Source organism: Ostrea edulis, chromosome 7, assembly GCF_947568905.1.
Source record: "Ostrea edulis chromosome 7, xbOstEdul1.1, whole genome shotgun sequence".
Classification (NCBI taxonomy): Eukaryota; Metazoa; Mollusca; class Bivalvia; order Ostreida; family Ostreidae; genus Ostrea; species Ostrea edulis.
The window spans coordinates 71,082,941-71,194,866 of NC_079170.1; the positions used below are offsets into that span (position 1 = coordinate 71,082,941).

General features: G+C 36.1%; 4 protein-coding genes and 1 long non-coding RNA gene across 9 annotated transcripts in view; 4 read left to right on the forward strand and 1 right to left on the reverse strand.

The window, feature by feature from the left end:
• Positions 1 to 9,724, forward strand: part of LOC125653995 (tubulin alpha-8 chain-like) — a 12,218-nt gene extending 2,494 nt beyond the window's left edge. The window contains exons 2-8 of the mRNA XM_048883714.2: positions 21 to 252; positions 1,753 to 1,901; positions 2,533 to 2,685; positions 3,480 to 3,783; positions 7,595 to 7,855; positions 8,852 to 8,992; positions 9,401 to 9,724. Coding sequence (XP_048739671.1) covers positions 21 to 252; positions 1,753 to 1,901; positions 2,533 to 2,685; positions 3,480 to 3,783; positions 7,595 to 7,855; positions 8,852 to 8,992; positions 9,401 to 9,525 — 1,365 coding nt within the window. The 3' untranslated portion in view covers positions 9,526 to 9,724. The remainder of the gene's footprint in view (positions 1 to 20; positions 253 to 1,752; positions 1,902 to 2,532; positions 2,686 to 3,479; positions 3,784 to 7,594; positions 7,856 to 8,851; positions 8,993 to 9,400) is intronic.
• Positions 9,725 to 10,192: 468 nt separating this feature from the next.
• Positions 10,193 to 14,403, forward strand: LOC125653996 (uncharacterized). The gene has a single exon (XM_056145259.1). The coding sequence runs from the start codon at positions 11,747 to 11,749 to the stop codon at positions 12,899 to 12,901; it is 1,155 nt and encodes a 384-aa protein (XP_056001234.1). The 5' UTR covers positions 10,193 to 11,746; the 3' UTR covers positions 12,902 to 14,403.
• A 7,697-nt stretch (positions 14,404 to 22,100) lies between these two features.
• LOC125655663 (DNA-binding protein P3A2-like) lies at positions 22,101 to 37,271 on the forward strand. Of its 2 annotated transcripts, none has more exons than XM_048886043.2 (9): positions 22,101 to 22,217; positions 25,362 to 25,619; positions 26,483 to 26,597; positions 31,712 to 31,847; positions 32,791 to 32,940; positions 33,335 to 33,493; positions 33,806 to 34,063; positions 34,713 to 34,908; positions 35,960 to 37,271. In XM_048886043.2, exons 2-9 carry the CDS (start codon positions 25,397 to 25,399, stop codon positions 36,160 to 36,162), a joined length of 1,440 nt encoding a protein of 479 aa, XP_048742000.1. In that variant the 5' UTR covers positions 22,101 to 22,217; positions 25,362 to 25,396; the 3' UTR covers positions 36,163 to 37,271. The 2 variants fall into 2 exon arrangements, with proteins under 2 accessions (XP_048742000.1, XP_048741998.1); XM_048886041.2 differs by having other exon boundaries at positions 22,176 to 22,349.
• A 5,100-nt stretch (positions 37,272 to 42,371) lies between these two features.
• LOC125653900 (S-adenosylhomocysteine hydrolase-like protein 1) lies at positions 42,372 to 94,493 on the reverse strand. 4 transcript variants are annotated; one of them, XM_048883570.2, is made up of 18 exons: positions 93,968 to 94,493; positions 92,543 to 92,578; positions 80,607 to 80,691; positions 67,419 to 67,477; positions 63,014 to 63,101; positions 61,400 to 61,500; positions 56,380 to 56,451; positions 50,500 to 50,625; positions 49,267 to 49,443; positions 48,972 to 49,018; positions 48,791 to 48,854; positions 48,582 to 48,670; positions 48,302 to 48,372; positions 47,588 to 47,682; positions 47,342 to 47,440; positions 46,422 to 46,569; positions 45,852 to 45,972; positions 42,372 to 44,522 (listed from the first exon to the last, which is right to left on the reverse strand). In XM_048883570.2, the coding sequence occupies exons 1-18, from the start codon at positions 94,094 to 94,096 to the stop codon at positions 44,516 to 44,518; spliced, it is 1,614 nt and encodes a 537-aa protein (XP_048739527.1). In that variant the 5' UTR covers positions 94,097 to 94,493; the 3' UTR covers positions 42,372 to 44,515. The 4 variants fall into 4 exon arrangements, with proteins under 4 accessions (XP_048739527.1, XP_048739528.1, XP_048739530.1 ...); XM_048883571.2 differs by lacking the exon at positions 92,543 to 92,578 and having other exon boundaries at positions 93,968 to 94,491; XM_048883573.2 differs by lacking the exons at positions 80,607 to 80,691; positions 92,543 to 92,578; positions 93,968 to 94,493 and adding an exon at positions 78,004 to 78,672.
• Positions 81,212 to 85,752, forward strand: LOC130048473 (uncharacterized). Its single transcript, XR_008797267.1, has 3 exons — positions 81,212 to 82,171; positions 83,021 to 83,087; positions 85,374 to 85,752. It is a non-coding gene; the product is annotated as an uncharacterized LOC130048473 (long non-coding RNA).
• Positions 94,494 to 111,926: the final 17,433 nt, after the last annotated feature.

Below are 111,926 nucleotides of genomic sequence, written 5' to 3' on the forward strand. Positions count from 1 at the left end.
AACTATTTTATTTTTAACAGAGAGAATGCATATCTATTCATGTTGGTCAAGCCGGGGTTCAGATGGGCAATGCATGCTGGGAACTTTATTGTCTGGAACATGGCATTCATCCCAACGGTCACATGATCTGTGACAAACCCAATATCATTCCAGACAACGGGGACGAGTCGTACAACACTTTCTTCAGCGAGACTAGCGCCGGAAAACATGTACCACGTGCTATTTACGTTGATCTGGAACCGAGTGTAGTGGGTTTGTATAAATTGTTTCCTGAAGTCTACGTCATAATACACTGTTACATAGCAAAGCATCAAGAACACTGTGGCGGATTTTGAACTGAGTTACATGGGATGTTTCTCTCCAATAGTTTAATATTTTAGACAAAAATAGCCATTTCGTGCCAATTTTGGCTCCGCAGTCCCTCTTTAGTAAGTGGAAAAGGTATCACTTTTGGTCGTAACCCCTCTTTAAAAATTTCATGGATCCTCCCCTAGGACGTTCTATTTCGCCTCGCAGTTGGCATGATTCCTTATATCCTACGAGTAATTCGTTGTTTATATAAATTATATATGTAAGGATAGAAAGTCACTTCGTTAAAACCCGGTAATTCATTTGCAGAATGTTCGTTATAAGCGTGTTTTACTGTATATCGTAATGATATGACTGTTTACCTTTACATTGTCTGGCCAATAATAGTTCACTTATATAACAGACAGTAGAAGGTATGCTTAGAAATGTTCCACATTTAAATATCTTATTACTCGCATATATGCGCGAATACAGACTTTTTTCTGAGAGGGGGAATCTACCATCTACCCCTGAGAGTTTTTCCAGGGGAAGTCCAACCTTCACAAATGTACCAATTTGAAGTTTTTCATTAGCATAACAACAGAACCGCAAATCCTGGTCCCCTTCATAAAAGCGCAGGGTCTCTATTCTTTCAAGTTTCTGTACATTGCAATACTAGTACATGTATATAGTTAAATGATATCGCTTTCTATTCTTCGGATAATCAGGGATAGAATGATCCTGACTTTGCAGATCATCAAATCACCATAACAACGAACCAATCACGATCATTTGTCACAAAATCACCTTAACGACCACCAATCACGATCATTTGTCACAAAATCACCTTAACGACCACCAATCACGATCACTTGTCACAAAATCACCTTAACGACCACCAATCACGACCATTTGTCACAAAATCACCTTAACGACCACCAATCACGACCATTTGTCAACCATATCACCCTAACGATAAACCACTACATTCACTAGTCGCAAAATCATGCTAACGACAAACCGAAAGTCCCCTGGTATTTCTTTATTGATATCAGATAATAGAATCGCTTCCTGCAAATGTCGGAAGTCATCTAAAACGGTATATACAATTTAATTTCAGTCGTTAAACGCAATTTGATTTATAAACAGAAAAGAAGATAGTCCATATTGTTAATATTTGTCTGACATCAATATATCATCAAATTTAGACTTTAAATTATGAGGAATAAAGTTAACATTTGATCAATTTATTCACGGTATACTAATACCTTATACAACGTCACTGTTCCAAGTCATGTGATATTGCATTATATCAAAGTCAATAATAGCACCATTCCTTACATAATATTAGCTAAAATTGTTATGCACAACACTCTTTTCTCCGAATTGTCATTGGGACAAGGTAAGATAATATCATAGGTTAGCTAAGTACATATGTAATTATAATTTGCCTCTTTTCTCAAGATGAGGTTCGATGCAGCAACTACAAACAACTGTTTCACCCGGAACAGCTGATCAGTGGGAAAGAGGATGCTGCGAACAATTACGCCAGGGGGCATTATACTGTCGGCAAGGAGATAGTGGACTTGGTGCTAGACAAAATTAGGAAACTTGTACGTACATGTATGTCATATGTGATGGGAACCAAATTAATAACCTTAGCTTGTGTGAGTTCGAAGTGAAAAGCTGTTAGCGTGTTACAGATACGTATACCCGAAGCTAACATTGGTAAAATTTGCATGGAAAATAGGCACCAGGCCTGTAGAGGAACACAAGAATGTCCAACATTACGTACCAGATATTCCTTATCTTCCTAAACACACATTGAAATTGTTTTCTATAGGTCTGAATGGCATACGTTTTAAAAACGGTGTACATGTCTTTATCTATATATAGGCTATATTATTATTATTTTTTTTTTTTTTTTTTTTTTTTTTTTTTTGGTATTTATGATTTGTTAGATACATCAGTAAGTTTAACAAACAAAGAATAAAGTGAAAAGAAACAAGATAGATATGATCAAACTGTTTTACTAAACAATTTTTTGTATTTATGTAAAAAAAAATAATGTATTTTCAATACAGGTCTTGTTTAACAGAATATTGTTAACCTGCCATTAAGTTTTATTGTTTTCATAACCTCCTCTAACAGAGAGCGATCATAAGAAGGACAACTCTTACCATGAAAATTAAACCTGAAATACTATTACAGCTGTTCGTAGTATAACTTTCCGTGTAATTTCAGGCGGACCAGTGCACCGGCCTCCAGGGTTTCCTCGTCTTTCACAGTTTTGGAGGCGGAACAGGAAGTGGTTTTTCTTCCTTGCTGATGGAAAGACTTTCAGTTGATTATGGAAAGAAATCTAAACTGGAGTTTGCTGTTTACCCGGCTCCTCAGGTAGAAGGTCGGATCAAACCGGAAACGGTTGTTTAGTCGTTAGAATACATGTACTCACGTTGTACTTAGCCATACAAATATTCTAGTGATAGTTCTAACCCAATTCATGCACGAAATGACCCGCGAAATATGAATTACCAGACTTGGATTTCTCGAAAATATGTTGAACTTAAGGAGGTACTATACATCGTCATAATGGCTGACTTCCTTTTAAAACATGGATGGAAATATAAATATCAGCAATATTTGTCTATTCATTTAAAAAACCAGCGCCTAGCTAAGTAGCTCAGTAGGTTAGGACGTCGACTGCTGTACTGTTGATTGTGTGTTCCAGTCCAGCAGGGTTTTTTTTTTTAAATTCTGATTGCTTTCTACTAGACTAAATAAAGTAAATTTGAAAGTTTCAGTTTCAGAATATTGTTGTACATATCCTCCACTTATCATCCATATCAAATTTCTCTGGTGTAGCATACATCCTTAAGTTTGAATTTTGATAGTTACATAGAATCAGTCTTCATTAAATGTCTTTCGAGAAATCCTGGCATTCTCTGGTGTAGCATACATCCTTAAGTTTGAATTTTGATAGTTACATAGAATCAGTCTTCATTAAATGTCTTTCAAGAAATCCAGGCCAGTAATACAATCATTGGAATATGCTAGTGCATATCAAAGACAGAAAAAGTATATTTAAAAAAAAAAAAAACGGAGGAGAAGAAACAACCTCGCCGTATTTTATGAAGATGTGTCATTCAATATCAAGAGTGTATGCATATTATGTTTCATTTTTTTTATAGATATCCACTGCTGTCGTGGAACCGTACAACTCCATCCTGACTACACACACTACACTGGAACACTCAGACTGCGCCTTCATGGTCGATAACGAGGCTATATACGATATATGTCGGAGAAATCTAGACATTGAAAGACCCTCCTACAAAAATCTTAATCGATTGATTGGTCAAATTGTCTCCTCCATTACAGCCTCGCTTCGATTTGACGGCGCACTTAATGTTGATTTGACCGAATTTCAAACGAATTTGGTGCCGTATCCCAGAATTCATTTTCCTCTGGTGACATATGCACCAATCGTTTCAGGTATATGATCTATGCATTTATCACCTGTTCTAAACTGGCAGTCAGACAGTAACTTTATTCTCGCTACTAACCTTCATAGGTCTGCAGTTTTAATCTTTATAGGTTTAAAGCTTTCTTTCCACTTAGAAATTTCAGTGCATGTTTAATTTCTAAAGTTTCCCAGATTTCCCCCAGAAAGTCCAACGTACTATCTCCCTAACCATTTCACTAATCTGACGGATAAAAACGATACTTTGGAAATGTTTAGATTGGTGGTCTAAATGTGTTTCCCAGAGACACGCGACGACATCGCAGAGTGCTCGCTATCACGTCATCCTGCTGATCACCACGATGAGTAAAAACCTGACAGTTCCCTAATGTGGGGTTAAACTTTAACACTGTACTACAAAGTACATAGAGATAGCATGAGTGACTAATTTAATTCTACCGAGTTCATTTGATAGAAGCACTCCGTCATGATCACGTATTCAGTCGTAGACAAGGTTTAAATCCCAAGGTGTGTTGGAAATTACGTTATGTCCTACATAGTAAACTATTGCTGTTCAATAAAGTTTTTATTTACCATTTAGAGTACGTACTCCAGTTCCGCATATTTAAATTTTTGCGTCACATTGACGGGATTTCCGGATAGAATCATAAAAACGTGTGGGTCAAAAGACCACAGGATTGAGCATTTTATCAAATCCAGAATTAGGATAAATTTGTCTTTTTATTTTAGCTCGTAAATTTTCTGATCACATTTTGTCCGTTTGTCTGTCTGTTTGTTTAACATTTTTAACCTTTCCAGAACCACAAGACCAATTTCAACCAAACTTGCCATAAAGCATCCTTTGGTAAAGAGGATTGCAAATTGTTCAAATGAAGGGTCACACCCTTTTCAAAGTTGGTATATTTTTAAAGAAAAAATAGAGAAAATATTGTGTCATCTTTTTAAAATCTTCTGAAGAAGAAGCACTGAACCAGAAAAGACAAAACTTATATGAAAGCCTCCCAAATGAACGGATATTCAAAAATTTTCTAAATATGGTCCCCGGATTTAGGGTGGGGCCACAATAGGGGAACAAAGTTTTATATTGGGGGGAAATCTTTTTCTTTCGAGCAAGAGTGCCGTGTTAGTCCTGTTGATATGCGAGCATCTACAGGTAGTCCAGGCTTCAGTCTGTTCAAAGTATGGTCCTGGAATGTAGAATTTCTCAGTAGAGAATTAATCCAAGTTTTACATAGTAATCTATCAAACATTATATCTGCTTTCTGACTGTATTCTATAAATACTGATTAATCTATGTACCACTCTGACTGTATTCTATAAAGACTGATTAATCCATGTACCACTCTGACTGTATTCTATAAAGACTGATTAATCTATGTACCACTCTGACTGTATTCTATAAATACTGATTAATCTATGTACCACTCTGACCATATTCTATAAATACTAATTAATCTATGTACCACTCTGACTGTATTCTATAAATACTGATTAATCTATGTACCACTCTGACTGTATTCTATAAATACTGATTAATCTATGTACCACTCTGACTGTATTCTATAAATACTGATTAATCCATGTACCACTCTGACTGTATTCTATTAAGACTGATTAATCTATGTACCACTCTGACTGTATTCTATCAACACTATCGTCCCATAGGCATCCGGGTTAAAAGAGGTCCTCAGTATCCCTTGCTTGTCGTAAGAAGCGATTAAATGGGGCGGTCTTCAGATGAGACCGAAAAATAACCGAGGCGCCGTGTCACAGCAGGTGTGGCACGAGGAAGATCCCTCCCTACTCAAAGGTCATCAGCGCCGAGTATAGGCCTAAATTTTGCAGCCCTTCATCGGCAATGGTGACGCCTCGATATGAGTGAAAGATTATCAAGAGGGACGTTAAACAATATACAATTAATCAATCAACATTGACTATTCTCTGTCACTATTCTGATTTCATATATCACTACTGACTACGCTCTGTCACTATTCTGATTTCATATATCACTACTGACTACGCTCTGTCACTATTCTGATTTCATATATCACTACTGACTACGCTCTGTCACTATTCTGATTTCATATATCACTACTGACTACGCTCTGTCACTATTCTGATTTCATAGATCACTACTGACTACGCTCTGTCACTATTCTGATTTCATAGATCACTACTGACTACCCTCTGTCACTATTCTGATTTCATAGATCACTACTGACTACCCTCTGTCACTATTCTGATTTCATATATCACTACTGACTACGCTCTGTCACTATTCTGATTTCATATATCACTACTGACTACGCTTTGTCACTATTCTGATTTCATATATCACTACTGACTATGCTCTGTCACTATTCTGATTTCATAGATCACTACTGACTACGCTCTGTCACTATTCTGATTTCATATATCACTACTGACTACGCTTTGTCACTATTCTGATTTCATATATCACTACTGACTATGCTCTGTCACTATTCTGATTTCATATATCACTACTGACTACGCTCTGTCACTATTCTGATTTCATATATCACTACTGACTACGCTTTGTCACTATTCTGATTTCATATATCACTACTGACTATGCTCTGTCACTATTCTGATTTCATATATCACTACTGACTACGCTTTGTCACTATTCTGATTTCATAGATCACTACTGACTACGCTCTGTCACTATTCTGATTTCATATATCACTACTGACTACGCTCTGTCACTATTCTGATTTCATATATCACTACTGACTACGCTATGTCACTATTCTGATTTCATATATCACTACTGACTACGCTCTGTCACTATTCTGATTTCATATATCACTACTGACTACGCTCTGTCACTATTCTGATTTCATAGATCACTACTGACTACCCTCTGTCACTATTCTGATTTCATAGATCACTACTGACTACGCTCTGTCACTATTCTGATTTCATATATCACTACTGACTACGCTCTGTCACTATTCTGATTTCATAGATCACTACTGACTACGCTCTGTCACTATTCTGATTTCATAGATCACTACTGACTACCCTCTGTCACTATTCTGATTTCATATATCACTACTGACTACGTTCTGTCACTATTCTGATTTCATATATCACTGTCACTATTCTGATTTCATATATCGCCACGGACTACGTCATATCAACACGCTGTCCACGTCTTATCACCCCTGCATGAGTATTTTAACACGAATGCTTTGCTGATAGATACATTTTACAACGAACTATTTCAATGTTATTATAAAAGGACATAAAATGTTTTGTACTCTGAATAAACAAATCTTGAGAGTAATTGTAATAATTGTTTTGGGAGTGTCATCGATGGGGCTCTTTTTCCGGTCAGACAAAGGGGAAACTCAGACAAAGGGGGGAACAAACAAACAATCTAATTTTATCTCTGTGTAGTTTTCAAGAATGCACTCCCTACCCCACCTCACCTCCACCTACCTCCAAAAAAGGAAACAAATGCGAAAGCCATTTTGATAATTCATTAGTAGTATCACTGCTTTATTTGAAAGTGCACCAATAAGAGATGGCCACCCGGTAACAAGAATCAACATTTTAGATAACGTAACTAGTACCGTGACTTCCCCACACGCAAAACACAGGTGCTTATCGACATGGCCATATCCCTATTTGTTCACAAAAAAGACTACTTATGAAATAAGCATAACTATTTTCATTTAATTACTCTTTTTACTTATATATACACCAAATCAAACGCAAAAAATACCACTGTGTTAAAAAAAAAAAGTTTTTACCAATGTATAGTATTTAATCTGAGAACTGATTATGTATTCGAAGCTGAGAAGGCGTTCCACGAGCAAATGTCGGTGCAAGAAATCACCAACGCCTGTTTCGAGCCCAATAACCAGATGGTGAAGTGTGATCCGCGCCACGGGAAATACATGGCGTGCTGCATGTTGTATCGTGGTGATGTTGTTCCCAAAGACGTGAACGCCGCCATAGCCGCCATCAAGACCAAGCGATCCATAGAATTCGTGGACTGGTGCCCCACGGGATTCAAAGTGGGCATCAACTATCAACCTCCGACCATAGTACCAGGTATTTATTTCAACTATCAACCTCCGACCATAGTACCAGGTATTTATTTCAACTATCAACCTCCGACCATAGTACCAGGTATTTATTTCAACTATCAACCTCCGACCATAGTACCAGGTATTTATATCAACCTCCGACCATATTAACTGGTATTTATATCAACCTCCGACCATAGTACCAGGTAATTATTTCAACTATCAACCTCCGACCAGAGTACCAGGTATTTATTTCAACGAACAATACCCAACCATTGTACCAAGTATTTATTTCAACTAACAACCTGAAACCATTGAACCAGGTAATTTGGTTTAGATATATTACACATGTTTTGTTTATTGTTATGCCAGACTATGAAGTGGAGACTTGAGCTGCAGTCACTTTAACCATTAATCAGCTTCATTATGTGACATGGATCCGGGTATCAGCACGTGAAATCAATATTTCATTAAGTAATTCAGCTTCTTGAATGCAAATCACCGTACAATTAACCCAGATACACCTGAAAATTGAATAAAAACCTATGAAAAACATACAAAATCCCTCGGTGTTCAGGTATATTAATCTCACTTGAATATCTGAACACCTGCATTTATAAGTGTCCTTTTAATATTATGTCTTTAAATAATGTGTTTATTATAATGCAGTTCAAACTTCCATATTGCATTAGTGTATGTACATGTTCACATAATATGACAACTATATGGTTTTTGAAAACGAAACAAGCGTTCTTGCATAAATGATAGTATATATATTAATGCTTTTTTTATAAAGTGGGTATTTAAAAAAATTTCTGTTTCCATTTTTAAACAAAAGATGCCATATTACAATTCCTGTTTGGTTCCTTACAAATAGTTTAGGATACTAAATATTTTAACGGCCGATTTGATCCTTGTTGAATTAAGCCGTGATGTCGATAGTTCATATAGTGATATAATGCAGAATCTAATAGAAATCACATATTTGATTACTGACCTTTAACTCTCATTCGTTACTTAGGTGATGATCTCGCACAGGTCAAGAGAGCCGTGTGTATGCTGAGCAACACCACCGCCATAGCCGAGGCGTGGTCCAGACTGGACCACAAGTTTGACCTGATGTACTCTAAGCGCGCATTTGTCCACTGGTATGTCGGGGAAGGTAAGCCTGGCGATGTCTTTTGATTTACCACCCCCTCCCCACTTTTGAAATCGAGGTTCAGAGACATGCTAATGTATATGTTTGGTCTATCTCCCTTTTTGCCCGCAGTTCTAACCTTAATAATAACTTTTGAGCTATATAAAAGATGACGACTTAAATTCCTAAAACTTAAAGGTCAAAGGTGACTGATTGCACCAAGGTCAAGGACTTTGTCACAACTGCACGTGTGCAGGGTTTGGGGGCATAGTGTTCCACAAATTATTCTCATTTTTGATATAGAAATGTTAGGTAACTATGGAAATATCAGAGACAATGATGGCCCTCATTTATTTCCCATCAACTTTGAGTAAGAACTGTCGTGAGAGTGTTCATAGTGATGCAAAGAGATGATTTGGTTGATTGTTGTAGGTATGGAGGAGGGGGAATTTTCGGAGGCGCGTGAAGATCTCGCGGCCCTTGAACGAGACTATGAAGAAGTTGGATTGGATTCTGTGGAAAACGGCGAAGAAGAGGATGAAACTGAGGAATATTGAAATCCGGAGTGGACCAACTTTACATCTTTTATGTTGTAAAATCATTCGAGCCTTTCTCATTTGTACGCTTAACTTTAATTTATTTTATGATGTATTTATTGTACAGTACTGTCTGTACACAGACTCTTTATGCTCAAATGAACGCGAATGACCGTAGATCTATTGATTGTGAATTTAGTAATAAACATTACCATAGTAACATGCATTTTCCGTCAATTTCTAGAATGGGTCATCGTCAGTTACCCAATTTTGATTTCGTCGTATTATATATGATTTGACAGGGTATGCATATTCCTTATTTGTACTAAATGTAGGCTGAGTTTTAAATAGGCCAAGCTGAGCCCCAGATAGAATTAAGTGATTTGGTTTACGTCATTCGAGAATTTCTCACTTACGTACAGACTTTTATCGTCACGAGTTTTGGGGTAAACTAATTCGACAGCAGGAATGACTGGTATAGGCATGGTGCTTACGACTGTGTGGATAACAGGGGTCTTCATCGTGCCAACTCCAAAGAACTATGTCGCTCAATTTAAATAGAAATTGTAAACTCAAACGACTTCACTTGAGAAAGGCCTGAGCGGTCACTACTCGCGTTAAACGTCTTAGACTCGAACGTGGATCGAGCACAAAGATTGCATCACTGCGTGGATGCGCGCATGTGGATGAGGTTAAAAGAATAGAACCGAATCCCTATATAATGTGTTATGTATTTCTAAGATTAATTCTCACAACATATTCAGTTTTGGTTTCAACAATTATGCGGTAATGTATGTCTGTGACGTCATAGTTACAATTTAAACTGGTTCCCCGCTGATTAGTGCTACACACAAACACAGAAGCGAGGTCAACAGGGTACCAGTTTAAGTTACAATTGTGTATACATAGCAACAGACTACGTGGTTTATTTGTGGTTACGGAAATCGTTGAGTAACGATTGTCAAACGATCGACCTAACCACCAGGGCTCCCGGGATTCGCGATAGTACGTGTATATCAGGTACACATGAGGAACCAGTCTACTCACTTGTCACGTTTCAAGATGTTATGTATACATGTAGATGTCAATTTATTGTTGAGGAAATCAATTTGCGTACATATAATAATAGGTTGTCATTCAGTGTGGTAGAAGTTGTCTTCAATCTAAATTCCTTAAAACGCAAAAGTAATGAAGTTTTAAAAAGTTGATACCTGGTTTTTATACCACGAACAGTAAGAAGGAAGAAAAATATGTAATCCAGCGATTGATTTATAAATAAATTCTCTCTTTTTTTCTCTCTCAAAGAATTAATTCAATTAATAATAAGGATCATCTATGAATAACAAGGGTTAATTAGTACTGTGAAGCCTGTGGTTACTGCATAAAACATTGTTTTCCAACTAAGAAGCGGCGTGCGACATTTCTCTCGTATTTCCGGGAGTCAGTAGCTGACATTGTGGTAACCGATTCTCTGTATAGCACCAGTCTCCTTTAGGACGAAATTCTGGAAATCCCCTTTCTAATGATAAAGACTTTCTGTGTAAATGAAAATGTCATTTCTGAAGGAAATGGCGATTAAGAGCTCCTTTCACAATATTTGATGAATATATCAAACTCAATGCTATGTAGGCCTAATTTTATATGTATAGGTGTGGCGAGCACTTTGTTTCGTTTAAAATAAAATTCATAAAAATGTCCCACGCATCAATAAAAAAAAAAATAGCGAGCTGGAATTAAATCTTATTCCGTTCAAATGGCGTTTAAAGACTACAATTTTATGACCACTGATCAATGAATGAAGACATCGTAATAACTATATTGCTAATTTTGTCTGGTTGCCATGACAGAGAATGACGCTGGAATTCCCCGGTTAAGCATGACTGAAATGTCAGAGTTATCTCAAGTATGACAGGGGTTAATCAATTAAATCAATTTAAATTGAGTTCTTTAAAATCGCCTTGACACAAAGCTAAAATTAGACATGATCAAGCAAGTTTGGGGGGCATTTAAATACATACAGATATGATGACTTGATATATTGGAAATGTTCGAAGACTTCACTGCGCATGTCTTTAGGTAGAGCTATTATATCGGAAGAGGTATTGATCTCGGGTCAGTTATTCAAAGCCAATTTTTGATTGCCAGAGACAGAGCATAAACAGAACCCAAACTGGAATATAAACAGAGGAACGAAGGGCTGCATGATTTTGTTCATTGGAATTTTGTTAAGCGTGGAAAAGTAATGAAAAATGAAGACATGAAGCCTCCGGTAAACAACAAAGCGTGCATGGAAACGACGATTGCAGACCCTGGTGTAATCCAGGAGAAAACCAAAGTCGGACGGATCGGCGAAAAACGGAAGTTAATTCTTCATTTCGATATTCGGAACACGGTGCTAGTCGCCGATTCTGTGACCAAGGTGTCGATGGAACAAGCCTTAAACAGTTTTCTGACAGGAGTCGCTTGGGGTAAGGCCAACAACTCGGAGTGGCACTGGCATTCGTACACCCCGTCCCTCACACCCCCCGCCCCCGACACCACGACCATCTACAAATTCTTAGAGAAGATGCTTGTGAAAACTCCCGTGGATCGTACCAATCTACGAATCGCGACCGGGGACTTCACACAAACGGCAATGGGGGAGGGATTCCTTCCGGTTTTTCAGGACCATCTCCACTTGTTGAGGTGGCGCCACGATCCCGTGGAGTTTCTCACAATGTCCGGAAAAAACGGTAAACAGTACCACTATATTTTACCGTCTGTGTATCGAGTGATTCACAAACTGTGCGAGGATAATCGCAATTTTTCTATAGTGTTCAGAACTTATGGGTTGGATGCTAAAAATGTGCTCAGTAGTCTTTCTCATGGTTTGTCTGGAAAACATACGTATTTCCCCACTCCATTGGATATAGATATCAACACAAATGTTGGAAATGTTTACCGAAAACCAAATGAGTCCATTGTTTTCGAAATGCAGGACAAAAAGTGTAGAAATGGGGAGGAAACTTCCGTTTACACGGGGGATCGTGAAATTTACACGATGCTTAGTCAAACGGAGGGGATATGCGGATTTCAGGACGATTTTCTTTGCTGGCAGGGTAATAATTACCACCATCGAAGTGCCAAACCTCTTTACATAGATCCTTTTGATAAAGATGTACATCACATTTTCTTTGATGACAACATTCGGACATTCGAACACGACAGCATAGTGGACGTGAGAGTGTTCGAATCGGCTGGAGGTAAGGAGGCCAGAAGTATATCAAATCAGGAAGCGGTCAATTTCGAAAAAATGAACATGGTCCAGGCAGATCTCTTGGAGGCAATAAAAGATTCAGAGTACTTTGTAAAAGCTGTACAAACTTGTGAAGAAAATTACTCAAAAATACCTGGATGATTTTGCGAATAGTTGACGAGGACACGGGTTGTTTTGATACATAATTACGCTACATTTATTTAGAATAGAACTTAGATGAGATGTTGAAAATATGCATTCATGTGATACATTATGTGATAATGGCATTTGTTCCCGATTCGTGGAGAACCTTGTATATATCAGGCAATATCCCCATATTACATATTTTTAATAATTGCATATCTATACATGTATTGATACTAAACGATGGAAAGCTGCCAGGTTTTTTTTTTCATTATTAAAAAAACAAACTGATCATTGGGGCCTTTAAATTCCTGTGCTCTCTGCCACGTACGTATTGGTTTACTTTTAATTGTCGATGTTTACACTCGGTACTAAAACGCAATGTATAGGAGGATCTAGAGGGGTGTGTAGACACACACCAACGAATTTTGTTTTCCTTATTCCGTTGAAATTTCATTCCTTAATACTTTTTCCTCAGTTTTTCATTATATGTCCCGAGATTTTGTAAACTAAAAAAAATGTAGATATATTTAAAAAAAAAAAAAAGGAATCCTTATCTTAACATAATTGGAAAGTATATATAACACAGGGAAATACTACATACAGGCTAGCTGAATGTTCACCGATCGTTCTCATACTTCAAAGTTTTATCGAGTTTAAATGAATTGAACGATCATCTTTAAACTTTATTAAATACTATTCTGTCACTTTAAATTGTTAACATAGCCCACGTACACGACGCATTAGTTTCTGTGCATATCAAACAAAAGCTGCTCAAAGATTGGCGAGCGTGTCTGTGTGTTTCACGACAACGTGTTTCACTTTAACATGACGTATCAGGGTTTTGTTTAGTCATTGTGACAATGTGATGCTTACTTTGTGATAGAAATTGAATATGGTCTATTAAATATATATGTATTATAAAGAGATGTATATTTTATTTCTACATTATTTTATTGCATGTATTTATTCGTGTACCTACGAGTTATCGAAACTTTGTGCAATACTCATGTTTTGCTCTTGCTGAGTTTATGACATTCAATAACTCATTATTTAATTATCTCGAGCGCTACCTGGGACTTTGGATAGTATGTTCATGATATACTTTAGAATTTGATTAACGAATTTTACATGAATATACACTATTAAATAAAATGTCGTTTTTCTATTTCATTATTTATTTCCCAAAAGTTCCGAATCAACAACGTATAGCGATTTGTTTGTTTTTAAATTTATGAGGAGCAACTGCATGCATGGCTAGGGAATGACGTGGATAGCAGCTCCTTTATTCATACCCCCCCCCCTTAAAATTAATTCTAATCCATATTATTGCATAATTTTTCTTTAGATCTACCAGCAATCTAATTCATTACGTTCATGATGTAAATGTTTGTTACCAAACACGCAATGTTTATGACTTTGTTTATTAATTTTCTTTCTTTTTTTTTATATTTATAATTTATTCATTTATTTATTTATTTATTTTGCATGATACAAATTTAATAAACTATTTAAGTATATTTCTTTTTTCTACTTTATTTTCAAAGTAAAGAGTGTAAATCTGGATATTCCATGGGAAATTCCAAAGTGAGGTCATTTCGCAATTGTCCTTTGATGAATAATGCACTATATAGCTATATTACTGAGTAGAAAGAAATCAATAACGATGCGTGATTGATTCACTTTAAAAGTACATATACCGTAATGGTATACATATACATCATTAAATGACTTACTTACGCTTAACGGGTTGCTCAGAGGGTTTTATTTTCTCAAGGTCTTAGGATTGCGACATATTAATTAGAACAACGCAATTACTAGGTAAAAAAAAAATGTTCCCACTTTTGACTTAATAATGCATGGTATCGGTAGTCTTGTGTTTATTTCACGGAGAATGTGGATAGGGTAATTTTAGTGACAATTATATTCAGGCAAGTAGTGCTAAACTTCGAATTCCGGAATATTGAGGATAATATCTGAAATCCGGAATATTGAGGATCAGATCAGAATTCTGGAATATTGAGGATCAGATCTGGAAGACTTTTTTTCAAATGATCCATAAAATTGGTCTATTTTCTTAATATGTAAAACTTTTACGGTATCAATTTTGATGCACCCGATGCACATTTCGACAAATAATGTCTCTTCAGTGATGCTCAACATATTTGTCATATGAAAAGCAGAAAATGCATCTAAATTATTATTTTAATTACTCTGAAAACCTCTTAGAAATGACTACACTTAAAAACCCAATTTTAAGGTAACACCCCCAAATTGTTAGCCGTCTGTCAATCAAACATTTAACAATCTCAGGTGGAGTGACATCTGCAGAATCGGTGGTCTAGAGCTACCCCGAGAGGTGTTTTAATAACAATAACAGCCAGTACCTACAGGCATTCTTTAGATATTGAGGAAGCCCTGTATGCTAGAGTTTTGATAGCATTGACCTGTCCACAATTGCTATTTTCTCGTAATTCAATTAATATTGTTTTTAAAAAGACCCCTAAACAACGCAATTTTAATATAATTGTAATTTACCCATGCATTATAAATCACACAATCAAAAATCAAACAATAATGTGCCCATTAATTCCTATAAGTTGTAACTTATTGAAATAATTTATATCATCAATTTATGATAGCTCTATATTTATAAAAGAAATTATTCATTGAGCCAATGACTGAGAGTAAAAGAGTAGTGGTGTAGACTGTGTGTCATCTAGCCATAGGGATACAACCATTATACAAACACTATGACCATGCAAAGAAACACTGCAGACAGCCCTGAGACCCTTCCTGTGTATATCAAAAGTATACACAGCACCCTGATCTCTTGACCAGGTAAATAACAATGACCATAGATGAGCTCCGCCCACATCTAGTGACCCGTGAAGAAACCGTACGGTATTTTATTTGGGTCGTTAAAATTAAACAATAACACATAAAAGGTTACACTATGACTAGATCTATGAGTAACATTTTCTTCTGATAAATCAAGATTTTCGAACATAAATAACAAGATTATCGAATATATATTCAATTTTTTACACATAAATATCAAGGTTATCGAATATACGTTAAGTTTTTTTACATATAAATATCAATATTTTCGAATATGAATAACAAGATTATTGAATATAAATTAAGATTTGTTTCATAGTGCAACGCTTCACACGCCATAACCAACTTCGATGATTATATAACATTTGTAACTGGTGTTACTATAATCCCCATTAATCCCAAACGCGCACCTGTCCAGCAGACAAAGTCGGGATGGATGTGCTGTTCTCAAATTACATCATATTCTGTTTGATCAAAGATCGTCTATATTCCATTTCATTGAATAATCTATTTTCAGTACATTCCATAAAATAGGAAAACTGTTTCTTAGAAAATTGCTGCGTTATAACGAAAATGGCGATGAATTGAGGGGCGATGATTCGAGAGTTAACTGTATTAGAAAGAATTATAGAAAAATCCACACCAGTAGTGGTATAATAAAAATATCACACGCCCATTATAAAGATAGATGGAATGTAATGTTATATAATAAAAAAGAAAACAGGCAAGAGACAGTTTGAGATTTGCATAATAATGGCCAAAATCAACTTATGGATTATTCTGCTACAGAGGAGAGTGCATGCTGGAAAACTAGACCTGCACGCGATTCTGTAAATCAGTAGATTTGCCGGTAGCAGCGTGTTTCGGTGGCAGTACCCGTAATTACTGATGGGCGGACATGGCGATAATGATTATTCAAGTTGTTCAGATACTACGAAAGCCTAATAGTAGATCATATAAAAAACACAACTAAATTCACGTTCCACAATCTCGTAATTACGAGATAATTATCTCGAAATTACAAGAAGAGATCTTGTAAATTACGAGAGAAGTTTTCGAATTTTCGAGAAAATGATTTGTAAAATTTTATGAGATTATTATCTCGAAATCTCGAGAAATGACTTTGCAATTTCGAGATAATTACATAAAAATCTTGCAATTACGAGAAAATTATCTCGCACAGGTAAGTACATGCATGCAATATCACGAGAAATATATAGATATTGGTCACGTGATATCTCTCTGTATAAACGCTGTTTTACATAATGGTGGTTAAATCTATAAATATCGGAGTGTGTGAAGCTAATATCTGAAGAGATGAATATACGCAGAGTTTTCTTGTTTTGAAATCCTACTCCATGTTTCGAAGAAACTAGCCATTCACATAGCACATTTTCCCGCTTTCAAACGCTTCAGTTACAAGACTATTCAGAAGTTGTGCAACTCGGCTTTACATGTATATTTTTTCTCCTAATTACGAGAATTTTTTCTCGTAATTACAAAATCTTTCCTTATGATATTGAGATATTTTCTCATAATATTGAGATATTTTCTCATAATATTGAAATATTTTCTCATAATTATGAGATCTTATCTCGTAACTACGAGAGAGTAAAATATGAATTTATATTTTTATTCACATGATACTAATATACCAAGCTTTGATAAGATACCGGCAGAAAGCAAAATGAAGAATTCTGGACAGACTGAAATCATTTGACTCTCAAGGAATCAACAAAATCTGCTGACTTCACCAGGATATGCTACCAGGTTTTTAACTACAGCTACCCGTTTGGTCATGTCTTCAATACTACAGCCATGGTTTTTTATTTACTTTATGAATTAAAGCCCTGTTTATTAGTTTTACATGCTAGTTTACTAGGTTACAGACTGTTTACGGGACCATGTGCTAGTCTAGTTTTGCATGGTATGGAATAATCTATACGTTGAATTTGGTCATTGTTAGGTAAAACTTAAACCTCTCTATTAAGTCCCCTTCTTTTTTTTTCTTCTATGATATTATATTCCATTCTTCTGTCGCAGACTTGATCGTATCGATCCTAGTAATATACCTGATGATTTGATTTCCTAGGTTGCTATTCCTCTGTTTCATGAATTGACCCACATTGTTTACTTTCCTTTGCTTGCATGACTCTGTGCCGTTTATCAAATGCCTAATAAAGAATCTCACTGGGTGCTAATTAATTTTTACACTGATTATCATCATTAATTAATCAATCCTCTTGAGATTAATTAATAAGTCAATAATTATCTCATCGAGCATTAATTTGTGGATCAACTCATTGGACGAATAGAACTTCGCAGTCTAGTTAACATGTGGATTAACGACCCAGAGTCAATGAACATATCATTTCTAGTGTAAATACATTTGTAGATTTTTAGTGTAGAATTAGTGCTACCTTTTTGTACATTTTTTTCTTTCTTTAGCAACCCTATGAAAAAGACAAACTATAAGGAAAGGTTTTGATTAAGTCAAAAGTCTCTGGGAACTTAGTTTAAATGGGTGTGGTATTGTCCTTTTAACAGTTTCGTGTGCATTAAGAATTTCAATATCTTATATCTTAAATATCAAACGTGTACAAATGTAATGGAAACAACATGACCCACGTTACCACTATATAATAATTCAGCTGCAGACTTTAGATAATTCAAACTGTGTTAAATTAGATAATTCCCACGGATTATATAGATATTTACATAATGACTTTAAATTATTCACGCTGCAGACTTTAGATGATTACATAGATATTTACATAATGACTTTAGATTATTCACGCTGCAGACTTTAGATAATTCAAACTGTGTTAAATTAAATAATTCCCACGAACACGGTGCAGACTGTTGGACTGTAGATAATTATATGATGACCTCAGATAATTCACGGAGACGTTACATAATTCAAACTATAACTATAAAAAGGTCATTCACATAGACTATAGATAATTTATGATTTATTTATACTTTAGAACTCTGAGAAATGTTAACAAGCAAACTAATATTAATAGCAATAATATAAGAAACTTAAAAAAAAAACATTTAAAAAAAAATACAACAAAAAGCACACACACACACACACCCCGAAACACACACACACACACACACACACACACACACACACACACACACACACACACACACACACACACACAAGAGTTTATTTAAATCTCAAACCTGCAAGAGAAGCCGTTGTATAATGAATAGATGCTGGGTAGGATTTTATAGGTATTGTCAACACAGGAAATGAATGAAAAGTATTCATTAATATTTTCCAGTCTTTTAGAGATTGGAAAACATTGTTATGTAAACAGACAAATTCCTATTACAAGTATTTGATTATTTCATGTTATGTTTGCAATTCTATTGCTGCAATGGTACGATGACATGATGATACGATGACATGATGACACGATGTATGATGACATGATGATACGATGTATGATGACATGATGATACGATGACATGATGACACGATGTATGATGACATGATGACACGATGATACAATGACGTTATGGTACGCGACGGTACAATGACATGATGATATGATGACATGATGATACGATGTTATGATGATAAGATGGTATGATGACATAATGATATGATGACATGATGATACGATGACATGATGACATGATGGTATGACGACATGATGGTACAATGACATGATGATACAATGTTATGATGATACGATGACATGATGATGCGATGTTACGATGACATGATGATATGATGGTACGATGACATGATGGTACGATGATATGATGGTATGACGACATGATGATACGATGACATGATGATACGATGATATGATACGATGGTACAATGACATGATGGTACGATGACATGATGATACGATGTTACGATGACATGATGATACGATGGTACAATGATATGATGGTACGATGACATGATGATACGATGGTACGATGACATGATGATACGATAGTACGATGACATGATGATACGGTTGCCATTTGGTGATGTCACGATTATGATGAAACTTTTGCAGTATTACCGTCGTACTCTCGTGTTGTGTTTTGAATTCTCGCAATAGAATGCAATTTTAATTGTCCAGACACATATACTCTTTATATGATGAAAAAACATATTAATTGTGATAATACATATATACGTTTGATACCAAGCGATGGCGGATCCAGCGCTGGCGCTCCACTCCCCCAACCCCATCACAATTAAGTTCCCTTTTCATAAATATAGAAATATGTCCAAAACACTAAAATTATATATATAAGTCAACTCAGTAGTTTCTGGGGGCTTCGCTCCCAGAGCCCCAGAGCTTCCTCCTGGATATACTGGGAGATTTCACCGGAAGTCAGTCCCCCTCCTCCGCCCCAGCCTTTAATTTACTCCATTCCCGTTCATAAATTTCTTAATCCGCCACTGCCAATTTAATACGTTATATGTATTTTATAAGGATTGCACATCTTAAAGAATTGAATTTATATAGCAGATCACAGTTATAAAATTCATGTAGGGGTGGATCCAGTGATTGGGAACACCGTTTAAAATCCTCCCCAGGGTAACACATACTGCAAACCACTTAAATACAACCTGGAGTTTTAAGCAGCGGTTCCTGCTTCGGTAATTCCCCTCTCTAAATAAATAAACAAGAAAGGATAAATTAGATTAAAAGGTATCCTAACGTCCGGTTCCTCCCTCCGCTTTAGTGGTCTGCTGGATGTTTGTTTTAATTAGTTGTTTGTTGGGTTTTTTTTTATTAGTGAAGCACTTGTACAGTACATAGGGATTTCCCACTGAATGGCCACCAGACAGGCCTGTTTGATCCCCCAGACTGGTCTACATTTATCTTGTATAAAGAAAAAAAAATGATAAAATAAGCAAATCTCTTTGTATGATAACCAAATTCAAATTAGATCCTTTGTACCCCCGTACTTCGATATGTCGCTGTGAGACACAACGACATATCAAAATACGGGAGCATAATGGATTTCATTTTCAGTTAGATTGATCCCTGTGATTAAATGAAAATGATAGAGACACAAAAGTCGATATGGATACGATGTAGTCTGTGTATCGGGTCCGCTTATCATAAATTTCGCTATATTACACGTTCAAGGAAAGATTCATCTGGAAAGTTCCATGGGTCGTTGGCAATGTTAGATGGTACATTCTCCGCCCAGATTGGGAGTCGTGATCCTTTAAATGGAATAAACTAATTAACAGTGGGGTGGAGGTAAAAAAATTTCCAGCTAAATGAGGGGGATACACCCCCCCCCCGTAACCTCCACCTCCAGATCCACTAATGAGTATCAGAGCTCCATTAATTAAGGATTTCCTGATAATTTATAGGTGAATCAAACAAAGATTGCACCAGTAACATTGCATGAAACAAACATTTTAAAAACACGACCAGTTTTACTTAAAAATATGTATCTACATGTAAGCCTATATAGACACATATATGATTTATTGACCAATTATGGACCCACAAGGGGCAATAACGTGAAAGAGCATTAATGAGTAGAGACATATACAAAGGACATACATGTATATATATATAATTCACATGTATAACAAAGGTCTGTTCACGCAATACAATTCACTGATTGTAAGTGGAGGGAAATCAACGGGAAGTTAGAACATGGTTTTAGCTCGATGTAATACTATAAATGTGTACCATTGCCATAACATATTATACATATATAATAATTTCAAAAGTTGATCACAAAACTGCAAAGGACACCATGCAGGGAACTGTGCTGAAGAATCTCTTAATATTGTATATAATAAGATTATCCTTGTATCCAATTAATGCAGGATTGTAATGGTCAATATAGTGTATATTAAATCTGGTAACATGTGCAAAAGACACCAGAAGACGATGCCTAATTTAAAAGAATCTTATAAGATCATGTATGGCCATGGATTCTCCGCGTGTGCAACTTTGAAAAATGTTAGCAAATTCAATCAATTTATAGATTTAAACCATGTGTCAATGTTAACACAATTACATTAGCTACATATATTACCTATATATAGATACATATACCTGAGGGGGAAAAATAAGGGGGAAAAAAGTTTTCCCCTTGTGACCGGTTCTGTGGAAAAGGGTTCCGATTTCTAACATTTAAAATTGGGAGGGAGGGTTCTCTTGTTTCAAATTAGGCATACATGTAGGCCTATTCTACCTGTTTTTAAAGGAAATAGGTCTAGTTTGAATATAACTTTTCCAATGAAAAGGGCGAATTGGCTCCTGATCGTAATACGAGTACATTTAAACCCTTTCACAGCAAAATTGTATTTTTTTAATGTCTATAATGTATCAAAGCAACAGCGCAGAGGTCCCTACACCAGTTTATTGTGCTGCAAAATTTCGGACTATTTTACGCGGAAGGATATGTACCAAGTTCGGTTAAACGAAATAAGCGTAAGAATATGTACTATTTCGGCGGAAGGAAACTACAAATTGTAGATATTTGAACATGTTAAATGGTAAGATATCTTGTAATTAGACAGAGAAATATTGTGTAAATGTGTTTAGGGTGTGTTGAATGCAGGGAAATGACAACGATCGTGACTGTAGTGAGGACGGACTTGTGGAATTCGTGAAACTTATGTCTGAAGGTGACGCGAGTGAATAATTTATTATCATCAGTATGCATAGTTTACCATCTCCTCCCGAGAGATAGTCTGAAACGGACGATATTTGGGAATTTTCTAATTTTGTGAACGCATGTTATCTTACGCCATGTGCTTGACAGGTGCCCGTTGTTTTGGGCGAGTTCGCGCACACTCCAGCGCAGTCGCATTCTTTGTCCCCTCGCTGGTAGAGTCGAATGCGCATGTAAACCTGCCCGAATTCTGAATGCGCAGTCGAACTTTTATTATATATACACACACAACATGCTCATCGAAACTATGAATGAATTTCACTTCGTCAAATTATGATATTTAATCCAAATCAAATATGGCGATCAACTACCTGGAGATGGCCAGATTTTTTTTTGTCTAGTAGGATTTATTTCCCTTTCTCTTCCTGTGTTGTATTATATCACGCCTGTCACCCGGGCATCAGCTGATTGCTATTTATAGGTGTATATCATGATCAATCATTTATTACATTACTTCCAGTACTAAGAGAAAGATTTTATAGTAATCACGGAATTCAGAGGTCTGTATGTTCAGCAGATGAATGACATTGCTGGAGCTGAACATATACTGAAATAAATCTTAAATCTAACAAATCTAGATCTATGTGAAATCACAAAAATCCTCACTAATCTTCTTTGACAGAAGAGTTTGTTTTTAACGATGCAATGACGATTATCAGTCCAGTAGAATGTTTTATAAAGTACAAGTTCATTGTTATGGAGGATAGAACGGACATGCACAAAATCATGTTAAAATTGATTTCATTTCATTTAAAAACTTTTGATAAAGATATATATTTATAAATCACAACATTATTACAAACCAAACAAGAATTGCAAATGAATGTAACATATTATATAACATATTATATAACACATGAATGAGGTAGCACTAACATTGTGAAGTTTAGAATGATTTGATGATGACCACTGAACTCCTTTGGACATTCGTTTATTTGATAACGTCAGACAAAGCAGACCCCTTAATGAACAGTCAAAAGCGGGGTTAGCAGAAACAAAGCTCAGATAACTTGATCTTGTTGTGTAACATGTCACTGGGTAAAGCAACATATTTTTTTAGATTACATAACCCCCCTACCCCCCAAGTATTTCAAGTCACCTGAGTCGTTCAGGTGATCGATTGTCTGCACCCATTGTCAGGGCCTGGCTGTCATGTGGTAAGAAGGGGCCTGTCATGTGATAAGAAGGGGCCTGTTGTGTGGTAAGAAGGGGCCTGGCTGTCATGTGGTAAGGGGTCTCTTTTGTGGTGAGAAAGATGATAAGGTGACAGTCAGTTTAGGATTACTTTGAGCCAGTAACTTGCTGAATTTAATGGGGGAGGGGTGAAATAGCCTGCATGTCATATTTAATTTCATACTGTGACAGGATGTGCTAATCTGTCTGAGAGCACCTGTTTTTTTTCACCCCATACCAGTAGAAGGATTTGACACATTGTCACCTGAATTACCGTTGTTGTGTGTCAGCTATTGCAACCTTCTGTCAACCATCAAATTCATGTAGAAAGTCGCTGGCCATGAAAAATCACGTCGATCTTAAAATGATTTTGTTAAGCGCTATGTCCTAGTAGTCTGGTAGTTAGTGCTATGTCTGGTAGTTCGTGTTGTGTACTGGTAGTGCTGTGTACTGGTAGTTAGTTGAGCACTAGGCCAAAAATAAAAATTGATTTGTTTGATGTACTCTGACTGACCCGTCCAATTCGCTCCTACCCAATCATTTTTTTCAGCAATTTAAAAATCCCTCCCCCCCCCCTTGATAAATAGAAAATTCTTATTTTAAAAGAAAATATTTAAAAATTTCATGGCGTTAGAAAAAAACCCAACCTACCTACCAACCCACCTTAATAAATGTGGGTCGGAGTATATCAAACAAAATTATTTTTAATGATGGCCCTAGCTATTGCAGATTAAAGGAGAAGTTTTCAGTCAGATCCTTTGTTTATCTTGCTGACTCATCGTTTCCCACCCGCTATACGCAGATAAGTCAACCATTCGAATCCACTGATGCTGAAACCTAAAACATCATTAACATTTAATTTCTATTGATCATCATGAGCCTTGAACTTCATTCCATATTTTCTTAAACATCAATAAGTGTATAATAAATTTTGTAAGGCATTTCAAGTTTTATTATTAAGTAATTGTATTTTCATTTGAGTGACTTTCTGATGCAGCAGTATTAAGAATATCCAACAAATGTGATTTAATGTGATGCAGTTGTGGGTGATGATATGAATGACCTGTGTGTACGTCGGCTACATGTACCTGTTTATATATTATTTTCATGTGATGAGAAAAATGAATGCCATGTGATGGGTCGGGTTAATTATGTCAGGAGAGAAGGATTTATGAATAATGCAGAATTTTGGTCACAAAAATATTTTAATAGGTAATGGTAGGGCTATCAAAAATTGAGATTTTAATAGATAAAAACATAATGAGTATAACTCGGTTCATTTTCATAGGAAGTACTTGTTTACCATTTGAATATGATATGTTACAAATCCTATGACACTTGTACCATTTAATAAAATCAACATATGTAACATCGGTTCAGTGTTGCTCCAATCTAACTAAAATCCGGTCTTTTCTAATAGCTTTATACTCCAGAGCATCTGAACAATTAGTAAAGATCTAATGTTCATTAAACTGAGTGTAGCTTGTTGTGTGTGTGGAATTGATCATTTTCTTTCATGCGCATTAAAATGTGAGAAATCCAGCTGACTTATGACATGTAGACACAAAGCACAGTGATTACTGAGTGAAATTCATTACAAATCGAGCAATCCTTGTAGAGTCACTTTATGGAAACTTGCTCTTCTACACATAATTTGAAGTTTACTTTCTCTTAAGGGCTAAATATAAGCACAATCGTTCTGGGTTCTTTAATGCATCAGATTGATTCTATATATAGTAACGTATGGTAAGCTTTATCAGTCATGTGATTGTTGTATTCTTTCTCTCCACAGGGTCCTGTGCATTAGTTATTCTGTAAAACATAGAGATGAATATGTCATACCAGGTGACCTCCGCCGGGGGGAATGGAATTTCCATGGGCAATATGAACGCAATAACCATCAACGCCCAACAGATCGGGCATATCAGCTCGGGCATGATGAGCGACGATCTCAGCGAACCAAGCTCTCCGGACAGCTCGTCGTTCGACGCCTCCGACCTACTCAGTACATCAGTGCAAGACGATGTCACAGCGCAGCTTGCTGCCGCAGGTTTTTAACACATTAATTTTACCTTAATCTGAATAATCAGAATGTAATGCGCTGAAATCAAGTCCAGAGGTAACTCGGTGTTCGAAATTGGTTTTAAACTTGGTATAGATCACGGGTCTATGCCAAAACAAGATGATGTAGACCTCATCGAATTGGCATAGACCGCAACATTGAAAAGAAATATTACAAAAAACATTTTCATTTACTTCTAATGTACTTAGAAAGCTTATTTTCTTTCCATAACATTATCCTCCTTTTCCCATAACATTTATCAGACGTTGACTGACCATGTGTGGTCCTTTGGGATAACTTTATTGCTTTTAATCTGGAAAATCAGCATATACAATTTGGTCTATCTCAATTACAATTGGCATCTAGACCAGTGTCATTTGATATAGACTCGGTCTATGATTAATTTCGAGCACTGGACTAACCGTCTGTTGTTAATTGTTTTTTTTTTTATGCTAGTGGGTTCAGAACGGTTACGACCTATTGTACATCATGTATATTTTGGAAGACATTTTTTCTGCTATCTTTGCCCTGAAAGAATCATCAAAACATGATTTTCATGAAAATGTAGGAATACGAATTTATTCTGGAGAACCTTGCTGTCATGGAAACTTTTTTAATTCAAAAAAATTGGTTCCTACAAAGAGAAGGCAATTTACAAAATATCAGCAGAAAATAATCTTTTTCCCATAAGCCTTTTCTTATCAAAATTTAAATGCATAATCATGAGTTTCGTTTTACGGTTAATCCCGTTGAAAATTTGGCATCACTGAAAAGGTGATTTCATTGGTAGTACATGTATATCTTTATCTTCATGTCAATAAATGACACTGTAAAATGGTCTTTTGTGACAGGTCCTATAGGAGTTGCAGCTGCAGCCGCCATTGTTTCAAGCAAGAAACGAAAACATCCACATCATTTTGAAACCAATCCGTCCAAGAGAAAACGTCAACAAACACGACTGCTTCGGTAATTAATTTATAGCGAGTAAATGTGACATTTATCACCAGGACAACTCATTCTGTAGACCTCAGGGCAACTCATTCTGTAGACCTCATGGCAACTCATTCTGTAGACCTCGTGGCAACTCATTCTGTAGATCTCAGGGCAACTCATTCTGTAGACCTCAGGGTTGCCTAATCTAATGCAAATTCAGATTGACAAAATATCTGATCATCAATGCTAAGTGATTACTATTCATACATTACTACAACTTACCCCCCCCCCCCCCCCCCCCCCCCCCCCCCCCCACTCACACACACAAAGACATCCTCCTCAGAGTGACAATTTTAAAGTGAAAAACAAGCTCTAGAAAATCATTGTAGGAATGTAAAGTTGTAGAAAATGTGATACTTATAAATGTGATTTATATTTATTGCTTGGTCAAACTTTTCCTGCTTAATATAAACAAGACCCCCCCCCCCCCCCCCCATGCCTATTGAACAAATACGGTAACACACCAGTTAAACAAATTAAAATAAACTTCAATTAGTGAAATGTACTAAAAGGATGTCTCAAAAAGCAGTTTTATATCATGAAGCCTGCTGAAGTAGCACAGTGGTCAACAAATTTGTTTGACTGAAATGCATTATCTTTGAGGCCATCATTAAAAAATGTTTTGTTTGATGTACTCTGACCCACATTTTTCTAGTCGGGTAGGTAGGTCGGATTTGTTTATTTATTTTTTGAATGTCATGAAAATCAGATTTACAAATTTACAGATGTTTTCATTGAACACATAACGCTGCCAGACATAATAGAGTTTAGAACATTCATTTTGTACACATTGTATATAATACACGTAAATCTTAAAATTTTCTCAAGACGTATTTTATTCGTTACGGATGAGGACCTCTACATTGTTGATAAATAAATTAACACCCCTTTTTATTACCACCGATCGATTTTTCTATTTGTCCATATTCTACTGTTTGACATTCATAATAGTAATCACTTAATCACTTCAATGTGATCCATGAATATCCAAGTGAATTGCATGATGACAACAATTTACAATAAGTTTTAATATTGCCCAAAATAATTTTAATGCTGACTTCCCCGCATTGTTCCGTTCACTTTGTTGTGACAATCGTGTTCCATTCGTGTTTCAGTTTAAGAGCAAAGTAAAAGTGCCTTTCACCTATTGAATCGTCATAACATTTAAATAATCCCATAACAAAATAATATGCGTGCTTTTTCAGAAATATAGACCATCAACTTGAATGCAAACTCGTGGTCCACCATAATTTCGGTGCGCTATCCCATGTGATTTTTTTATTTAAGTAACATGGCTTTCAAACTGTTGTACACAAATACGATCAGGCCTCGACAGGGGAGTTCATAGCTTCTTGCTCTATCTTGTTGGTAGATAATGTGGTAATTTGGAGCAGTGCTACAGTATATTTGATCGTTCATATAGAAAAGTGTTTGAAAAGTTCCGGATTAACAAATGGTCATTATCAAAGTAAAAGTAGAACCGAAAGATGCCCAAAGGACATTTTGATAACAAAAATTCTGTAAAACAACTTGTCCAAATTTTAAAAAAAATGCCATCAAGTTTAAACTTTTAAATTACCAAGTGTGGAAAAAATGATCGGGTCGGGGCAAATTTTACGGGTCGGTCGGAGTACATCAAACAAATAAATTTTTATTTTAAGCCTGAACATGCATCCTAACTGTGAACATAGCAAGTTATTTGAGTGAATGTAATGATATATAAACAGTATATGATTGGATTCAGCAAATAGATTTATTTTGATTCTTGGAATTTGCAAAACTATTGAAAAAAGTACAGAGGAATACACAATTGCTGAAATACCGGTATATTAAACGTAACACTTCTGGGACTGAAACACCGGTATATTAAACGTGACACTTCTGGGACTGAAATACCGGTATATTAAACGTGACACTTCTGGGACTGAAATACCGGTATATTAAACGTGACACTTCTGGGACTGAAATACCGGTATATTAAACGTAACACTTCTGGGACTATTTTGTCCACTAATAACTAATGTACACCAACATAAAATGAAAACCAGTCAGATCCAGATAAATATATCTCTCAATATAGCACATCTTGTCAGGCCCATACTGAAAAATCATAGAAATATTTATCACAAAGTGAATATACAGTGATGACTGTCAAGATCTGTCTAAGCATATTAAGCTGACTTTTTAACTGAGTGTGTGATAATTCAAATGTACAGTGTTGTACAATAGTAGTGTTGTACAATAGTACAGTGTTGTACAATAGTCACATTGCCTTAGTTTTGTCCAAGTATGTTCAGATGACTCTGCAGCTAAGCATGCGATAATTAATGCGATAATTAATGCGTGTTCTTCAATAGAGATATCGCCTTACTGTGTATTACAAAACGAGACTTTTATTTCTTTAGAGGATGATGGTAATTTATAACAGACATAGGAAACCCTCTTCATACAATTGCACACAACCTGAGAAATTTATGCTCTCTCTCTCTTTCTCTCTCCATATTAATCAGACTCATGTTGTGTATCTGGATAGAAGATCAACACCCAGATTAAGTCTTAAACACTTCATTTTAGGATGACTTTAAAAACAAACCAAATGACACTCAGAAGAACTTGAAGACACTAGAAAAGCGCTGTGTTTGTTGATTCAGGAGATAATGGGCTATTTTCAATTGAAGTGTTTTTGATTGCACCATTTAAATGACCTTCATCAGACTTGCTGTAGTATATATTCCCGACTATGGTTCATTGAGTACAGGCACTTTCAGGGAGGCGGGGGATGCCCCGTCATTACGTTTTAATTGACAAAGTATTTAATTTGTGGCCCTTTAATTGTATAAATTAAGATATGCTTTGCTGGGCCATGTTAAAGTTTGATGTTCGACAAGGTAGCAAATTCATATTTTGCTAAGGTTATGTTTCTGCTTGAGTGAAATCCACGTAACACGGACACCAATAGTGTGGAGATCCTTAACATTCAATCTGTCATCCAGTCTAAATCACAGAGGGTAAGCGGATCAATAGTGTGGAGATCCTTAACATTCAATCTGTCATCCAGTCTAAATCACAGAGGGTAAGCGGATCAATAGTGTGGAGATCCTTAACATTCAATCTGTCATCCAGTCTAAATCACAGAGAGTAAGCGGATCAATAGAGTGGAGATCCTTAACATTCAATCTGTCATCCAGTCTAAATTCACAGAGAGTAAGCGGATCAATAGTGTGGAGATCCTTAACATTCAATCTGTCATCCAGGCTAAATCACAGAGAGTAAGCGGATCAATAGTATGGAGATCCTTAACATTCAATCTGTCATCCAGTCTAAATCACAAAGAGTAAGCAGATCAATAGAGTGGAGATCCTTAACATACAATCTGTCATCCAGTCTAAATCACAGAGAGTAAGTGGATCAATAGTGTGGAGATCCTTAACATTCAATCTGTCATCCAGTGTATATCACAGAGAGTAAGTGGATCAATAATGTGGAGATCCTTAACATTCAATCTGTCATCCAGTCTAAATCACAGAGAGTAAGCGGATCAATAGTGTGGAGATCCTTAACATTCAATCTGTCATCCAGTCTAAATCACAGAGAGTAAGCAGATCAATAGTGTGGAGATCCTTAACATTCAATCTGTCATCCAGTCTAAATCACAGAGAGTAAGTGGATCAATAGTGTGGAGATCCTTAACATTCAATCTGTCATCCAGTCTAAATCACAGAGAGTAAGTGGATCAATAGTGTGGAGATCCTTAACATACAATCTGTCATCCAGTCTAAATCACAGAGAGTAAGCAGATCAATAGTGTGGAGATCCTTAACATTTAATCTGTCATCCAGTCTAAATCACAGAGAGTAAGCAGATCAATAGTGTGGAGATCCTTAACATACAATCTGTCATCCAGTCTAAATCACAGAGAGTAAGCGGATCAATAGTGTGGAGATCCTTAACATTCAATCTGTCATCCAGTCTAAATCACAGAGAGTAAGCGGATCAATAGTGTGGAGATCCTTAACATTCAATCTGTCATCCAGTCTAAATCACAGAGAGTAAGCGGATCAATAGTGTGGAGATCCTTAACATTCAATCTGTCATCCAGTCTAAATCACAGAGAGTAAGCAGATCAATAATGTGGAGATCCTTAACATTCAATCTGTCATCCAGTCTAAATCACAGAGAGTAAGCGGATCAATAGTGTGGAGATCCTTAACATTCAATCTGTCATCCAGTCTAAATTCACAGAGAGTAAGCAGATCAATAGTGTGGAGATCCTTAACATTCAATCTGTCATCCAGTCTAAATTCACAGAGGGTAAGCGGATCAATAGTGTGGAGATCCTTAACATTCAATCTGTCATCCAGTCTAAATCACAGAGAGTAAGCGGATCAAGTAGAGAAAATCTCGTGGTTATTTCTTAGATTTTGTGTGACTTCTGCACTTTTAGATCAGTTTTTGTGTACGAATTTACTAACTAATAAGCAAATTCTCTTTTGTGTAATTCTTTGGAGGGAATGTAGCGGCCCGATAAAAACCCTCTGTGTTAGCCATGGTCACTTAGCCAGTGGTTTAACACAAGAGACTGTTAGGTCATTCAGGCTGTCCAGTGGCCCTAAAATTCCTAATTTTTTTAGTTTTGCTAAAATTCCTAAAATATGTTGAATTCAAGGGGAAATCATGAACAGACCCTAATTTTTCATGTCAGTTCCTTTTCTTACCTTACTATTCTAGCAATTTTAAAAATGTATTCATCATGTAGTTTGCAGATCTTGTTCAGATAGACTAATGCAGTGAAAGGCAGTTGACCAGTGGATCCATGTGTCAAGCTTGTTTAATGTTTATTGGTTGTTACTATTAAGGTTATAGCCAATAACAACTGGGACAATGGAACCCTGGAAGATGCCCTTCCTGCACTTATAGTATTTTTAGGTCACCTGAATCACTCATGTGGCCTATTGCCATTGGTCTTTGTCATCATGCGTCATGTGTCGTCCGTTAACAATTTTACATTTTTAACTTATTGAAAACTGCTCGGCCGATTGTTACAATATTTGGTATGAAGCATCATTTGACCTCTCCTTTTAACACAGGAAGCTGAAGGCCACCATTGATGAGTATAACACACGGATCGGACAGCAGGCAGTGGTTCTGTGTGTGACTCCAGGAAAGCTCAGTCAGTCCATCAACGCCTTCAAAGTGTTCGGCTCCCAGCCACTAGAGGGAGTGGTAAGTCCTTGTTGATAGTACTCGCTGTGTAGTCGGTGAAGGGTGCGTTCAGTTCCCAGCCACTGTATAGTCAGTAAAGGAAGTGTTCAATTCCCAGCCTCTGTGTAGTAAGTAAAGGAAGTGTTCGATTCCCAGCCTCTGTATAATCAGTAAAGGAAGCGTTCAATTCCCAGCCTCTGTATAATCAGTGAAGGGAGCGTTCAGTTCCCAGCCTCTGTGTAGTAAGTAAAGGAAGTGTTCGATTCCCAGCCTCTGTATAATCAGTAAAGGGAGTGTTCAGTTCCCAGCCTCTGTGTAGTCAGTAAAGGGAGCGTTCAGTTCCCAGCCTCTGTGTAGTCAGTAAAGGAAGTGTTCACTTCCCAGCCTCTGTATAATCAGTAAAGGGAGCGTTCAGTTCCCAGCCTCTGTGTAGTCAGTAAAGGGAGTTCAGTTCCCAGCCTCTGTATAATCAGTGAAGGAAGCGTTCAGTTCCGAGCTTCTGTATAATCAGTGAAGGGAGCATTCAGTTCCCAGCCTCTGTATAATCAGTAAAGGGAGTGTTCAGTTCCCAGCCTCTGTGTAGTCAGTAAAGGGAGCGTTCAGTTCCCAGCCTCTGTGTAGTCAGTAAAGGGAGCGTTCAATTCCCAGCCTCTGTGTAGTCAGTAAAGGAAGCGTTCAGTTCCCAGCCTCTGTGTAGTCAGTAAAGGAAGTGATAATTGAGGGAAAACTAACAGAGTTTGAGGGAGAAGTACCACAGAAATCATAATCAACAAAGTCAGTTACACAAATATTACCCATGGTTCCACAGAAATTTCCCATTGTTCCAGAGAAATTACCCATGTTTCCACAGAAATTACCCATGGTTCCACTATTTTAAAGATTTGTTTTCAGTCTTGTTTACATACATGTATGACTGGCTAAGTTATGTATTTGTATTTAGTACATATGGTTTCTATGACTACAGATGAGAAACAACAAGAGTATGATTGTCCATGAACTAGAACAGTCTCTGAATGAACAGGCCCCAACCAACCAGCCGGACACGTCAGGACTGCATGAGTTACCCGCCCTTAACATTGACGGAATCCCCACCCCGGTAGATAAAATGACACAGGTACTGAAATACAGAAAGCATTTCTACCTTTAAGTTTTGATTGACTTTATAGCGATAAACATCTAGATAACAAAGAAAATTGCATTGGATAAAAATTGGAAGATATTTTCAGTATTAAAAGTTTCAGTTGAAAGTCACAGGGTAAAAACTTAAATTCCTGTGGGACTTGAAACTCGTGATCAACAATTTTGCGTGTTAACCCACTGAGCAAACCAACTAGGACAAAGACTATACAATCGACACTTACTTGTGAATTTGCAGGAAGTCGGTCATTATGATGATGGGTTATTCCTCCTTAAATACAAGGAGATGGTCACAACTTTTGATTCGTAAGTCCATTCATTAAAAAATGAACTCGTTCAATAAATTCAAATTTAACATTTTGACATTTCAGGCCCAGTTGAGGAATTTTATCCCTGAAATGTTGAAATACTCCACTGGGCGGAGTAAGCCTGGCTGGGGTAAGGAGGAGTGTCGACCTCCATGGTGGCCCTCTGATCTACCCTGGCAAAACGTCCGGAGTGACGCCCGTACAGATGAGGAAAAGAGAAAGGTATGGAAAAAATAATGTGAACATTGCACATACTGTGTATTTATACACACAAGTTGGAAGCTCTCGTCCCAGTACAGCTTTACGTTATCTTTATCTCTCGCCTGTCCATTTGGATATGTAACATGAAATTGTACTTATCTAGACTGAAGCCTACCATGTCCAGAAAATTTATAACTATGGTCTGACTAGGACTCTAGTCTTACTAGGATTTTAATATGAAGGCCCTGATATGTTATGCTTTTGAAATGTGCAATGAGGTTATGAATCATAGATTTCTTTGATATCTCCTGTTTTTTTTATTCCATGTTGTAGGTGTCCTGGACTGAGGCTCTGAGGGCGATTGTGAAGAACTGTTACAAACACCACGGGCGGGAGGACTTACTTCACGTGTTTAATGAGGACAGCTCGGGCCCCTCCTCCCAGGCCCTCCCCCCAGCCCAGGCTTTTACCGGGACCATGGTGCAGACAATTAACAATCCGGATGGCACGGTGTCCTTCATACAGATCGACACCTCCCCCCAGTCTGTGGTCACGCTGGCTGATGGCACACAGGCCACTGTTGTTCACGCTGTAAGTCTGTCTGTCTGTGTCTCGTTGTACATGTATTCGCATATTAAAGAGAGGAAAAGCAAGACAAAATTTAATGAATTGTTGATCCTGTAAAATTTACCGTAGATATCTTACATAATGCGAATAAATGATTTGGCATTGTTCAGCATCACTTGATGAGATGAAATCCTATCATCAGGACTTATCAATCTTTATAAAGTAGTGGTCGTAGATCAATGTGAAAGTTGATGTAGCTAGAGGGGCTGTATGTATGCTGTTTAACATTGATTGATTTATTGTATATTGTTTAACGTCCCTCTCGAGAATTTTTCACTCGTATGGTGATGTCAGCATTGCCGGTAAAGGGCTGCAAAATTTAGGCCTATGCTCAGCTCTTATGGACTTTGAGCAGGGAGGGATCTTTATTGTGCCACACCTGCTGTGACACAGGGTCTCGGTTTTTGTGGTCTCATCTGAAGGGCCGTCCCATTTAATCGCTTCTTACAACAAGCAAGGGATACTGAGGACCTATTCTAACCTGGATTCCCACGGGAAGAGGGGCTTCTCATGAATTATTGTAAATGTTGATTAATCACGTGTAATGAGGGACCCTCTAGCTATTTTCAGGTGATATTTATAACTAGTAATTATGATGTACCTGATTTTACAGATCCCAAACATTGGACAACAAGAGGCCACCCAGGCGGTGCAGACCCTGGCAGACGCCGCAACTCACCACGACATCAACCAGGGCCTAACCACACAACCCATCACCATGGAGATGAACCCAGATACAGGTCAAATCACCACCCTTCCCATCAGTCAAGGGCACCAAATCATTTTAGCAGATGATGCACATATTGGAGGTATGTTTCGTGTTTTATTATTTGAACACTTGCCACTTTTCTTGTTTGTTTTCTCTCTTTTGAAATGGTAAGATAAAGGAACATATACACACATACCGATGAGCACAGTTAATGTGAGCACAGTTAATGTAACGCTAAACGTTTCTGTGTTCATTGTTACACACTGAAATCAAAAATTGGGTTGTAACTTTTGTATCAAACTTGGTGAACTGAGCAGTCAGTGAGGGTTATTTTAGAGTTCAAGGTCAGGAGGAGTTATTTATGGAGTTTAGTGTCAAATTTGCGACAGTTGAACATTAGACTCTGCGACTTGGTGTTTCACATATACATTTTGTTTGATGAACTGGAGTACATTTTACATTCAAGGGGCAATAACTCTTGAAGATTTTAAACTATTATTCTTACTTTATTCCTAAGTGCCTTATATCCATGTTGAATTACATGGAGGTCAAAGGCAACTCAGTATTTTGATCAATTGTATCCAGTTGACATCTCATGATCTGTCACCTGCAATTGACTTGTAAATTTTTTTTTGTTTGACTGCAACTCAAATTTACTTCAAAACAGTTTCTAACAAAACTCGACAATTTTCATTTCAATATGCTATTTGGAACATTAATAAAACCACCTTCATCTGTTTCTAAACTCAGTTTTATATATTTATGAATGGAAACCCTCGATAGTGTAGAAATTCACATCACCCTCTGGTAAATCCTGAAAGCATTTACAAATCCTTCTGAAAAATCCTGCCTTGCTATCGGAATTCCTCATATTTGTTTTAAACATTGGAATTTAAGGCAGTTTATTTACCTGTGCTATAAATAGATGTCTATAATTATGTATTTCTTTGTACATGTGATGTTTGTGAAAGTACTTATACCTGTATTTTACAGCTTTATGTACTTGGTAGCAGCCTGTGTCACCATAGTAATGCATGGTTTTATTGTTGTTTGTCAGATCAGTTTATCAGACTCACAAACTACACATATTCATTGCCCAATGGTTAGGATACCCTTTTCATAAAATTGAAGTTTTTTATTTTTTTGAACAGGAATAGTTACAATACCAGTATCCATGTACCAATCAATTACCGGGGCAACTGTTGGCATGACAACTGGAAATGAACCACAACATGTACAGGTTGCCATGACACCCATATCAACCAGTGGTACAACAGTAAATTTCAATGACATTGTTAAAGTTCAAGGTCAGTCTGTAGAGGTTGCAATGGAACAGAATTCCACGGGGTCATAGTTAAAGGACATTCTAGGCATCATTTTACAACTTCAGTGGAGATTCCTGCATTGGATGTATTACAGAGATGTTTTGATGTGTTCAGTGTGTTGGTGATATGTAGAAGGACTGTTGCAGCTTGGTTCTTTTTGGGACGTTGGGTTTGCAAAACATGTTATAATTTATAATCAAGCCATTTGTATTGATAATAGAGATTTGTGTCTGTACAATTCAAAAAAACAAACTATGATCTGGTCCCAGTATCATAAAACTGACTATGTCAGAATATCAACCACAGTAAGTTGTTTGTTGACAGTAGAACAGATTTCTGATTCCTGTATTTAATTTTGAACTGTTTGACTGCTGTAGAATTTTAGCACTGTGTAACAGATTTTGACTAAAGTCTTAAAATGTTTCATGAAATGTGTCAAGTGAAGAATTTAAAGTTTATGAAGTGAAAAATCTTCTTCAGATTGAAAAGGTATTTTTCATTTTTAAGTGAGGCTTTTTAAAGTGAAATGGAAAAAATCTTCATATTGAAAAAAAGGTATTTTTTGTATTTAAGAGATTTTTCATCAAGATTTGATAGATTGATACATGCATATTAACGTATTTTTTTATAGAAAGATTTTTAACAGAAAAAGCCCACATCAAATATATTTAAGTATAATCTTTGTTATAGTATATATTTTAATGATTGATCAGTATGATCAAGAGAGTGGAAGCAATAAGACAACAGACACACGGCCAATATAAGCCACCCCCACCCCCCATGATGACAGATGAAGTAAAGATAGATGTTGTGAAGCAAGTTGTAAGACTCCCAGCTATTTATTGTAACCCATTTTTATGGTTACAGTACCAGTCATGATAAATTATTGTGCTATTATGTTGAACTTTATTTTCCGTTTTAAGCATAAACTGGGCCCCTTTCCTTGTTAAGGGGGGGAGTATGGTATTGTAAGTTTTACCTACTTACATATTTTTATTATTCTACAAATGAACGCATGATATATGTTGATAGAGAAGAGAGTTGTAAAAAAAGTACGTATTCTCATCTGTCTCCCTGTCTGCAGAATACAAACTTAAGAGAATTTGTTTATTTTTACAATAAAGTATGTGAAACATTCTATGGTGTCATGTTGCTGCTTGGAAATTTCTTGACATCTATATCAGCACCTGTTGGACAGGAAGAAGAACTATAAAATGAAACACTGGGGAAAATGTGTTTGTAATTATTGTAAAATTATTAAAATTAATTGATAGATTATCATCCCCGCCCGCCCAGATTTTTTCTATTTTCGCAAAAATTACGATTTTAAACAAACTTGCTTCCCAGTGACTTGAGTGAATTATTAAAGTCACAGAATGTTGGTTTTATATCTTCTACCAAGGATTCTTTGAATGTTAACTTGATGAACATTTTGTGTGATGCCTTTTGTCATTAATTTTTCCCCCGGGATATCTAACGTAAAAAATAAAATCCTCCCATCCGCCCCATATTTTTTTGTGACCCCGGATGATAATCTACTAATTAAGTTGAATTGGCCTTAAGGTGCGACACCCACCTCTTTATAATTGTTATGACAGATACACACTGATTTTGACTATGAATTACTCCCGTTAAAATGGTCAAAACAGAGGGCTCACGGCAGATGTGAGCAGACAACAGGGGGTGTAACTCCTCCAGGGCACCTGACCCCACCTCTGGTATGTCCAGGGGTCCGTGTTTGCCGTTCTCTTAGTTCTGTAACTTATATAGGATTGATCACGGTTCGTTATTCTAACTTGTTCATGCAACCGAAGCAAGTGTCAACACAATTTGTTATAAAAATATCTTTATTTATGATTGTAGTCTTTCTTCACAGATAATAGATAGAACACGGTGTAACCGTTTCAAGGGTGGTTCCCTCATTTGTCAGCAGAAATAACTATAAAACCATGCTTTTCCTGCTCGGTGAATGGTCCCTCTTGAGTTTTGGTACTGATCAACTTCCGCATGGAATGAATAACAGAAAATGTATAACTATGGTCCATCTGTCCCGTTGCGATTCATCATACGTGAGGAATCGATAGAAAATTGACGAGAAACCTCTCTTGGGAAATCTGAACGTCTACAATTTTACATTCTCGCGATAAAGACTCTCCAATTGCAAATAAAATATTTTAAAAAATACACGAATATATATAATGTTGATGGGGACAGAATATCTACATGTAAATTCAAATATTAAGGATCTTGATCAGTGATATTAATTGAAAAGTAAATCGGTTTAATTTTTTAATTTGGAACGACCTCTTTCAAATTAAAAGTATATATACACACTGTATGGACACAATCATTGCTGTTGAAATTGTATATTGCTATTATATTGTCTGAAAACTTCAGTAATGTTTCCTGACTGGAATACACAACCATTCTAGTTGTAATTACATAGGATATTGATCTGAAACTTTATGTAATCTTCCAAGAAATTTACTGAACAGCCTTACTACATAATGTAAAACTTATACAGTACCAATTTTGATGCACCAGATGCGCATTTCGACAAATAATGTCTCTTCAGTGATGCTCAACCGAAATGTTTAAAATCCGAAATAACAATGAAGTTTTAGAGCTAAATATAGCCGCCAAACAAGTGGAGCCAAATTCGTCCAAGGATAAGAGCTATGCATGAGGGAGATAATCCTTAATTTTGAAATGAATTTCTAAATTTTATAACAGCAATTAAATATACATCCGTATTTTCAAGCTAGTAACGAAGTACTTAGCTACTGGGCTGTAGAGACCCTAGGGGACTAACAGTCCACCAGCAGAGGCCTCGACCAAGGGGTCATAATGTATACATAGAGTACATGTATAAGAAAATTAGAAAGACAGAAAAAGAACGAAAGTCGTCAACAAAATAAACATAGAAATAAACAAACTAAAAAGGAGAAACTTTAATACACTGTTGTTAAAAAGGAAATACAAACTGCTATTTATAATAAAAGGCTACATTCTTATATCAAACGATCGTCGTCTGAATGTCGAGCACTGCGTACTGTGAGAGAGAGCATGAAGTTCCCACGACGTCAGTGCGTATGTATGTGACTTGAATTGCGAAAACACAATTCGACATTTAGAATCTGAATTCGGTATTTAATCCTATAGGGCCTATGCCATTTTCAGGACGTTGTCTCTTATTAGAAAATACTATATTAAGACTATATTAGTATATTGCAAACAGTAAATTTGTGTTACTCGACATCTTACACAAACAATACACTGGGATTTAGAATTAAAAACTTTAATGACTGCTTGATTTATTTCAACCAGTTAATTTCATTATTATGTACACTTATAATGAATGCACGGTGCACCGGTTATCTAAGCCGGGAGAGGTATGAGAATGAATGCACGTGCACCGGTTATCTAAGCCGGGAGAGGTATCCGATTAACCACACATTGAGTAGATAGGAATAGCGAATATGTGGTTTCTAAATTGCTTAGTAAATCCACTGTATACAAGAAAATTAATAGAAAAACTGAGATAGAACAACAAATCTAGTAGATGCGTTACGGCTTTTTCTGTCTGTGACTTCACATACCCCGCCACCATCAGGGACCTCAGCTGTGACTGAAGTTTGTAGATGTGTTGGGGCAAGTTTAGGAATAAAAACACCACAAAAATTGCTATCAGAAGTTTTCGAATCTTTTTGTAAGCACGCAATGTCTGGTTCTTCGATCTAGATGTGATTTCCTTCATCTGGAGGCTCGTCCGAACTTCCCGCGGCTGAAGACTTTTGGATAGTTCTTTGGTGTCTTGATTCGCCTGGGTTCAGAGATTTATCGTCCTGCTCGATGCGCGCCAACAACTTTACCTTCATTAAATGTATGTGGATTTCCTTGTCAGCTTGGTCGTGGTGAAGACGAGAAAAGAGATGATGTTTCCAATAAACCCCAAAAGCACGATTCCCGGCAGCAAGACCCTGTGTGACGTCACAGCCAGCGTCATTAATAAATCTTCCATTTTGTCGGTCGTCCACACGGTCCATTCGGGATAACCAGACTTGTTTCCACAGTTATCCATCCGAGTTGTCAAAAATACTGATTGAGATCACCCGATATGAAATCCAAAAAAAGCGTTCAACTCATCAATATATATATATTATTACTACAGTAACTTGATCCGAAGAGTTGGATCACGTCGAGTTGACAGGCGCGGATCATCAGATCACACGAGACGGGAAGCGTCGAGTTTGATCTGATGATCCGTGCCTGTCAACGAGACGTGATCCAACTCTTCGGATCAAGTTACTGTAGTAATGATAAATTTATTATATACCCCCTTGTGCATTTTAAATCCACATTTATAAGATAATAAATGTAATCCAAATGATCAAAAACACAGACATACCATGAAATTATGTTTTGTATACGCAGGTTCGTTTATGACGCGGTCAACATTTTCCACAAATAACGTTGCGTTGTTGCATTGTGACGTCATTGTGACGGCATCAGTTTCAGAGGATACTGATACGGAATCAGAAAACCACAGTGTGGTGATCCGGAAAACCGGATCACACGCTGTGAAATCCACAGTATCAAAGAATGATACATTGATGGGTATATAATAAAACACGATATCAATATATTTAGATTGCGGTCACCGCAAAACTGACCACTCGGATACCGGCATACCAGCAGCACAATATCAGTACCAAACGAACCGCCACACCCTCAATCATTCCCCGACATTTAAAGCCTTTAGAAATACGATCAGTGTAGACGCAAGAGCATGCATGTTTTACGTAGGAAGAGCGAACGTTTTCATCCCTGCTTTGTTGTCTCGGCCCGGATGTTCTCTCTGTCACAGTACCAACGTTTTCATGTGCGGCCCTGATCTTCTCTGTCGATAGTCACTGTAAATGTTATTTTCTATCATTTAGCTTGTCCTCATAGTCCACCACTCTTACTGGCGTCCATATCTTGCCACTTCGCATACAGCGGGAAGATGCCACGGAGTGAAAGTGTGAACTTGCGCGAGCGAAGACGCAAAGGTGAAGAAGTGCAACTACATGCTCCATCGCAACATTTCACTGTATAATATACCCTTATATACATATTTCCCCACCAATGCGCATAATATCTTTGTCTCGTATAAATTGTTCTAAATATATGCACGGTTTGTCTTGGGTAATTATTCTAAATATTGGCCTATGCACGCTATATCTTTTGCCGTCAATCTAGTATGAGTTCGAAAAGAACTTCTTTGCTTAACTAACGTATAATTTTCCTCAATCACTGATTGGATATATATCTATTTGAATGTCCCTACCTTGGGTTGAAATCAAGAAGTAAATCAATCATAAATGGAAGACTTGAAGAAAGTAAATAGTATGTTTTCTTAACTAAATAGACTAGTATCAGGAACAGGTCGGCTCTATTCGGGCCACTATCCCCAGCACTAGCTATTTTCCCTGACTTGCTAAATAGACTAGTACCAGGAACAGGTCGGCTCTATTCGGGCCACTATCCCCAGCACTAGCTATTTTCCCTGACTTACTGTCAGTGCTATGGTCGGTCATGGACAACCACTCCAGAAAACAATAAGGCGAGTAAACAACCAAAACAGCTTCAGCTCTATTCAGGCCACTGCGTTGATTGTCCACTTACCTTTCCTTATTCTAAAACCTTTATTTAGCCTTACTTCTTTAAGCTCCCTCTCTCTCCGATCAGCTTGGAAGAAATGATACAGAATCACAGCACCCCGGGTTTATATACACACAGGCTGTTCTAATTACATGAGGTGTCAGGTCATTCTATGTTATCATGACAAATGTAGTCATTAAAACGTTTGATTGACTAGAACAAAAACACTACATATGCATCGAGTCTCTTATGAATCTGTTCATGATCTCGATTATTGCCCTGGATAAGTCTGGGGAAGAATCAATCTAATCAAAATTAGATCCTTTGATCCGCTCACCTACAATCGCTGTACATGGGCGGCGATCGTATCAAAACATCTAATTTTAATTAGACTGGAGCAGAATTACCCGCCCTTGGAAGTAGACAATCCCCTTCATCTAATGATGTGTCCAGTTGATTGACCTGGGCTTCCTGGTTCTCCAGCAGCAGTAGAAACGGTGAAAAGTTTACAGACGACCGACAATCTAAAATCAGAAAAGTTCACCCCAGCCTGTACAGGTAATAAAAAGTAATAATAATAATAATAAAAAAAGAATTTCCTCTGTTTGAATCAATTTATTAGTCTTCAAAAAAAATATTCAAAACTTTGATAATGTGAAACACATTTTTGACTAGTCAAGCACAGCTTAATAAACAGATTTCTGCTGTTCCTTTACCTAAGGTACTTTGTCCTTTTGTGTGCTAATTATACCCCTCCCCCCTTCAATAAATTTATATTTTTTCCAAAAGAAGTTATTGTTTCTGTAAAAATCTAATTTAAGGAGATCTCTCTTTTCAAATAAAAGGAAAGAAAGTAATACATTAATCCAGGAGTTATCTCTCTTTAACAGAGCAGAACAATGTTTAAAACTAATAAATTCAGCATGGTCGTGATGATAAAGGAAGTTGCCATTTCTTCGATTCTTTGACAGGTAACTACTACAAATATACATGGCACAAAATTACAATTGTATCAATGGAAGAAGGAAAACTGTCAAAAATGTACACTTGTAATATATTTTATGAGATAAGAAAAGAATGACGTATGTTAAGGAGGGGTAACATACCCAAGGAAAAAAATGGATGGAAAGTGGAGGATATGTACAATCATATTTTGAAACTGAAAACCTTCAAATTTACCTCACTTGGTGTAAAAAAAAAAAAAAAAAAAAGAGCAGTTTTAGTAACCTGAAGAGAAAAAAAATATCCCCTGCCAACTCAGACGCCATTTTTAAAAAAAAAATTGGCAGTCAAACATGTTAATTCAATGAGCTATCCAACCAGGCATTTAGATTATGATGAGGTGTTATTCCTCTTTATTTTCCAATATTCTCAAAGTGAAAATATCTCAATTTTTTTTTAAAAAAATGATCTGCATACACAATTTCTTTGGACTTGATAATAATTTCTAAATATGTCAAAGAAGCCTGAAAAACTAAACAATTCTATAAAAAAGCATGTTTTCCCCTGAGATTTAAAGGAATAAGGAAAATAAAATCAAAATTCGTTTTTTGTTTGTTTAGATTTTTTTTAAAGATGAAAATTTACTCCTGAGTGTATAGCTTACTAACTTACAATTTCAAAATATACTCAGTTCACAATTTCAAAAAACAAAACCTTCCAACAATCTTTCAGAATATCTGTTTACAAGAAGCGTGGACATTTATACATGATTTACTTCATACACCAGGAATGTATAATGACAGTTTATGAAATAACACAAGTTTCAAACTAACCAGTCACATGACCTGAATCTCAAGTAGATACATGAAAACATCACAAACTGATTACTTATATATCTACAGGAGTGGATCCAACAATTTCTCAGGTTATATCATGTTTCATATATTGGCTATTTTTCTGTCTCAATCTCCTGAAGTCTTTCAACATCTGGATCCACCCCTTTAATTAATTAGATCCTTTACACCTTAAATGTTTTCTGGTTAACATGAGAACATATGACACACACATGCACACATACCAACAAACTGATTAGAGACGACCTTCTCTCTTTCACAACAATGTTGCCGTGTTTATTCTATTGCTGGGCAACAAAACAATAAAAAAAAAGATAATTTAAAAATAAAATATAATAATCAACCTTCAGTTTTAAAATTTAAAAAAAATTGAAACCTGTTAAAATACCTGGACCTTGAAATTCCTTTAAATCATGTTCTATTCATGAGTCCGTTAAAAAAGTTTATGTAGTTAAAATGAGTAACAACTATTTGCAGCATATACATTCAAAATTTGGCACTAAACAACTTGTCAATCAGTAGGAACTTTACTATAGAATTCCCATCATTTCTGTTTAAATATATTTTGTACTTGTAGTATCATTGCATCTACATGAGAATCATTTATAGTCTGGAGGTGGAGTAAAAATAATGGCCCATATCTAAAACCCCTAAAACACTGTAGTACTTTGATTTGACAATTTGTACACAAACATCAACAATACCTTTTTCATCACAGAACAAAATGTCTTTTAATATCACAATATATACAGTGTACAGTGCTTTAAGTATGATACAATATCTCTACTGATGTACTAGGGGTGTTCAAGTTTAACCAATCGAACACACCTAAAAAAAAACAATGGAAAAATCTCTGAAGTCATCAAAACTTGTATAATAATTCACACACTGGAGGGCGTTGACTGACCGACAACACTGGCGAGATACAGGAAATTCTGTTGTACTAATATCTGAAAATAAAGAAAATCATTCACGGATCTCAGAGTAACAAGGTGCATGATGGGGGAGGGGGACTTGTCAATTTTTGTGGTATTTTATTTTATTATACTTTCATGTAAAATACTCGAATCTGATTGGTCGAGAAGCATTTGAAAAAACATATTGTTACCCTCTGAGAACAGATAGCACGCGCCCCAGGGTGATAATATCTAGCAACGGGTAACAGTACTTAACAACGGGTGATATTATAAAAAATTATCACATGCGTCAAATTTATGCGCGTACAGTTCGCCGTAGATTGTTAGACGACGTCATTTGAGCGTTTGTAATAAACGGGAATACCCGCATCGATATACGAAATATCGCATGACAGTGATTGATCAAATGTCAACAGACGTAAGTTTTTCTGCTTTCCTGTTTACATAACATTCAGTATAATAAAACAAATATTGCATGTAGTTGAGGGTAACATTGAAATTTTCACCCCTCGAGAAACCATTGTCATAGCCTCGGTTGACAATGGTTTTCTCGGGGTGAAAATTTTCAATGTTACCCTCAACTACATGCAATATTTATATAATGTCTTTCCAATTTTCTTTTCATGCATAAATTCATAACAAGAGATACCAGTCGCCAAATTATCCTATCGATTAGGTATCGTTTTAGTGGATATTAAAACAGTTAAAATTGACAAACTTCAATTACAACAAATCTCTTGAAATTTTCTCTTCAATCAAAAAATTCTTTTACGTCCATTTTACATATAAAAGTAATCACTAGGTTATTGTCAGTTTTAAATTCATGATTTTGGTTTACAGTGACACTTGCAAAAGTTAACAGCAGCAAATATTACTACTATTCATATTTTGTTAATGATTATCCAATACTGTTTCAAAGTATTATATTTCTTGATATCATAAAAGCAATGTCATTTAAATTTGACATAGTAAAGTTATTAAATTGCAAATAGAAATATAAAGTATACATTTCCAGGCTGTTTGTATTATGGAGGCATAAAAACAATGAAAGCACGAAGGAAATTTCTGCATGATTGGTTTTGTCAGTTATACAAAATCAGAAGGAAATTTCTGCATGATTGGCTTTGTCAGTTATACAAAATCACGAAGGTAATTTTCAAATAATTGGCTTTGTCAGTTATACTAGAGCACAGAGGAAATTTCTGCATGATAAGTTTTGTCAGTAATTTCGCATGATTAGTTTTGTCAGTTATACAAATCATAACATGCTTTCATTCTCTTTATAAACCCCAATATACAAATAACATTGAATCAGATATTTCTACCGTAAGTAATTCACAAAGTTAATAAATATTCCCTTACCTATAATAATTCGGTTTGAATGGACCTGTTTTATTCAAACCTAAGTATTTTGCCTGTTCGTCTGTCAGTTCAGTTAAGTGGGCATCAAATGTGGGTAGATGTAAACTAGCTACATATTCATCTGAAAATACAAAGTAATAAAATTGTAAATAATCACTGCACAGGAACTCCCAAAGATACAAAGTAACAACATCGTAAATAATCACTGCACAGGAACTCCCAAAGATACAAAGTAACAACATCCTAAATAATCACTGCACAGGAACTCCCAAAGATACAATTGTCAAACAAATTATTTACAGAGTTTGACTGACGTATCCAAAAAAAAAAGATTACATAATATGTACAGTGAAACCTAATTATCTCGAACTTAAACTTTGAGATGTCCATGAGTTCAATTGATTGATTGATTATCGTTTAACGTCCCTCTCAAGAATTTTCCCTCATATGGAGACGTCACGTCACCATTGCCGTTTTTTTGTTAGCTACATTTATTATTTACCTGACTCTATGACATACTTAATGAGATTGTAATATGCATTGTTATGAACAGTCAGACCTAAAACATACCCATTTTCTTTGGCAGTAGATAGACATCCTGCTTGTATCGTCCCTGTGGAGCATTGTAGAGTTCAATCAGAGCTAAGCCCTGTGTGGCCGACGTAATGGACACCACAAAGGACGGTACACTGGAACAGCTCAAGTTCACCAGGCGACCCTGAAAAAGATCAAAGTTCAAATCAATAAACAAGATGTCTGGACTTGGATTTCTCGAAATAACTCAAACTTAAGCTTGAATTTTGTTTGAGTTTGAGTAGTCAAAATTTGAGTAAAATCTCAGACTTAAGTCCAACTTTTGACTTTTAAAAGTTTATTTCAAGAAATTCAGGCCTGGTTTAAGCCTACTTGACTGTTGTGTGGGAAACAGTTCACAATGAAAGTGGTTGTGGATAATAACATAAGGTTGTACACACACAAACACCCATTTCATTGTAGTCACAGACCTGAAATCCATAGCCTCACTGTAACTAAATTCATAGCCTCACTGTAACTAAATTCATAGCCTCACTGTAACTAAGTTGAGATTAAGGAGGTATACTACATAGTCATAATGGCCGACTTCAATTTAAAACATGAATGAAAATATAAATATCAGCAATATTTGTCTTTTCCCTTTGGTTTTAATTGCTTAGCTGAGTAACCCAGTCAGTAAGTCGACTGCTAATCGGTCCAACAGGGGTTTTGAATTTTATTCCAGATTACTTTCTACTAAAAACTGCATTTTTGACTACAAAGTTTTAAATTTCAAAATATTGTTGTACATATCCTCCATTTTTTATCCATATCAAATTTCGCAGGTGTAGTATTCCTCCTTAATCAAAATTCACCAGTAAAACTTTTTTTACATCAAGGGATCAGAATCATAGTCTTAAATTTCTTTCTTCTGTTTGTTCATGCCTCCATCACTTTCCATGAGGAGTGATAAATACCTCAGCTAAGAGAATGATCCTCTTGCCATCTGGCCAGATGATGTGATCGACTTGAGACCGCACCTTCTCCCATGTCAGGTCCGGTGTCCTCAGAGATCCCTGTACACATAAACAAACAGAGGTAAGAGAGTCTCTAATGTAACTTTCTTCTTCACTTATAACACATACTGTGAACATTTGTAAAATCTGTCTCTTTTTCTTGATTTAAAAAATTAAATTTCCCAAACAGACAGACAAGAAACTCACCACATCGATTTCTGTATTGGAATGACCCATATTACAAACTATACAACCAGTTTTCATCTTGTCCATGTGGTTTCTGGTAACAACATTCTTGTTTCCTGAAAAAACAAACGGTTTGAGAAAAATAAGAATGTTTGTGGGGGCATGACTTGGAAGCTAATTGTTATTCTTTATTATAAGAATGTTTGTGGGGGCGTGACTTGGAAGCTAATTAATTGTTATTCTTTATCATAAGAATGTTAGTGGGGGCGTGACTTGGAAGCTAATTGATTGTTATTCTTTATCATAAGAATGTTTGTGGGGGCGTGACTTGGAAGCTAATTGATTGTTATTCTTTATCATAAGAATGTTTGTGGGGGCGTGACTTGGAAGCTAATTGATTGTTATTCTTTATCATAAGAATGTTTGTGGGGGCGTGACTTGAAAGCTAACTGATTGTTATTCTTTATTTCTTTATCATAAGAATGTTTGTGAGGGTGTGACTTGGAAGATAATTATGTATGTAGTTGATATTCTTTTTTTTATTGTTCAGTATTTACCAATTGGGTGGGGATATAAATACCTGAGCACACCCCCACCAAGAACCCCCCAACCCCCCGAATGATTTATGGCACACATAGTATGGAAGACAAAGTTGTACATTGTGAAGAGCCTAACAATACAGTTCCCTAAGAGATTATCTCCCTTTGAATTAGAACTCTTTTGTGTGATGATTACCAGAGCAGGTGATGAGGATGTCAATGCTCTTCACCACTTCCTCCAACCTGGTGACGCGGAAACCATCCATACTGAAAAAAAAATCCATTTCTCAAAAAGACAAAAATTCACCAAGTACAAACACTATCATTTTATGCTATTGGTTAAAGAAAACTTTTCAACATGTCCTAAAGCTGTATACCACTTATTCATTGAAGTCGGGTATTGTAAATCTATAAATATTCTACAGATTGATGTTTTCAATAATCTTTATTTTTAAAACCAGACTCTATAATCTCACCATGCCTGGAGGGCACAAATGGGGTCAATTTCTGACACCAATACATTACATCCAAGTCCCTTAAGGGCCGAGGCACAACCTTTTCCAACCTGAAATTAAAATCAGTACGTTAGCTTGGATGGATCTTGGGTTGTGATTGACGGAGTAAGCTTCATTTAGACTGTCATTTTGACAGGGAATCTAAATAGAGTTATCTCTCTTAGACTCACCTCTCCATATCCGCAAATGATGATCTGCTTTCCACCAAACATAACATCTGTTGTGCGTTTCAGTCTGGAAAAAAAAGGAACATTGGAATATATAGACATTAAGTCATCTGGAAAGACGATATTTTTATTTGCTAAGATTCATGCTTTCTTCAAACATAGGTCAAAGGTCAATGACACTCACGCATCTAGAATGGATTCCCTGCAGCTGTACAGGTTATCGAACTTTGTCTGCGAGAGAAAAATGAGGTTTTATTACAAAAAACTCAACAACAAAAAAACAAAAACAAACAGGCCTCACAGCAACGTTACTCAATAAGAAATATACAATGTGTGTATTAAATCATCAACTCATACTATATATGCAAAGCAGTATATACAGTCAATCAAATTATTTGAATTAGCACCATGCTAAAGAATAAATCTATTCTGAACAAAATATGGAGTAAACAGCCCGACAGGTGATTATTGCGCAATACCTTGGTGACTGAATCGTTGACATTCATGGCCGGCACGGTGAGTTTTCCCGACTTTGAGAGCTGGTATAAACGGTGCACTCCTGTGACGCTCTCTTCCACGATCCCCTTAATCATGTTAAACATGGCAGGGTATCGCTTCAACATCAGATGCGTAGCATCACCCCCATCATCCAGGATCTACAATAGAGGGCTGCCATTGTTAATAACGATACTATCAGATGCCAGTCCAGACCTGTTGCATAACAGGTCATAGTTATAGCTGTCACATACATCCGTTCAACTCAATATCCGTTCAACTCGACATCCATTCAACTCAACATCCATTCAACTCAACATCTGTTCCACTCAACATCCGTTCAACTCGATATTAGTTCAATTCAACATTCATTCAACTCAACATCCGTTCAACTCGATATCAGTTCAACTCAACATCCATTCAACTCGATATCAGTTCAACTCAACATCCGTTCAACTCGATATCAGTTCAACTCAACATCCATTCAACTCAACATCTGTTCCACTCAACATCCGTTCAACTCGATATCAGTTCTACTCAACATCCGTTCAACTCAGCATCCATTCAACATAGGACATGCGATTAATCAGTCTGTACTCAGTATCATCACAGTTAGCGCATCAACTGAATTAATCGAAAGGTGCCGTGATGCATCATCTGTGTCAATTGTCAGGTGTCACGATACATCGACTGTATTAATAGTGATAAGTCATGATACATTGAATGTATTTATCACAATACACTGTGTTACATTTTATCAGTTGCAAGATGCTGTGATGCCTATATGGAGTTGTCATTCCTGAAATCGGAATACTGGAAACGCTTTCCTTATTCACAAGAATCGGACTATTTATAGAATGAACTGTCTATCACGCATTGTGGATAATAAAGGATGGGCTGTATTGGAGTATTTTATCTGTCTAGTCATTCTATTTCTCATTCTCTAATACAATTACATGTCTGTATATGTTTTACATGGTGAGGTAGTTTACAGTACTTGGTTTATACACGGCGAGGTTTACCATGTTTGGCTGTTTTACATGGTGAGGTAGTTTACAGTACTTAGTTTATACACTGTGAGGTTTACCATGTTTGGCTGTTTTACATGGTGAGGTAGTTTACAGTACTTAGTTTATACACGGTGAGGTTTACCATGTTTGGCTGTTTTACATGGTGAGGTAGTTTACAGTACTTAGTTAATACACTGTGAGGTTTACCATGTTTGGCTGCCAACCCTCTGAGTTGATACATTTGTCTATACACCACCAGAAGTCCTCCTCTGTCTCGCCTTTCCAGGCATAAATCGGAAACCCTGCCTCTGCTAAAGCTGCCGCCACTTCATTCTGTAAACAGACGTTCATCTTATAATCATGGTCATTATATAAACAAACAATTGAATCAGGGTCATTCTGTAAACAAACAGTTCAACCTGGGTCATTCTATATAGAACATATAATTAAATCTGGGCCATTCTATAAATATACAGGCCAATCAGGGTCATTCTATATACAGGCCAATCAGGGTCATTCTATAAAAATAGGCCAATCAGGATCATTCTATAAATATACAGCCCAAGCAGGGTCATTCTATGTAGTCCAATCAGGGTCATTCTATAAATATATAGTCCAATCAGGGTTATGACAGTCAAACCTTTTCTTGGTGACCAAAACATCTAGATCCAATCTATAAAATGTTTGCATGCCATACAAGATACATTTTTAATAGCATGTAAAGATGGGTTCTCTGTTTACTTATAATTCCATTTTGTTGTGACACATAATTTGATATGCCGAGCAATATACTTTATTTTTCAGTGATAGTTTGCTATGTAAAGCACTGTGATGTCATTAATGCTGGGGCACTTTTCCTTGTGGTTTTATTGGGATATAACACATCTTCATGTAAATTACGCTTTGCAGTTATAAGTGTAACCTGTATTCCGTTATGTTTATCAATACAGCGATAGCAGACTTTACTACAAAATTCATTTCGTAATTAATTCACTTTAAAATCTCTTGAACGGTTTATGAATGACTGAAAAAATTTGAGCTACACCACATCAAGATTAGATATTTTACACTGTATACAGTAAGCATTTTCAAATATTTACATGTTTTTGCCTTTGATATCTTTGTAAATATTGTAAGGATAGCCATTTCATCATGAAAGCGATGCAATTGTAAACAATGTGCACATTGATAGTACATCTGTTTTAATGGCTGGGAATTGATATTTAAGAATGTAAATATGAAATAAATTTCATTCTCATGTGTATCATGAAAAGTATGCCAACATGAGGCACCATCAATCGGAACTCCTCGAATGTCTCGCGCACTCGACATAGATCTCGGATGTAATACAATGGCATCCATGAGTGAATTTGATGCATTGCCAGTTGATAATGCATCAAATTCACTCATGGATGCCATCGTATTACATCCGAGATCTATGTCGAGTGCGCGAGACATTCGAGGAGTTCCGATTGGAGGCACCATAGTTCATACCCTTACGTAATTTTAAAAATGAAATTTATTTCATAGATATATGTTATGACTATGGAATTGTTCCTGAAGAAAACATGACAGCTACGAAGCATTGTTTTCCATGAGTTGTCTCAGACAGAAGAATTGACAATAGAAATTCCCATATGTTCACTCTGCATCTAATGTCAAAACAAAATGTAGGTTTCAAAAGGTTTAGGTTTATGTACATAAAAAATCATACAAAGCTTCCCACAATTCCAAAAGACTCTAAAATATTCCCGGAAATTTTGTCCTTGTGTTTGCAGATTATGCATATATATTTAATATTTTAGCTGTAGCCCACAGAAATTACCATGGAGACCTGATCTCCTGTGTTACCGCGTGACAAACTCTATCAGACACAGTTATTTCATGCATTCTGTTACCATGCCATTCTACAAATACAATCACACCACTGCTGACAAAACTGGTATCCCAAGGGGAACCAGCACAGAGAAGGACGTCTGCCACTGCATACATGCTATTCTATCAAATTAATCTAAAGTTCATGAAAGTAGTGAACTCGCTGTTATAGCATCATGACTGTAGAAGGAGGGAAAATGTATTACAGAAAGGAAACCTTAATTTTCATCACTTTCCATCCCTTGCCATAGACCCAATATTAAATTCTGACATTTTTTATGTCATCAGAACAGATTAATTCATCACTGTAGATTTGAAACCTGTATTACGCAAGGTCATGAAATCAGCATTCAGCGTCGCTTCATGAGAATGTTAAATCTGGAGTACAATTCACTCCAAAGAACTATCATCTACTTAAATTAGCGATGAACAAATAAAAAAAAAAAAAAAGAAGAAGCAAGAAAAGCTTACTAATTAAGATGATCATTAATTACACACATATGATAATAAATTTACAGTATAATAGGCTAGAATTAATTACACACATCTAATAAGGAATTTACAGTATAATGGAGGCCAGAATTAATTACACACATCTAATAAGAAATTTACAGTATAATGGAGGCCAGAATTAATTACACACATCTAATAAGGAATTTACAGTATAATGGAGGCCAGAATTAATTACACACATCTAATAAGAAATTTACAGTATAATGGAGGCCAGAATTAATTACACACATCTAATAAGGAATTTACAGTATAATGGAGGCCAGAATTAATTACACACATCTAATAAGAAATTTACAGTATAATGGAGGCCAGAATTAATTACACACATCTAATAAGGAATTTACAGTATAATAGGCCAGAATTAATTACACACATCTAATAAGGAATTTACAGTATAATAGGCCAGAATTTAGCATCCTCTGGAAATATAGTTGGATGGATATAAGTGTAGATATTTGTTTACTGTTTGTTAAACCTTTGTGAGTTAGTGGATTGTAGATATTTGTTTACTGTTTGTTAAACCTTTGTGAGTTAGTGGATTGTAGATATTTGTTTACTGTTTGTTAAACCTTTGTGAGTTAGTGAATTGTAGATATTTGTTTACTGTTTGTTAAACCTTTGTGAGTTAGTGGATTGTAGATATTTGTTTACTGTTTGTTAAACCTTTGTGAGTTAGTGGATTGTAGATATTTGTTTACTGTTTGTTAAACCTTTGTGAGTTAGTGAATTGTAGATATTTGTTTACTGTTTGTTAAACCTTTGTGAGTTAGTGGATTGTAGATATTTGTTTACTGTTTGTTAAACCTTTGTGAGTTAGTGGATTGTAGATATTTGTTTACTGTTTGTTAAACCTTTGTGAGTTAGTGGATTGTAGATATTTGTTTACTGTTTGTTAAACCTTTGTGAGTTAGTGGATTGTAGATATATTTATTTACTGTTTGTTAAACCTTTGTGAGTTAGTGTATTGTAGATATTTGTTTACTGTTTGTTAAACCTTTGTGAGTTAGTAGATTCAGGACTTTGCGTACCTTTTCATCAGCCATTCAATTAAGACTCAGTCAATTTACATAAAGACTCAACTTCAACCATCACATTAATGGAACAACTACATTTCACAGCTTGTCAATTATCCGAGTGTTCACCAAGAATTGATTGTACACCAAGAATTGATTTAACTAATTTGTCTATCTTCATGCCCTACTGTTGTGTGAGAAATTGCAAACTCATTACTGCTTCCCCCCCCCCAAAGATCATTCAATTCAGGATTATCACAGGAGCTCTTTCCCATCAGTTGATATGTTCAGACTCATTATCACTGGGAGGACAGAAAATCTCTGAGAGGACAGAAAATCAATGTGGAGAGAATCACCCCATTCTGATCGAGGTAGACTCGGGAAATGACAAATTACTGTACGGCACCGAAGGTCTAAACAATGACACACCGAGAGACAACAGAGGTTTAATCCCAAATAGATACCAATCATTTTCATCTTGTTACAGTAAGCACCTAACACTGGATATTATTAATAAAAATAATATTCTACACCTCCTATCCCACCTATATTTAGAGTTGTTGGGTGATATAAATCCCATAATGCCCAGTAAATCCTCACTTCCTTCTCTATCCATCTTACATGTAGTCACTTATATTGAACTATCTGTTATACTAAAATCACTTATATTGAAATATCTGTTATACTGAAATCACTTATATTGAACTATCTGTTATACTGAAAACACTTATATTGAACTATCTGTTATACTGAAATCACTTATATTGAACTATCTGTTATACTGAAATCACTTATATTGAAATATCTGTTATACCGAAATCACTTATATTGAACTATCTGTTATATTGAAAACACTTATATTGAACTATCTGTTATATTGAAGTCACTTATACTGAACTATCTGTTATACTGAAGTCATTTATATTGAACTATCTGTTACATTGAACTATCTGTTATATTGAAGTCACTTATATTGAACTATCTGTTATACTAAAATCACTTATATTGAAATATCTGTTATACTGAAATCACTTATATTGAACTATCTGTTATACTGAAAACACTTATATTGAACTATCTGTTATACCGAAAACACTTATACATACATGCCAACTTTCCCGATTTGTGCGGGATCCTCCCGATTTGAAGCAACTGAAAAGGCAAATCCCGATATCCCGATCAGGATTGCCAAAATGCCCCGAAATCCCGATTTTCTAAAAATATCTCCCATTTTACGACAACAAACCCCCATTTCCAACCGGAATTTGAAATCCCGCGTCATTTCTGAACTGGCCAATCAGAAATCGGGACAATAGTCAGCCATTACTGTTTACCTGTGTCGCATGGTATGAGGGTAGTTTAATTTACCTGGTCTGCCTGTGTCGGGGTGCTTATTGGACAGTGCGAAGCATGTTTTGATAGCAATTAATCGGGGAGACAGATTTCAAATTGACATATCCTTTACACAAACGTGAATGACAACGATGATAGTGTCACTACCAAACAATCGGACATTCCCGATTTTTGCCTCTCGCTGACAGCATCCAAAATATGCAATAAGGTACGTCAAATTTTTTTTCCAACTATAATAATATAGGCTATCCAAATCTATAGCGATGTATTATATACATGTAGTCTATATAGTGTAGTATTCAATAGACTTTGTGATGCGTAATTCGCAGAAGTCTATACTGAATTTTATATTAGCAAGTAGCCTTAATTTACAAGTGAAAACGTATATTTTGATGTGGTTTTTTTCCTGGTAATTATTTCAGATGTCATGGGCGCAAAGGTTTTGTTCGCAAATTTCATAGCAGGGAAGATCACTCCTTTTCTGGTTGCAATGCAGATAGTTCCACCAGACTTTGCAAGCCCATGTTTACAGACAAGCAAGATCGCCTTTGTAGTCGTACCTACATGCATGTGCTTTAATTTAAATTTTGATATATAGACCAGCCAATGTTTATATGGTGTAAAAGGATGCAACTTTAAGTATTATTTGATAATATGTAGGTGACTTGTTGAAGAGAATTTTTTGCTGAATACATGATTTTAATAAAATATTTATGTGTATCTTTCAAAGTGGTTTTTTTTTTTTTTTTTTATAGTTTGTTAAAGTTAATGGTCAAACACACTTGATGTAATGTTAATATATGATACATGTACAATGATTAGATTGATATTTTACTTGAAAAGACAAATATTTATTTTCATGGTAAAATGTCGTGAATTTTGAGCTTTGAAAAAAGGTCGTCGCGCGCAAAATCCCCCATGGGGATTTTTAAAAGTTGGCATGTATGCTTATATTGAACTATCTGTTATACTGAAATCACTTATATTGAACTATCTGTTATATTGAAGTCACTTATATTGAAATATCTGTTATACTGAAATCACTTATATTGAAATATCTGTTATATTGAAGTCACTTATATTGAACTATCTGTTATATTGAAGTCACTTATATTGAACTATCTGTTATACTAAAATCACTTATACTGAACTATCTGTTATACCGAAAACACTTACATTGAACTATCTGTTATACTGAAAACACTTATATTGAACTATCTGTTATACTAAAATCACTTATACTGAACTATCTGTTATATTGAAGTCAATGTTGAATACAAACACAATATTGCCCTGTAAAAGTAAATATGAGGTCAATATAACACAAACTTGCCTGAGTGGAGTAAATGTTGCAGGCTGCCCACCGAACTGATGCCCCGAGAGCTGCCAAAGTCTCCACCAACACCTGATGAAGAAAACAGTGTAACAGTGAAACATGCTGACAACAGACACAGATAATATACTCAAACTTTCATTAGAAAGTGCGGGTATAACAATGAATACACTTTCATTCATAACAGAATTCAAAGTTTGGAGTAGTGAGGGGTCTTTATCGTGCCGATGCCTGCCGCAATATGGATTCTCAGTTTTAAAGGTCTCATCCAAAAGTTCACTATCACTTCTAGGCATTAGGCGGGGGAGCAGTCACTAACTATTTCCATGTCTGAAGTTGTGGTGGATCAGTGGTAAGAGTCCCCCCCCCCCCCAAAAAAAAACACTCTTTATACCTCTATAGAAGAACATGTCAGTGTGCTAATATCAAACAAAGAGAATAATAAGATATTGAGCTTGTATTCAATAGGAATAACTATACATTAGAAATTACAATGACTAGCAACACTGAGGTTATATAAACAATACATTTAAGAATTTTTGAAATATGAACCTTGTAATATCACATAGCAATAAATTTTAAGCATGGCATCTTTGATAAAACAGTGTGCTGAATTGGGGACTGCACGGCAATTTGTGTAAATTGAGTTACACTGTATTTTGTTTGTAATTAACCCATTCTCAGTCAAAACTATTCAACAAAGGAAACCTACACGTTGCCTTTAAACTTAATCCAGCTCTATCTCTACTTATTAAAATCAAACACGTGTGCATGTCATAAATCAATATCACTGGCTCAGTATCTTGTATCAAATTTCAGAGACTAACAGAAATGGGAAATGAGGGAGATATTTCACAACATTCATCCACGTGACCCATTTACTCTTGTCTGCTATATTACTACACGTTTGATTGTTTGAAGTACCTGATTTAAAGGTACTACAGATAAGTCCTAAGTGTAGGATGTGAGTATGTACTGATGGACTTATCAATGTAATGTCAATATACGCGTGTAACTACAGATCTGTAGAGTACACATGCCCATCATTATGAATGGGCAAAAACTACAGAAAGGAAAACATACACCTGTACACTGCAAACCTCTCTCTGCTAGTCTCTCATACTTAACAATGAATAAATGTACATGCTTATTTTGTATCACTGTGAGTGTCAGTGTTAGAGTACTGTAATTTTGTATCGGTGTGAGTGTCAGTGTTAGAGTACTGTTATTTTGTATCACTGTGAGTGTCAGTGTTGTGAGTACTGTTATTTTGTATCACTGTGAGTGTCAGTGTTGTGAGTACTGTTATTTTGTATCACTGTGAGTGTCAGTGTTGTGAGTACTGTTATTTTGTATCACTGTGAGTGTCAGTGTTATGAGTACTGTTATTTTGTATCACTGTGAGTGTCAGTGTTATGAGTACTGTTATTTTGTATCACTGTGAGTGTCAGTGTTGTGAGTACTGTAATTTTGTATCACTGTGAGTGTCAGTGTTATGAGTACTGTTATTTTGTATCACTGTGAGTGTCAGTGTTAGAGTACTGTTATTTTGTATCACTGTGAGTGTCAGTGTTGTGAGTACTGTTATTTTGTATCGGTGTGAGTGTCAGTGTTAGAGTACTGTTATTTTGTATCACTGTGAGTGTCAGTGTTGTGAGTACTGTTATTTTGTATCGGTGTGAGTGTCAGTGTTGTGAGTACTGTTATTTTGTATCACTGTGAGTGTCAGTGTTATGAGTACTGTTATTTTGTATCACTGTGAGTGTCAGTGTTATGAGTACTGTTATTTTGTATCAGTGTGAGTGTCAGTGTTAGAGTACTGTTATTTTGTATCACTGTGAGTGTCAGTGTTAGAGTACTGTTATTTTGTATCACTGTAGTGTCAGTGTTATGAGTACTGTTATTTTGTACCGGTGTGAGTGTAAGTGTTGTGAGTACTGTTATTTTGTATCACTGTGAGTGTCAGTGTTAGAGTACTGTTATTTTGTATCACTGTAGTGTCAGTGTTGTGAGTACTGTTATTTTGTACCGGTGTGAGTGTAAGTGTTGTGAGTACTGTTATTTTGTATCACTGTGAGTGTCAGTGTTAGAGTACTGTTATTTTGTATCGGTGTGAGTGTCAGTGTTAGAGTACTGTTATTTTGTATCACTGTGAGTGTCAGTGTTGTGAGTACTGTTATTTTGTATCGGTGTGAGTGTCAGTGTTAGAGTACTGTTATTTTGTATCACTGTGAGTGTCAGTGTTAGAGTACTGTTATTTTGTATCACTGTGAGTGTCAGTGTTATGAGTACTGTTATTTTGTATCGGTGTGAGTGTCAGTGTTGTGAGTACTGTTATTTTGTATCGGTGTGAGTTTCAGTGTTAGAGTACTGTTATTTTGTATCGGTGTGAGTGTCAGTGTTAGAGTACTGTTATTTTGTATCACTGTGAGTGTCAGTGTTATGAGTACTGTTATTTTGTATCACTGTGAGTGTCAGTGTTGTGAGTACTGTTATTTTGTATCACTGTGAGTGTCAGTGTTGTGAGTACTGTTATTTTGTATCACTGTGAGTGTCAGTGTTGTGAGTACTGTTATTTTGTATCACTGTGAGTGTCAGTGTTGTGAGTACTGTTATTTTGTATCACTGTGAGTGTCAGTGTTGTGAGTACTGTTATTTTGTATCACTGTGAGTGTCAGTGTTAGAGTACTGTTATTTTGTATCACTGTGAGTGTCAGTGTTGTGAGTACTGTTATTTTGTATCACTGTGAGTGTCAGTGTTATGAGTACTGTTATTTTGTATCACTGTGAGTGTCAGTGTTGTGAGTACTGTTATTTTGTATCACTGTGAGTGTCAGTGTTATGAGTACTGTTATTTTGTATCACTGTGAGTGTCAGTGTTGTGAGTACTGTTATTTTGTATCGGTGTGAGTGTCAGTGTTGTGAGTACTGTTATTTTGTATCACTGTGAGTGTCAGTGTTGTGAGTACTGTTATTTTGTATCGGTGTGAGTGTCAGTGTTGTGAGTACTGTTATTTTGTATCACTGTGAGTGTCAGTGTTGTGAGTACTGTTATTTTGTATCACTGTGAGTGTCAGTGTTGTGAGTACTGTTATTTTGTATCACTGTGAGTGTCAGTGTTGTGAGTACTGTTATTTTGTATCGGTGTGAGTGTCAGTGTTAGAGTACTGTTATTTTGTATCACTGTGAGTGTCAGTGTTAGAGTACTGTTATTTTGTATCACTGTGAGTGTCAGTGTTAGAGTACTGTTATTTTGTATCACTGTGAGTGTCAGTGTTGTGAGTACTGTTATTTTGTATCGGTGTGAGTGTCAGTGTTATGAGTACTGTTATTTTGTATCACTGTGAGTGTCAGTGTTGTGAGTACTGTTATTTTGTATCACTGTGAGTGTCAGTGTTGTGAGTACTGTTATTTTGTATCACTGTGAGTGTCAGTGTTGTGAGTACTGTTATTTTGTATCGGTGTGAGTGTCAGTGTTGTGAGTACTGTTATTTTGTATCGGTGTGAGTGTCAGTGTTGTGAGTACTGTTATTTTGTATCGGTGTGAGTGTCAGTGTTGTGAGTACTGTTATTTTGTATCGGTGTGAGTGTCAGTGTTATGAGTACTGTTATTTTGTATCGGTGTGAGTGTCAGTGTTGTGAGTACTGTTATTTTGTATCACTGTGAGTGTCAGTGTTGTGAGTACTGTTATTTTGTATCACTGTGAGTGTCAGTGTTGTGAGTACTGTTATTTTGTATCACTGTGAGTGTCAGTGTTGTGAGTACTGTTATTTTGTATCGGTGTGAGTGTCAGTGTTAGAGTACTGTTATTTTGTATCGGTGTGAGTGTCAGTGTTAGAGTACTGTTATTTTGTATCGGTGTGAGTGTCAGTGTTATGAGTACTGTTATTTTGTATCACTGTGAGTGTCAGTGTTAGAGTACTGTTATTTTGTATCGGTGTGAGTGTCAGTGTTAGAGTACTGTTATTTTGTATCGGTGTGAGTGTCAGTGTTGTGAGTACTGTTATTTTGTATCACTGTGAGTGTCAGTGTTGTGAGTACTGTTATTTTGTATCACTGTGAGTGTCAGTGTTGTGAGTACTGTTATTTTGTATCACTGTGAGTGTCAGTGTTATGAGTACTGTTATTTTGTATCGGTGTGAGTGTCAGTGTTGTGAGTACTGTTATTTTGTATCGGTGTGAGTGTTAGTGTTAGAGTACTGTTATTTTGTATCACTGTGAGTGTCAGTGTTAGAGTACTGTTATTTTGTATCGGTGTGAGTGTCAGTGTTAGAGTACTGTTATTTTGTATCACTGTGAGTGTCAGTGTTAGAGTACTGTTATTTTGTACCTGTGTGAGTGTCAGTGTTAGAGTACTGTTATTTTGTATCACTGTGAGTGTCAGTGTTAGAGTACTGTTATTTTGTATCGGTGTGAGTGTCAGTGTTAGAGTACTGTTATTTTGTACCTGTGTGAGTGTCAGTGTTAGAGTACTGTTATTTTGTATCGGTGTGAGTGTCAGTGTTATGAGTACTGTTATTTTGTACCTGTGTGAGTGTCAGTGTTAGAGTACTGTTATTTTGTACCTGTGTGAGTGTCAGTGTTAGAGTACTGTTATTTTGTACCTGTGTGAGTGTCAGTGTTAGAGTACTGTTATTTTGTATCGGTGTGAGTGTCAGTGTTATGAGTACTGTTATTTTGTACCTGTGTGAGTGTCAGTGTTAGAGTACTGTTATTTTGTACCTGTGTGAGTGTCAGTGTTAGAGTACTGTTATTTTGTACCTGTGTGAGTGTCAGTGTTAGAGTACTGTTATTTTGTACCTGTGTGAGTGTCAGTGTTAGAGTACTGTTATTTTGTACCTGTGTGAGTGTCAGTGTTAGAGTACTGTTATTTTGTACCTGTGTGAGTGTCAGTGTTAGAGTACTGTTATTTTGTACCTGTGTGAGTGTCAGTGTTAGAGTACTGTTATTTTGTATCGGTTTACTGACCGCTGCTTGTGATGTGATGTGAGTACTGTTATTTTGTATCGGTTTACTGACCGCTGTTTGTGCCGTGATGTGGGTACATCCAATGATTTTAGCCCCGCTGAGAGGTTTGTCATTCTCGGCCCGCCTCCTGAGGGCCATCAAACCGGGCATCTCTGTAAAACAAACACAAGGTCAAAAACACCGCAGCAGCACGTCCACTCTGTGTGGCAAGGGTATACAATTTTATTAAGAAATGGATCGCCTCGGGTTTTAGACAGATAGCGCAATAATTCAATCATATGCTGGCAGAATAAATATTGTAGAGAGCAGGCTCGAGGAATTGGTGTCTTTGCCGGTTAGAATACACTAAACTTTTTTCTTTCCAGGTCCACAGAGACCTCTTGTATTTAAAGAGCATAATTGCATCAACTTTCATTGATTTTGTAATTAAAGAGCTGCAGAAACTTCTCATTATTTTGTAAATAAAAGAATGTAATTGCAGCTGAGCAACTTACAAATATGTTCTACTCATGGCCACAGTGACTCTGTCAGGCTAGGTTCTCTTGGGAAGAAAAGGATGTGTTGGTGAAACACAATGGTGTTTGTGAAACATAAGGACACCTTGAGTGTGCACTTAGCCACATTCAGCTGTGGAAAATTTGACCTTGAGAAATGATTGAGACCTTTCGAAGTAACATAGTATTACCTTTGACCTTTCACCAATATGAAGTCTCTACCTTGTCAACTTAAGACTAAAGTTAAAGTTTCAGATGAGCAAGAAGACACCAGGATGAACAACCCCCCTCCCCCTCCAAAGAAAACCCAATAATCCCCAGGTTCTCTATCTCAGGGCATAGCAGTGATGAATGCTAGAAGCTCCGATTACGCATTTAATCAAATGTCTTGAAGTTCCAATAATAATAATCCAGAATAAGCAGCCAAAAGACAAATGATTTGAAAACATATAATCATCGATCTGAAGCATTATCAGGTACTTGTAATGCTAGTCATTAGGATCCCAAAACAAATGACAAGGTCTCTTAATGCTAACACTTCACAACTTCTTGGTCAAGAGCATCCACTCGGCTTGATGCCCGAATGAAAGTCAATATATCGCAACCTCAAAATTAGTGTGCAAAACAGCTAAACAAGCGCTGATGTTGTTTGCCCAAAACTTTCCTTGCAAAGGCTAGCAAATAATGCAAATGAGTGTTCAAACATCCAGTTCAAAGACCAGGCAGAAATCAGTTAACATAATAATGCTTTTAAGGTATTAATTATTTTTGTCTTTTTTTTTTATTGATACAACAATGCCATATTGTCTAATGTTTTCAACATATTACAGAAATATGATCTAATCATTCTAACTTTCTCAAACTCATATATACAGTAAATTAATTAATTTCCAAACAAGGAAGAAGACTTGACAATGAAAACAGGATTATTGTATTTTTCACACTTTCAATAGCCGTTCTATAAAATCAATAATTCATATGGGAGGAACTCGAGACAGCCCTGCCTGTTGAGACATCCATTGCTATGCCTAATTGAATTTTCAATAGAAAAAAAATCAAATTTGAAAAGAGTTGGGGAAAATTCTGCCTATACAAATATCTTATATTTCAAAATGAAAGCCACTAAAAAGCTGAATTCATTCCAAGATCAATTCTTATACCCTGTATATACCTTGTTCAGCAATCTCTATCTCTCGTCTTCCAAACGCAGCATTGTCAATATTCTTCACACAAAAATCCGAGCTGCCTTTGGTGTTTTTCTGTAAAATTCACAACAGCATTGTTATGATATGATCAAATCAACACAAGAAGTACTAAAGAGAAAGTAAACTTGAGATTGAATGAGGGAGTGAAAACAGCAAGGTCTCCTACCCCCTCTAATTTTGTGGAAAACAATTTCAATGCAAAGGGCCATAACTCTTCAAGAACTGGGTCTCATTAAATGAAAGGAAAACCTTATCTACATGAATAGTTGAGTAGATGTGCAGACTGTCAGATATACAGCAAGACTAAAACTCTTCCTGGTTTCAAAATTTTCAGATCAAACTTCTTCATTCAAATACTATTTTAGGGTCTAAGATTAGAATAGTATTAATAAACATGTACAAACAGTTAGCCTAAATTTTGGCAAATTTGACAGTGACTTTACTGAAACTAACCACACAAAAATGTATTATTATCAAGCAGGCTGAACTAGACTCCTTTAATTTTCCTTCTCTTACTCAAAAACTGTGTTTTATCTCACAAATCAATCTCAGATTGTTGTTTAAAAGACCATCTCCTATTCCTTCAGCAATCAAACTTTGTAAATTGATAGTTGCCAGTTTGTCATAATATTGTAGAGAATTTATTTGCAAAGGTCCTTACAATGACTGTACAAAAGCACAATTTCTGAGATTCCTGATATTCCAATAAAGGTTAGTCTGAGAGGCTTCTAATGACTCCGATAAAACACAGTCTGAGAGTCTTCTAATGACTCTGATAAAACACAGTCTGAGAGTCTTCTAATGACTCTGATAAAACACAGTCTGAGAGGCTTCTAATGACTCTGATAAAACACAGTCTGAGAGTCTTCTAATGACTCTGATAAAACACAGTCTGATGTCTTCTAATGACTCTGATAAAACACAGTCTGAGAGTCTTCTAATGACTCTGATAAAACACAGTCTGAGAGTCTTCTAATGACTCTGATAAAACACAGTCTGAGAGTCTTCTAATGACTCCGATAAAACAGTCTGAGAGTCTTCTAATGACTCTGATAAAACACAGTCTGAGAGTCTTCTAATGACTCTGATAAAACACAGTCTGATAGTCTTCTAAAGACTCTGATAAAACACAGTCTGGGAGTCTTCTAAAGACTCTGATAAAACACAGTCTGAGAGGCTTCTAATGACTCTGATAAAACACAGTCTGAGAGTCTTCTAATGACTCTGATAAAACACAGTCTGAGAGTCTTCTAATGACTCTGATAAAACACAGTCTGATAGTCTTCTAAAGACTCTGATAAAACACAGTCTGAGAGTCTTCTAATGACTCTGATAAAACACAGTCTGAGAGTCTTCTAATGACTGATAAAACACAGTCTGAGAGTCTGATAAAACACAGTCTGAGAGTCTGATAAAACACAGTCTGATAGTCTTCTAATGACTCTGATAAAACACAGTCTGATGTCTTCTAATGACTCTGATAAAACACAGTCTGAGAGTCTTCTAATGACTCTGATAAAACACAGTCTGAGAGTCTTCTAATGACTCTGATAAAACACAGTCTGAGAGTCTTCTAATGACTCTGATAAAACACAGTCTGATAGTCTTCTAATGACTCTGATAAAACACAGTCTGATAGTCTTCTAATGACTCTGATAAAACACAGTCTGAGAGGCTTCTAATGACTCTGATAAAACACAGTCTGAGAGGCTTCTAATGACTCTGATAAAACACAGTCTGAGAGTCTTCTAATGACTCTGATAAAACACAGTCTGAGAGTCTTCTAATGACTCTGATAAAACACAGTCTGATAGTCTTCTAATGACTCTGATAAAACACAGTCTGATAGTCTTCTAATGACTCTGATAAAACACAGTCTGAGAGTCTTCTAATGACTGATAAAACACAGTCTGAGAGGCTTCTAATGACTCTGATAAAACACAGTCTGAGAGTCTTCTAATGACTCTGATAAAACACAGTCTGAGAGTCTTCTAAAGACTCTGATAAAACACAGTCTGAGAGTCTTCTAATGACTGATAAAACACAGTCTGAGAGTCTTCTAATTATTCTGTAAAGTTTGATCTGAACAGATATTGTCTTGAGCTCTGCATTGCAGAAAGCCAAAATATTACATCAAGATTGTTTACGGCAAATTGTCCATTTGTTATCTGAAAATAAAATAGTATGGGCAAGAGAGAAACTCCAATTGTTTATCTGGAAGTAACACAATATGGGCAAGGAGAGATGTCTGAAAAATACACAATATGGGTTGGTTGTATGTATTGTAAAATGTCCCACTCGATAATTTTTCGCTGATATGGAGACGTCACCATTAATTGCCTCTGAAGGGCTGCAAAATTTAGGCCTATGCTTGGCGCTTACGGCCTTTGAGCAGGGAGGGATCTTTATCATGTCACACCTGCTGTGACACGGGGCCTCGTTTTTTGCGGCCTCATCCGAAGGACCGCCCCATTTAGTCGCCTCTTACGACAAGCAAGGGGTACTGAGGACCTATTCTAACCCATATCCTCACGGACCCACAATATGGGCAATGAGAGATGTCTGGAAAAACATTATTTTTATGGGTGATAACAGAAATACACTTAAATTCAATCCTGACATGGAAATGACCACAAAATTCAAATGGACCCCCTTCAGCTTCATACGAATACAAGGAACTAAAACTTGTTAACTAAATTTGTTTTCGTGTCCTGATCATGAATACTAGACCTCATCAAAAGGAATGTCTCTGCAGTAAGTCGTTAATCACTTGTTATTTACGAAAACTCTATTATCGAGTTAATCAATGGCAAAATGAAAGGTGAAGATAATGAACAGTGATCAATCTCGTAACTCCTATCAGCTATACAAGACAGAGAGTTGGACAAACACGGACCCCTGGATATACCGGAGGTGGGATCAGGTGCCAAGGAGCAAACACCCCCCAGCCAACCGGTCACACCCGCCGTGAGCCCTATATCTTGATCAGGTAAACAGAGTTATCCATAGTCAAAATCAGTGTGCCAAGAACGTCGTAACAATCGGCATGAAACACGTCAAACAGCATTTGACTCAATGATAGGTTGTATCAGCAAACTAGATCATTAAACCATAGAATTTGCAAAATGCTGATTTAAACAAGACTGTTGGAACCCTTGCACCATTAACTTGTTTGTCAGTAGCCTGCTTCCATTTAAAAACTGATCATACGCAGAACAAGCTCTTGCATATTGAATCAGTTGAGAGATGTAAACACCATATACAGGTGATAATGGAATATTGCTACATAAATATGGGAAGTTGACGATGGAGCAGTTGAAATCATCCCGTTTTTCATAAAGTTGAGTTGACTTCTGCTTCATACTTAGATATTTTATTGAAAGTAGATATTAATATCTACTTTCAATAAAATATCTAAGTATGAAGCAGAAGTGGACGACTCTGTGGTGTCTTTTATTTCAAGTTCACTGGGATATACTGAATCGACATATGAATGAAAATTATTATTGTTAATAGATAATACATTGTCAATATATCTAAATGTCGAATTGAAGGCCACAGCAAGATATTTTTTCTTCTCATGTAGAAGTTTTTGAATAAATTCTGCTTCATAGGAATATAAAAACAGATCAGCTAACATAGGAGCACAATTCGTGCCCATGGGGATTCCAACAGACTGTTGGAAGACCTGATCACCAAAGACCATGAAGATATATTGTCAATCAGAACTCCAGCATATTTTTAATTTCAACTTCAGATTACTTGTGCGTGGAATCAGAGTGGCGTTTAACAAAGTAATTTTTTAGATGACTGATCACTATCTGATAGGAATATTTGTGTTTTCCATTTTTGTTGAAGAAGCAACTGTCTATGATGTCAAAAAGTCTAGTCTTTAATTTATCGTGAGGAATGGTCGTGTAAAGAGTTGAAAAGTCATACGTTTTGATGTTGCTGATTTGATATAAGTTTTGTGATTTCAAGTTTACTAAAAGTTCTTTAGAAATTTTTAGAATCCACATTTGATTTACACTGTACACCACTTCTGGCATATGCAGTTGCACAGTAATACATGTACTACATTGAACATACTGAAAGCTTGCAAAAATTATGTCTAACTGCTTCATCTGACAAGGCAAGGTCACAGATTAACAAGACTCCCAAAGTGCAAGCGATTTACTGTAGTACTGCAATTTGACGACTACTCGGGCCGTTTTTCTGAGTGTACCTGATTTTTGTCCCTTGATTGAGTGATTTACTGTACTGTAATTTATCGACTACCAAGACATTTTTAGGTGTACCTGATCTTTGTCTCTTGATTTAGTGATTTACTGTACGGTAATTTATCGACTACCAAGACATTTTTAAGTGTACCTGATTTTTGTCCCTTGGGTTGACCTCATCCTCTTCTGATGAACTACCAGTGTATGAGGCTAGAAAAAAAAAATCAGAAAATAAAATATCCAATCCTTTTGCCAGAAACAAACAGGAAATGAACCACCTTAATTTCTGTCCAGTTGGTGATACTAGATACAGAAGTGAATACAATATCACGGTTAAACAAGAGGCCCATGGGCCACACAGCTTACCTGAGTCACCTTGTCCTTGCTTCTTATTAGAATAAAAATTTTAAAAGGTTATTCCCATAATTTTTTTTTTGACTCCTTAATAATGTTAAAGATATTTTCCCCTATATTCATGTATCAAGTAAACGAGTACTCAACTATCTCTCAGTCATACCAATCATCGACTTTTTCAGAGTCGAGTACCCCTTAAAAATACCTTTTAAAAAGTAATGTTCATATTAAATATGTTGCATCAATTTGAACAAAAACTTGAATCTTCTTTACACTGTAGCTGAGGAGAACTATGTGATTAATTATGACCCTGCTGATTTTGTGTTCTTCATAATGAAATTTTTAAAGATTACTTCCTATATAATCTTATGTAAATTATTTGCTCTCCTATTAAGGCCCCATCCTACACCCCCCTCCCCCTCCCCAAGGCCACGATATTATCAAACTTTAATTCTTCACTACAGTGAAATAATATTAATTATGGCCCTGGTGTTTCTTAAAAAGATTTTTCCTATTTTTGTGGCCCCATCGTACTCCCTGGGGGCTATGATTTGAACAAATCTTCACTATCTCATGAAACTTCAACTTAACTTTCATCTTTTCTGGCCAAGTGGTTCTTGAGATTTTTTTTGTAAATGACCCCACCCTCTTGATTATCTTCCCTTTAAAGCAGGGGGATGACCCTTCATTTGAACAACATTTGAATCCCCCTAACCCAAGGATACTCTTTGCCTAGTTTGGTTGAAATTTGCCCAGCGGTTCTGGAGACGAAGATTAAATTGTGAAAAGTTTACGACAACAACAAATAATGACAGACAACAGACAAATTCTGATGAGAGAAGCTCAGGTGAGCTAAAAAATTGTTGAATATGGAAAAGTTGGAGAAAGGGGGTAGGGGTATATATAATCTGAAAGTGTTACGTCAACATTTTCCTCTGTAAGGCAGGGTGTTAGAGGAGAGTTGAACAGACCTAAGTATTCTACTGAGCAATATTATCTACACCCACACTCCCTAAAGTATATCAAAATGAAATTAGGATTATATCCAACAGCATAATCAATACTAAGTAACTGAGAGTTTAAAAGTAGCCATTATGACCATCAATGAAGAATTGTAATGATAGAACGATGCAAGAACTTGACCGGATGTCCTGATCCACAATTAAAGCCGATTTTACCATTACTTCCTCCGGGTCTGTGCAGACTAAACAGCTGGGGAGAGTCACTGGCGTCAAACTCCACGAATCTAACGTTCCGCGTTCTCTGCGCAGGAATTTCTAAGTACTCCATTGCAATATAACACAGTGAGTTCCGACAATGACCGTCACAAAAGCAAGATGCTAATACTCCTCACATTATTAAACGCACTTCAGGAGACAATGCAAATTGATGATAAATTAATATGACATCACATCTTTCAGAGCAGGTGTGAATTACAGAGAAATTGTGAAGTAATTTCCGTAAATTGGTAGCAAAATCAATGACTGTGGTTCAGGTATAAGTACACAGCATTAGCTAGTTAGTAATGTCCCCCTGATTGACACCGAACATGCAGCCCTCAAGATAAGGGCAACAAATAAATTGGTCACCAAGTCTTTGGACAAGAAAATATGACAACACTCAACAAAAACATGAACTGATAGTAAAATCCTCAAAGGTAAAACTGGAGCGGGCACTGGCGTTTGTGAGAATCTAAACCTTTTCTGAAGACCCGAGGTAGATATTTAGGTCACACTGAACCAGAAATCAAACAGTGCTTACTGGGAGATGTATTTAAGGGATATGATACTCAAGGGTCTGTCATAAAAGTGTCAATGAAATTCAAAATACAACGTAACTGACAAGTTTCTTTTTGTTAATTTGTTTTTCATTGCAGAGATGTAGAGTGCAAGCCAGATTGTCCAATGGGTAAAAAAGGAAGCAAAAAAATGTACAATACCATCTGCATGGTAATTATACTCAACAAGGTTTCAATTCTGGCATTTTTAGTTCATTCACAAAATTCTTCAATTTGAATTTGGGGAGGGGGGGGGGGGGGTGAGTTAAAAAAGGGGGGATCTTGTTCATTCTTTTTATAACAGGAATCAATAGCTGCAAGTTGCAACATCTATTCCCCGAATCATTCTACTTCACTGTGACATTTTCAGCTGCAGTACAAGTACCTCCACTTTGCAATGGATATGATATTAATCTATTTTTCGCAAGAATTTAAAATAAGCCAACTGGGTCAATACAGATTTTATCTGGATTAATTAATCCAGTCATTAGTTTCCTATGTTGACTTATGGATTTTAAACATCTCTGAAGATAAGTCCTGGCTGTAATAATTTTCAACAGGTACACGTAATTAACCTACTTTAACTGGAGGATTTATAAAACGATTAGTGTTCACAAATACACATATTTCATTACACTGTGTATCGTAAACAGAAAAACATCTTGTTTTGAATATTTTAAATGGAATGTGATCAGATGTAGATAAACATTAACATGTATTGCAAGAGTGAATGTAAATATTTACGATTTCTAAATTAGCACTGTGCCTACATGGAGTGAAAAGTCCACAGACTGATCAAGCATTGCCTCTCTATCACAATTTCAACAGACAATTTTAAATATAACTTGGAACAGTACCTTATCAGGTGATCTACATACTGGGACAGGGGGGTAAATATAACACTTTATCGATTCTGGGCCCCTAAAGAGTGTCACCTCTTTCCTTCTGTGGACTGCATGCCCAGACTGAACAGGGGGCAATAAATTAAATATGGCCAAGGAGTGTGACACTCCCTTTGATTTTATTCAAGGTAAGTAATAAATTACAATATTACCCTTTCCTGTAGACAGCTTCTTAAAGACTGCATCCAAACCATTTCAAGTTTTCAAGCATTTACAAATAAAGTTTGGAGATGTTCTCCGTGCATTATCTTGAGATATATGATGAGAAGGAAACTTGTACATTACAGCTTGAGCTGCCTCTAGGTTCAGGACAAAGTGTTTATAATAAAATACAACGTACATGTACAAAAACTATCAGTTTTATCCATTAGCTACACAAAAAGGGAGGGGGGAGGGGCACCTGCTGACATACGCAGAAATAAATTGCTATTGTCAGAGAATAGTGTTCCCAGATAACTCTCAATCAATTTCTAGAACATTTGTGCAACAGAATCTAACTTCTTTATTACAGAAGTAAATGAACATGGTGTGATTACTAATGTATCTGGATATTCTCAGCACTGGTTAACCCTCCTCCCTTCATTATTCCCTGCCTTATTTCTCTCTGTCAATCCTGCCTTATTTCTCTCTATCTGTCAATCCTGCCTTATTTCTCTCTGTCAATCCTGCCTTATTTCTCTCTTGTCAATCCTGCCTTATTTCTCTTTGTCAATCCTGGCTTATTTCTCTCTGTCAATCCTGCCTTATTTCTCTCTGTCAATCCTGCCTTATTTCTCTCTGTCAATCCTGCCTTATTTCTCTCTGTCAATCCTGCCTTATTTCTCTCTGTCAATCCTGCCTTATTTCTCTCTATCTGTCAATCCTGCCTTATTTCTCTCTATCTGTCAATCCTGCCTTATTTCTCTATATCTGTCAATCCTGCCTTATTTCTCTCTATATGTCAATCCTGCTTTATTTCTCTCTATCCGTCAATCCTGCCTTATTTCTCTATCTGTCAATCCTGAGTGAACCACTTTACATCCCTCCTTCTAAACTAGAGCTGTCCCAAACAGGACATATTCCCCTGCTCTGCTAATCCAAAATTAGCTACAGGTCTGTAGCTCTCTGAGAAAAATTCGGAACAGACCTCTAATCTGTCCTAACATTTTCTAGAGAGATACAGATATTGAATGTTTCTGCTGTTGCCAGTGACCTTGATCAAATGACCTTTGTTCAGAGTCGGGACACGTCATCTCTTTTTGCCAAGAATGAATTTCTAACACATCTCTTTCACACAAAGTTAAGGTCAAAATAAATATCATGACTAATTCAGAAGTGGTGCATAGAGACATGAGACAAGACGGATAAAGCGATTTATGATTGGGGGGGGGGGGGATAAAAATATATGAAAGGGAAATAAAATATATAAAACTCTTCACTGACTGTTGAAGAGTTGTTTCCTTTTGCTGAGTTCTCCACTATATATAATTTGGCTGAGTGGGACTAAAATGAATGTGTGTTTGGATATTGGATGACTTCATTTATTTATTATTATTATTTTGTTTGGTTATAATGAAAATGTTCATCAAGCTTAAACTGTTATTCAAAAGTTATAATGAAAATTGTATAGTGTGTACACAGACTCGGCTAGCTGCAGAACTGTAGCTCTCTGAAAAAGTTCACAGACTCGGCTAGCTACAGAACTGCAGCTCTCTGAAAACTGTACTGTGCACAGACCCGGCTAGCTACAGAACTGTAGCTCTCTGAGAAACTGTTTAGTGTGTACACAGACTCGGCTAGCTACAGAACTGCAGCTCTCTGAGAAAATACCGGGAAAGATTAGTCTGATCCGTCCCAATATTTTTTCAGAGAGCTACAGTTCTAGAGCAGAGACTTTTGCATGAGAAAAAATATCCACAGGAAGCAGAACTTTATTAATGATAAATCTGAATTCTGGACTCTATACAGATTGAGCATACAGAACTAGGGTTTTTCTTAATTGGATATTCCGGTCTTTCGTGGAGTAGTTAGAGTTAAAATCTGAGCCTATCCACAATCAATGGACAGTGTCCCAATGATTGGATACTACATGTAGCTGAAGTGATTAACCGCGCTCTTACAGAAGCCACAGCTAAGATCAAACATTTACAGTTCGATCACACAGGAAGCCGTCGTATGAGAGATAGGGCAGGCAGGGCACAATAGGAGGGAAAATCTGACATCAGACTCATGCTTCATCAGCAAGCTTGTGTCAGGCAATCTGGTGAAGTAGAGGTCATGTTTAAATTTATATTCAGTCCGAATCATATATTTTACCCACACTGATGATTGATGAAGAATCTGCACCATTAAGTATTCAAAAGAAGGCCTTTAGCTAAAACACACAAGGCAACCTCGACCTTCACGAGAAGGACAAAATTTATTAAGATAGGCCTTAATTTGGGTTAATTTAAACACAGTTGATTCTATACTATATGAATCTAATTCATCCATTAAGGTCACTTTGAACATTGATGATTTTACACTGCAAAAGGATGCCACCATTATGTATGGACATAGCAGTGGTGGTGAAAGTAATTAAATCAACAGCCTGGTTTGTTGTTAATACAAACCAGATTTTCAAGCTTATCTATAAAGACTACAGTGGCACCTCAGCCTATTATGAATTTGAATAAATTTTGAACCTGAATATTAAATATGAAAAAAAAAATCACACCTAGACTGTTTGAAAATTAGCATCTTTCCTATACAATTGACAAACCTTCCTATGTAAAACTTTATATTCCTGTGTGTGTGCATGCTCGTGCACGCGTGAGTGTTGTTAATACGAAAATATTAAGATCCTCCCGCTCCTTTACAAATTAAGACTGCACATGCAGCAAGTGCAGCAGATTCCCGCCATTGTAATGTATCTAATCAGAGAAATAAAACAGCATCTTAATTACCTTCAGCGTCAGACGATCACGCACTGTATTGATCACTATTTAATATGAGTTCTTAAAATACCACGTATATCTAGAAACCAAGTATATCTAGCAATTTGTTTGTCGGTGTTAAAAAATATACATGAATCCAAAATATTATGCATCATACTGCATCACACCAAGGCCTTTAGGCAAGAACAGCGAGAAATAAATCAAATCTTGGGTACTTTTGCCCAATCTTACAAGATGACTGGACCTGCTCATTTCAAATTCATAATATGCAGTACAATTCAACCTTTCTCCATAGAAACGGTACTGCTTTGTTTGAGGACTTGATGACAGAGAGATTGAGCCCTGTGAGCACACTTACAAACGGAGTAAGAGGACTTGATGACAGAGAGATTGAGCCCTGTGAGGTGAGCACGACATGATGACAGAGAGATTGAGCCCTGTGAGGTGAGCACGACATGATGACAGAGAGATTGAGCCCTGTGAGGTGAGCACGATATGATGACAGAGAGATTGAGCCCTGTGAGCACACTTACAAACGGAGTAAGAGGACTTGATGACAGAGAGATTGAGCCCTGTGAGGTGAGCACGACATGATGACAGAGAGATTGAGCCCTGTGAGGTGAGCACGACATGATGACAGAGACTGAGCCCTATGAGCACACTTACATACGGAGTCCGCTGTCTCGCTGGTCGAGCTGGCATTACTGGAACGTCTCTCCTGGAGCTGAATGCTGATCCGTTTATCCAACTGGATGCTGTGACGTTTCCGTGCGGACCGGGCTCGGAAAGCTTCCTCAACTCCCATGGACTTCAGTTTCTCCGGCAAGCTGTCATTGAGACTGTTCTCAGAGAGATTCTTCCCAATGATTTTCTTCGACATTATGAAATTTAACTTTTTTCTTCCTCTTCTCAGACAAGATTGTGCAGAGGTTCTCAGCTATCACAGGTTTATAGTCAGTCCACTATTGACTCATGCGCGTATCATTACATCAGTACTCTTAAGATAAAAGTGTCCAAACATTACTCCATCACACACAGAAGAGGTGCATTATCTAGAAAATTCTGAATCAAGAGCCTTCTGACTCAACATCTGCAGAATCTCGACCTGAAAGATGCTCGCTTCAAATGACCATGTCACAGACTGATGTCCTTAAGCTTGCCGTCTTTGCAAGATCTTACCTCTATCTTGTCGTGAACTCTGACCTCAATGACGTACACCTCTTGTCACTATTTGAACAAAGACTGTATATATCAATCACCACACAAATTTGAAAATTATAAGTCTGTGCCTGTACTTGACAGGGAAATGTACATAAAAATTTGCGTAGGAGAATTGTAAATGCAGGAGAACTGTTAATGAATTCTCTTCCTTTTAAGTTCAATTCTCTTCCTTATAATTAATCTCTCACAAATCTTGCCACAATGGAAAGCATACAATGCAACAGAGCTCAACAGTCACTGCTAATTCACACACTTGTTCTCCTGACCCAGAAAATGAGGATAAAAACAGTATCTTGTGTATGAAATCTTCCCCCCACAGCTAGGCTGTACAAAGACTAGTATCACATCCACTAGGTACACAAGAACAAACGTATATTTCAATCAGCAATCCATGGAATGTTGTTTGTTCACGTCACATATTACATATATTTGTAGTGAGGTAAACAAGAAATGTTCCAGTCACACAGTGTTACATCCGGAAGTTTGTTTACTTGACCTGCAACACAATACTATAAACCCCCCCCAAAAAAATTTGTACACAATTTCTGTAGGACTATAAATATTATCCACACCACCGTGGCAAATATTCCTCTCCTCTGTGCCGACTGTATTAAAACTCCCAAGGACATCAGGGGTTAAACATTATTATTTATTTCCAATACACACAATCAGCCACAATTACTTTAAATATCTCAGGCAAAAAACTAAAAGAATATAATCTGCAGTCACGGCTGGTAATTGACGTCTTTTGGAATTAATCAACGAGATCTTGATTGAGGTGAGAGGAATGGTGGTAGCTGTGGGTAATGATACTGAGGGATTTATTGTAACACACAAAACTCTCCACCGTGGAAGGAAAAAAAAGGAAGCTCTCATCAATAACTCAACAAGGATGAGAGGAAACTTACAAATTTGATGAGCAGCAAAAGGAACATGGACAGAGAGTGGCAAAAACAGGAATTATTAATGCAGAAAGTGGGGATGTAGAGCAGCGCTGAGGGTGAGGTAAGTCTATCTCTTGTTTTATTACTAATTTTTATTTACTATAGGGAATTAGTTTCTGAAGATATGAATCTGAGTTCTTCCTGGCTTAATACATGTGTGTGAGTATATATATATATATTATGTTTCACTCTGTTTCTCTCTATATATACATAGCTCTATATAATATACTATATGTGTGTATATATAGCTCTCTCTCTCTCTCTCTGTATTATATACAAACTTTATATGATGACTGTTCTGCATGTATAGCTGAGGCATTGAGACAACTGGAATTTCTACATCAGTGATATGAATTTATGTAACTAACAGCGCGATACGCCATACCATATCACATCACACTGCGGAAGATTTCCAGCCGTTACCACGAGCCATGAACATTCCCAGAACTGAGACATGCAGTCAACAACAGCCCACAAAAAAAAGGTGAGAAACATTATCTCTCTTTAAAAATCTTCTCCCACCCGACATTATTATCATACTGACAGTACACCACTTGATATTAGTAAAAACTAAGTTTATAGGCATGCACACAAGGTCATGCTAGATATTTTGAGATGAACCTTATTGAATCCTTTAGACTTGCTGCTCTTAGTGAATGAAATGTACATATCTCTAATTTACATCTTCATTTATCAACTATAACTGGAACTTCCAGCAACCAATAAATTCTTCATGCATGATCAAACTTTTATGCAAATTTCCACTCCAAAATCCTTTTCAGCATCTTTCTCGCATTTTTATTTTCTGCCATTGAATATGTTGACGTTCATTTCACCATGAAATAATTTTTCGCCTTGTCGTTAAGATATCAACAATATTGGAGGTCATTTCTAGGAAACGGGATTGATGCTTTTTCCTGTTGCCTGCCAGTCACCTCCCAATGTCTATATAATTATATATATACTCGTGTGTGCGGTATAAATCAGAAAAATATAGATTTATTGAACCCCAGGGTTGACGCTCCTTGTAATGAACATGGCTGAAATCTCCTTATAACACATAATAATCACTCATTTGGAAGCTCGTGAACGCATGCTAAAAACAAGCTACAATATAACTACAGTCGATGTCTGTTGAATGTTTCCTTATCCATCTTGATGAAGTATTGACCACAATATATAAATTGAATTTACTTTGTCAATACACTTAGTTTAATGGAACGCTGCATGTAACTTTGTGAAAATAACTAATTCTGTGCCATTTGCATAATTTTAATCGATCCATTGACAATGTCGATGTTTTATCTAACTCTTTTTATGTTTTACGATTGGCTTAAACTAACATTCAATAATATCCACATCCCGTTACATTAAAACTAATCATCCTCAGCCTGATACTTTCTACTCATGAATAAGTCAGGACTGAACATTAGTCACATGACAAATGCTGCTGATTGTTAATGCTACATTAATTTCCTGTAAAACATGCTCATTCAACAAATCACAAGGAAATCTTATTTCAATAAACACCTTATTAATAAAAAAAAAATTTTCTAGTGGTGACAGTACAGGTAAAGAGGGAGGGGGGATGGCAGTGGGTGCGGGGAGTATAAGAGCCCCTCTGTCTCTCTTTTCAGCTGAAGTACAGCCAGGATTTAACTTCACAGTTTGTCATATTTGGGAGGAAATATTTATTGCATTGTGCAAATAAAGAGTAACTGAGAAATTTCTTTTTTATGTTGCATTGAGCAAAATACAAAGTAACTGAGAAGTTCTTCGTGAATGCCAGAAACATTCTAGTTATATTAGGAATTAACTAATTAAGACAGCTAGCAAACTCGCCACACACAAACTGTTCCAAGAAAGATAACTCTTGTAGGTGTTAAAGAAACATTCACAGACAAGATGAATAACTCCTGCACATCAATCAAATGATAAGAAACATTAAAAGCTTGTTTTCACCAACGAAATGAATAATTGATCATGTGAAAGATTGTGTCAATTATCCCCGAGTATTTATGTGACACCTTGGTAATATATTGGGATGTTTAAGCATATCAGTTCAGCTGTTCCACCTTACCTGATGAAGGTCATTGTAGCGGAAATGTAAGCACTATTAATGCATGGCTGAACACATCAGAACAACTGTCTACACCCAAAGTCTTCCTGCCCAAGGGGACAAGGCTTATCATAGTAAACTTTAAAAACCAAAATTTTATTCAAAAATTCGAATACTATTCCAGTCAATGTCAAAACATTAGTGAAAACAGGTTGTTTGTTTTTTTAAATATATATCATTTTAAATTTTTTTTCTGAATTAAGGAATGATTTTATTTGGAGAGGTATATATGAAAGTAATATGACTTATCTCCCATGTCCAAAATATACACTGACACATTTCAACTACACATCAACCAACCTAAAAGTAAATTTCTTGTAAAACGAATGATCAATCACTGTCAAATATTTCAAGATATTTTTAGAAAGCATGCTAATTTGGGACAAACTTGAGTAACTTCAATGACCTCTCTCAAGAATTTCATAAACTGAGAATCTTTGAAGACATATATATATGTATTTGTATATCAATCAATCTTAGCAAATCTTCAATTTTACCACTTACAAAATGTCTGTGCACGTGGACGTTTTTCAATACGATTTTCCACCGCGTCTTTTTCATCGCGTTCTGCCTGTTCCCTCAAATTGTTTGCAGCATCAACGGAACTTTCCTCCATGTCTCTGACTTCAGTTACTGGTTCCAAGTCGGTCATTGGTCGCATCTCAATCTGGCTCTCGGCTTCAAATAGGTCAGTGACCACTCTAAGACAGTAGGACGCCAGAGAAGTGACACTGAAAATGGTGGTAGTGTCGTGACACAGGGCAATAAAAGTCCAACTTCTGTTAGGTCAAATAAGTCCAGGGAATGTTCTCAAGGGCAATGTTCCAATATTCTGGTAGAAATTAATCTGAAAACTCCTTTTCCCTTTAAAAGAAAATGCTGCAGTCTTTTTCACTCCCAAGTCAGCTTCACAGCACACAAGAAAAAATGTGAAAGACACCTTGAAATCGTTTATAAAGGTGACAAGCCACGAGTTACCGTAAACGTCCCTAAAAACGATTCCCGATTTCACTGAAGAGTGAGATGCTCCCTTTAATATCTGGGGTACTTCAGTTTTCCGTTGGAAAAGACCACAGAGATATTTAGGACACGGTATCACCACTAATGCCGGCCTGCTCCTTGTTCGTCTTGTGTCCTCTGTGGCAGTCCCAGGGGGTGATAAATTAAAAATTCATATTAATTAACAGGAAACGTCGACGTCAGCAGTCAGCACCAAGTTCACCTGTATGTGTTTGACAGTCGTAAAAAATCTGCAGAGTCTACACCTAGCACAGAAAACATAGATCTACGGCCTTCTGCATTCAGAGATCCTAATCTGGTCATAACCATAAACTTTTATAGGAAAAGATCAACATGACCAGATAACTGTACTAACAATCGTGAAACCTGTATCCAGGAAAGCCTGTAAGTTAATATTTTCTTCATTTTTCTACATCATATTAAATTAATCAGAAAATGAATTCTAGTTTTTTCCTAATTGCATGTACACCCATGGAAATGAAAAGTGAATTTTTGTAATTATATATTAATTAGAAAATGAATTCTACTTTTTTATGGTTGTACACCCATGGAAATGGAAGTGTGAATTTTTGTAATTACAAATTAAATAGAAAATGAATTTTAGTTTTTCATGGTTGTACACCCATGGAAGTGAAGTGTGAATTTTTGTAATTATAAATCAATTAGAAAATGAATTCTAGTTTTTCATGGTTGTACACCCATGGAAGTGAAGTGTGAATTTTTGTAATTATAAATTAACTAGAAAATGAATTCTAGTTTTTCATGGTTGTACATCCATGGAAATGAAAAGTGAATTTCTGTCACTGACTTGTTTTCTTAAATACAGAATATTGTTATTTTAACCCAGTGACATTTTCCAAACCACAAACATTTCAACTCTTGGTGAGATTGTCTTCTTAATATTCCTTATGATTTACACAATATCTAGCTTCCTGTACACACTATATTATTCTAACGATTTTATCTATAAAAAAAAAAAAAAAAAAAAAAAAAAAATCATTGTGCTCTGGTGTCTTAGAATCCAAAATTTAGCAATGTCATTTGCAACAAAAGGTATATATTTCATTAGTTCCCTTTGAATTCATTGCATGCACTGCAAATAGAATGCTTTTGTGCATGTTCCTAAACAATGATATCATACAGTGACACCTTATCTTTTTGAATCTACCTGAACAACTCTATGGTCGTTATTGCAGGCCCGATAAGAAAGTGAACATAAAAGTAATGTCCTAACTTAGCAGAGTTAACCCGATGAAATTGACATTTTATCGAGGAACACAAAAACTTCTTTATTTGTCAATTTACTGACATAATTATCCAAGATATTGCCAGACATAGCAAGAAAACATCAGCTATTATCTAACATTAACTACCATGTCAGACTTTCATGTCAGTAAATACCTTCAAGTTAATCATTGACTTAAACGATTAAATGTCCACCATTAGTTTCAATGTATTCTTATTCAACATATTACAACTTAAAGAGCCTTAAAAATACAGAGACCTTGTGTATCCACAACACTACAACTAAGGGACTCCAGTTCTATCAGAAATTCTAGCTCTCAGTTACATGCAGGAAAATCTATTGAATTTTCTGAAACCTCTATCGCCACTGAAAACAATGCAACTAAAATGTTCACTAAACAGAAGTTGGTGGAAAGAAACAAATTTGGTGTACGGGTAGCGAGTGCTTCTTAGTGCCACGACCAAAGGTTTCATCCTTGTGATTGGCAGTGGTTGTATGTGAGAGGGTGTGGTGGTTGCTCATTCAGCCATTTAGCTTTCCTCCAGGTTCTCTGGATTTCTCTCATGCCTGTCCCCCTTTCCCACCAATAACCAAGTCAACAAGACACATTACAGAAGTTGTAACACTTGTTTATCAACTGTTGCAAAATGAATACCGGTAGTTTGAATTTTAAAGCTAATTTGGAGAAGAGAAGGGGGGGGGGTAAAATTATAGGAGTTGAACCTGTCAGTGGACAAGAAAAATTTTGGAGTGGGGAGGGGGATGGGTACGGGGGAGGGGATAGAGTGGGGGGGGGGGGGGTGGAGTGGGGAGGGTGATGCATAGGTGTTTCAAGACTTACGTGAGCTGTAGCTATCTGTGGAGGACTGCGATATCGATCGTGTGTGAAGTTTAGTACGGGCTGGATTCAAGTTGAATTTTATCTCCTAAAAAAATGAAAATGGAAAAGTTATTTCCACAAACATATCCAGTCCAACAAAATGTACATGTAGTCATGCAAATTAATGTTCATAAACTGTTGTATCTGCATAATATGTACCTGCATCCATTTTAGAAATTCAGTAAATGCACATTTTGTCTAATTATGTACATCTCTTAGCTGTCCACTTATTTTCTGCCTTGATGTATGTGCATGTGAGCTAGGACTTTACTCTAAATTAATTATAAGTACCAACATAAAATACTGCTATATAGAGACAGCTCCAATTCAAGATTGCACCAAATACCGGAACTTTATAATTTTTCATTGAACACCCATTTCTGGTGTTTATGTCCATTTCACTGATCATTTGACCTTACCTTGAAGAAGCTTTCCCAGAAAAAATGCATCAACAAAATCGTATTTCTTGACAAATTCATGAAATTTGATGCTAACAAAAATTTATGAAAATCATACAAGTCTTTCCCCTACCCTTGCACTCAATTTTGAACAAGCTGAAACATGTACACAATTAGTATTTAAGACTGATTCTATGTAACTATCAAAATTCAGTGGCCACGGTATGTCACAGATTTTTATGAAACTTTGTGTGTAACAATATTATGATAGATATAAAACAAAAAGGACATGCAAAGGTTTGACTTAGCAACGGTTGCCATGGAAACCGATCCTCTAACAACAGCTGGACAAGATATGCACATGTATGTTATATTTTGAATAATCAAAAATTAAACGCTATTGTTTATAAAAACAACAATTGTAAAAATTATTTTGAGCTAGGTTCTAGCTTTTAGAAATTTTTTTATATTTATTTAATCCTTGAAAACAATAGAAATAATTATTTTTATGATGTATAAGGGTTTGATATATGTAATTTTTAGAGAGGGATAAAATATATTTGCCCAGTCATTTGGTGTAAACTCACATGCTAGTAAAATGTATTGAATCTTACTTTAAAAAAGTACAGAAACACATTTGTGGAGAAACCAAAGGTAAACACATAAACCAGTAGTTTCCTCTGGTGCACAAACCAAAATACACCAGAAAGAGTTATTGCCCTTTGTAACACTCTCTTGTATTGGAGATATGAACAGCCTTCATTTGTTTTCAGTATGGCAGGAGGTGGAAATTGAGTTTTTATTCAATTTGTTCTTCAGAAGTTTATCAATATCAGATGCTCTTTGTTCACTTAATTCACTACCACGATCTTTATCTTCAATTGTGCTAAAGGATTCCGGTTTATTTCATGGAATACAAATCCGTTTGATCTTTGCCATAGTCACCGGACTCTAGCATCCATATCCAATCGTCTACGTATTCGTAGAAAAAGTAAATGTTGTGGAATTTAACGCTTTATTGCATCACATCCGACTAAAAAAATGACCAGGGAAACAGAAGGCTGACAGACATATTCATAGAAAATATGAAAAAGCCCTGCCTGTTGCCGTGTTGGAACTTTTATTGACGTAAGTATTCTATTTGATTTAGAATCCAAATTCTAATATTGCCAATACTTCTGAATAAAATGTATCAGAAAATTTGGCTTTTAGTAAACATATGAGAACCCCAATTTATTTTATACTGCCAGCCAGGCTAGTCAGCTATAGTGGTATACATGTAGACTGAACATTGTAAGTAGTCCTGTCATTTACTGCATGGGTGTACAATATAGAATACTAGTTAAGTATGTCCCCAACCTAACATTCACTCAGGGAGTTTCCTATCACATTTACACAGAGTTCAGGATCGGTAAAAATTGGGGAATACTTATAAAATCATGTTTCATGTGGAAATTTTCAAAAGGACTAGGCCTAATTTATGTAATCCTAAGTGATGACCTCTCTCTCTCTCTTTGACTGTCAAGTTTACAATAAAAACAAACATGTGAATGCCTGTGTGCACTCTAGATAAAGATTGTTAAAATCATATATATTGGTGAGCCAGGCTACTTTCAAGTTTGTTTACCTGTGGTAACCCCCACTAATATGTGATCGTTCTAATCTACAGAAGAAATCACACAAATACTATTATGATTTAAAGTTTTCTCATCTCTGTAATTATGAACTTTAGGACACTTGATTTGGAAAAATTAAATGATGAAAAACTGATGATTTTGAATTGGGTCCTGTAACTGGGCCCTCAAATTTTAATACATGTAGGTCCTGTCAACTGAAGTAAATCAATAAATATTAAATGTAAATTGTAAATATTCAAATACTTTTGAATTCTTACTTTTTCATCCAATAATCACATATTTTGGCCAAAGTACATGACCACTATTTTATGTAATTAATGTGTGCTTTTCTGTGTTTCAGCTGTATGAGCATCATACTGTGCAACTCACCTAAAGATGGAGTTGACCAAGTTGCTGACTTTGAGGAGGTAAATATTCGGCATTAATACATACACATTGAATACATAATTTGAAATTCAAATTTTGAATCCCAGTATTATAAATCCTAAAACAAATTAATAGATGTGGGGAATGTGGTACATTGGGTTTAGTTTCTTGGTTATAGAGCCTGCATGGAAACTGAATTCTCTAGAATAATCACAGGAGACCATCCATTTTTTATGCGACATGATGACTTGAAACGTTTTCATCACAACTTCCTAAAAAAAATTTATTACTTCACTTAATTAGCATACTCAAAAAGACTAGTTGTTTTGTTGTCAATGATGCACATATATATGTACACATGTGTATGAGCTCAGTATCATTTGTAAAAATGATTAATTCTAATTAGGTCAATGTTGAGAATCACTCAAGTGACCTACATGTTGCTATTTGTGTGCTCAGTCATCATAAGACGTTAATTGAACATTAATATTTTTTCTTGATAACCACCCTTCCAATTCTTTTCAAATTTCTTTTAAGCATCTTTGGGACAAGGGGAATTAACATAGATTGTAAATCTAAAGACTCTGGATTGACGGTACTTTTAAAAATGCTCTATACCAAAATTGAGAATTTTGTTTTAGAACCAGGGTTTGATTTCTTCAATTTTATGGAGAAAACTTTTTCAGATATACACTTCGTTAAATTGTAGAGTTGGGGAAGGAGGGGGGGGGTTATAAGTGTATTTGACATTTATTTGTGTCCAAATTATGCAATTAATACTGAGGATTTCAGTAGTAGTCTGTTTTTAAAACAACAGACACCTAGAATTAAGAGCACAATGAAAGCATACATGTGATAAGGAGGGGGGGGGGGGGGGGGTGACTTCATAATAATGCCTGAAAATTCTTAACAAGTAAATTTTAACAAAAAATTTACATTAGAGATGCCAATTCAAGATAATTAACATGCTTTGTTTATTGGCATCTGGTGTACATTTAGCAACAAGTAGTGTTGTTCATTGTGAAACGATAAATTGATAATGTACATGTATGCGTTGGTTGTACATGTATATGTTTTAGGCATATCTTATTGCATGTTTTGTTGTGTTTGGTTGTCGAAAATATTGATAGAAATTAATAATGAAGAATTGCTGAGGACATCATGATTCTGATCTAAAGAAATTGAGGACTAGTTTACATAGTTTACTAGTTTACATACTTTGTTACATCATGACCATACATTGCTTGCAAGAAAAACACACATGAGCCACATACATGTAATCAGTGACTAAGACATTTTGTTCAGTTATACTGTTTTCAAGTCATTACACTTAATTCTTAGAAAAATTCCCTAACTGGCAATTGATTGCAATCAGAAATTGCAAATTTTCTATTTATTCCTTACTTGACACTATCGAATGACAGTAATGTGATGCGCGCTCCCTGTAATCAGGGGGAAATAACTAGTATACATTGTGAAAAATGTAGCTCATTGATTATTCATATACGTTTGAAATATTTTATGGTTATACAAGATTTTTTACAATAACTATTGAAAAAGACTCGAACACAATTTATGTTCATGTTATGCATAAATCTTATTAAATCATTGACTCCGCAAAATATTATGACATCACAGGAGAGTGGAACTACCTTAGATAAAGCTGAATGCTTATGAAGGAAAAACAGAAAGGGGTACCAAAATTGCGAATTTCGAAAACACAGGGTTGTGAATGTGGGTCCAAAAGAGTCATATAGTGTATAACATGGATTTTGTAGCCCTTAGAGCTATAGTGATACTTTGAATTTTTTTTTAAATTTGATTAATACTCAGGTAACCAATAAGGTTTGTGGACATTTGTTAATTTATGAGTATTAACACTATTAATAGCTCTTCAATACAGCATAAACACATGAATACAAACTGTATCAAAACATAACATCCTTTAGGCCAATTCAACTTAATTAGTAAGATTATCATCCTGGGTCACCAAAAAGTATGGGGCAGACTGTGGGAAGATTTTATTTTTTAATTTTTATTTTCTGAGAAATATATTGATGACAAACGAGTTTTTGTCAACAGAAGTGCATAATTTAATGCCAGATATATAAATCTATGTTATTTCACAGATGATTTTTGAGGGACGGGTGGGCGGGCATGATAATCTATCAACTAAGTAATTAATTAAGTGGTAAAATTACTATTCTAGCATCATGAATGATCTTGTACATGTAAATTTAGTTTAATCAAATTGAATTAGGTGTGTACTGTATGAAAATGTGAAAAATAAGATGAACTTTTCAATATTTGTTCAACATATTTTTTAGAACTTGAAGAGCAGAAGATGCATTCCATGACTCTTATGTGATATAGAAGACAAAGAAGAGCTCTTGAGAATGGGAAAAAAACTGCGAGTTTTACAGTCAATGAACACACCTCACAACACAAGTCCATCCTGATTCAGTAAACTATTCTTCTAAGGAAACACCATGACTTAGTTAAGATCAAGTTTTGGTGTCAGAAGACTAATGTAACTAAAACATTGCAAAATTAACCTGCAAGTGTCTTATGTGACCCTGATGAATAAGGATTCATAACTGAACAGTTGAAGGAAAATCACTATTATAATGATTTTAAAAAAAAGATGATTGTGTTGTTTGGATAACATTGTGATCCATGTTTGTTGAATAAACAACTTTGCAAAAATGAGTTGTTCTGTGTTAATATTATAAATTTACTAATTACTGGTATGTCAACATAGATTACAGTAACACTGAACAAACTTCCATAAATTTTAAAGTTTCATGCAGTTTCTGCAGTAGAAAATGACACCTATTGATTTTCTGGTCCAAAGGTCACCAGGTGCAATACAATACTCTGTACAATTGATGTCTGACCAGTTTCTTCAGAACCCTTTGATTGATAGTGATATTTCATACAGGGGTTGGTCACTGGTAGTATATGACCCCCATTGATTTTCAGGTCAAAAGATTAAAAATGTCACTCCGTGGCCGAGTGGTTGGAGCATAGCGTTCAAAATTACACGGCCTCAGTCGGCACGGGTTCGAATCCCGCTCGCGCTGGTATTAAGTGAGAAAGTTTCCCAATTTTCTTTTGGAAGGTCGGTGGTCTCTTCCCAGGTACATTGTATCTGGGTTCTCACTTTCACCAATAAACACTAGGCACCACCAGAAAACTGAAAAATTGTTGAGTGTGGCGGAAAATATCAATAAATCAATCAATTAAACATGACTAGGTGCAATGTAGCTAGTACTCTATGCAATGGTGTCCCCCCAATATCTTGGGTCTGTTGTTCAATTATGATATTTCATATGTTGGTTGGTTATGAATAGTAGATGACCCTAATGATTTCCAGGTCAAAGGTCAACAAATACAAGGCAGTACAATGAACAATTTATTGGTATCTACCCAATATCTTGAGAAGACTTTTTATAGTTATTGATAATAGTTTACATGACAATACAGTACATGTAATATAGCTTGTTTATGGAAATGATTGCAAAATCTACTTGGTGTTTGGGGAGGGGGGGGGGTCCTACTGGATTACAGTTTATGTTTACATGGGTTTTTTTAAATCACTCTAACTAATTTTTATTAATATGTTAAACTTCTCCATGTTTATTTTTGAAATATCAATTGCTCATATTGTTCATTTTAACTGAAAATGGTGTAGGTTGTATTATTTGTCATTAGTATGAATTTTTGGCAAAATGCCCAAATCTACAGTTTTCGTACTACAATAGATCAATTGTACTACATTTCACCATTAATCTTTTTATATAAATTAGGAGCCTTTAATATGGACATCCTTTGATGACAGTTGATTATGCTGTATGTATTTTCCAAATTATCTAAATTCATCAACGAAATCCAACAAAAAATCCCGTTTTGGCAAAATGCCCAAATCTACAGTTTTCGTACTACAATAGATCTATTGCACTACGTTTCACCATTAATCTTTTTATATACATTAAGAGTCTTTGATATGGACATCCTTTGATGACAGTTGATTATGCTGTATGTATTTTCCAAATTATCTAAATTCATCAATGAAATCCAACAAAAAATCCCGTTTTGGCAAAATGCCCAAATCTACAGTTTTCATGCTACAATAGATCTATTGCACTACGTTTCACCAATAATCTTTTTATATACATTAAGAGTCTTTGATATGGACATCCTTTGATGACAGTTGATTATGCTGTATGTATTTTCCAAATTATCTAAATTCATCAACGAAATCCAACAAAAAATCCCGTTTTGGCAAAATGCCCAAATCTACAGTTTTCGTACTACAATAGATCTATTGCACTACGTTTCACCATTAATCTTTTTATATATATTAAGAGTCTTTGATACGGACATCCTTTGATGACAGTTGATTATGCTGTATGTATTTTCCAAATTATCTAAATTCATCAACGAAATCCAACAAAAAATCCCGTTTTGGCAAAATGCCCAAATCTACAGTTTTCATGCTACTACAGATCAATTGCATTACGTTTCACCATTAATCTTTTTATATATATTAAGAGTCTTTGATATGGACATCCTTTGATGGCAGTTGATTATGCTGTATGTATTTTCCAAATTATCTAAATTCATCAATGAAATCTAACAAAAAATCACTTTTTGGCAAAGTGCCAAATTATAATACATTGGTACAGCGGTCAGTAACACACTCTTTACCATAGGTGGATATAGATATCATAAATAAGGAGGGAATTTTATGGCGAATCGAGATTTATGGAGAAAATTAGTTGTCTTTTTCAATTTTTTATATACCACAAGGACAAAACATGGGCAAAACGGGCTGAATTTTGCAGTTCAATTAGCCCTCATAGACTGCTGTCGGTTTCCATGGCAACGGATGGTAGAAATTCGGTTGTGGGGTTGGAATTATGTAAGATGGTGCAAGTAAAGTTAATACTGTGAAAATCAAAGAAATCTGTGACATTGAGTGGCCAGACCCTATCTGATTTCTTTGATTTTTACATAGAATTGATCTTAAGTTGTTGATGAAAGCAAAAGTATGTTTTAGAAACATGCTTAAGAAATTCTAATTATTGAAATATATACAAAAGCTTTTAAAAGAAGCATTTTAGGCACTTCAGGATATTAAGTTCATACTGTCTCACAACTCATTTTAAACACTTGATGACAGTTCTAAAGACTTTATAACGGTCCTAGCTGTTACAACTTATTAGTTGTTTCTTACAGGCCTGGACACACATTTGGTATACTCAAAGATTTTTAAAAATAGATTTTATTATAAAAACTTTAAACATTCCTTATTTACAATGTGCGCTATAAATCTGCCATGTACAGTATATAATAGAGTAATCATGGTATCATTCACAAATCTGGTATTTTATGACAACCAGGAAAACTTCTGAATTAGACATCAGAATCATAACGACATACCATAAGTATTCTTATCAGCACCCTGTCCTGATCAGAATACGGAGATTCTCCCCCCTCATCATATTCCTCTATTACCTAACCCTGCCCACCCCATATACATGTAATATCGAGCCCCATCTCCAACTCCACCTTGTTCTTACAGAGGGTCACATGCTTGAATAGACCAAATTAAAATATGACGTTTTTCCAGTTTCCCGACCCTACCTACCTTTTTGCTGCCGACACTAAATATTTTATTGACGACATATATAATATATATTATACATATGTAAATAAAAATCCAGATCCCCCTCCCAACCCTGTTCAGATGATTCTCCATAACTACCTGCCAGTCACTATCGAATAACACAGGCAGTTTCCATGACTACCCGCCCATCACTACCGAATAATGGGCATTTCCTGCAGTTTCCATGACTACCCGCCCGTCACTACTAAATAACTATTATTTTCAAGGATAAATAACAACATGAAAGTTTTTCATATTGTGACACGTAAGAAATATATCCTTTCATCACCTATCTCGTTGGATTGAAGCCTTAGGCTGGAAATCAGTAGATCCTGCTTTTCCACAGGGATTGCATTCATACAGACTTACCAATGTTCAGCAGTAATAAAGTTTTGACCTTCCAACTTGACATAAAAATCTCTTTTACAAAATATTGAAATTGAAAAATAAATGTTCACTGTTTGAAGCAATTTTCACCTGCATGCTTCCATTCTTTACATATGCCCCTTTACAGCAACCTTACAATCAGTAATTAAAAATGATCGCTCTGTTCTGAAAAATCTATCAATTAAATTCATATCGAGATACAACTGACCGAGACATCGAGATAAAACTGACCGAGACATCCTTTTCTTCTATTGCAGCTGATGGTCTACGAGCTCGACTCAACAAGGGCACAGGTGCTGTCATGGTGACAAAGTCAAGGTCAAACACACAACACCAAAATTTCAGGTAAAATGAAGATTAATACAAAACACAGCAAATTTTAAGTCCCTTATGTTAAGAAAATATCACTGAATCCCTGATGTGCTGAAAGCCTTTAGTTGTAATTGACAGATGTCCAGATTTTTATGCTGGTTTTCTGTGATAATTAATATTTCTTCTTCTTGTCAAACCCAGCCATTACATTTAGAACATGTCATACACACACACATACACCTAGAACTTGATGTTTGCCCTTCCCTCTTCTGATAAATGTTTGGCATACAAAAGGGAAAAAAATGTTTTAGCCATTCTAGCTTTTGATAAATGTTGTACAGAGATAAAAGTCGTTCATTGTATACAACTGCACATGGTTAACAGCACAGGTTAATCTGGGCCGTTAGTTATAAGCCTTTGATGACAATTATGCATGTTGTTGTGTACGGATTATGGATTTCTTAATTAATTGTTTATCTTGTAATTAAGAGACAGGTAAGTAGGAACTCAGAGTAACAGTTACTGGTGTCTGCCAAAGAAACAACTCATCTACATGTGTATATATAGTATTGAACATTCGATGTCTCTCATTTATAAAGTTGCAGTAGGAAAAAATATTTGTAATTTTTTTAACAGGTGACCTCGACTCATTGTCTTGTTGTAATGAAACTTCATGTTAATTGCACCATGCTTCTATGAACTCTTCATATATATAAATTTGTAAGTCCCAAAGCAAATTCCTAACTCTTACTATCAATGACCTTGACTTTGATTGAATTACTTTGGTTCAAGGTCAAGACATTCTCTCTGGCCATGAGCAACTGTTGAGTTAAGTATAAGCTTCAAATGTTTCTCCATTACAAATTAAGTTACCATGGTTACAGCCTAAGAAAAATATGTGCATTTCCCCCCCCCCAAGTATTAACCTTGACCTTCACCAAATGACATTGACTCAAGTAACCTCTATGCCAAGTACGAGCTTTTAATGTCTATATACATTACAAAACTGTGACTTTGCAATGTTTCTAACTAACTTTTACTAGTAACCTTGACCTAATAATGACCATGGCTCAGGGTTATTTGACAGTGTTATGACACCAACACAAAGTGGGGTGGAAGGTTAGAAAACAGACCTGGTGATTTTTACACATTGTCCAGATTTAGGACCCACCAGTAATGCATCCAGGCCAGTTGGTCTACAGATGTTCCAAAGAAAAGAAGATATTCAAAGATGTAATGTATTATCAGCATAATGAGCCACATAACCCCTGACCCCAGGGGTCACAAGTTACCCAGCGCGGCAGAGGTTTCTCTGTTAATTATAACTATGAACTGTGTCTTTCTACTATACACACAGAAGTTAAGAAGATTTTGAAAGATAAAAACACATTTTCTCTGTAAGTCCTATTTAGCCCCACCCTGGGACCTAAACCCCTTGACCTGGGGCCAAGGATTCAACAATTTTGATAGAGACTGTATAATGTACACTATAACTAAGTAATCAGTCTGTACTATTTTCACAGATAAAAATAGGTCATCCAGGTAAATGTTTTTTTCCATTCACAGAAACTACTGGTTTGAGATGATAACTTTTGATGGTTTAAGTATTGAGATTAGTACAACAGTCCGCATTGCCTCTGGGGGTATTCGAATGTCATTAAGTGAGAGTGTCTACTTTGTTGTACAATTACACCATTTATACACATATATAGCAAACCGCAGGGCAGAGAGAGAGAAAAAAATGACTGAGTTTTGAATAATGTTGACTTTAAACGCAAATCGGGCCAAGAAGGGACAATCCCAGCCCTGTCCCTTATAGGACAAAGTGACAGGTGAAATTTATGAATGTCCACTGACCAGCGAATATGGCCAGGACCTCTGACATAAATTTGACAGTTGTCCACAAGTTTGTGTGTCACTTTGGCCAGGTTGTGTCAACAGATCAAAACTTTTATCTTCATAGCTCTGATAATGAGCTTGATAGGAGGGTATTGCCTTGTACTGAATTAATCTGTTTCATTTAAATTCTATTCTAATATGATATCTCTCTCTCTCTTTCTCTCTCTCTCTCTCTCTCTCAATATTTCATTGTTACTGAAAAAATGGATGCTGGGCAAGAGGAATAACTCCTGCGAGTTATATCCCAACTCTTGCAAAGCCTGGCTGCTAATGACCCCACAGACTCTTTCCTATCTGACTCCCAGCCCCGGTTTGACAGTCCCTCTTATTTGGAGGGCTGAAGCCAGACATTAGCATACAGATCCAACAATCTACATGTTTTTTATTCATATTTTTAGCAAAACTTCTAACAAACTAAACTTTTGTCTTTTCACCATATACCATATATATTCACATTGTATTCATGAGGTAATCTAAAGCTACTTGCATATATGGCATATCATTGAAAGAGTTCATGTGCATGCATGCAAGACTGAAATATGTAAATTACATTTCTATTAAATTTTCAGTCTCTATTAAACTTATTACCTGCTTTAAGGTATTTTATAAATCATTCAAAAGTACAAAGAAGAAAAATATAATGCATAAATCCAGCTAAAAAAATTCATGCTAGAATCTAGATTATATAGTTAAAAGCAAGTGGTTATACAATATACTTGTAAATACTCAAGACAAATAATTAAAATTGAAACTTCTTCCAATATAATCAAGCAGTAAATGGATTTATTAGTGATTCTGTTTTGTTCTAGGTGGCGTGAAATTAAAATCTGAAATAAATTTCATTTTTTTCTTCTTAAATACTTCAAGCTAACACGAAGTGAGCCAGATTCAGAATTCAGATACATTGTAGTAGAAAAAAATGTGAACAACTTTCCCTTCCATTAGTATTTACATGTATATTTTAGTGACCTTGCATCTGACATTTAACATGACAAAAAAAACAAAAAAAACAAGTAAAAATAAATGTGATCAGAATTTTTAAACCCTCCAAAAGATCTTCCCCCTTTTACTTCAATTTCAGTAAACATGTACATTTATTTTTGATAAATATACACATATTAAATATTCAATGTAACTAGTATGACTACGCTAATTGATGTATGAAAACTGAATTACAAGTATTTATATTAATCATCATTAAATTCAATGTGCACCATATAAACTTACTTTTCTCGGTTTTGCGAATGCTACCGAACGCATTTCCTGCATAATTCAGAAATACAAAGATGTCATTTATTTACTGTTACATATATTTTTAAACAAATATCGATCATGGTAAAACATAATACATGCATTTCACACAACAGAATACAGACGAGTTTCCAGCTTCAGTTTTGTGTATAAGTCTAGACAGTACTTATATTTAACATCACACCAGGTGTAAAAAAAAAATCATGTCTCAACTGGAGCTCTTCAGGTGTCAGCTTGAGTGTCAAGTGTACACACTTCCTTTGATAATCAGGATTTTGATATTTACATATAACCATGGATATAATGATAGAGTGACTAGTGTAACAGGAATCAGATTTTATAGGCTGGGTAGCTCAGTTGGTAGAGCACCTGCAGTTTGCAGGAGGTCCTGGGTTCGAGTCCCAGACCGGCCAAAAGTTTCTCCTTCCTGTTACAATTTGGTGCCCAACAACATATGTCACAAATTGTTTTAAAAAAAGCATTTAGGGTGGGCATAACTTTAGCAGGGACTAGCTGGCCAATGTTAGTACATGCTTTTTCAGTATATCGGATGCTGGATACTCTCATTTGTACTTTAGTTGGTATAATCTAAGAGAAATTCCTCATTTCTCACATTTTTTGTTTGGCTGACACCTGCCTTGCAAGCATTACACATTTATTATAAATAAATTGATGTTCTGAATGAATGAGGTTCTGTAAGACACAAAATCTTAATCTGAGTGCACTCTCTCAGTTTTGAAGGACTGATTGGATTTCTGCCTCATCCTCCAGAAACCATAATCATTTACATGATTTAAGTATAACAATGTCATTTTCAGTCTGTCCATTAATTCCTGGTAGTGGTTTGAAATAGGGTTATAAAATCATATAAATTTATCTGCGAAATCCACTGTCAGTATGATCAAAGGAATTTTGCAATTTAGCAAAGCTGCTTTTTTTTTTTTCTTTTTTTTCTTCAAAGCTTGGTTTAAAATTACAAAATAAAAAACTAAGAATATTACTTCTCTGTAGCAGTCAGTGAACTGTCAGAGTCGTCTGTTTTACCGGTGACAGACAGAAAATTAATCTTGATTGATTAGTGGGTTGTTCTAAACAAAGGGAACGGTGTGAGCAACTCTAGAGATTCTTTAGCAGGCTATATTCAGTTGTTCCCGATACACTGCGTGCACTGTACATACACTAAAGTGACTATATTTCTTAGCACGAAAGAGGATCAATGTCACGTCCAACTGATCATAGCTCTGGTCGATCTACCTCACAGTATTGATAATAAAGTATCACAAATCAAAACAAAACAACATGGGGGAAAGCTTAAAAAAGGTACATACGATCATCATTTTCTGATGGCATTGACCGGGGTTTCAGAGCCCCGGCGCCTGTAAGGAGTAGTGCTACACTTACCCTGGTAGATCTCTCCGTCTCCGAAAGCTTTTTGTCAAATTTGAGACCTGGGTTAGGCTTCTGGGCCAGGAGACCCACATGGTCCCCGTTCTCCACGTCTGCTTCCGACATTTTGCTTTCTATTAACATGTGATACAAACTTCCGGCCAGGTTACATTTGCGCGCGAAATACGAAAATAAATCTAATAGAGATAAAACTTTTACATTTTTAATAATTCCAATGTTATTTATCACGATTGTTTTGATTGGACAAAAATAAAGCTGGACAAGAGTTTACACATCAATAAATCAGAAAACGCGATGTATTCAAATACACCTGAAAACAAATAACATCCATAGCCTAGTGCGGGGAAACTATTCAATTTTTTGCTAGAAGTGTTAGTAATTTAAAGTGAATGAGTTGCTTCGCACTTTTATTCAGTTTGTGAGTAAAATGTCCGGAATTTCCATCGATGAATTCTTCAAAAAAGAATGTTTAATCCTAAAACAATTGCGCAAAAAAAAAAAAAAAAAAAAAATTTAAAAAGACCATTTTTTAAAATTTTTATTAGTAAATCACGATGAAATTCAAAGGATTTATTGCGAAACACCAGTTGAGATGGTAAAGCTAATTCATTGTTAATTAACTAGCATATTGTTTAATTAAAGACAAAATAGACAATTAATTTAGTTGAAAAAGAAAATCATCTGGAATATGATTGTTTTCGACAATTAAATTATACAATATTATACTATATTGTTACATAAAAGTTGCCTCATTTAATCTTCATACTCCTTCCCCTGTTGAAATTTTTCAACAAAAAAGATCATTTTATGCTATTCTGGAATTTGTCGTCCTCCTTTTTGGTACCCCATTTTGAAAATTCATAAACCATACTTCAGAAATTGTTCCAAATGTACCACAGTAAGTGTATCACTGTATGGTGTTAACAAACCTGACACCGCAATGTCTACAAGTGACTAGTTTGAGCACATCAATATTTCACATACTTTGAAGTTTCCTCTTGCGGTTCTTGGGGGGGGGGGGGGGATTTAAACGAATCTTCCAGTGTTTTGTACGTAACTTATTCAGGGGTCATACACACTGGTGTACAAAAAAACGAGAATGTTAATAATTACACACACACAAATATATATATACATGTATACACATTGATTTGACATCAGCTCTGGTTGTTTTTGATGTGATTAAAACCTTTCCTATATATACTATAGTATTCCTATGAAACATTTTTGCATTTTGTGGCTCTACCCCGCATGGCCGGGGGGTGGGGGGTGGGGGGGTGAGGGGGTAATGGTGTGATTTTTTTTTTCAAACATCTACACAGCGCGGTGACCTGCTTGTACGTCAAGTGCCTGTGAATATTATGTTTACAGGACGACATTTTATTTAAAACGTCAAGTGCCTGTGAATGATTTGACAATTTGTAGATCTGTGGTTTTTTGGAAGAAGAAAAAAAAAATCCACAAATTTCCCTATGCGTACGGGGTTTTTTTTTTGGGGGGGGGGGGGGTCCCTGTCTGATACTCCGGATTCTAGCTGAAAATTCGGTTTCAAGAACAGAAAATAAAAATCAAACCTTTTACAAATGGACCGGTACCCTGAATGGAGAAATTCTGATCACTTTATTCGTGATCTTAAAGTTATGAATATTCATTAAGCACGCAACTTATAAAGGTTATTGTAGGCCTATCGCATATAGGCTACATTTGATGGTGACTCGTGGTGTGAATATTGATTTCAAAAGAACTTTTAAGTTTCGACAACACAATACATGTATTTGAAAAAAGAGAAAATTTTAAAACTTCCCGACATTGACAAAGTTGACCACACAGACAAATATTTGCACATATATCTATAAACCGACAGGGATTTCAATTTACTTACAATATCACATATAACGTAGCAACTAGATTTACCATGCAGCTGTGGAATTTCTGAATTTGTAAAAATGACTTCATTCTGCTTCATTTCCACATATTTGTCACTTTCATTTCAGCTTCAGACACACAGGTACTACGTATATACCTTAATTGGCACCGCCATAACACGGACTGCATGTATCGGAAGGTGTCCAAAATGTGGCTCACAACCCTCTATATAAACAGATTGGAACAAAATAACAGAATAATATTGAAATCATGTATAACTCATGTGTCTATCCGAGGAGGGGAAGGAGGGACTGTCCGCGGCACCCCCCCCCCCCCCAAATCGGTAAAAATAATTAGATGACTTTTTATCTGTCTGGACAGGACACAGTAAAATACTAAACGTTATTCCTTGATAGAGTTGTACCATGCCACCACCCCCCCCCCCCTTACAAATTTTTGATATCTGCGCATGTAACAGAGACGAGGTATACATGTGATTTCCACGTTCATTTGTATTATCTATTTATATACCTTTATAATTCCAATCCTAGCGCTCAGTGTGTTACACGTGTTGGTCATTACCACTACTGCAGATTATCAGAGGAATGTTTGGCATCAACCCCCAGCCTCGAGTTACAAACCATGTACACCCAGAACGAATCCCCCCCAGCCTCGGGTTACAAACCATGTACAACCAGAACGAATTCCCCCAGCCTCGGGTTACAAACCATGTACACCCAGAACGAATCCCCCAGCCTCAAGTTACAAACCATGTACACCCAGAACACGAATCCCCCCCCCCCCCCCCCACAGCCTTGGGTTACAAACCATGTACACCCAGAACGAATTCCCCAGCCTCGGGTTACAAGCCATTTACACCCAGAAGGAATGATCAATGCACTGAGATTCCTAGTGGTCATACCTTTGTGTGAACACCCTCAAACGAAGATGAAATAGAATCCGCCTCCAGTCAAGCAAACGTAATATGATGTAATCAGCTAAGTGCGCTACCTGCTACCCATGCAATAATTAGCCATCCTAGGCGTTCTACCTGGTACACCGGTCATATAATTACTCATCCTAAAGCAGGCAACATAATTACCCATCCTAAACCGGGGAACATAATTACCCATCCTCAACCGGGGAACATAATTACCCATCCTAGGTGTTCTACCTGGTACACCGGACATGTAAATACCCACCCTAAACCTGGGAACATAATTACCCATCCTAAACCAGGGAACATAATTACCCATCCTAAACCAGGGAACATAATTACCCATCCTAAACCAGGAAACACAATTACCCATCCTAAACCAGGGAACATAATTATCCATCATAAGCCATGGAACATATTTACCCTTCCTAGGCGCTCGAGATCTATGTCAGTGTCTCTGAAACACCTGTTAGTGGCACTGGGATAACTCTATGTCACTGAGATAACTCTGTGTCACTGGGATAACTCTATGTTACTGAGATAACTCTATATTACTGAGATAGCTCAATATTACTGAGATAACTCAATATTACTGAGATAACTCTGTGTCACTTAGATAACTCTATGTTACTGAGATAACTCTATGTTACTGAGATAACTCTATATCACTGAGATAACTCTATGTTACTGAGATAACTCTATGTTACTGAGATAACTCTATGTTACTGAGATAACTCAATATTACTGAGATAACTCTATGTTACTGAGATAACTCTATATATTACTGAGATAACTCTGTGTCACTGAGATAACTCTATGTTACTGAGATAACTCTATGTTACTGAGATAACTCTATATTAATGAGATAATTATATGTCACTGAGATAACTCTATGTTACTGAGATAACTCTATGTTACTGAGATAACTCTATATCACTGAGATAACTCTATGTTACTGAGATAACTCTATATTACTGAGATAAGTCTGTGTCATTGAGATAACTCTATGTTACTGAGATGAATCTATATTACTGAGATAACTCTATGTTACTGAGATAACTCTGTATCACTGAGATAACTCTATGTCACTGAGATAACTCTATGTTACTGAGATAACTCTATGTTACTGAGATAACTCTGTGTCACTGAGATAACTCTATGTTACTGAGATAACTCTATGTTACTGAGATAACTCTATGTTACTGAGATAACTCTATGTTACTGAGATAACTCTATGTTACTGAGATAACTCTATGTCACTGAGATAACTCTATATCACTGAGATAACTCTATGTTACTGAGATAACTCTATGTTACTGAGATAACTCTATGTTACTGAGATAACTCTATGTTACTGAGATAACTCTATATCACTGAGATAACTCTATGTCACTGAGATAACTCTATGTTACTGAGATAACTCTATGTTACTGAGATAACTCTATGTTACTGAGATAACTCTATGTTACTGAGATAACTCTATGTTACTGAGATAACTCTATTTTACTGAGATAACTCTATGACAATGTCATTGAGAGAAATGAACGTCAGTGGTGTTCCCGGGTCAGATTTTCTCCCATGATTAAATCATTTCAAACATGAAACCCCAGTACCTGCTGTCATCTATGTATGCGTACGATCACTTCGTGTTGGTTGCTTCAATTTTGCTGCAACCCTGTTCCTAATCTCATTAAACTGAAATATGAGTGAAAGCATGATGCATATTTGTCATGTTTATATAGGCAGAGGAATTATCCCTGTTGTTGTGAAACGGTCATCATTTGTTGCACAGTGTGTATCCCATTGTAATATTTTGTGTTAGTTGATTATGTCTCTCCTGTAACATTTAACTGAGTAGATCAAACAACATTTTGATTTGTTTGGTGTGTTGATAAACATTTCAAAGATTTGTATTCGCTAAAGTTCTTACTCCGACACATTTTCAAAAATGTAACTTTAATTCATAAAAGTTCGTTACCAGTTAACATGGAATGCTTACTCCTCCTAGACACCTGATCCCACCTCTGGTCTGTCCAGGGGTCTGTGTGGACCCTTCTCATAATCTTGTATTCTTTATAGGAGTTATTGTAAGAACAGTTATAAATATAAAGTTTAGACATGTATGGAAAGTTGCTGATTTGTCTGTCCGGTTACAGTGGCTGTCCCGTTACAGTGACTGTCTGTGCGGTGACAGTGACTGTCTGTCCGGTTACTGAAACTGTCTGTCCGTTACAGTGACTGTCTGTCTGGTTACAGTGACTGTCTGTCCGTTACAGTGACTGTCTGTCCGGTTACAGTGACTGTCTGTCTGGTGACAGTGACTGTCTGTCCGGTTACAGGGATACAGTGACTGTCTGTCCGGTTACAGTGACTGTCTGTCTGGTGACAGTGACTGTCTGTCCGGTTACAGGGATACAGTGACTGTCTGTGCGGTTACAGTGACTGTCTGTCCGTTACAGTGACTGTCTGTCCGGTTACAGTGACTGTCTGTCCGGTTACAGTGACTATCTGTCCGGTTACAGTGACTGTCTGTCCGGTGACAGTGATAGTCTGTCCGGTTACAGTGACTGTCTGTCCGGTTACAGTGACTGTCTGTCCGGTTACAGTGACTGTCTGTCCCGTTACAGTGACTGTCTGTCCCGTTACAGTGACTGTCTGTCCGGTTACAGTGACTGTCTGTCCGGTTACAGTGACTGTCTGTCCGGTTGCAGTGACTGTCTGTCCGGTTACATGCAGTGACTGTCTGTCCGGTTACAGTGACTGTCCGTCTGGTTACAGTGACTGTCTGTCCCGTTACAGTGACTGTCTGTCTGGTTACAGTGGTTGTCTGTCCGGTTACAGTGATTGTCTGTCCGGTTACAGTGACTGTCTGTCCGGTTACAGTGACTGTCCGGTTACAGTGACTGTTTGTCCGGTTACAGTGACTGTCCGGTTACAGTGACTGTCTGTCCGTTACAGTGACTGTCTGTCCGGTTACAGTGACTGTCTGTCTGGTTACAGTGACTGTCTGTCTGGTTACAGTGACTGTCTGTCCGGTTACAGTGATTGTCTGTCTGGTTACAGTGACTGTCTGTCCGGTTACAGTGACTGTCTGTCCCGTTACAGTGACTGTCTGTCTGGTTACAGTGGTTGTCTGTCCGGTTACAGTGATTGTCTGTCCGGTTACAGTGACTGTCTGTCCGGTTACAGTGACTGTCCGGTTACAGTGACTGTTTGTCCGGTTACAGTGACTGTCCGGTTACAGTGACTGTCTGTCCGTTACAGTGACTGTCTGTCCGGTTACAGTGACTGTCTGTCTGGTTACAGTGACTGTCTGTCTGGTTACAGTGACTGTCTGTCCGGTTACAGTGATTGTCTGTCTGGTTACAGTGACTGTCTGTCCGGTTACAGTGACTGTCTGTCTAGTTATGAACATGTCTCTCCTGCTATACATGCTATACATGTACGTAACATAATTAACAAACTCTCTTTTAGATATATTGTTTGTTTGTACATGTATATTATATATACATGTACGTAAGATAATTAACAAACTCTCTTTTATATACATTGTTTGTTTGTATATTATATATGCATGTAGGTAACATAATTAAAAAACTATCTTATATATATATTGTTTGTTTGTGTTATATTTAGCACCTTGAGTTTACCATTTTGAGATGAAGAACCGAATTAAATAAAAAAAAAAAAACAACCCACAACAAATACCAAAAGTGTATTTGATTTTGTTTCTGGTATACCGGTCAGTATACAGCACTATCTATCATTCTTGTGTTTGGTATATGTCTGAGATACGTGTATTTGTTATTTTTTATATACCTAGTACACGAATATATAGTTAATTTGCATTATCAGTAAGCTGTATATTCTTGATTCATTTCTACATTGATTTGCACCAAATAATGTTTACTTTGGTCAGTACAACTATTTATTCATGTTTACTTTGGTCAGTACAACTATTTATTCATGTTTACTTTGGTCAGTACAACTATTTATTCATGTTTACTTTGCTCAGTACAACTATTTATTCATGTTTACTTTGCTCAGTACAACTATTTATTCATGTTTACTTTGCTCAGTACAACTATTTATTCATGTTTACTTTGCTCAGTACAACTATTTATTCATGTTTACTTTGTTCAGTACAACTATTTTTCAAACAAGAAGAAGAAGATGATGAACACTTGCTACTGTTTACTAAATCTTGTTTTATCAAACTATTGTAACATACTATCATTTTCATTCAATAAAGGTGCAGAAAACTTTTCAAATGTTCTCTCATTTCCAGACCGCCTATCGTTAACGTGATTTACTATTCTAATTTAATCACTTTGAAAACACTGGCTTTTGTATGATAAAATTTCTCAACATATTCTTTCCCAAGTCGTCATATAAAGGACATTAGAATTAAAGTGAAGCTCGCGTCGTCTTCGTCATAGTACACATGTGTAGCTCTCTGACCACATTACGACGTCTCTAAACCCGCACATGTAGATATACACGTTACATATTTTCACTGAAGTCATTCCGTAAGGGTTAATGTACGAGTATCGCTCCATTGCTATTAAGGAATGGAGTAATACGAGTACATTGACCAACTTAAAATCCATTAATAAAAACTAAACTTTGTGCATTTTAATCATGACTTACGTTTTTCATTCTTTTGTTGCATGCATTTATATCTACTTGTATAAAGGTTGACCTACTTTCCGAACACTCCATTCCTGAAAAATAATGGAGTGTTCGAACAAAAGAATGACGTCATACGTGGATTTTAACAAAAATGTCGCATGATAGTATCAATAGTTACTGTAGTCCTCCATCATCAAATTTTATCTGAAGCATCGATGTTACCATGGAAATCACGAGCATGTAATTATTATCTATAATTATAGGTTTATCTCCCAAGGACAAGCGAGGTTATTTAGTGCAGAAATCAATCAGGTGTACACGATATTTCTAGTACGAAGAACGGTACTCTTATTAAATTGTGGCGGTCAGACAGGTTCGATCGCTGACAATGGTCAGATAGCACAGTTGGTAGAGCACCTGACTGGAGATTCAGGGGGGTGCCGAGTTCGAATCCCGATCTTGTCCGTTGTATTTTCTCCCGTTCTGTTACAAAACCACAGGCGCAGCTCCCCTCGATCTCGGGCACTTCTCTCGGGTACCTCTTTGTTAAGGAGGAATAACGCACCAGAGAAATCTAATATGGTTGGAAAGTGGAGGATATGTACAATAATATTTGATGAAATTGAAAAAATTTCAAAATCTTAACTATTTTTGTTAAACACAGTTTTAGTAAAAGATTGTCTGAAAAAAATTAAAACATCTGTTAGACTTGAACGTACGATACAGATCAGCAGACGACACATTAACCTACCCAGCAGGCCCGTACCCAGACTTTTTCAATGGGGGGTGCATAAATTTACGGCGAGCGGTTTGGGGGCCGCTTAAGGCCCCCAAGCGGGTCCAGGGCGAAGCCCGGTGGGGGGTCCTGGGGGGCAGAAGCGAAATGGAGAAAAATAAGGGTAAAAATGCTCTATCCTGGATGCAATTTTTGCTTTTTATTTACTTATTTAATACTCATTGAAAGTAAAAGCTAGGGATTTTAGAAAATATTTGACTTTAATAGTGCTTGATGATTTACACAGCCGACTTTAATAGTGCTTACTGGTTTTCACAGGGGGTGCGTTTGCACCCCCCGCACCCCCCCCCCTCGGTACGGGCCTGCCAGCTACCCAGCAGACGATTAGATAGAAAGTAATATACATGCTTTGCTGATATTTATATTTTTCAAAAAGGAAGTCAGCCATATTATGAAGATGTATTATTCCTCCTTAATTTGAACCTTTAACTTGTTGAGCAATTAACACTTCCTCTTTCTTCAACAGCAATGAGCAAACACTACATTTAATTCAAATGGTCACTGATCAATACATTACTGTCCAGAAATCTCATATCCCTGGCCTAAAACAGAAGATGAAATTGTCATTAATCATGAGTAATAAATACGAGTAGCTGTACCATATTATTTCACATCCGTCGATGCTTTCAGCATCTTATGAACAACATCCTACATTATATACTAGAATTTCGTCAGTTGTGAAAACTATGTTCATCATTAAACTTATCTGTCCTCGTAACAAAGTCCTAGCATCGTTTTGAATTTTCATATAGGTTAAATATACATGTATACAACAGATTTGATATAGATGTACCGTATTTAAACTGTTGAAAGATGTACATGTAGGCTCTCTCTCTCTCTCTCTCTCTCTCTCTCTCTCTCTCTCTCTCTCTACATGTATATATATAGTGCGAGTTAGTAAGGTTCCATAATAGATCCATGTCAGTACAAAGTGTAAAACTGTACAAGAGGATGCTGATATAATGGGAAAAATAAGATTTTAACATCGTTACTAGCCGCTCAATAAGAGATGATAAAGATACGATATCGTGTCTGTAGATTTACCGAACGCAAATATGGATTTTTCTTTAAATCGAGAATAACATAAAATTCGTGATTATAACTTGTTTAAGCGTTATGATATTTGACTGATGGTGTTGAATCGCAGGAGGGAAATACATGTACTAACCGATCATGATGACGTAACGGAAGTTGCCTTCACACGTGCATTGTGAAAACACCTGATTGAACACGTAATGATAAATGCGTTTATATTCTCCCTCACTTTGTTCGTCCGAATATAAATTAATTAGATGCTAATTACCAAAAAACAAGAAACTATATAGTATAAGTAGGATGGCAGCTCGCTAGCACTTTATTCATCACTCGTAATGTCCTTAAGAAATATATCGCAAACAAAACTACTCATGTTAATACACATCAATATATACACAGATTAATGTCATCTGATAAATGGTTACTATCCGCCATATAAATATTGTAAAATTTACCTGTACGTAGAGCTAGCGAGCGTGCTTAGAATGCCGCACAAACACATGTTCGCCTATTTATATGCCTTCACCACGTGACCAATACAAATGATATTCGAACCCGACTACCTATAAAACACCCGCATATAATTATAATTATATTCTCCCTCACTTTGTTCGTCCGAATATAAATTAATTAGATGCTAATTACCAAAAAACAAGAAACTATATAGTATAAGTAGGATGGCAGCTCGCTAGCACTTAGAAAAACAAAGAGAGAAAAATCTAATGGCGGAAGTAACACATTTGTTATTAATTATATAAACAAAAGTGAACAATATATAAACCTTTCATATGTTCAAATTTTTGGTAACATGAAGTTGCTTTTGCACACAATCTTTAATGTAGTTGTCCCTTGAAAAATCCGATTTCCATCGACCATGAATTTTTAACAACCTGTCACTTACGCCGCTTGAAGCCGCTGAAGTAGCGCCGCCACTTCGTAGACTGTGTAAACCAAACAACTTTGAATTCAAACCAATGGACGATAAAGCACTAAGTAGTATTTCTCGTGCTCTAGTATAAGAAATGGGTTTGTTAATCTCACAAAGCTTATAACGTTTTGATGACTTGTAAAAACGTATAGATCGAAAGATGAAATCGTCAGGTTTTTCAGTAATACCTGCAAGTTGTAAATAGTGCTTTAACCAAAAAACAGGACAGGCAAAGTTGTCCCACAACTTTCCACCTTGAGACTTAAGATATAGTTCATGCATGCCCCATTCAATTACATTTGATTTTCTGAAAACGCACATGGTGCCTTATCTCTAATTCATATTTAGCTCACAAAATCCCACTTCGTTTCAATTCAAAATTCTCTTAGTATACACAAGAAAACGCACATGGTGCTTTGTTTACAATTTCATATGTAGCTCATAAGGTATATACACATGGTGCTCAAAATACTGCTCTAGAATTCATTATGCACATGGTGCCATGCAAGATATGCCATGTGGTTCATGGAACCTTGTTGATCATCCATATGATCTATCTAAAATCAACTCTCAGCACTAGAACATTACTAGCAAACTTATATGCCGCAAAAATACTGTTTATATCTGATCCAGCTTTGAAAAAATTTTTTGGATTATTATACTCAATAAATCCTTTTACAAAATAATGAAAATTGTTTTGCTTTGCATTCCAAATCAGAGGCCAAAACATTGAAGATTTCCATTTTGGTTTAAAAATCCAATCCATCATGAGATTTGAACCTGGTACCTCCGGCATACTAATCCAGATACCTTACTGCAAAGTTGTCCCACAACTTTCCACCTTGAGACTTAAGATATAGTTCATGCATGCCCCATTCAATTACATTTGATTTTCTGAAAACGCACATGGTGCCTTATCTCTAATTCATATTTAGCTCACAAAATCCCACTTCGTTTCAATTCAAAATTCTCTTAGTATACACAAGAAAACGCACATGGTGCTTTGTTTACAATTTCATATGTAGCTCATAAGGTATATGCACATGGTGCTCAAAATACTGCTCTAGAATTCATTATGCACATGGTGCCATGCAAGATATGCCATGTGGTTCATGGAACCTTGTTGATCATCCATATGATCATACCTTACCACTTGACTATCTGTGATTTTTGCTTCGATAGGAGCGTTTTCTAGCAGCACGACTAACAGCGTAACGAAGCTTAGTAGCATCTTCGGTGTCGTCCGCTAAGGGGTCGTCGAGGTATTCACTCACGGTATCCCATCCGTGCCGGTCTGCAATCTTTAAAATCTTGTTTCTTTGAAGTATTGCTGCTTGTTCCTCTTTTACGATGTCTGCTGCTTTCTGAAAATCACACTCCTGAATCAACTTTCCTAGCTCTGACAACTTGGAATATCTTGCTTGATTAAAGTTAAACTGAATCTTGTGTCCCTCGTGTTTGAATTCGAATCCTGGTGACCCGTTAACTGAAACTGTTGGTTCCTCCACGTGCGGCACGTTTTTCCCCGCGTTGCTTTTTGTCAACTTTTCTGTAAGGCCCGTTATAGTGCTCACAATAACATTGCTCTGCCTTTCTAAAGCTTTGTTCAGTGAAGAACTGAATAAAGAAACGGCCTCTTCATTATATAAACCAAATTCTTCTCCCGGAGTTTCCATGCAATGGTCACTTTCAGCCATAGAGTTTTTGTAGTGTATAAAATTTACCTGTACGTAGAGCTAGCGAGCGTGCTTAGAATGCCGCACAAACACATGTTCGCCTATTTATATGCCTTCACCACGTGACCAATACAAATGATATTCGAACCCGACTACCTATAAAACACCCGCATATAATTATAATAGATCACCCCAGTCCTCGGCATCGTGCGTCAGTCGTAAAGTTTTGAAATTTTCAGCCTCTTGTCTGAAACAACTGAACTAATTTCAACCAATTTTGTCTGTTTGGTATATAACTTTTATGGATCATGGGGAAAAAAATGTGAATTTCATGGACTCTACCTTTCTTAGGCTAGCTGCAATAATGTAGCCCTCCCCATCTCCGATTTTTTATATTCTGACGTTTTTCTCTCCCCCTCCCCCACCCTAAAAAAAATTTCGGAGAGGGCTACATTACTACAGTTATCCTGATGCCTGATGGGTGGGGCCAAAATCATGTTTTTGAAAATCTACTCCTGGCGTAGTTAGTCATACTATTGACGTGGTTATATAATGAACAACAACTCTTAACAACACTGTAAAATTCATGACCCCTAGGTTCTGGGTTCAAGTCACAGGACCATGACCTAATTTGGTGATATATTGCAAATGCATTATTCTTAGGAAATCATCATCTCTATTATTCAAACTGTTCACATGCATGATTATGGGGCTAATTAAGTTGGTCACATGTTAAAAATGCATTATACTCTAGATAATCCTGGTCATCAAGCAGTCAAATTGTTTGCATGATTATATCGAGCGAAGAGCCGTCTGCTGAAATTGTGACGTAATTCGTGATCGCAGCTAGATTTAAATCCCAGGGTGAGGCGAAATTGATCATGAAAAGGTGAAGATAACGAACAATGATCAATCTCATATTTCCTATAAGCAATACAAAATTAAGAGTTAGGCAAAAACGGATCCTGAATATACCAGAGGTGGGATCAGGTCGGCCTAGAAGGATTAAGCATCGGTCCCCTGTCGACCGGTTACACCCGCCATGTATGGAGCGCCAAATTAACATAAACTCAATTATTTGAAGATATCATCAATTCAAGTATTGCTCTCTTTAATTGAATTAATGCGCGCATTAAATCAATTATTGCTCTCATCAAATGAATTAATGCGCGCTTCAATTCAATTATTGCTCTCATCAATTGAATTAATGCGCGCATCAATTGAATTAATGAGAGCAATAATAGATTTGATGCGCGCATTAATTCAAATATTGCTCTCTTCAATTCAATTGATGAGAGCATTAATTTCGTAGAAATATTGCTCGCAATAATTGATTTAGAGCTCGGTATAAATAATTTGATGATCTCTTTAATTCAATTGAAGATATCTTTAATTATTTACAATGCTTTTGTATAAGGAATTAATGCGCGCATCAATTCTTTTAAAGAGAGCAACAATTCAGTTAAAGAGATCATTAATTCAATTGTGGATATGTTGAATTGAAGATATCTTTAATTATTTAGTTGCTCTCTCTAAAAGAATTATTGCTCTCTTCAAATGAATTAAAGATATCATTAATTCAATTGAAGAGAGCAATAATTGAATTAATTCGCGCATTAAATCCTTTATTGCTCTCATCAAATGAATTAATGCGCGCATCAATTCAATTATTGCTCTCATCAATTGATTTAATGCGCGCATTATATCAATTATTGCTCTCTTCAATTGAATTGTAGCGCGCATCAATTCAATTGTTGATATCATTAATTCATTTGAAGAGATCATTAATTCAATTAAAGCGCGCATCAATTCAGCAGAAGAATTAATGCTATCATCAATTCATTTAATGCGCGCAATAATTCAGAATTGAAGATATCATTAATTATTTGAAGAGATCTTTAATTGAATTGTTGCGCGCATCAAATGAATTGATGATATCTTCAAATAATTGAAGATATCTTCAATTATTTGAGTTTATGTTAATTTGGCGCTCCATAGCCATGAACCCTATATCTTAATCAGGTAAATGGAACAATCCTCAGTCAAAATCAATGTGTAAAGAACGAACCTGCATTATGTTTTAAAATTGTCTTTACTTCTGGACATCTAACAGTCGAACTGTTGGTTTGATTCCAATATCGAGTATGCAATCAGCCCTCTTCGCTCTACCGAGCTTCTGGAATCAATGAAACCTGGATTGTGGCCCAGTTTGGAGAAAAGTTGATTTCATTTTTGTATGGAGCGCCAATTTAACATAAACTCAAATATTTGAAGATGTATCATCAATTATTTCGATACGCGCAACAATTCAATTAAAGATCTCTTCAAAGAATTATTGATATCTTCAATTCTTAATTATTGCACGCATTAATTGAATTGGTGATAGCATTACCGGTACTTATCCTGCTGAACTGATGCGCGCTATAATTGAATTGTTGCTCTCTTGAACAAATGAATTATCGATATTAACTCTAGAATTGATAAGCTCTACAATTCGAGATACCTTCAATTCAACATATCCTTTTAATAAAGCGTATTGAATTGTTGCTCGCATCAAATCAATTACTGCTCTCATCTTCAATATCTTCAATTCTTACACCCGCCATGATTTACAATCTTTTATAAGAGAATAAGTTTAATTACATCACACCAAATAGTATTCTGATTTCAATGCTAAAAGAAAGCAATAATTGATTTGATGCGCACATTAAGATTTGTTCAATCTTACATTTGATACCAGATATGTGTATGCTAATTCGGTTTTTCTTAAAACTATTATTATTAATACCGCAACATACTTATTTTATAATTTTTATTTGTTACTAAGATATATTATTTGAAGAATCGGCAATCAAATGTAAGACTGAACAAATCTTAATGTGCGCATCAAATCAATTATTGCTATCTTTTAAAATTGAAATCAGAATACTATTTGGTGTGATGTAATTAAACTTATTCTCCTATAAAAGATTGTAAATCATCAATTGTACACAATTGATACACGTATGATAGTTGTGCCCATTATCTTTTACAAAATAGGAAAATTGAGAAGCATAAAAAGACCACAGGTAACACAATGACTCAACGTAGTTCCACCCTCCTGTGACGTCATAAGATTTTGCAAAGTCAATGATTTAATAAGATTTATGCATAACAGGAACAATAAACACTGCTCAGACAGAGAAACTACAAATAAGACACAAAGAAGTAGAAAATATAGAAGAATTCACATACCTGGGCAGTATCATCAGCACTACAGGTGGAACCGACGAAGACATAAAAGCTCGGAAAAGGAAAGCTCAACAAGCCTTTGCTATGCTAAAACCAGTTTGGAGAAACACCACCTTGAGAACTAGTACCAAACTAAGGCTTTTCAACTCTAATGTCAAATCTGTCCTTCTCTATGGGTCCGAAACTTGGAGAGAAACATCAGCATCCATCAAGACACTCCAAGTCTTCTTAAACCGCTGCCTAAGAATCATCCTTGGTGTGAGATGGCCAGATAGATTAACAACAAAGAACTGTGGAAAAGAACCAAACAAGAACCAATTGAGATAACAATTAGAACAAGAAGATGGAAGTGGATTGGACACACATTAAGAAAACCTAACACCAGCATAACTAAACAAGCTCTAGAATGGAATCCACAAGGCAAACGTAAGAGGGGCAGACCGAAAAACACTTGGCGTAGAGGGATCAATGCAGAGTTACAGGCCATCAATAAAACATGGGGAGAAACCAAAAAAATAGCCCAAGACAGAAAAAAGTGGAAAGCTACTGTGGTTGCCCTATGTCCCCCATGGGACGAAGTGGATTAAGTAAGTTAAGTAAGTATGACAGGAACATCAATTTTGTTGGAGTCCTTTTCAATACTTATTGTAAAAAAACCTTGTCAACCATAAAATATTTCCAAAGTATAAGTTATATATATGAATAATTGATTATATGTTTCAAAATATTGAATCCAAGGACAATAACTCTAGTTTCATTAAATTATTTATCACGTCTAATATGTGATAGATCTCCTTTATTTTTACAAACATTTTGTATATTTTCTAAAGAAACAGTTTTATGAAATTGCTATGAATACTATTATATCGCTTTAGCCAATTTTTTGTGAAATTTTGATTATGAAGTTTAAGGGAAATTGCAAGTTTATGATGTTGATACCAGGTATGTGTGTGCTAATTGGTTTTTTTTTTTTTTTTTTTTTTTTTTTTAAACTATTATTATTAATACCGCAACATACTTATTTTATAATTTTTATTTGTTACTAAGATATATTATTTGAAGAATCGACAATCAAATATAAGATTGAACAAGTAATTCTAGAGGGGTGGGATTACCTTAATCAGTTCTAAATAGCAAGACATGTGTATTTTCAGGTGACCATTAAGGCCCATGGGCACCTTGTTAAGGAATACATTATGTATATATGGCATCTCTTGTCTTGCGTACATAATTTTCATCTTTAAAATTATGAAGATTTCAGTTGAAACTACTACTTTGAATATAAATAAATAAACAGGATTGAAAACGAGGCATTATAACTGCGATCTTGAGATTGGATATTGTAATTATTGCCTGATAAATATAGTTACAACAGACTGAATGTGATATTGCTTGAGGTAATACTCTACATCGTCATAATGGCTGACTTCCTGATAAATACAGTTACAACAGATTGAATGTGATATTGCTTAACACGATAAATACAGTTACAATAGACTGAATGTGATATTGCTTAAGGTAGTACTCTACATCGTCATAATGGCTGACTTCCTGATAAATACAGTTACACCAGATTGAATGTGATATTGCTTAACACGATAAATACAGTTACAACAGACTGAATGTGATATTGCTTAACACGTACATGTACATATAGCAAAGAAAAGATAAAACACGTAATTATAAAGTAGTAAACAAAAATTACAAAATATTTAGGAGAGTCTAAGTCACACGAGTCACATATTCTAAGTGCGTTGAGAGTGAGTCTCTTACGCGATATTGAGCAAGGGCGGATTCAGAGGGAGAGGGAGGAGGGTCCAGATCCCCCCTTTTGCGGACCAAATAGTTTAAGAATTAACGAGTCTTGAGTCAAAAGGATATGAAAGGTAGATCCTTATATGTAATTTGCATCATTCAAATTTATCAACACCAGTATATCATGTAATTTTACGATAAATAAGACGACACACTGATATATATTTACGTCATATGTACAAGTATCACTGAAGAATTCTTAAAAAAAATATACATGTACATATGTAGCATAAAAGCTTTGTTTTAGAAGTAAACAATTTGAATGTGAAAAAGAAGTGCCAGGAAATGCTCAAAATGCAGGTTTTTGTACCAGTTACATGTACCCCAGAGCTTCTGCCTATTGGGAGTAACTTTTCCCTCGGCTTTTTTTATAATCAGATCTGAGTATGGCGATTAGAATGACCAGAGCTTTGAAAACAAGTAACAATTAACTAACCATTGTCAAGTTTTAAAAGCTATCTCAAGATTTCCCCTATATATGTACTTTAGCAAATGGGATAAAATGGGGTTGGAGTGAACGTTGTCAAAGGCGGATCCATCACCGGCGCCCCCCCCCCCCCGTTTGATTTTTGTTTTTTTTTTACAATTGCAAACGCCCACAAAAGAGCAAATATACGTATGTAGACGTTATATGTTCATTATCTAAATGAAAAAGAACCCACTCTCTTATTGGCACAATTTCGTTGCTTCTGGGGGCTTCGCCCCCTGCACCCCCATCAGTACAAAGCTTCACGACAACCCCAGCCTTATTATTAAATTATGAAATTCCTGGATCCACCACTGGTTGTTAAAAGTACCTAAAAGACTATGTGCTAGACCCCCCTTTCACAAATTCCTGGATCCGCCTATGTTGAGATATCAGTGAATAATGATGCAGTTTATGAAGTAATAATAATGCAGTTTATGAAGTAGTTTTTAAAAAATCACGGTACATGTAAAAAATTTCCTAGAAACTTGTAACTAATAAATCAAATTACAGATTAGGCCTATCGATTTTTGTAAATTTTGTTATAGCCTAATATTTCTGTAGATTATTT

What these genes read in the sequence shown, in the direction of transcription:
- LOC125653996 (XM_056145259.1), top strand. Translation starts at nt 11,747, where the DNA reads ATGAAAAATGAAGACATGAAGCCTCCGGTAAACAACAAAGCGTGCATG.
- LOC125655663 (XM_048886043.2), top strand. Translation starts at nt 25,397, where the DNA reads ATGAATATGTCATACCAGGTGACCTCCGCCGGGGGGAATGGAATTTCC. An exon ending in CCCAGCCACTAGAGGGAGTG is followed by an intron (nt 31,848 to 32,790) that starts GTAAGTCCTTGT and finishes CTATGACTACAG; the next exon opens with ATGAGAAACAACAAGAGTAT. An exon ending in CAGATGAGGAAAAGAGAAAG is followed by an intron (nt 33,494 to 33,805) that starts GTATGGAAAAAA and finishes TCCATGTTGTAG; the next exon opens with GTGTCCTGGACTGAGGCTCT.
- LOC125653900 (XM_048883570.2), bottom strand. Translation starts at nt 94,096, where the DNA reads ATGTTAATAGAAAGCAAAATGTCGGAAGCAGACGTGGAGAACGGGGAC. An exon ending in AGGGTTGGCAGCCAAACATG is followed by an intron (nt 49,444 to 50,499) that starts GTAAACCTCACA and finishes CCTCTATTGTAG; the next exon opens with ATCCTGGATGATGGGGGTGA. An exon ending in CCAATACAGAAATCGATGTG is followed by an intron (nt 47,441 to 47,587) that starts GTGAGTTTCTTG and finishes TTATGTGTACAG; the next exon opens with GGATCTCTGAGGACACCGGA.